This window comes from Manis pentadactyla, chromosome 8, assembly GCF_030020395.1.
Source record: "Manis pentadactyla isolate mManPen7 chromosome 8, mManPen7.hap1, whole genome shotgun sequence".
Classification (NCBI taxonomy): Eukaryota; Metazoa; Chordata; class Mammalia; order Pholidota; family Manidae; genus Manis; species Manis pentadactyla.
Window position 1 is genome coordinate 20421617 of NC_080026.1, and position 144179 is coordinate 20565795.

General features: G+C 38.4%; 1 pseudogene; it reads right to left on the bottom strand.

Moving 5' to 3' along the window:
* Window positions 1–89746: 89746 nt before the first annotated feature.
* Window positions 89747–90794, bottom strand: LOC118933689 (proteasome subunit alpha type-3-like; annotated as a pseudogene).
* Between the last annotated feature and the right edge of the window lie 53385 nt (window positions 90795–144179).

The following is a 144179-nucleotide window of genomic DNA, read 5'->3' on the forward strand; positions in this document are numbered from 1 at the left end:
GGTATTAGGATGATGTTGGCTTCCTAGAATGAGTTTGGGAGTATTCCCTCCTCTTCTATTTTTTGGAAAACTTTAAGGAGAATGGGTATTATGTCTTCTCTGTATGTGTGATAAAATTCCGAGGTAAATCCATTTGACCCGGGGATTTTGTTCTTTGGTAGCTTTTTGATTACCACTTCAATTTCATTGCTGGTAATTGGTCTGTTTAGATTTTCTGTTTCTCTCTGGGTCAGTCTTGGAAGGTTGTATTTTTCGAGGAAGTTGTCCATTTTTCCTAGGTTTCCCAGCTTGTTAGCATATAGGTTTTCATAGTATTCTCTAATAATTCTTTGTATTTCTGTGGGGTCCGTCGTGATTTTTCCTTTCTCGTTTCTGATACTGTTGATTTGTGTTGACTCTCTTTTCCTCTTAATAAGTCTGGCTAGAGGCTTATCTATTTTGTTTATTTTCTCGAAGAACCAGCTCTTGCTTTCTTTGATTTTTGCTATTGTTTTATTCTTCTCAGTTTTATTTATTTCTTCTCTGATCTTTATTATGTCCCTCCTTCTGTTGACCTTAGTCTTCATTTGTTCTTCTTTTTCCAATTTCGATAATTGTGACAGTAGACCATTCATTTGGGATTGTTCTTCCTTTTTTACATATGCTTGGATTGCTATATACTTTCCTCTTAAGACTGGTTTTGCTGTGTCCCACAGAAGTTGGGGCTTAGTGTTGTTGTTGTCGTTTTTTTCCATATATTGCTGGATCTCCATTTTGATTTGGTCATTGATGCATTGATTATTTAGGAGCGTGTTGTTAAGCCTCCATGTGTTTGTGAGCCTCTTTGCTTTCTTTGTACAGTTTATTTCTAGTTTTATGCCTTTGTGGTCTGAAAAGTTGGTTGGTTCGATTTCAATCTTTTGGAATTTACTGAGGCACTTTTTGTGGCCTAGTATGTGGTCTATTCTGGAGAATGTTCCATGTGCACTTGAGAAGAATGTGTATCCTGTTGCTTTTGGATGTAGAGTTCTGTAGATGTCTATTAGGTCCATCTGTTCTAGTGTGTTGTTCAGTGCCTCTGTGTCCTTACTTATTTTCTGTCTGGTGGATCTGTCCTTTGGAGTGAGTGGTGTGTTGAAGTCTCCTAGAATGAATGCATTGCATTCTATTTCCTCCTTTAGTTCTGTTAATATTTGTTTCAGGTATGTTGGTGCTCCTGTATTGGGTGGATATATATTTATAATGGTTATATCCTCTTGTTGGACTGAGCCCTTTATCATTATGTAATCTCCTTCTTTATTTTTTGTTACTTTCTTTATTTTGAAGTCTATTTTGTCTGATACTAGTATTGCAACACCTGCTTTTTTTCTCTTTGTTGTTTGCATGAGATATCTTTTTCCATCCCTTGACTTTAAGTCTGTGCATGTCTTTGGGCTTGAGGTGAGTCTCTTGTAAGCAGCAATATGGATGGGTCTTGCTTTTTTATCCATTCTATTACTCTGTGTCTTTTGATTGGTGCATTCAGTCCATTTATATTTAGGGTGATTATTGAAAGGTATGTACTTATTGCCATTGCAGGCTTTAAGTTTGTGGTTACCAAAGGTTCAAGGTTAGCTTCTTTACTATCTTACTGTCTACCTTAACTCACTTATTGAGCTATTATAAACACAGTCTGATGATTCTTTATTTCTCTCCCTTCTTATTCCTTCTCCTCCTTCTTCATATGTTGGGTGTTTTGTTCTGTGCTCTTTTTAGGAGTGCTCCCAACTAGAGCAGTCCCTGTAAGATGCCCTGTAGAGGTGGTTTGTGGGAGGCAAATTCCCTCAACTTTTGCTTGTCTGGGAATTGTTTAATCCCTCCTTCATATTTAAATGATAATCATGCTGGATACAGTAGTCTTGGTTCGAGGCCCTTCTGTTTCATTGCATTAAGTATATCATGCCATTCTCTTCTGGCCTGTAGGGTTTCTGTTGAGAAGTCTGATGATAGCCTGATGGGTTTTCCTTTGTAGGTGACCTTTTTTTTCTCTCTGGCTGCCTTTAATACTTTGTCCTTGTCTTTGATCTTTGCCATTTTAATTATTATGTGTCTTGGTGTTGCCCTCCTTGGATCCCTTGTCATGGGAGTTCTGTGTACCTCTGTGATCTGAGAGGCCATTTCTTCCCCTAGTTTGGGGAAGTTTTCAGCAATTATTTCTTCAAAGACACTTTCTATCCCTTTTTCTCTCTGTTCTTCTTCTGGTACCCCTATATTGTGGATATTGTTATGTTTCGATTGGTCACTCAGCTCTCTTAAAATTCTTTCATTCCTGGAGATCCTTTTATCTCTCTCTGCATCAGCTTCTCTGTGTTCCTATTCTCTGTTTTCTAGTCCACTAATGGTCTCTTGCATCTTGTCCATTCTGTTTTGAAGTCCTTCCAGAGCTTGTTTTATTTCTATATTCTCCTTCCTTAGTTCTTGCATATTTCTCTGCAGGTCCATCAGCATGGTTATGACTTTTGAATTCTTTTTCAGGAAGAGTGGTTAAATCTATCTCCCCAGGTTCCTTCTCAGGGGAAGATGTAGCAGATGTCGAAGCTGTCTGGGTTAGTCTTGTCTGGATCAAATTTTTTTGCCTTTTCATGTTGACAGGTGCAGTGGTGAGCTATTGGCTTTCTGTCAGCTGGGAGAGCCAAGGCTTTCCACTTGCTCCTGGCCTTTCTTTATTGGGACAACTGCGACCCCTAGTGCCTTGTGTTGGGCAATTGCGTGCATCCTGGGTCTCTGTATCTTGCCCGGCCAGTATGGAGGAAGCTCCCTTGCTGTGGGTGTGGCCTGCCTCAGGCTGCTGCTCTGCTATGGCGGGGCCCCAGTGGGGTAATGGACGGGGGGCTATTTGGCTGTTTACCTCCGTGAGGGGTCTCAGAGCTGTTGCCCAGGGGGTTAGTGTGCCTGGAGTTCCCTGGAATTTCCAGCTGCTGGACTGTGATCCAGAATGCCTCCGTCCAGCTGTGGCGTCCCTTTAAGACTTTCAAAAAGCACTCGCTTTTCTTTGTCACAGGGGCACCAGCTTCGGGACCCTCTCCAGTTCTTGCTGCCCTGTTTCCCTAGTATCCAGCACCCCATGCATGCACTGTGTTTGCGCTCCGGTGTGGATGGCTGGGACTGGATGTTTAGGAGTCCTGGGCTCCCTCTCCCTACCTGCTCCCACTCTCTCCTGCCAGGAGCTGGGGGGAGGGGCGCTCGGGTCCCACCAGGCCGGGGCTTGTATCTTACCCGCTTCGCGAGGCGCTGGGTTCTCACAAGTGTGGATGTGGTCTGGCTGTTGTCCTGTGTCCTCTGGTTTCTATTCTAGGAAGAGTTGTCTTCGTTATATTTTCATAGATAAATGTGGTTTTGGGAGGAGATTCCGACTGTCCTACTCATGCTGCCCTCTTAGCTCTGCCTCTCAAATACAACTATTTTTATGTGTCAGTGACTACATCAGCAGGTCGCCTAACAGGTACATTTGTTTGGCAGATGGGACTTTCCTGGAAGACTTGCAAAGAAAAACTTCTTGGAGCAGTCTGTTAAAAAAGAGGAAGAATTTATCTGCCTGGTTCAACTTCTTCTTTAATTTCCACAGGAAGCTTATGATCTCACATGTCCAGGTAAGATCATCCAACACTTTGCTATCTGTTCAGCAAGCCAGATCCCTGCAAGATAGCATTTCAACTAGTCACGAAGGGGCTGTTTTCATGGTGTGGTACCGACCAAGAGAAAGACAAAAGGTGGTAGTCAGGGGAATCTGAAAAGAACAAGATTTGTACCCAGTACAGATGAATGATCAGACTGAGTCCTTACAACAATCATAGGAATAGTATTCCTTTGTTCATTGTTGTGTCCCAACAATGGTACCCTGTGGGCAGTCAGTACCTGTCGGTCATCTGAATGACTGAATGATTAAATGAACACATGAATGAAACTCTATTTCTTGTCTCCCAAATGAAGACACTTCCATTCTCCTAGGTCAAATGAATTCTGCATTTACATTTTTGCAGAGTCTGACATAGTAAGTGAGCAAAAGATTCAGAGTCACAGTCATGTGCTTGGTCCATCTCTTCTTAAGGAAACATTTGGCCACTCAAATAGATCTTCATTTAGAAGTGGAGTATCAAGCGCAAATGCCTTTAGGGTCTAGGCAGATAATATAAATGAATAAATCAAGTATAAAACAGTAGTCCATGAACAGTGCAAGTGCCACCTAATGTTATTCAAATGTAAGTTTTAGCCAAATAAAACAGGTTTGAGGCCAAAGTACGCCCTCATTAATTTATTCTTCACTTTGCATTAATTTTTCCTTCTAATATAAAAAAACTTAGATGTCTACATTTAAAATACCAAGTTTTTTAATGAAAATTAATCAAGGTCATCTGACATTAATACTGAATTAGTATGTGCAATCACCAAAAGTATTTTTTCCAAAATGTCGCAAAGCCTTATTGGAACATCTACTGGCATTCCTAGCTGGGCCTCTTTTCATTCTCCATGTTGTTTGTAAGCATAGACATGGACCTTGGGATCTAATATATTACCACTAAAAGGCATTGGTATGCATATTAGGAATATGTAATGAATCTTAATAGCATTAACTTATTATTCCAGAATGCTCAGTCATACTAATGCAGGTTTGCACTGGCATACACATGCTCATAATTAAGGAAGGGATATTTCTTTACTCTCATATCTGGGCTTCTCTGATAAGTTGTTATGCAGCTGGCATTCAATGCAAATTGGAGTTTGCTGGCCTCTGATATGCATACTCACTAATCAGCAGATTACTTGTGTGGAGGCTACCCACCTCTACAGCTTTGCTGTCACATTTAGAATAAATAATAGAGTCTTGCTTTGAATTTATAGAAAACTGAGTGGCCTAGTTCAGACTCTCATAAAATAGAACTTGGCTGGTATGGTTTTTGTGTGCAAGAAGAACATTTGCTGGACATTGTAAAACCTGGAAAATGAACACAACCAATCATTTTAGCCATGGAACAAAATTCGGTATAAAGTGGTTATAGCATGTGAAATACAGAAAAGTTATTAATATGATATGTTTCTTCTTGTCTAGAGGAATAAACCCGTACTTAAAATGCTAATATCTAGAAAAAAAACCTAGTGGATTAAGTTTAAGATGAATTTTCAGATCTGTTTTAAGCTACTAAGGCTTGATTAACTCAGATGGGTGACTTTAGTAGTATTAATTCCTTGATGATGAATAAAGAACTATTGACAGAAAAGCAACAAGGTTCTGTGTAAGTTACACCATCAAGAGAAAAATTTTAGTAAGCATAACTGAACTTTCTGGTGAACTTTGGAATGAGCTGGAGAGATCAGAACAATTAGATTTCAGAATAAATATTAAAAATAGGCACTATGAGTTGGGTCAGAACAGTGATAAACTCTGGGCTTTAATCCTCACTTTGGCTCTGCAAAGATATTTTTCTTATTCTTTGATAGATGAGAAAATTGAGATGCATAAATATTATTTACTCAGCCAATAAATGGTAAAGTTTGTATCTATTGGGCTCCAAATGTTGTTCTCGTCCCCATCCATAATCACCATACTGTCTTGGCAGCAGGTTGAGAACAGTGTTAGGAGAACAGAGAAATGTGAAGCAAGGCCATGAAGAGTACAGTTGTTTTTTTCAGATCACCATTTACATGCTACAGGTTGATGTGAAAAGAAAACATGCTTCAAAACTTAAAAAAAATAATAAAAAAACTCTTTGGGCTCCTGGATTTTTAATAAGGATCTTCCTTTAAAACATTTAGCTAAATAAAGCCAGGAGGTTGTTCAATACAGGTAAAAGCAGATGTTGAATTTACAATACTCTGACACCTGTGCAAACCACATATGTACTAGCAGATGTCAACTTTGTTCCTAAAAACCAGATTTTTAATCTTAGGAGAGAGATCCACAATTCCTGTGAGTGCACTTCTTGTAGTAAGTTACTGTCACGCAACAACATGTTTACTTTTTCTAATATTGTCCTCAACTATTAGAGGCAATTTCCCCTATTCTGGCTTTGAACAGACAGTGTTGCTCTAGATCACTGACACATGGCTGCTGGTTATGAATTTATTTGTACATGTGTCAGAATAAAGGAAGATAGAGATTTCTGAGAAGCTTTTTTTAGACAGTGTATAGTTGTTTTACTTTTTGGATCATCCCATTGGGGTGAATAGTAAGAGAGAGATTAGTGTTTTTTGAAATGTGGAATTTTTAGTGCTCTAGTTCTCTGTGTATTCAGATACCATGGCAGGTGGCCATTATCAAAGGCCACCTTGAGCCTTAACGGTGTAGCTCATCTTTGTGTCTTGGCTATATTCGTTTTCTATTTTTGCATAAGAAAGCTTAGTGGCTTAAACACCATCTATTTATTAGCTCACAGTCTTTTATGTCAGAAGGCCAGAATGGCAAGGCTGAGTTCTCTGCTTAGTATCTCACAAGGCCAAAATCAAGGTGTTGGGAGAGCTGAGTTCTTGTTCTGAGACTTGGGAAAAAGTCTGCTTCCAAGCTTTTTCTTGTTGGCAGAATTAAGTTCCCTCTGGCTATTGGATTGAGGTTCCTATTTTCTTGCTAGATGCCAGCCAAAGGCTGTTCTCAGCTTCTATGGTTGATTTCCCTTTTGATCAACGAAAGTCAGCTGGTTTGTAAAAGTAATTACATCTGCAGAAATTCCCTTTTGCCACTTCATTACAGTTTTCTAGAGAAACAGAAACAGTAGGACCTGGAATCAAATGTTGACCAAAGCTATTTGAGACTTTGGTCCCCCACTTCCCTCTGACATCTAGATCAAATGCTGTCAGGAGCCAAGTGGTCAGCCCTCAGTAGCAGTGAGCAGCATGGTGCAGAAAGTGTTGACCAAAGGCCCAGCCTCTGCTCAACTTGACTTCTGAACAAAATCTAAATCATCACCCACCTGCTCTAATTGTCAGATAGAGGAAAGGGCTTAAGTTGTCTGGAAAATAAAACAAAAAATAATTATACTTCAGCCTCTATTATTCCTTTATACTCAATGCCTGGAACTGAAAACACATGAAAATGCAAGGAGGCAGGAAAACATGACCCATAATCAAAAGAGAAAGTAGTCAATAAGAGCAGACCCACAAGCAATTGAACTCCCAGAAGGAGAAGAAAGTCATATAAAGAATATTTTAATAAATAATGGTAAAAAAAGATCCAAATGTAATGAAATCTGGAGTTTTCACAGTTCTCAGAAGCCTATTTGTGCTTCTCATAGGATGAATCACCCACACCATACCACACACACACAGCAGCATGAATCCAAAGTAAAAGAGAAAAGTATTGAAAGCAATGAGAGAATAAGAACACATTAATGAAGGGTAGCAATGATGTAAATGATGCCAAATTTCTCATCAGAAACAATGGAACTCAGAAGACAATGACCTGACATTTCAGAAGCAGCTGATGAAGAAACTGTCAGGTTAATTATGTGCCTCATTGAAGTAATGATTCAAATATAAAGTTGTGTTTTCAGATAAGCAAAAGTTGAGAGACTTGTCAACACAACAGACGTGCTAAAGGAAATTCTTCAGGCTAAGGAATCCTATAGATCCTCAAACTTTGATCTATAGGAAGAAATACAAAGTAACTGTATATACCTAATAATAATAGAGATTCAGATTACATTTAGCAAAAATTGGCAGAATTAAAGGGATGAACAAATATTGGGAATTTTAGCTCTACCCTATTAGTAATTTATAGGACAAATAGACAAGAATACAGAAAAATGAAGATATGAACAATACACTAAACAGATAACTTAATTGCTATCTACAGAACACTATTCCTAGCAACTGCAGAATTAAGTTCATGTGGAATGTTTACCTAGATGTATCATATGCTTGATCAAATAATAAGGCATAATAATTAAAATAACTGAAATAGTACAGAATATGTTCTGTGACCCAAACAGAATTAAATTAGAAATCAATAACAATAAATTAGAAAATCCTAAAATATATTTGCAAATTAAGTAAAACACTGAAATCGTGTGTCAAAGAAGAAATCACAAGTGAAATTAGAAATAATTTAAACTGTATATTAATAAAAACTCAAAATACCAAAATCTGGGAGATGCATTTAAGGTAGAGCTTTGAGGGAAATTTATACATTTAAATGCCTGTCTCAGAAAAGAAGGAAGATTTAAGTGAAGCTAAAAAAAAAAAAAAAGTAAATTAAACCCAAATAAGTAAAAAGAAGGAAAAAATAACAAGTAGGAAATCAATGAAATAAAAAGATAGACAGAAGAGAAAAATCAATAAACTATTACTAATTTGAATAGAATAATACTGACACATATTTCAAAGGGTGATGGGGGAGGGCAGGAAGAGGAAGATAAAGAGAAGGATTGGAGAGAAATTAATATCAGAAATGAAAGATTGTATACACTTAATATGGAAAGCTTAATAATGAAATATGAGCAGCTTTACACAATGGTTAAATTCCTTGAGTCACAACTTATGTAAACTGACTCAGGAAAAAAAAGAGAAAATATTGATAGCCCTATATTTGTTAAAGAAATTGAATTTATAATAAAATGAATTTACACATAAAGAAACCTCCAGGCCCAGATGCTTTCACAAAAATTCTATCAAACATTTAAGGAAGAAATAATACAAATCTTACACAAATCCTTTCAGAAGCCATAGGAGGGGGAAACACTTTCTACCTTATTTTCTGAAAACAGCAAAAGCTTAATACCATAATCTTAATAACAAAGATGTAACAGGAAAACAAAATTATGGTCCAAAAATTAATTTCTGGATGTGAATCATCAATCAGGAAAGTAACTTTTGTTCATGACAAGTAAAACTTATTTGGAAGTCCATGTTACTTAACATTGCAGGAAGGCATTTCATGTTGGTGAATTTAGCTCAGTGGAATGTCTTCATGGTCATTTGGTTGTCTCCTTGAGTACTACTTTTGAAGGGAAAAATGCAAAAATTGAGTAGGCATTGAAAAGTTGAAGCTTGTGTGTTTGTGTGTGTGTATTTGTAGGAGTGTCATGAGTTAGGGTTGTGAGTATTAATTTGGAATAAGTTGAATGTAAGTAGGATTGTAGTGGTATTCTAAAATAGTGACATTGAAAGTTCTCTCTGTTTTGGACTGGGTTTATTGAATTAAAAATATTAGATATGTATAGTAATTTCTGATGTCTTTTTATGTGAATGTTTATGTGAATGTTTTATCCTTTTATGTGATTGTTGGCTCACTTATTACCAAAATAATGTTAACACTCAAATTCCAAAAAACAAGGTCTGAGTGAAGTATTGGAGAATTTCAAGGATTGCAGAAAATTTGAATTAAATACATTCTGACCATGTCCCTTAAAAAACAGAACTTACTTTTTAGAGCAGTTTGAAGTTCATAGCAAAACTGAGCATAAAGCACAGAGTTCTCATGTGCTCCCTGACCCCCCCACATGCATAGATTCCTCCATTATCCACATTCCCAACTAGAGTGTACCACCAGAATGGTGCATTTGTTACAACTGACAAACCTACATTAACACGTTATCACCCAAGGTTCATAGTTTACAGTAGGATTTGTTCTTGGTATTGGACATTTTATGGATTTGGACAAATGTATAATGACATATACCCACCATTATAGTATGCAGAGTATTTTTATTGCCCTGAAAATCCTCTGTGTTCTGTTCATCCCTCCCTACCCCCAACCCTTGGCAACCACTGATCTTTTATATTGTCTAATTTTGCCTTTTTCAGGATGTCATATAGTTGGCATCATATTGTGTATAGTCTTTTCAGATTGGCATCTTTCACTTAGTAATATGCATTTAAGTTTTCTCCATATCTTTTCAAGGCTTGATAGTTCATTTCATGCTGAATAATATTTTACTGACTAGATATACTATAGTTTATCCATTCAACAACTGAAGGACATCTTGGTTGCTTCTAAGTTTGGACAGTAATAAATAAAGATGCTTTAAACATCCATGTGCATATTTTTGCATGAACGTAAGTTTTCAACTCCTTTGGGTGAAGGAGTGTGACTGCTGGGTCATGTGGTAAAAGTATGTTTAGTATTGTAAGAAATTGCCCAACTGTCTTCCAAAGTGGCTGTACCATTTTGCATTCCTGCCAGCAATGAATGAGAGTTCCTGTAACTCTACATTCTCACCAGAATTTGGTATTGTTGGTATTCTAGATTTCAGCCATTCTAATAGATGTGTAATGATAACTCATTTTAATTTACATTTTCCCAATGACATAAGTCATAGAGTATCTTTCCATATGCTTATTTACTATCTGTATATCTTTTTTGGTGTGGTGTCATGAAGGTCTTCAGGCTATTTTTTAGTTGAATTGTTTGTTCTCTTATTGTAGAGTTGTAAGAATTCTTTGTATATTTTGGATATGTCTTTTGCAAATATTTTATCTCAATCTGTGGCTTGTCTTTTTATTATCATGACAGTGTTTTTCACAGAGAAGAAATTTTTAGTCTGAATGAAGTGTAGCTCACCAGTTCTTTTGTTCATGGATTTCGTCCTTGGTGTTGTATATAATAAGACATTGCCAAACCCAAGGTCTTCTAGATTTTCTCCTATGTTATCTTCTGGGAGTCTTATAGTTTTGTGTTTTACATTTAAGCAAATGATCCACTTTGAATTAATTTTTGTGAGGGGTGTAAGGTCTGTGTCTGCTTCATTTTTGTGCATGTGCATGTCCAGTTGTTCCAGTATCCCTTTTTGAAAAGATTATCTTTGTTTCATTGTATTGACTTTGCTCTGTTGTCAAAGATCAGTTCACTATGTTTACACGAGTATGTTTCAGGTACTTCTATTCTGTTTGGTTCATCGATTTGTCTATTCTTTCACCAATACTGTATTTTATTGATTGCTGTAGCTTTATAGTCAATCTTGAAGTCAGGTAGTGTTAGTCTTCCAACTTTGTTCTTCTCCTTCAATATTGTTTTGGCTATTCTGGATCTTTTGCCTCTCCATGTAACTTTGGAATCAAGTTTGTCAATGTCCACAAAACAACTTGCTGGGACTTTGATTGGATTGCATCGATTCTATTGATCAAGTTGGGAAGAACTGACATCTTGGCAATATTGTATATTCCTATCTATGAACATTTATTTGGTTTTTCTTTGCCTTAGCCTCAGAATTTTGTTTTCCTCATACAGGTTTTATACCTATTTTGTTAGATTTATACCTAAGTATTTCATTTTATGGAGTCCTAGTGTGAAATGGTATTGTATTTTCAATTTACAATTCCACTTGTTAATTGCTGTTATATAGGAAAGCAGTTAATTTTTGTATATTAACTTGTATCCTGCACTGATTTTATTACTAGGAGTTCTAAAATGGGAAATTCTAGCTTCCAGGCACACTTTGATTCAGGGGATTAACCAGTGATAGAAGAACTGATTCTGTATCTCTCTAAATATTCACCTTCGGCTTTGCTTTCTTTTGGTGGCTTAACTCTCATGTGTGGTCTGGCTCAGTAGCAGAAATGACCACCATTAACTTCGCATGAAGAGTACTCCTCTTGGTCTTGCCTGGTGCTCATTACTATTTTTGGACCTGTTACTACCTTGCCAGGAATGGCTTGTAGGTATTGACCGTCTCGGCCTTGCACCCATTCTGTGGCAGAGAAGGTTGTAATGTAAATTCTATGGCCCTGTCAAGACTGTTTGCCATCAGGGTGGGAGGACTTTCCAAAGGAAAATGAAAACATTATGAACCAAAGACAAGGTGTGTAGGCAAAAGCAACAGATGGCTACTGTAAACATTGTCAAAGGCCTACATGTCATAGCAAGGCCCAGGCCTCCAACCTACGCCTGTGTGATTCTTAGACCACGCTGCACAGATGGTGACAGACTTTGTGATTGATAAACAGCCTGAGTTTGTCTTTAGTACACATCTAAAAGTTAGATTGAAAGGATAATACAAGTCAGTCGATTAGGGTTTAGGTAAACTGATGCTTTTCCTAAAAGGATAGTTGCTTTAGTCCTAACCGTGCTCTAAAATTATAATCATAATTAGTATTGATTTATTCATTGCCTACTACTGTTTATGAAGTGAGGAATACAGCTTATACATATTAGTTTCCTAAGATTCAGTCATCATCTTTAAGTACAGAAGATTAGTTTAACACCTTTGGCATGTATTCCAAGCAATAGAGAATATACTCTAATTAGATCTGCAAAAGCTGTTACCTTGATTACTGGCTACACTAATTATCTTGTCAGTCATTGATCTTATAATTATTATGGAGGATGCTGTTATTTTCAGATGATCTGGACTAAATTCTGCCCTTGAGTTGTAGGCTAATTGAGTCTCAGTCCAGTAGATATTTATACTATTTTTGTACACATAGTAATTAGTTGCATTTCTTTATATTCAAGGCTTTAAAATTAAAATACTTTATAATCATACCAAGAAGGTTCGAATCACCTATACCTACCATGCTAACATAATGGTTTAAATTTAAATCCACTAGATGGTAAGAAAACAAATTATATTCAGTCTCTGATTAATTAAATTAGCTTAATTTTAATTAGGAAACATTATCTGTAGATTTTTTTTAGTGTCAGTCACAACTTGCACAAACTATTTTATTTTGTTGATTTGGAACGAAATAGTCTTTATTTTCCCTTATATGGGCTTTGTAAACGTATATTTAACTCTGCTATATATTTGCTTTTGTAACATATCACATATGCAATCACTTTCTATAAGTATAGACTCTAACATTTCACCATTTGCATCTTCAGGTTAGAAGTTACACCGTTTTTTTTATCTTTGTAACACTCACAGGCCTTTATAACACTTCATGTTATCAGATGCATACATGTGTTCCACCTCTTCATAGAGCAGGAGTGATGACTGGACCTTTAGAGACCAGTTGTGCACCTAATCTAAACTCTTTAATTGCCTCTGCTTTTTCTGGCCTATTGGCTTTCACCTGGGTACTATCACTAAGCAGCCCATTAACAAGAAGGTCTTACTGTTCAAGTAGTTTTTTATGCTGAGCTACAAATCTGATTTGTTAAAACTTTTACCTATTGGTCTAATGGACCTAATATGACCCCTTGGAAGTCTAAATCATCTTTGTATTGCATTGTTGATGAGGAAAGGTAATAAAAGTGCTTGCATTAGACAAAAAATATAATATGAACAAGCTTGAGATGAGGGATCAGTGATATGGATTTAAGCAGTACTTCTATCACTTTACTCCTGGGTGGTTTTTAGTGACCATTTAAACTTTATTTAGCCTTTGTTTACTTATGTAGAAATTAAATACAGTAATATTAGCTCTGTTTATCTTTCAAAGGTTTATTTTAACTCAAGTTTATGGTTACATAATTTTCATGGCCAAAATTTCACCCTCCATAAACATAGTCTATTTAGTTTTGAGAAATACAGAGCCATGTAACTACTACCACAATCAAGATAACATCTTAGAAAGTTCTCTTGTTTCCTTTGAAATCAATTTCCTCTATCAGTCTCCAGACCCTGGCAACCTCTTACCTGATTTCTGTCTATGGTTTTGCCTTCTCCAGACTGTCAAATAAATGTAATTATTGAGTACATGGCCTTTTGTATCAGGCTTCTATCGATGAGCATAAGCTTTTGAAATTCATTCATGCTGTTGTATGTGCCTATAAAATAGTCCTTTTTATTCCTAAATAGTTTTCCATTGTATGTATGTTTGTAACTCTGGGGGAAAAAATCCCACAGTAAAGTACCTTTGAAACCGAAATCAGTCAAAGGGAGGAATAAAGTGGGAGAAATCCGTTTATTTCTTACAAGCAGTCCACTTCTGCTCTCCTGCATCTCTCACAAGCTGGCAGCAGAAGAAGAGGCCCCTCCCAACCTCTCCAGTCCAGATAAGCCCTCACTTGCCCTTGTAATTACCTATTAATATAGAGATGGACTACTTCTCTCCACCCCTTAGAAACACCTGTTGTGTGGAGATGCACTAAAGCCAGGCAAGAGGTTCTGTAAATACTGCAATTTTACCCACAGCTCACTGCTCCAGAAATCTCTCATGTTCCCCATCTTCCGCAGTAGCCCCTGGCTGAGAAAACTGGAACACTGTAACCAGACTAATAACATAAAATAGCAACAGCAATAAAATCATGATAATCCTCAAGCCAGAGGATTCAGCTAGGTTCAAAGTCCTAGGAGATTAAGTCCATAGCTCGCCCATTCCACAGGCAGGCAGTAGCTGAACAGGTACGGAGTTCAGAGCAATCATCACACAGCAGTAGCAGCCAGTGGGCAAGTCCAGGCCACAGGGACTGTAGAAGAAAATAACCTTAAGGGTGATAAAATACATGTTTTAGTGATACCAGCATAGGCAAATCTTGTCCATCAGGTAGGATGCATGCAAGAGGATGGTCCTGTGATAGGACAGTGGCAGGAATGGGATCTTGTCCTGGTCCAGTGTACCAGACTTTCACCCCCTCCCTGTGGGAGTAACAGATGCGTAAATATACAGAGCTATGGGAGGTACATGCACTGGCCATAAAGACAAAACAAAATTCCCCATAAGATGTTCTTATTTCCCAGACATTTTCAGTACATTCCTTGATCTTTGGGGGTCACTCTGCTGTTACTCCAGGAATACACAGTAGGCTAGCTTCCAGGCCTTTTCCCCAAAGTGCCAGAAGGGCCAGCCATCACTAGTCCATGTGTCGAAATGTCCAGAGCCACGTCCACTCAACAGTGTCTCCAGGGTTTAATGCATTGGGGCAGGCAGCAGGCTGTTGCTTTGCTGGCCATAACCTGGCTTCAATAACTCCTCTTTGGTTTGCACATACAGTTGTATAGGAGAGGCAGCGATGTGTGTTAGCATGTCGACAGGGCTCAGTGCTCCTTTTGGGGCTTCTCATTCAAATGCTGTAGCACTGTCCATAAACGAACTAACCAGCCCTGTAGACTATTGGTGTCCAACTTCAGGCCAGATTTCAACAAACCATTGTACCTGTCTATCATGCTTGTCCCAGTAGGGTTATATGGTACATGAAACTTCCACTTTATTCCTAATTGCTGCACCCATTCTTCTAACACATGTCCAGTAAAGTGGGTGCCTTGATCACTCTCAATCACCTGCGGCTGGACATAGGCTGCAGAGAAACACTCTAGGCCCCTCTTGGTGGTTTGCTTATCTGCACAATGTGCAGGAAAAGAAACCAGTAGTCCAGTAGCCATGTCCACACAAGTCATGGCATACTGATATCCTTCTGATATAGGCAGAGGCCCAATATAGTCTATCTATCTGCCCCCTGACAGGGGATATCGGCTCCTTTACTATTGTCCCCTATTGCTGTGGGACTCAGTGTGAGTCCCTCTTAGAGCACACAAGGCACTCCTTCCAGGCTCTGCTGACTTCTTCAAAGTTCAACGGCAAACACCAACAACAGGCTACTGCCCACATTGCCTTTTGCCTCATGTGCAACAAATGCTGATGTAACCATTGGGCTACATCAGAGGCAGGCTTTCCTTCTAGCTAATTTACCTGGGCCAGTGTGTCTGCTTCATCATTACCTGGGGATGCCAAAGGCAAATGGCCAGTCATATGATGTATGGTAATTGTCTTAGTCTGACCACAGGCCCATAAGTCTTGCCACAATTCTTGCCCCCAAAGGGGCCAGTGACCAACCATCCAGTTGGCATGGTACCATCTTAGCAGCCACAGGGTCAAGCCCCAATAGACAGCCCAGCTGTCAGTGCAGACAACTATAGGGGAGGGCTCCTGGGTGATCATGAGCCATACGGCCTGCAAAGCAGCCCATTGGCTGCTCTTCCCCTCTCTATCCTACATTCATATTGTCTCAGTCTTAGGATGGAAAGCCACAGTCTTCCACTTTGGGGGCTGCCCATGACTGGAGCCATCTATATACCAAGCATCTTCAGAGGGTCTTTTCCCTGTTGATAAGGATTCTCAGTTACCAATAGCTCAAAAGCAAGTTCTTCCTGCTTTCCTCTGGTATATGTCATTGGCCACAATAAGGATTGGAGTTCTCCACTTAAGGAGCTAGTAGAGAGGATACTACAGTGCTGTAAATATGTGTGCCCCATTTGGCCAGTGTAGGTGTCAGTACCACGCCACTCCATGGCCTTTGGGTCCAGTCTTGCACCCACTCTGTGATAGAACAGGTGGTTATTACCTTGGTTGGAAATGTTCTGGTGAGCTCCGTAGCCAGAAAAGCATGGTACACAGCAGCCAGTTGCTTCTCCATCAAGGTGTACCAGATCTCTGCTCCTTTCCAAAGTTGTGACCAGAATCTAATAGGTTGGCATGTCTGCTGCCAAAGACACCATCCATAACTATCTTTGCTTACATAAATATCTGGCTCACAGGGCCTTGATGAGTCCATTACACTCAAGGCCTGTATGGCCTGGACTGCTCGCTTAGCAGCAGTAAAAGCAGCTGCACGTGTCTCATCCCAGGCCCACCTGATGCCCTTTCATACCAACCAGTATAAGGCTTCAGAATTTGTGCCAAGTGTAGGATAAACACTCTCCAGTAGCCCAGAAGACCCGAAAACTCTTGTAAGACTGCCACAGTGGTAGGGGTGGGGAAAGCCTGGACATTGCCTATGACTGCTTCAGGAATAACTTTAGTTTTACCCGACCAGACAACCCCCAGGAATTTTACAGACAAACCAGGTCCCTGAAACTTGGTGCTGTTTACAGCCCATCCTTTCTCCTGTAGATGTAGCAATCTAGGAACTGCCCCTTCAAAATCTGAAAGAGAATCAGACGTGAGCATAATGTTATCAGTATAGTGACACAGCTGCATCATTTGCAGTTTCTTCCATGTGGCCAAGTCCTGGGCTACAAGTCCATGACAAATGGTGGGACTGTGGAGATAGCCCTGTGGAAGGACAGTGAATGACCACTGCTGGCCTCCCCATGTGAAGAGAAACTGTTCCTGACTTTCCTGTGCTATGTCAATAGAGAAGAAAGTATTAGCAAGGTCCACAACATAATGATACATCCCTAGTTCATGACTGAGCGTGCCCATAAGGGCTGATACAGAGGAGACAGCAGCATGCAAAGGGGGTGTGACTTTATTCAGTTCCCTGTAGTCCATGGTAATATGCCAGGAGCCGTCTGGCTTTTTCTCTGGCTACACTGGGGAATTAAAAGGACTATGAGTGGGCCTTATGATGCCCACCTTCTCCCACTCCTGTAGAGTTTCTCCAATTTCCTTGTGCCCCCCAGGCAATTTATACTGCTTAGTATATGTCACCCACCAAGGTGTAGGCATAGCTACAGATGGGTGCTTAGCATGTCCCCTCAGAACTGTCTTCACCACACTTACCCTCAGTCTGAACTCACCTGCAGTGGTCTGTAACTACAGGCCCTGCAGGGAATCTACCCCCAAATATATTCTGGGATGTGAGAAATGTACACAGTATACTCCTTTGGGAGTCAACACCCTATCCCTGATGGAATTTCAGCTTTCTTCACTCTAATTGCCTTACCCCAAAAGCAATCTATCCCAGCAGGGATCCTGGGAATATGCTCAGGGTTGCCATAAATCAGAGAATGTTCAACTCCTGTGTCCATGAGTACCAGGACACATTGTACATTCACAGGGGACCAATGAATTGTTAATTCTGCATGTGGCCTCCAGTCCCCACCTTGTCCCCAAGGTTGGGACCTTGACCTCCCCCTCAGTCAAACGGTGATGCCAATCATCAACCTGTGAGCATGAGGGCCCAGGTGGAGCATGAGTACTGTCCCCGAGGAAGTCTTGCAGGAACACAGACCAGATATGGGGCCTTGCCTACAGATTCCATGTCCTGGACCTCAGCAGCTAGGACTGCTGTTCTGGCTTTAATTGGTGCCACAGTTTTAACAAGATCCTATTGGGCTGCCTATCAAGTTTTTCTTTCACTGCCCCGATATTTATAAAATCAACCCACATCTGGGTCCTTGAGACCTTCACGGAGCCCTTTTTACCTCTCCTTTCAGTCGTAGGCTGTACTTCCTTCCAGGCTCTTACTGTTTCAACCTCCCCGAGATCTGCTAAAGTAGGAGTGACCTCATTTATGGGGTACCCTATGTGGGGGTCAAGAATAGTCACTAGGGACCAAAAGAGATCACCTGAAATAAGCGAGCAAACTTAACATTACTAGAAATGGGACAAATTGACATCATGTGCCTTTTCGTATGTTATACTGAGAAGAACAAATATCACTTCTGTGATAGTCTGTCTCCAAAAGGCATAGGAGAATCTAATCATAAGGAAACATAAGACAAACCCAATTTGAGTGCATTCTACAAAATAGATGTACTCTAAGAATATCCATGAATTGAAGGAGATACTACAGATGAATGTAATGCATAAATTGAGACTGTCTTTTGCTATAAACCGTGTTTTTGGTTTGATAGATGAAATTGAATGAGATCTATAGATTATCTGATAGTATTATATTTATGTTAGTTTCCTGACATTGATAATTGTACTGTGACTATATAAGACAACCACCTTGTTTTAGGATATTCACATTGAAATATTTAGGGATATATATATATAATATCATATATGTGACTTACCCTTAAGCAGTTTTAGTATATATACTAAGAGTTAAGGTGACAAAGTAAATATGGCAAAATATTAACCATTTAGAAAATCTGGGTGAAAAGTACATGGGAATTCTAATTCCAGATACTTTCCTTGCAACCTTTCTGTAAACCTGAATTTATATAAAAAATGAACAAAGAGACATACTTTGCTTTTCTGTCTAGAAGAATCTGTGGAGTACCATAATTCATAAGTGTGAAAATAGATAAGAAACAAAATACTCATGCTTTCTAATGCATGCTTATAAAATAATAAAATATATTTATCAATATCCAATAAATGCAAAGTAGCAATTTAAAAAATAATCTCATTATAAAAGAATATTCATGTTATATCTTTGCCACTTTTAATAGCATCATTAAGGTAAGACTTTTTTTATTGCTTAATATATTTTCTATCCTCTTGACTCAACACATTTATTGTTTCATTTTATTCCACACCATTCAGTGATAGGCATTGACATTGGGTCAAAAATCTATGGGTTTTTCTCTGAAAACTCAGGACTGTATCTTGAAAAATATATCAATTTTAGCACCAACGAGGTCACTGGATTGCTTAGTTGTTAAATAATCTTAATGAGATGTCAACAGCAGAAAAATATTCTTAATCCTCAGCAAGGTCTTCAGGTAATAAAACATTGATTTTTTTAAAGCCTCTAAAGCCATTTTGCTTACTGTACAGGAAGTAAATGAAAACTAGTTATTTGTTTCCAAGGGCACAATTTATTTTCAGATACTTAATATTTATAATTATTTATAATCTCTCTACCTTCATTAGCTATTTGTTTAGTTTTCACTGTTACCTTTTTGAATAAATATCCTGAGTTCATTTTCACAGCAAGTCTTAGGCCAAGACTCTGACTAGAGTCAAATCATTAGAGAGATTATGCTTGTGGGGAAGCATCTGTATTTTAGTTAGAAAATGATTATGAAGCTAATAAACATGATGTAAGACTGTATTGTCCTAACCTATTTATTTTTATTCTTTCATTTGTTTAGTATAGTTGAAATTACCTTGATATTTGGGTCAAGTCTTAATAGTATTAGCAAGAATTATTCAGTACCCAAGGACTCTGTTTATTCCATTTGAATTCTTTAGTCTCGGTCGTAGCATTAAGACAAAAGAAATAAGGAAACCCTCTATTTTAGTAAGTTGGAAGGATAGTAGTTGTCCATTAACTACAAAATCCTATTAAGAAAGAACTGAACCCTATTTTGGAGAAATAGCACTGTGATTCTAAGTGGAGGGTGTAAATGGGAGGGGAGGGGGAATATTTTCCCACCTCAGGGCAAAATACCTTTGAACCAAAAGCAGTCAGAGAGAAAAAAAGTGGGAGAAACCCATTTATTTCTTTTTTTTTTAGATAATTATTTTTTATTGAAGGGTAGTTGACACACAGTATTACATTAGTTTCAGGTGTACAACACAGTGATTCAACATTTATATACATGATAATTCTAGGTACCAGCTATCACCATATCAAGTTGTTACAATATTTTGACTATATTCCTTATGCTATACATTACATCCCGGTTACTTATTTATTTTACAATTGGAAGTGTGTACATACATATATATATATATATATATATATGTATGTATTTTTTTTTGTGAGGGCATCTCTCATATTTATTGATCAAATGGTTGTTAACAACAATAAAATTCTGCATAGGGGGGTCAATGCTCAATGCACAATCATTAATCCACCCCAAGCCTAATTTTCGTCAGTCTCCAATCTTCTGAAGCATAACGAACAAGTTCTTACATGGAGAACAAATTCTTACATAGTGAATAAGTTACATGGTGAACATTACAACGGCAGTCATCACAGAAGCTTTCGGTTTTGTTCATGCATTATGAACTATAAACAGTCAGTTCAAATATGAATACTCATTTAATTTTTATACTTGATTTATATGTGGATACCACGTTTCTCTCTTTATTATTATTATTTTTAATAAAATGCTGAAGTGGTAGGTAGATACAAGATAAAGGTAGAAAACATAGTTTAGTGTTGTAAGAGAGCAAATGTAGATGATCAGGTGTGTGCCTGTAGACTGTGTGTTAATCCAAGCTAGACAAGGGCCATAAAACATCCACGTATGCAGAAGATTTCTCTCAGAACAGGGGGTGGGAGGTTCTAAGCCTCACCTCTGCTGCTCCCCATTTTCTCACCTGATGGCCCCCGTGCGACTGTGCCTGTCTTAGGTTGTTCCTCCCTTGAGGAATCTTACCCATCTCTGGCTAACCAGTCATCTTCCTGGGCCATACAGGGAAATGTAAAGTTCGTAAGTGAGAGAGAAGCAATAGTGTTTGAAAAGGTTAGCTTTTTACTTCTTTGCATATTTATGCCCTGTGGCTTCTATGCCCAGAATTTGTCTTGAGGTGTCTTTACCACTTGGAAGAATTATGATACTCGGTAAATTCGATATGAGGCATGAATTCTATTTAAGGGTTGTAATTAGGAAGGAAGAAGAAAAGCTATAGAAGTAGCAGGCAGAAGAAAACCTGGGAAGATTGGTTATTTCTTTGACATATCTTCTTGTAGAGTAACATCAGCATGTATAGGTTTTAAACTACTAATTAAATTGCGCACACACATTAACATAATAGGAGTATAGTTACATAACCAAAGCATACCTGTAATAACCAGCCATCTCCAGTGAAACCAAGAAAACCAGTTAGGCACCTTAGGCATTTGTGAAAACTTATCTATGATATGGTGGATATTGTCCAACTGAACTTGAACAGTCTGAGAGAAATCAGACAAATTAAAGCAACCCATTCCTGGGGAATGTTCGCATCCCTTATGTTCTTTTAACAGTAAATAGTCTGTAGTTGTAAGATTTTGGAGTGCTACAATTTGCACTTCTCCTTATTCTTGGTTGAGTTCCAACAGTATAGATCCAGTCCAATTTGTTGTTTTACTGTATGCACAGGCCAGCTTAGATATCTCCTTCCTCATTCCCATGGCAAGTCCAGGAACTGGTGGGATGAGTGCATCTACAGCTGTAGCAGTGCGTGGATCTTTGTTGGGGTTTTTTGATGATCATCTTCTGGCATGAGTCTTCCAGAGAGTGCAGATGTTGGAAGTTCTTTTTCATATCGTATCTTAGTTCATTTTCGGGGTAGCCCAATTAGGCTTTGATCCTCTGTATAAACACAAACAGACCCTTTGCCTACACTTTTATATGCCCTTTATACCCTTGTGTAGAACTCGTTGGAGGTTACCACACAGGAACTGCCCTTTTTCTTTTTTTTTTTTTTTGCTTTGTTTTTGGTATCACTAATCTACACTTACATGAAGAATATTATGTTTACCAGGCTCTCCCCTATACCAGGTCTCCCCTATAAACCCCTTTACAGTCACTGTCCATCAGCATAGCAAAATGTTGTAGAATCACTACTTGCCTTCTCTGTGTTGTACAGCCCTCCCTTTTCTCCTACCCCCCATGCATGTTAATCTTAATAGCCCCCTACTTCTCCCCCCCTTATCCCTCCCTACCCACCCATCCTCCCCAGTCCCTTTCCCTTTGGTACCTGTTAGTCCATTCTTGAGTTCTGTGGTTCTGCTGCTGTTTTGTTCCTTCAGTTTTTCCTTTGTTCTTATATTCCACAGAAAAGTGAAATCATTTGGTATTTCTCTTTCTCCGCTTGGCTTGTTTCACTGAGCATAATACCCTCCAGCTCCATCCATGTTGCTGCAAATGATTGGATTTGCCCTTTTCTTATGGCTGAGTAGTATTCCATTGTGTATATGTACCACATCTTCTTTATCCATTCATCTATTGATGGACATTTAGGTTGCTTCCAATTCTTGGCTATTGTAAATAGTGCTGCAATAAACATAGGGGTGCATCTGTCTTTCTCAAACTTGATTGCTGCGTTCTTAGGGTAAATTCCTAGGAGTGGAATTCCTGGGTCAAATGGTAGGTCTGTTTTGAGCATTTTGATGTACCTCCATACTGCTTTCCACAATGGTTGAACTAGTTTACATTCCCACCAGCAGTGTAGGAGGGTTCCCCTTTCTCCACAGCCTCGCCAACATTTGTTGTTGTTTGTCTTTTGGATGGCAGCCATCCTTACTGGTGTGAGGTGATACCTCATTGTAGTTTTAATTTGCATTCTCTGATAATTAGCGATGTGGAGCATCTTTTCATGTGTCTGTTGGCCATCTGTATTTCTTTTTTGGAGAACTGTCTGTTCAGTTCCTCTGCCCATTTTTTAATTGGGTTATTTGTTTTTTGTTTGTTGAGGCGTGTGAGCTCTTTATATATTCTGGACGTCAAGCCTTTATCGGATGTGTCATTTTCAAATATATTCTCCCATACTGTAGGGTTCCTTTTTGTTCTATTGATGGTGTCTTTTGCTGTACAGAAGCTTTTCAGCTTAATATAGTTCCACTTCTTCATTTTTGCTGTTGTTTTCCTTGCCCGGGGAGATATGTTCAAGAAGAGGTCACTCATGTTTATTTCTAAGAGGTTTTTGCCTATGTTTTTTTCCACGAGTTTAATGGTTTCATGACTTACATTCAGGTCTTTGATCCATTTTGAGTTTACTTTTGTATATGGGGTTAGACAATGGTCCAGTTTCATTCTCCTACATGTAGCTGTCCAGTTTTGCCAGCACCATCTGTTGAAGAGACTGTCATTTCGCCATGTATGTCCATGGATCCTTTATCAAATATTAATTGACCATATATGTTTGTGTTAATGTCTGGAGTCTCTAGTCTGTTCCATCGGTCTGTGGCTCTGTTCTTGTGCCTGTACCAAATTGTCTTGATTACTATGGCTTTATAGTAGAGCTTGAAATTGGGGAGTGAGATCCCCCCGACTTTATTCTTCTTTCTCAGGATTGCTTTGGCTATTTGGCATCTTTGGTGTTTCCATATGAATTTTTGAATTATTTGTTCCAGTCATTGAAGAATGTTGCTGGTAATAGAGGGATTGCATCAAATCTGTGTATTGCTTTGGGCAGGATGGCCATTTTGACGATATTAATTCTTCCTAGCCACGAGTATGGGATGCGTTTCCATCTGTTAGTGTCCCCTTTAATTTCTCTTAAGAGTGACTTGTAGTTTTCAGAGTATAAGTCTTTCACTTCTTTGGTTAGGTTTATTCCTAGGTATTTTTTTTTTTATGCAATTGTGAATGGAGTTATTTTCCTGATTTCTCTTTCTGTTGGTTCATTGTTAGTGTATAGGAAAGCCTTAGATTTCTGTGTGTTGATTTTGTATCCTGCAACTTTGCTGTAGTCCGATATCAGTTCTAGTGGTTTTGGGGTGGAGTCTTTAGGGTTTTTTATGTACAGTATCATGTCATCTGCAAATAGTGACAGTTTAACTTCTTCTTTACCAATCTGGATTCCTTGTATTTTTTTGTTTTGTCTGATTGCTGTGGCTAGGACCTCCAGTACTATGTTAAATAACCGTGGAGAGAGTGGGCATCCCTGTCTAGTTCCCGATCTCAGAGGAAAAACTTTCAGCTTCTTGCTGTTCACTATAATGTTGGCTGTGGGTTTTTCATAGATGGCCTTTATTATGTTGAGGTACTTGCCCTCTATTCCCATTTTGCTGAGAGTTTTTATCTTGAATGGATGTTGAACTTTGTCAAATGCTTTTTTAGCATCTATGGAGATGATCATGTGGTTTTTGTCTTTCTTTATGTTGATGTGGTGGATGATGTTGATGGACTTTTGAATGTTGTACCATCCTTGCATCCCTGGGATGAATCCCACTTGGTCATGGTGTATGATCCTTTTGATGTATTTTTGAATTCGGTTTGCTAATATTTTGTTGAGTATTTTTGCATCTACGTTCATCAGGGATATTGGTCTGTAGTTTTCTTTTTTGGTGGGGTCTTTGCCTGGTTTTGGTGTTAGGGTGATATTAGCTTCATAGAATGAGTTTGGGAGTATCCCCTCCTCTTCTATTTTTTGGAAAACTTAAGGAGAATGGGTATTATGTCTTCCCTGTATGTCTGGTAAAATTCCGAGGTAAATCCATCTGGCCCGGGGGTTTTGTTGTTTGGTAGTTTTTTGATTACCACTTCAATTTTGTTGCTGGTAATTGGTCTGTTTAGATTTTCTGTTTCTTTCTGGGTCAGTCTTGGAAGGTTGTATTTTTCTAGGAAGTTGTCCATTTCTCCTAGGTTTCCAAGCTTGTTAGTATATAGGTTTTCATAGTATTCTCTAATAATTCTTTGTATTTCTGTGGGGTCCGTCGTGATTTTTCCTTTCTCGTTTCTGATACTGTTGATTTGTGTTGACTCTCTTTTCCTCTTAATAAGTCTGGCTAGAGGCTTATCTATTTTGGTTATTTTCTCGAAGAACCAGCTCTTGCTTTCATTGATTTTTGCTATTGTTTTATTCTTCTCAGTTTTATTTATTTCTTCTCTGATCTTTATTATGTCCCTCCTTCTGTTGACCTTAGTCCTCATTTGTTCTTCTTTTTCCAATTTCGATAATTGTGACAGTAGACCATTCATTTGGGATTGTTCTTCCTTTTTTACATATGCTTGGATTGCTATATACTTTCCTCTTAAAACTGGTTTTGCTGTGTCCCACAGAAGTTGGGGCTTAGTGTTGTTGTTGTCGTTTGTTTCCATATATTGCTGGATCTCCATTTTGATTTGGTCATTGATCCATTGATTATTTAGGAGCGTGTTGTTAAGCCTCCATGTGTTTGTGAGCCTTTTTGCTTTCTTTGTACAGTTTATTTCTAGTTTTATGCCTTTGTGGTCTGAAAAGTTGGTTGGTTCGATTTCAATCTTTTGGAATTTACTGAGGCACTTTTTGTGGCCTAGTATGTGGTCTATTCTGGAGAATGTTCCATGTGCACTTGAGAAGAATGTGTATCCTGTTGCTTTTGGATGTAGAGTTCTGTAGATGTCTATTAGGTCCATCTGTTCTAGTGTGTTGTTCAGTGCCTCTGTGTCCTTACTTATTTTCTGTCTGGTGGATCTGTCCTTTGGAGTGAGTGGTGTGTTGAAGTCTCCTAGAATGAATGCATTGCATTCTATTTCCTCCTTTAGTTCTGTTAATATTTGTTTCAATTATGTTGGTGCTCCTCTATTGGGTGCCTATGTATTTATAATGGTTATATCCTCTTGTTGGACTGAGCCCTTTATCATTATGTAATGTCCTTCTTTGTCTTTTGTTACTTTCTTTATTTTGAAGTCTGTTTTGTCTGATACCAGAATTGCAACACCTGCTTTCTTCTCTCTGTTGTTTGCATGAAATATCTTTTTCCATCCCTTGACTTTAAGTCTGTGCATGTCTTTGGGTTTGAGGTGAGTCTCTTGTAAGCAGCATATGGATGGATCTTGCTTTTTTATCCATTCTGTTATTCTGTGTCTTTTGATTGGTGCATTCAGTCCATTTACATTTAGGGTGATTATTGAAAGGTATGTACTTATTGCCATTGCAGGCTTTAAGTTTTTGGTTACCAAAGGTTCAGGGTTAGCTTCTTTACTGTCTTACTGTCTAACTTAACTCGCTTGTTGAGCTATTGTAAACGTGGTCTGATGATTCTTTATTTCTCTCCCTTCTTATTTCTCCTCCTCCCTTCTTCATATGCTGGGTGTTTTGTTCTGTGCTCTTTTTAGGAGTGCTCCCATCTAGAGCAGTCCCTGTAGGATGCCCTGTAGAGGTGGTTTGTGGGAGGCAAATTCCCTCAACTTTTGCTTGTCTGGGAATTGTTTAATCCCTCCTTCATATTTAAATGATATTTGTGCTGGATACAGTAGTCTTTGTTCGAGGCCCTTCTGTTTCATTGCATTAAGTATATCATGCCATTCTCTTCTGGCCTGTAGGGTTTCTGTTGAGAAGTCTGATGATAGCCTGATTTGTTTTCCTTTGTAGGTAACCTATTTTTCTCTCTGGCTGCCTTTAATACTTTGTCCTTGTCTTTGATCTTTGCCGTTTTAATTATTATGTGTCTTGGTGTTGCCCTCCTTGGATCCCTTGTCATGGGAGTTCTGTGTGCCTCTGTCGTCTGAGAGGCCATTTCTTCCCCTAGTTTGGGGAAGTTTTTGGCAATTAATTCTTCAAAGACACTTTTTATCCCTTTTTCTCTCTCTACTTCTACTGGTATCCCTATAATACATATATTGTTCCTTTTCGATGGGTCACTCAGCTCTCTTAAAATTCTTTCATTCCTGGAGATCCTTTTATCTCTTTCTGCATCAGCTTCTCTGCATTCCTGTTCTCTGTTTTCTAGTCCATTAATGGTCTCTTGCATCTCGTCCATTCTGTTTTGAAGTCCTTCCAGAGCTTGTTTTATTTCTGTATTCTCCTTCCTTAGTTCTTGCATATTTCTCTGCAAGTCCATCAGCATGGTTATGACTTTTGTTTTGAATTCTTTTTCAGGAAGAGTGGCTAAATCTATCTCCCCAGGTTCCTTCTCAGGGGAAGATGTAGCAGATGCTGAAGCTGTCTGGGTTAGTCTTGTCTGGATCATATTTTTTTGCCTTTTCATGTTGACAGGTGCTATTGACTGTCAGCTGGGAGGGCCAAACTTTTCACTTGCTACTGGCCTTTCTTTACTGGGACAACTGCAACCCCTAGAGGCTTGTGTTGGGTATTTGCATGTAGACTGGGTCTTTGTGTCTTGCCCTGCCGAAGTGTAGGAATTTTCCTTTCTGTGGGCGTTTTGCCTTAGGCTGTTTCTCTGCTTTCACAGCGCCCGGAGGGGTAATGGATGGGGGGGCTGTTTGGCTGTTTACTTCCTTGAGGGGTCTCAGAGATGTTGCCCAGGGGATTAGTGCGCCCGGTTTTCCCTGTAATTTCCAGCCACTGGGCTGTGACCTGTGTTGTTTCCGTCTAGCTGTTAAATCCCTGTCCCTTTAAGACTTTCAAAAAGCACTCGCTTTTCTTTGTCACAGGGGCATCAGCTTCGGCACCCGCTCAGAGGTCTTGCTGCCCTATTTCCCTAGTTTCCAGCCCTCCATGCATGCACTGTGTCTGTGTTCTGGTGCGGGTGGCTGGGACTGGGTGTTTAGCAGTCCTGGGCTCCCTCTCCCTCCCGCCGGGAGCTGGGGGGAGGTTTGCTTGGGTCCCGCCGGGCTGGTGGTTGTATCTTACCCCTTTCACCAGCCTCTGGGCTCTCGCATGTGTGGATGTAGTCAGACTGTTGTCCTGTGTTTTCTGGTCTGTCTTTTAGGATTAGTTGTATTTGTTTCATTTTCAAAAATATATATGTTTTTGGGAGGAGATTCCCACTGTCCTACTCATGCCGCCATGTTGGCTCCGCCTCCTCCCATTTATTTCTTACAAGGAGTCAACTTCTGCACTCCTGTGTCTCTCATGGACTGGGCTGCAGAAGAAGAGACCCCACCCAACCTCTCCAGTCCAGATAAGCCCTTGCTGGCCCTTGTAATTATCTGTTGATATGGAAATATTGCAGTTCTACCCACAGAGGTGAAGAAGCTAATGTCGGGTGTTTTCAGAATGGCAAGGTGCCTCTGGTCTCTAGGGAAATGTTTTCAGAGTGTCCAAACTTAGGAAACTACTACTTCAGCAGACATGGGGAGCCACGTTTTTTTCTTATCAAATGCAACAAATGTGGACCATTTTCATCTATTTGTATTTCCAAATGCAAACATTTTCCTCTGTGTTTTGGACAATAAGCATGGGAACTTAAGGCAGAGTGTTTTTTGGCATTGTTTTGGATTCCAGGGGAAGTCCCACATGTATTTTTTTCAGCTAGTCTTACTCCTGGTTTTGACAGTGAAGACTAAGGGACCAGTTAACTACTCTTAAATGAGCCTACCTCAAAATTCAGTGGCTTTAAATAGGAATCATTTATTATCATCCATGTGTCTGTAGAACTTTCAGAAATTCTAGGCTGGACATGGCTGAGCCACTCTGCTTCAGGTAGTGGAGCCTGGGGCCTCACCGCTGCTCACTGTTCCTCTGTGGGTCCGCTCGGGTGGTTCTGCTCTTACAGTGTCTCTCGTCTCCCTTCCTGCCTTGGGCTAACCAGAGCAAGCTCTTTTCCTGGCAATAGAAAAGGTGCAAAAGAGCAATGAAGCTGAATTTCTACTCATATCACTGAGGCCAAATAAGTCACAGGGTCGAGCTCAAGAGACAGAGTTGAAAAATCAAATGACAAAGAGTATGGATACTGGGAGAGCTGAAGAATTGGGGCAATAATGCAACCTATACTGACATGAGGAAATATCTGATAGACTGTTTTTAGACACTATTTCTGTTCCCCACAGCATTTCATGTCAGTGCTTTTAGATGATAAAAATAGTGTTGGCTCACCAAGTTAAAAATATTTCACCTTAAGAGGAGGACTGGCCTTTATAGAATCATGAATGTCCTTTTCAGAACCGTGAGGTTCTCAGGCTATTACTTAATATCTGATCTTGAATTGATGGTGAAATTTTATGAGAGATTCAGTTTCAATACTTTCCAAAAGAAAGAATCTTATAATCCTTTTGGGGCAAAGAATGTCAAGAAAGTAATGAATTGGCAGGAAAACAATCAGCTCTATGTTGTAAAGGTGGTCAGAAGCATTTGCTTCTAAGGAAGCTTTGTCTCCCTAGATTTAGAGCTTCCACAGCCTGGTTCTGATGATAAGAATTGTCCTCCTTCTGTTGCCATGGGGGAGAGGAACATTCACAAGTAAAATAGAAAAAAATGACAGAGTGAAATCACTTCATAGGACAATAATTCTGAGGGTTTGTTGTATATGGAGAAAGAATAAAATGTTTCAAGATTTGGTGATGATTCAAATTTAAATATATTCCTAACATAACTTAAGAGTTGTGAACATCCCCTTTTCTGCTTGATAAAATGTCAGAAGTGCCTGAGATGGTTTTGAATCTTCCGAAAATACTTTCAAATTATTTTTATTGCTGAGAGGCTTAATGCTTCAGATGTCTGAATATGAACAGAATGCTTATGAGTTTGTTAAAAACACCTGAAGAGAGAGGGTTTGCAGCGAGTGCACGTAAGGAATCTTAACAAAGGTGCTGATACACTGCAGTGACAGATGGCGTCCATTTCCAACAGTTGTACACGGTGGTGGTGTGAGCCCACAGGATCTGACTGGGTGACTGCTAACATGTTATCTTCAAATCTGAGTCACAGTTACAATCATTCACAAGACATTGATTTTTGTCTTGCCGATCAGAAGCATTTATCATTTTTCTCTCAGGATGGGTCTGATTTGAACACATATATTATACACTGTACTGGAAATCAAGATCCGTGGGATCTGGGGTCTAGTCTACTTTTCCAGTATCTACCTGTGTGACCTGTGGCAAGTCCAGTTTTCAGTTCCTCATCTATCTAAGAAGAAGGTGGAAAAAGAGTTGTTTAGATCACTTCCAGCTCTCATAGTCACCAAATCTGTTGTGCCTGCTCAGTGTTCATAGGCTGTTCCCTCTGACCTACACAGGAGATCTTCCATAGCCCCTAGCACTTCCTTAAGTAACATAGGAATCATGACAAAAACTATGATCCTTAAGTGGGTTATCCTGTCATGGAAATCCCATAAAATCAGTATTTCAGATATTTGGGGAAAACAACTATATTTCTGTTTATGAGAAAAATAAAAGGAATTTTCTTACTGTCTTTGAACTAGAGTTTAAGAAATGCAAAACCTCTTCTTCAGTGACTGATCACAAAGAGAAAGATTGAAGAGTCACTGAATCTGAAAATCAACTGAATCATTTCTCATTTTTTGGTGGATGAGAAAGGTAATAGCTATGTATTATGACTGTCTTTGCTAAAATAAAGAATAGTGCCATTTCTGTAACTGGTGTTTCAGGCTGGTGCATACGAGTATATGCAGGTTGTATGCCACACAGTTCCAGAGGACGGAATTCCATATGCTTCTGACATGAATGTCCTTAGAGTTGTATGGTACAGAGACTGTTTAACTGAATGTGGAGGCCCTGCAGGGTAATAGCTTAAAAATGGCATTTCTATATTTATGACTTGCAAGTATCTTGTGGAGTTGGATGGAAGCAGAGCCAGTTTCATGGGATGTTATGTACCACATACTTGGTATAATGCTCTGCTGTCACAATCTTGAAATTCTTAATAATTTTTAAACTAGGAGCCCTATCCTCTCATTTTGAACTTCATTCCGAAAATTATGTAACTGGTCCTGGATGGGTGTGGGAGTGATTTAAGACTAACAGGAATATAAAGAGGACAAAAACAATTATTTTTCAACTTCTGACATCCAAGGTAGGGTTTTTATAGTAAGGCTATTGAGTTGAAAGCTAGGATATGTTGAGAAATATATGTAAACAGTAAAATAATATGCTACTTTCCTTTGGTATATCAGTCCAAACCTGCAGGTTTCAGATTATACAGTTTCCTCAAGAATATGGAAGAAATGCCCTTTCATATATGAGCAAATGTTTATTGTCAACATTTACAACCATTTTATTTTTCACTGTAAGCAGTAACTTACCTGGGCCAGAGAATACCTTATGAATACCTTTGACAAAAATTTACAGAGACTGAAGTTCCTGCCACCTGGCCTAGTAGAGTTAATTCACTGATATCCAACCAAATAGAAAATATTCCTATATGATTATTCTTCATATTTAAAAATATGGGTAACTGTGTTTTCACAAAAGTGTACAGGGAAATTAAAATCCATTTCCACTGTTGGCTTGAATATTTCTTTGATTTTTTTTTGACCTAAAATAATCTAAAAATGAAGATACTTAAGTTGATCATATTGAGTAGCATAGTATATTAAAATGGCTAGCTTAAATAGTTATGGTCCAAAGCAGGTATTTAAGCTGGAATTATTAATTCCTCTTAATTGTTCATCACATAAGATATATAAGTACTAAGATACTTAAGAAATGGCCAATACTAATCATATTTCTAAAGAGAAGTTAGCTATGATTACAATATGTGATGATTCCCGTTGGTAACAAAGTAGTCTGTCTCCCGTATTTGGAATCGGGGAAGAAGGGAGGGAGAGTAAGAGAAGGAGGAGGAGGAAGCAAGAGTGGGAAAGCAGGGTAGAAAAAGGGAGGGTGGTGATAAAGCTATGCCAGTCATTGGCCCTAAACCTGTTGGTGACACACCAGCCCTTATGGGCTATATCAAGATTTCTCAACCTCTGAACTACTGACATATTGACACTTGGACTGGATAATTCTTTGTTGAGGGGAGGGAGTATTCTCTGCATTATAGGATGTTTACCAGAATCCCTGGCTTCTGCCCACTCAATGCCAGTGACATCCCCCTCTTTAGTTGTGATAACCAAAAATGTCTCCAGACATTGCCAAATCACCCTCAGTTAAGAGCCACTGGGTTAGATTGAATGAGGATATCCCGAGAGGACTCCTTCTCCTGAACTAAAGTCCAAAAGCAGGACAAGTGGTTCCTTTGGTTCCTTTTTCAAATAAGCTGGTACTTGGATATTGCACTTGAAATATTGAAGAGGTAGCCCAAGGAAAAGTGAATATAGTCCCCCAAGATTTTGAACAATGTATACTAGACTGTATATCCCAGGGCCTTCCCAGAATGTGTGTGTGTGTGGTTGTTATAGTTAGGAGGAGAGTAAGAAATTATTCCAAGCCCCAGTCCACCTGTTCCTACCCTATATATATGAGAACAACTAATACAATAAATGACCATGACCTCAAAGAGCGCTTGTTCACAAAAGTATTGAGAGAATACCATAACAACATAAGTTTTCAGCTTCGTTAGCAGTTCAAAAAAAGGTCTATCCCCCAGTGTTTTGGTTCTGCTGACATTGCCATCTTTTCTTTGCAGAACGTTTGGTTCAGAATGTTTGGAAGGATTTGAGTATTTTCTAGATGTTAGGGTACCTGCTTGAAGACACAGCCCAAAGAAAAGTGAATTTTTTTTTCCTAACACTTAGAAAAACCATCAACACCAACTGTGTCTAGTTTCTGGAAAATCTAAATTATTTGCCCCACTTTCATTCAGTCAAAATCATCAACAGTTAGTTTGCCTTTTGATTAGTAGCATTATTATTAATTTTTAGGGTCTGCCATTATTTACTGTTGATTCTGTGATTCTCTGACATTGGAAAAATATACTGACCAAGTCATTACAATGACAACCTTCTGACCAATAAAGAGAAGAAAGGAGGTGTAGTGTACATTCCTTTAAGCTTTAGCAGGAGGAGATTTTCTATAAAAATAACATTTCTCAGTGATTTAATCTGTAAATGGGAAATGGTTGTATGTGACTTCTGTTATGGGGGAGAGTATATATATATCTTAAATTGCTTGAACATTTGCCATGAAGTATTTGAGTAGCTGCTTCCTTCCTCTGGAGAAAATACATGACGCAGGGTAGTGCGACATAATTACTGGAATATTCTACAGTCAGACACAGGCATACCATGTAATAGGACTTGTTTCTGAGTTTTATTCCTTCTCATTTTATTTATTCTCTTTGTAGAATAGATTATTCTTAAAGTTTTACTACATATCTAGAGGCTTGGCTAAAATCTTTGTTTTAAAGTACAGAATAAGCTTCCCTGTATATGACAGTTACCTTTTCATTTTACATGTAAGGAAAATGTAAACAGAGAAGTGGGAAGATTTGCTTAAGTTTGAAAAGTGAGCTTTAGGAGCTCTGTGCCAGGCTGATGGTGCATCTTAATTCATTTCCAGGTTTAGCATCACCACTGTGGCCCGTGCCCTTCTGGAAGCAGCATCCAGACTTCTACCACGCTACCCTTGATGGAACATTGAGGTGACCTGCACATTTTAAACTCTGTATTTAGCCATACTGCCTACAGTTAGGGTCACGGAACTGAAATTCAGGATGCCAAGAGACTTAAAGTTAACTGTATTTGACAAAGATGAAAACATTTTCATTCTGGAAAAAAATGAGAACTATCAACCGTAAGAACTTGTGTTTAGTGTCTTCAGGCTTCATTCAAAAAGAGGAAGATGTAAACATTGCAAATTAGAAGTCCACAGTTCCTTTCTCCATTCAGCCATTAGTAAACTAAGTGGTCCTCATAAACCATTTATTCTGGAGTTATTTTCATTCTTCAGTCTTGTTTCCTCTGAAAAAAAAAACAAAACCTAAGACATGTCATGATCAGCGTCAGAATGTCCATGAGTGCTAATAACCTCTAGTGCTGGTGAACTTGTGGGAAAGAGACATTCTCATTCACTCTCAGGTGGACTGTAACACACCTTCTTAGAAAGTTATACAGCAGAACTAATTAAAATTTAAAATACATATGCCCTGCTCACCAGCAATTCCACTTCTAATTATTTGTTTACTAGTTATAAAAATAGCAGCGTTCAAAGACATACATATGAGAAATTTATCACTTGGTTTTTGGGAACCAAACACTGGAGACAACCTGAATAGTCATCAATAACAGGATAGTTGAACAAAGTAGGTAATTCATATTCTGAAATACTGCACCTTTTAAAAGAGACTTAGATTTATATGAATTGACTTGTAAAAATATCCACTATGCATTTATAAAGTAAAAAAATTTACAAAATACAATATAGTATTATCCTATTTGATATTAAATCCATATATTTATATATGTACTTTCTATGGTTGTGATAAGCAAGGGAGAATATGAATGAATGTATCCCAAATTACCAGCAGATAAACCAAAGAAAGTTTGCTTTTTCTTAACATGCACTCGTACTCTTTGTGTATTTGCAAGAACATTACTTTTAATAAACTATTTTTTCAAACATTTTATTACGAAAAGTTCCAAATATACAGCAAAGCTAAAATATATTTACATTATGAAGCTATATATATATATATATATATATATATATATATATATCTTGAATTCTACCCCATCAACAACACTTTGCTATACTTGCTTTGTCATATATCCATCCATTTGTCCATCACTATTCATTTTCTTGATGGATTTTGAAGTAAAAGGTACCCTTCAGTGTATTTTCTTCTAAGTATATATTGTACACATCAGTCCACTTTCTTCTAAGTTCTTAACCTTGTGTAAAAAATGACATTTTGATTGAAATTTAAATATATTTCAAAGAAAGTTGTCATGGGCAGTCTGGTTGTGGTTCTACTCACTGGCTGAGGATCTCTCTTCCCTGCCCCCTATGTAACAGATCTCTTTGGGGTCTATGAAATGAAGGGCAGTTGAGTATTGAGGTTTGAGAGTAGGCTCTTAGAAATATTTAAAAAGTGAGTACTTTTTTCTCCACTCCTTGGGGATCCATAGACTGTCATATCTATTAGTAAATGCTTTTTGGAACTCAAATGTAAATTGTATGTACATCATGAAAATGTTAGCCAGAGATCTCCAAGGAGATTTCAGGCTTTTGGAAATAGAGACTACATCAGTGAAATAAGCCAGACAGAGAAAGGCAGATACTGCATGGTATCACATACATGTGGAATCTAAAACAAAAGTCAAGCTCTTAGAAACAGAGAGTAGAAAAATGCTTGCCTGGAGCTAGTGGGTGGTGGAACAGAGAGATGTTGATGAAGGGGTTTTTACCAACTTTCAGCTATAAAATCATTAAGATCTGAGGAGCTAATGTAAAAACATAGTGACTTTAATTGGTAACACTGTACTATATATACAGTTGAAATTTGCTGAGTGTAGAATTTCAGTTCTCACCAAGTACACACACACACATATACACGTATGATGATAGATGTGTTAATTAACTCAATTGGGGGAATCCCTTCACAGTGTATATATATCAAATCACCACAATGTGCACTTTAAACATCTTACAATTTTATATGCCAATTATACCTCAGTAAAGCTGACATTAAAGAAAAAGAAAGTGAGTTGCTCAGAGTTTGGTTGCTGAGGACAGAATCTACTCTACCTAAGCCAGCAGGGAGTTCATTACATGGTATTACATGATTTGCAGGGCTGAAGAAACATCTGTGCTGAGATTCCAGGGAACATTTCCAAATCCATGCAGCAGAACTGGGCCTGAGGAGGTGTTGCCTCTGTGACAATTGGAGACCTTATGGTAGAATCAGAAATATGCCATTATGGCTGTTGGTTCTAAAATGATACCTCAGCCTAGCCAGGAATCTGCTAAAGGTGAAAACTACCTGTGGAAGCAGGAAGTCACTGCTGCAGTTGTCTGTTCCAGAACCAGGCCGCCTTTGCCATATCTATTCTGGCAACATGGATGTTCCTTACCCTGCTTCTCTCCTGAATGACTCAGCGTCCAAAATAAGGTAATACCTGGAATGTCACCACGAGGACTCTAGGAAGTGCTTTTTTATGAGAAGTACTGTGAGTTGATGAAAATACTCTATTTTCTCCTTGAGTGCAAAACTAGGATATGTTTCCCAATTTCTCTTGCAGCTATATATGGTTATGCATCTATGTTCTTGCCTAGAGAATGTGAATGGAAATAGCATATGTCTTAAGACAATGCTCATAAGTCATGCACATTTTTCTCCTTCTTGTTAGCTGGATGACAGTGCCAGAGATGTCGAGCTATATCACTACCCTGAATTCCTGGATGACTTTGTAGGGCAAAGTCCATTTAACCACTTTCAATGGTTATATGAGTCAAAAAAAAACCACAATCCCTTGCATCTTCTTTAAGTCTCTGGGTTATTGTTTGTTCTTTGGTTGTAATAATCCAGTCTTACCCTAATAAATGCTTGTGGATTTTAGCTTTTTAGCCTATGTACCTGGAAATATCGATTGGGTTTAATGTTGAGCAAGCCAACCCACAGGGCTCTCCAAAACAGGGCTCCTCTACTCTTCCTTCAAGACACACCCTTACTCTCTTCTCTCTTTCATATCCCCTATTTCATACAACAAAACACATGCACACACACACACACACAAGCTTTCTTGCTCATTGTTAAATAGTCAGTGCCTAACATGTAACTGGTGTATCACACATGTTCAGCAAATGTTTGGTTAAAGAATAAATAAAAACATTTTCACAACTAGAGGAATCTTATGGGGCTAGCTTGCAATTCTTCCTGATACATTTCAGTGAAAGTTGTGGTTTGAAAACTTGGAAAGGATTTCAACATATAGAGATGGGGTAATGGGTATCTTGGGGAGTAAAGAAATATGCTTGAAGTATTTCACCTTTAAAGGGATGAGGGAAGCTATAAGCTTGCTGTTGCGTGTGGTGGGAAAGCTGAAGAGAAGGGGTTTACAATTGAGGTGGGATTCAGGTTAGGTAATTTCTTGAATGCTATGCCAGGGCATTAGTAATTCTGAAAGCCAAGAAAACATCAGAGGATTTTTTTGTTGCTGGTTTTGAATTTTGCTTTAGCATTGTGTGATATGCATAGACCTGCCTTTCAGAAAGCAAAATGCTGGCAGTGTGGAGGAGAAGAGGTTTGGAGGTCAGGTCAGAGATGCCAGGTGAGAGGCTATTTTAATCACTAAGGAAAGAACAGTGGATGTTTAGATTAGGCAGAGGTGAAGGATAAATTTGAGGGATACTTTGGAGATAAAGTTAAAGGGCCTGGGTGACTTATTGGATGATAAGCAGAGAGAATTTCTAGGCTTTTGATTGAGTTGTTTGTGCTTTTTTGACATAAGGTGGGAAATACAAACAAGGAAATGAATTGTGTTTGGAGGATGATAATAAAGTTTATCTTTAAGATTGTTACATTACCTTTTAAGTAGTGTAAATATTCAGTAGCTAGATGAAAATATGGGTTTTGAAGTTAGGACACACATTAAAGACACTGGTGATTTGGACTTGGAAGTCATGAGCAATAGAGATTAGTATTTCTCAGGAGGTGATCTACAAGTATTTGCATCAGAGATACTTGCCTCGGAGTGCTTGTAAAAAATGAAGATTTCTGGGCTTTATCCAAGAATACTTGATCATATTCTCTGGAGGATGGAACCCAGGAATCTGCTTTTCTGAAAATATTCTTGGGTTATTTTAATGCATTAAATTTTTGCAAGCCATGGATAAAGGTTATAACTGAGCCTTATGGTAGATTAGATGATCAGGGAGAAAGTATAGAGTGAAGAGAGATTATAGACAAGGGTATGGATGAGAATGGTCCTGGATTGCAGTACCTGCAGTTTAAAAATCTATTCAAAGAAGAGGCAAAAAAGAAGAGATTCTTGAGAAGAGTGGAGAAATAGCAGTAGGAAATGTTATAGGGAGGTGAAGTGGTGGAGGCTCCAGGGGGAGCTGTGTCATAATCTATGAAGAGGTCACCTAGAATGAGATAGAGGAAAGGTTTTAGCCTCATCAATTTTTGGCCATTGCTGACCCAATGCAGCGGTTTCATACTGATGGAAGTGGAATAACATGATGCCAGTAAAGCTTTGGAGGAATAGAGGATTCAGAGATGGACTGTTTTATGAATATTTTCCTTTTATGGGGGCAAAATAAATTGTTTTTAACTCAGTGTGATTTCTATTTCAAATTCTCATTCTTCTAAGGAAGATACAATGCAACATTAGTTGGAGACATACGTACGTACCTCTTTCCCCTGTGATGTGCAACCTCCCACTTTGTGCTCAGGTGGGTCCACACAGATCATTATTGAGATGCCTTTGGGTCTATCTTCCAGCCTAGTGGCTTTCTCCCTCCTCCTGGGTCACACTCAAGTGGGGAGTTTGTGGAGCATGTGTGTCCTGGCATGCATAGTTGCACCAAACAGACATTTCATCTTGGAGTAAACCATCTTTCTGGGATTTACTCTGGAGCATTACATTCTAATCCTGGAATTCTGTTGTGTGCCAGGATTACGGTGTGACACGTTTCAGATGCCAGTGCTGGGGTTCCTGCTTCCTCCCTTGAACCTCTCTTCCTCCTCCTCCTTTCTATATGGCATTCCAAATGTACTTCATATACTATACCACACACAATTCACTTACTCCTCTAAATAATACCACATGATAATTACTACTATTGGTAATTTACATGTAGCAAGAGTCATAGCTTGAGTCTAAACTAGGATTGAGGACTGTGTGTGCTGAGTATACCTGGAAAACGAGTAGGTATGAGAGGCCTATTTACTTGGGGAACACTGAGTGTAAGGAGAGGAGCTCCTTTGAAGGGAAAACAGTCAAAACATAATATATGGAGAATGTATAGGAATGATCCAGGGACAGCTTGGTATCTGTTGGATGGTCCCTGGTTCAATTCCCATTCAGCCTGCCCAGTCCTAGAGTGAAGATATAGAACTAATGTAAATTAAGAGAGTTATTTCTCCGAAATCCCCATGGGACACTGACATGCAGATTGTCAACATCATGGGGAATCACTGGTCCCTGTAGGACAAGCAATAGTTTGGACCAGAGCAGATAGGCTATGGTGATGGCAGTGACATAAGAGAAAGAAGCATCTTTTTTTCTTTGGCTTTGGAGCAACCTTGCTACAGTTATGGATACTTTACAGTCTTGGGCACTGGCAACTTTATTGCCTCTAGAAGCAACTGTGGGCAATTTTGGCATAGATGCAACTTTCAGAATACTTAGAGAACACAGATACCATGCTTATGGGCTACAGGAGAAAGGGAGAAATGTGGTTGTATGCCATGTGACAGGAGGAATAGGTCTTGGAGCACCTTGCAACTTGTAGAAAGAATTTGGAATCATTTGATAGAGGATGAAGCACCCACAAAGCTGGTCAGAGATGTGGTCATAGGGCTACTACTTTGTATCAGTTATTTTTACTCTTTTCTTTTTTTCTTATTTGGGTATAGTGAACAAAATAGATTAAACTGTGGGGAAAACTGAGGTTCAGAGAATTAAGCTAACTTGCACAAATTCTGTTCATGACTAATGAGTTGTGGGATGATTTGGCCACTCATTCTGCCATCTTTCTGTTTGGGGCAAAGGAGAAGATGCCAGGGCAGAAAAAAGATTGCAGTTATCTAATAATAATTGATGGCAAGGTCTTGAGTAAATTAGGAGAGGATAGGATTGAGTATAGTATAGCTGCAGGAATTAATTAAAGATACTTAGAAAATGGGATGTAAGAAACTCAAGCAGAAGTATTTCAGGCAAAAGATTGTGAACATACGGAATTAGACAATAAGAAAGCTAACTGAATCAGCATACAGACAAAGTAATTAGTTAAAGACATCTGAAACAGGAGAGAAGAGAGGAAATAGAAGGTAGGTTTGAGGTAAATAGACTATGATGATAAAGCCAGATTTTTTTCTTCCCTTGCTTTACATACATTATGTCTTTCTTAACCACAATCCCAAATATTGCACAGTTCAACAAGTTATATTTATTTCTGGAGATATCTAGATATATAAACTTATCTGTCAAAGCAAATGATTCCAAGATCAACGTGATGTGTTTTTCATGGTCAACTTAGCATGTGTTTAGCTTCCTACAAAAGTCTAGGTCTTATGTTTGTGAGTAAATATTTTTGGGCCACAAACACAGCAAAAAGTGGCTATTGAATATAGTTTTCTAGCACTAGGAAACAATATCCACTGAAGTACCACTGCAGATATCTTTTCTCATGCCCATTGCATCATGTTAAGACATGAAATAAGGCAGTTTTGATGATGAGGGAGGGAGGTGCAGTATCCTTTCGTTCCTTGTTCCTGTGGAGATAATCACATCTGTGTGAATGAGGAGAGTTATCTCATTTACATGGAGTCTCCTCATTTGTGTTTGAAGTGTAACTGCAGCCTGTGCAATATCTTTGGTTGTAGCCCAACTGAGTACTGTCATAGGTGGCTGCTGACATTATGTGACAGGGGGAGGCACTGAAGAAAGGCCTGCTTACCCCTGAGTGTTTTCCCTGTAGCTGCTCAACTTTTGGAGTCACTGATTGCTGTCATTTTCCAAAGGGACAAGAGACTGAGCAAGTGAATGGATTTTATGATAAAAAGCATCCTTTTTGCCTTGTTTAAGCATGTATTGTTTACGTACAGGGAACTTGGGATACCAAGTTCAGATAAGTCATTTAATATTTCTAGTCTTTGAAAATCTCAGTTTAATGGGAAAAGGAGGACACACAAAATCCCCAAAATAGTAAATTAAATAATAAAGTCTTATAAACAGTAGCCCAGACTACTACACATAATATTGTAGGAAAACAGAATAAAGTATAACTAATTATTCCTAAGATGAATCAAGAAAGATCCAAAGTAATTATATTTGATGGTTGAGTTTAATTTTTCAAAGCAGGGAGACTATTGAAGAGAAGTGAAGAGTATTCTAGGAAGAGAGAGATACAGCTCTTTAAGATAGTAATACTGCTATGCACTGTTCGTGTTGCCTCCAAATTCGTATATTAAAACTTAATCCCTAATGTGATGGCATTTGAAGGGGAGGCCTTTGGGACTTAATTAGGTCATGAAAGTGGAGCTTTTGTAAGGGGATTAGTACCCTTATAAGAAGGGACATGAGATCTTTCTCTCTCTCTCTGCCATGTGAAGATACAGCAAGAATACAACCATGTACAAACCAGAAAGTGTCCTCACCACACACCAGATTTGCAGGTGCCTGGATCTTGGACTCCTAGTTTCCAGAACCATAAGAAGTAAACACCTGTTGTCTAAGCCCCCTAGCCTATGGTATCTTGTTATAATGGCCTGAGCTAAGACAAGTTCTCACTAATATCAGAGTAGATGGTGTAAATTATAGTGGTTACTGTCACTAAGCAAGGGCTGGGAGATGGTCACACTCAACAGATAAATTTCACTATACTGGACCATGAAACATTTTCCAGGGAGGATAGTGGAACCTTAATAGAGGCCTAAACATCATGAGGGCTTTGGGAAACCTGGTGCATGAGAAAACCAGCTAGCATGGGAGAAAGGATAGAGCAATGAGGAAGGCCAATACAAATAAATTTTGCCTTAAAAATTTTTTTTCTTAACATCAGTCGTAATCAGTTTCAGCCCACCTGATCCCATGTATCCAAACCAAAATGACCTTAAAAATATGGAAAGATTAAAAAGACAGAAATACTCATCGCTGTAATGAAGAACTGAACTCAGTGTGTGCCATAGAGGGTGTCAAGATCTAACTCCAGGTCCTTTAAATTCTGTAAAGTGATGAGCTTTGAAAGCATGCTATATCTGCTCCAGCATTTCAGACAACTATTGTGAAGGTCAGAGCATACTTTTGGCATTCCAACATTTGTTAGGATGAATTGGCTCACATGACTATGGAGGCTGAGAAGTTCCACAGCCCGCTGTCAGCAAGCTGCAGCCCCGGGAGAGCCGGTGGTGCGATTCCGTCCAAGTCCACAGACCTGAGCACCAGGGCAGCCGTTGGCTTAAATCCCAGAAGAGAAGGTGACACGTCCCGACTCAAGCAGGCATACAGGAAGCAGGAGGAGGCTGATCCATGTCTCCTTTCTCCACCTTTTGCTCTATTCAGCCCCTCAACAGATCGGGTGATACCCATCCGCCCTGGGCAGGGCAATTCACGTCACTGAATCCACCAATTCAAGCAACCTTACAGACACATCCAGAAATAATGCTTAATATGGGCACCTCTTGGTCAGTCAAGATGACACATGAAATTAACCATCACTACATAGTAAGTTGCCAAAGGATGAGGGCTATGTCAGAATATGCCCCATTCCCTTCTCTTTGGCCCCATGTGGGTTGACTTTTCTTGAGTGTAAATTTGCCAAAGGAAAGCTAGTAATCCCAACCATAAGTCAGTTAAGCAAGTAGTGACTTAATTTTTCTAACTAAGGGGCCCTGGTTATAACAGGGCATCAGTTATATGAAGCCGAGTTCAGGGGCCAGCTGCGTCCCCAGCAGACCGTGTCGGTTGCTCTGAACATCCCCTCTTTTCCATCACAGCTGCGTTATCACTGCTGCTCTGATATCTGAACTGCAGCCAAAAAAGGGGCCTCTTTGGCAGAGCTTCGTGGGTGACAGCCCAGACCCCAGAGATTCCCACCCATTTCTTCAGTTCACGGGTCCAATGTTTTCAAAGCTAAGGGGGTAACACTCAGAATGACTTCTGCCTACTTATTCATTGGTCAGTCCAAGCATGGGATAATACGCATTATTCTAATACTAACTAACAAGGAGGGAGGCCAAGTCTGCTCTTTTCTGAACTGAAGTCAGGACATAAATCCAGGAGTTGGCTCCCGCCACCGTTGTATCGTTTGTTGTCATAAGCAGGAGTGGGAGAGAACAGGAAGTAAAGGTTACATGAATTATTCAATGACCAGAGGACTTAGAAGACTACTAAGCTGTCCGCTTTATCATTTTCACTGATAATCTTCCCAATATCATTAGTTTGATAGGGTTGATATTTTGTTTATAAACACTTTGCTGGGGCAAGGTTTACATAATCAAAGTACTCCTGTAGGCGCTAAAAATGGCAAATTGAAAATGGTGACACTGTGTGCATGCCAGGCATTTAAATCAAGTGTCCCTAATAGAATATTGCTAAAGAGAGAAACTGAAAACATAGAGGCAAGTTAGGAACTTATGCGAGTAAATAATATGCTCAGACCAGGACGATGGCCGTGAGCATGGAAAGGAAGAAGCAAATATGGAAATAAATGCTTATTGAGGCAGAGCAGGCAGGATTTGCCAAATGGTACAGTGTGGCAAACAAAGGATTTAAAGGCTGCAAGAATGATTCTCATATTTTGAGCCAGGAGAGGGTGGTAACACTGACAGGAAGTAAAAACAAAAGAAGGAGCAAAGTGGTACAAGAGGATGCTGACACCAGGAGAGACAGAGTTCAAGGTCACGAAGATAAATCCAGGGACAGATGTCTGGTAGGGGGCTGGCAGTGTGACTGTGGACTTCAGGAAGAGATTGTCTCTGTGAGGAAAGTAGAAAGCTTTCAGGAAGCCATGGGAGGAGGCTTGAAGTGACCTAACAGTTGAATCTGAAGCATTTGATGCCACAGTACTTAAGAGGAACCAGACAGTTTAAGCAAGAGGCCAATAGCCTCAAACCTTGTAGACAAATAAGGAGATATGAGGGCTTAGAAAATCTTGGTGAATTTGATAACAATAAAAGAGGTACCTGTGTGGAGTAGAAACCACAATGTAAAGGGTTAAGGAGTGAAACCAGGGCCTCAGAGGCCATAGATGCAGACTAGTTTTCAAGAATTTTGACAGTGAAGAAAAAGGATGCCACAGTAATTGCTTTCTGGGCTAACCCTATATAAAGGGAAATATTTTAGAGAGAGAAGACCTCAAGATACTATAAGTAGAGAGGATGGGACTATAGATATAAAAAAATAAGAAAATCCAAAATATACATGAAGAAGGAAAGAATTATTCATGAAGAATTGCTTTAGAATTGGCATTAAAGCAGTAAGATGAAGACCAATATTTACAATTAGGGTAGAGATGATTCTTCTGAGTCAGGAGACATGAAATAAAAATGCTGAAAGATATGAAAAGAGTTTGCAGAGGAAAAGGTAATATGAAAAAGTTTGTACTGAGTTGTCTCAACTCTTATCAGTAATAATAGGAATCAAAGCCATTTCTCATTGTAAAAAAAATGATTTAACACTTTGCAGTGGAGGTGGATGAGTACCTGTGTTAACCATGTCCTTTATTTTCTGTATTCTGATGCTTTGACATCAGGGGCCTTGCTTCTCTAGAGGGACTGCCTCTCCCAGGGCTAATTAATTCCTCATAAAGATATTCTTGATAGAGATATTAAAAGCCACCAAGTGTGCTTTTTAAAAGCAAACCAAGCAGTGCAGAGCTCACATCCCCAACCGTCCCCTTTACCAGGCTCTCATTCACTGGGGCACTTTTCTATTTGCCCTAATCATCCCAGAGGTAGATTGCAGACAGCTAGGAATAGCCTCTATGCCTCACAGCCCACTGAAACCATTCAAACTAGCCAATCCCAAGCCTGATTACTCTGCCTTGCCCATTCCTTCTTTTTTTTTTTGTAGATTACTACTTTTTATTGAAGGGTAGTTGACGCACAGTATTACATTACATTAGTTTCAGGTGTACAACACAGTGATTCAACATTTATATACATGATAATTCTAGGTACCAGCTATCACCATACCAAGTTGTTACCATATTTTGACTATATTCCTTATGCTATACATTACATCCCGGTTACTTATTTATTTTACAATTGGAAGTGTGTACTTTTTTGTTGTTGTTGTTGTGAGGGCATCTCTCATATTTATTGATCAAATGGTTGTTAACGACAATAAAATTCTGTATAGGGGAGTCAATGCTCAATGCACAATCATTAATCCACCCCAAGCCTAATTTTCGTCAGTCTCCAATCTTCTGAAGCATAACGAACAAGTTCTTACATGGAGAACAAATTCTTACATATTGAATAAGTTACATGGTGAGCAGTACAAGGGCAGTCATCACAGAAACTTTTGGTTTTGCTCATGCATTATGAACTATAAACAGTCAGTTCAAATATGAATACTCATTTGATTTTTATACTTGATTTATATGTGGATACCACATTTCTCTCTTTATTATTATTATTTGTAATAAAATGCTGAAGTGGTAGGTAGATACAAGATAAAGGTAGAAAACATAGTTTAGTGTTGTAAGAAAGCAAATGTAGATGATCAGGTGTGTGCCTGTAGACTATGTGTTAATCCAAGCTAGACAAGGACAATAAAACATCCACATATGCAGAAGATTTCTCTCAGAACAGGGGGGGGTGAGGTTCTAAGCCTCACCTCTGTTGATCCCCAATTTCTCACCTGATGGCCCCCCTGCGACTGTGCCTGTCTTAGGTTGTTCCTCCCTTGAGGAATCTTACCCATCTCTTTGCCCATTCCTTCTTATGGAAACCACAGAAAAGGTGGTTTGCTCACAATTTCTTCCTCCCAGTCTGCCTCCTAACCAACCCTGGTATTTTCTGTGTGACCTTCTGGGGTGTTAAATACCATTCCACTTGGGAGCTGCCATCAACAAATGGTGTTCGTCAACTTAGTGGTGATTGTCTCTTGTGATAAAGTGTTAGTTAGACTTACCATACCTAAAAAATAAAACGAATTAAAACAATACCTTGTAATTATATATATTACACTGATACTTGATATACTTGTTATGAAGCAGGTGGGTTTAATAAGTGGCTCACAAAATGATAAGGAATAAATTGCTCCCCAGTTTAGATTTTAACAATTACTTTATATCATTGTGGACATTTTTTGGTTGTCCAAACAATCACAAACAATCCCAATTTGTGATGATGCTTGAGTACATATTTTAAACTACAGAAGTTACAACATGTGCCAAATTTGAAAATACCCTTGTAATCCACGCATCACAGTTTTAAGCTTTGTTAAGAGTAGTTGGACTAAAAGTAAGAAGGAAGCTGGATGCAATTTTCTACAGCAAAATAGTATGTTATTCCCACCAAACCCATTATGTACAGAGTTGACGACTGAATGAGGAGGCCGTACTGTGCCTCTCAAATTACAGCAACATCCTTTCTGCCCACTTACATTTGCTCTTAATTGATGGCACCAACCCCATTTTGGAAGCAATCTTCTTTTTGACGGATTGAAACACAAACTTGTTTCACACTGAATCTGAGATAGGATCCAGGGATGTAACTTTTCCATTGCATCTGACATCATCAACTAACCCTCTTAAAAAGATAGAACTGAACCAGCCATGTAAGATAAAAGCATGCAGTCAATGATAAGCTTTAGACTGAACTGAACCGTTCCTTATTGTTCCGCAAATGGTAACAGCAGTGATGTGCCCAAACCATTTCTACAGTGAGCCTGTTATATTACATTGCATGTATTCCCTGCCTTCCCTGAGTAGCTTTGTCATAATGAATGAGACTTTTATAAATTATATAATTACTGGTTATTTAAAAATACTGTACCAGTTACAAAAGGTTACCCCCAGAGCTCTAACTGGAAGGCTGATGGCTAATAAGGTGACTCAGCTTTTAGCAGGAACACAGCTTGAAGTTTTATGGGTGAAACAAGCATCTGAACCTTCCATTTTAGCTTCACTCACACTTGTTATTAATTCTGATTATTTTGATATTGCTTAATTCACTATTAATGATCTATTTCACTTACCTAAATGTTCCAAAGGATGGATGCCACAGAACAATCAATTTAGAAAGGTAACACATGCATTGAGAGAAAAAATTATCTTTGACTTTCATTTTCTAGTATTAATGTCATGCTTCAGTTTCCATTGTTTATAGGAACAATAGTCACATCTACATAAAACACAATAAATTTAAATAATAAAAATAAAAGTTTTACAAAGGCAGATGTGAAAAAAATGTTGAAGTGACAGTGTTGGATCTTTATCATTTCAAAAAAAGAGAAATATTACTTACATATTTCTTTAATTGAACTTACATGTTGAGTTAATGAGTTCCTGTGTAATTTATAAAGTGAGTTTTAGTGAAGTGTTCACTTAGGCTTCTGAAAAGACTGTCGTTTTAGGCGTCCACATTTCTGTGATTTCTGAAATCTCCTTCCTACACTTGTGAACTGTATGAAAAATCATACAGCTAAATTGGCATTTTTTCAGTTGTTTTTCTTCAGTTTTTAAGAATTCTACAAAACTCTCTGTGTTGAAATTATAGCTGATTTCCCTGGCAGTGCCTTCTCCTATGAGCATTAACAGTCCTCCAAACCCTGAACGCAGACATTCAAGGTCCCTGCGGGGGCTCTCATGTATTTTTGTTTTATTTAAAATTCAGAAAATCTAGATCAGGAGCAGAATAATTAAGATTTAACTTTATGACTGCCTAGGGTATTTATCTGAAAAAAGGTGGATTTTTCTTTGTGTTTTTTTGAGAAGCAAAATGGGATGTATTTGGCATTTAAGCTCATTTACTATTCACTCAGTCATTTACCAAATTCATTTTACCAAATAGAGGCAGTAACACCAGGGTGATAATGCAGGTGCTGTTGTTTATGGGCAAAAATTAAGAAGTAAAAAGTCAGATTAATTTACCCATAGATTTCTTGTTCTGGAATAGAGCTCTAATGCAGAGAGAGCATAAGGAGTCCAAGGGGAGACACTGAAGGAGGGATATCATGATGCTTTGGAAGAATCTTATTTCTTTCAGACCATGAGAACTTGAAATGTACTTTTCTCTTTCAACAAGCAATACCCGAAATCAGCGGTTGCAAACTTGTTCTGTAGTGGGCCACATAGCAGATATGTTGCATTTGGTGGGCCTTACAGTCTCTCTTGCTGCTACAGAATCTGTCACTGCAGAGTGAAAGCAGCTATAGATAATATATAAATGAATTATATGACTGTCTTCCAATAAAATTTTATTTCTTGAATCTGAAATTTGAATTTTATTATTTTCATGTACCACAGAATATTATTCTTCTCTTGATTTTCCTTTCAATTATTTAAAAACGTAAAAACTCTTCTTAGTTCCCTGTTATACAAGGACAGAGAATATTGGATTTGACCCATGCACTATATAGTTCGCTGACTCTTGCCTTAAATAATAATCTTATTTAACCTATATATATATATATGTATATATGTATACACACACACATACACATACACATTTACACATTCTAATATTATGTTTTTGCCAAGAGATTCAAGCCTAAATTACATTCCTGTTTTCATTAAACACAATGCTTGTGAATTCGTCTGACTCTCAGTTCAAATAATGACTATAATCTTCCCATGTATGTGATGGAACGTTAGACAAACGATGAGCAATGGAATAAACTGGGGTTCTGGAGTCCCCCAAGCTCTACCTAAGTTTCTATGTTTTATGCATAAGCTTTATTTATAGTTTCATTTGCAACATTTTAATTTACTAGAAGCATGTGGCACAGTTCCATAACCCCCTACCTCTTTCCTCCCCTATTTCCTCTTTCTTTCCTTCTTTATGCCATTTTTAGGCTTCACAGGACAAAGGGGGTTTTGATTTGATGCAACACAGCAAGAGACAAAATGGCAGAGAGAAAGGCGCTAATGGGGCCAGAAAGGTGAGAGATGAAAGGAAAAGATGAAAGGAGAAGCACAGAAAGGAGATAGTGTTTCACTCGATCCGGACAGGATGTGTGCTGAGAGGTCCAGAGCTCCATTCTCCACACTTTTCTCTGCTGCTTATCCTCCTCCTCTCCCCCCCATCTCTCCTGCTCACCCACACTCTCTCCGTTGCCCTCTTCTGCCATTTCAGTCCATTTCTTGCCAGCATCTCATTTTGTACCTTTTCTCTCTGAACTTCGTACCTGATTTTCATTTCTACTTTCATTTCTATTTCCTCCTGTACCATTTGCTTCTCAGCAGTGAGCTTGGGCTTGTCTCCTTGCGTGTGTCACTGTAAATTTCCTTTCACCTCTCTATGCCTCTGGCCACTCCAGGTAAGTAGCCCCCGGGCCACACACACAGCCTCTGTGGGTGTGACCGGGTCCTGCAGAGCAGGATCAGGCAGGCACTGCAGCCCAGGCCTCTGGCTCACTGAAATGTCACCGTGGCAGCTTGAATTTTCCCCTGTGCATTTGCAGAAAGAAATATTACAGCTGGGCTTGTGCATTTACAAGGCAGATGACTGTTCTGGCTCCATAAATTTACTTTTTAAATATGGAATTTAACTTCTGTCACCCTTTGCCACATGCTTGGCTTGTCGGAGTATTGGGGAACTTGCATGCATTGTGTACTTTAGAACACAAATTCATGGGTTCAGTTATATTTTTTCCTAATAAATGGACTCACTGATAAGGAATATTAGAAAATATTTTATTGTAAAAAATTTTTAGGCCTTAAGTACAACATATGTTGTTCACTACTAAGGATTTAGAGTATAATACGAGTAAACAAAAGTCAGAAATCACTGCAAACTCTATTTTTCAGACATAACCACTCAACATTTTGGTGTATAATCTCCCAGAGTTTTATGTAAACCTAAACATGAATAAGCTTATATATGTGTATCCATCAATTTGGCCAGAGAAGGAGAACTATTTGGAGATACACATAACATAAGGGATTTGACCTTTCTCAGTCATGGGACTAGTTAATCGTGTGTGGTGCTGGAGTATGATGACCTTTAATCAAGGTGGGTACAATCTCTGTACCTCAACTTCCTTACTTGTAAAATGAGAATAATACTACCTAATAGGGTTGTTATAAGTTTTAATATTAGTATTAAATGAAATAATGTGGTAATATGTTTTATCATAGTTCCTAGTTTTCAGGAACTCAGTAAATTTGAGCAGGGATTATTATTAATAATTACGATTGCTACATTTTCCAGCATTGACACTAGTTATGGACAAGTTGTATTGCTTTCCTGAGGCTAAATTTCATAACCTGTAAAATGGAGCCATTAATACTTACTGCAAAGTGCTGTTGTGAGGATTAAATGAGAAAGTAAATCTAAAAATACCTAAGACAGTGTCTTGCATAGAGTATTCAGGAATGTCTTTGATTCTCCTAATGCTAAGATTGCTTTAGAATTTGTTAGCAGCCCTGCCTCTCATATTGAAGTTGTTGTAATTTATATCGTTAAGAGTTTCTTTTACCTGAATGGTAAAATATCTCTTCCATATCTTCTGCTTGAAAAATTTTGTTTATCCAGCCAAATACAGGATTTTACATTTACCTCAATTAAGATTTACAATATAGATTATTATATTTTTTATTGTAATAAATTTCTCTCCTTTATTTCAAAATGCCCAGATTTTTTTCAAACTTGATTCTGAGTCAAACATATTATTCTTCCTTAGTTTTCTCATGCTTCCTACCAATTCATCTAAGATATTTCGCCTTGTAAAATTGCTATTTTTGTAGGTCAGAAAGGTTATACATTGGCAGTTGTATATGGTTCACCCTAATATTTATTGCAGAGTTGAATAGAATAGAACCAACGACATGACTATGAACTAACTCTTTATTAGTAGGCTTGACCTTTTTTTTGGATCATGAATGTCTGAGAGTCTTACGAAAGCAATTTCCTTTCTGGATATGCACCCACATACAGACACATACACACTGCTTCATACTATCTTTATATTGCCCTGGATATTCATTTCCTTCATGGTGACAATATAAAGCAAATTTTCTAAAAAAGGCCTCTTTTATTCTCTACTTTAATGTGAAAAATGGCACTTGCTTTAAAAATTATAACAGTGTAAGTATAAATTGGTCTTATATATTTTGACTTTGGTGACCATTACATATGTATATAAATATCAAATCATGAAGCTTTTGCCTGAAACTAATACAATATTGTATGTTATTCTTCAATAAAAAATTATAGCAATATCAATTGTATGTAAAACTAAACTAAATCTTAATCATGCTCAACTTTAAATTTCAATTAGAACACAGGTATTTCTTGGCTTAAATAAGAAGTAAACACTGTGGAATGAACTTGCATGGCTCTGTGAAAATCATCTTTTGACAATCAATTTTGAATTTTTGTTTTTGTGCCTATGATTGCTGGAAACTCCTACTGACAAATGTCTGTAATAGCAAAACAAATGAAACCAGAACTCTCATTACTGGTCTTGCTAGATGAGAGTAGGCTTGTTTCAAAGAGGGGCAGAATTTCCAAGGCCCTCAGGGGGAAGGATAGGATATCGTTTGCTTTCAAGTAGGAGGTAAACTTTCACAAGGAATCAAGTCAACAGAAATAAGGATTGTGACTCCACATCTCATTTTCAGGTCATCTGAGGAGAAGTAACCTTCTAAAAACTCTGGTGTTTGCAGGTGTCTGTAGACTTTGGTTTCCTTAAACATTGGCAGGGCTCTGTCGCTTTTGATTTCAGCCTGCAGACTCACTTCCTCCAGCAAAGGAAAGTTTTCCGAGTTTTTTGTCTCCAGTCTTTTGTTCCAGAATGTCTGTTTGGCCAAAATGTCTCATAGTTTTAAAACAATATCTGTAATGCTGATTACAGATCCTTAATGGAAAACTTTGCATTATTACCGTGGCCAAAAATATTTGTCAAGCAAGCCAATTTAGAATAACATCCTCTGTGCCAAATGGTTCTATGAGTATATTTCTTCTATCAAATAAAAAGAATGATGGGTGGGTAGGTGTTAGGGGTTCTGTCGAAAGTTCATCAAGCTTGTATTAAAAGCCCTTTATTTTATATCACATAAAATAAACCCATATCATAGTCTGCTCCTCTGTCTTGGCAAAAGTTCTTGGCAAAGTGATTTAAGCCCTCAAGTATGATGATGTGGATCACTTTCACAGCAGTAGCCAAATGTTTCAGGCTGTTGATAAAGCCTAACAGTACATCCTAATATGCTGCACATATGCAACATTAGGTTCATAATTATGGGTGAAATTTATTTCATCATTCCTTTTTTATCAACCCACCTGATAAGTGTTGCCTAACGATCCTCATAGAGAAGTATCATGCAGAAATGGCATTTACTTGCCCTTATTTGTTACTTCTCAAAGAGAAAGTTGAGCATGACTTACCTTCTCAGGCCACAAAAATAGCATGATTAATATGTTATAGTACTTGAAAGATTAATAGCAACAAGCACATTCCAAGTGAAAATCTCTTAATTGATAAAACACAATCATTTCATTATTAATAGAAAGTCAGTCTGCAAATGTTTGCATTAATTGCCATCATTACTATAGGTCATCATGATTACTGGTTAAAATATGGTAACTACAGCAACTTTGTTTAAAATTTATCCTTTTAATTCCCCAAATAAATGGCATTTGGCCATTTCCCAATTGGCTGAGCCTTCACCAAGATAGTTCTTCTTCCATTCTATGTTCATTTTTATTTATGATTCCAACTTATATTGTGGTTGTCTTGTTCCAAGTTCTTTCCCACAGGCCAAGCTAATCTTAGTATGGTTATTATTTCCATCTGGTTCTTACCTTTATTGAACATCTCCCATTGTAGAATTTACCCCTTTCCCAGACTTTTTCCTCCTACTCACTCAAATGCATTCCCTCCCTCCCAACCACCCCAAATAGGGCATTGATCAAGGCATTCGACCAGGCCAACTGCCTAAGGTACACTTCTCTGAGATATTCTGTACATGGATATCCATTCTCAAGTTTAAAGGTTTTCTTGAGAATAACATTTGTTATATAGTACTATAAATATTCCCCATTAGTAGATTGTTTCTGTCTAGAAATGATTCTCTCCCATTCTGCATTCCTACCCATGAATGCCTACTACAAAGTGTCAGTGTTACATAAGATGGTATTTACCTGTTAGTATCTAAAATTTAGTTGTAACTGTTTCAAACATTTACTGAGTAGGAAGCTTCTAAAACTTAAAGAAAATGAGTATTTCTTATATTCTGTTACTTAACTACAAATCTCCTATACAATCATCCTTATTTGTATGTCATTCATATAGCTTGCCACAATATTTTCTCTCCTTCTTGAAAATATTACTTCAAAGCTTTCTTAATCAAGTTAGTGAATCTCCTGGAATTACAATTCCCTCAGAATTTAAAAAATTATCCTTGTCTCTTTACAGGGCCAAATTCAGATATTATAAGAACATAATTTTCAAAAGTTTTAAGCCATAGAATCCTTCTTTTTCTCAAAGGAAATCTTGTTCATAGCTCTTACATATAAAATACATAAAAGTGGAGATCTTCTAGTTGAAAGCTGTGTGTATGTGTATACATGGTAGGGGAAGGAGACTTTCTTTAGGTGACATCTCTGTGGCTCTAGAGCCCCTGCAGAACACAGCTTGAAAAATAATTTTGGGAACCATGGTCAAGTTAAGCAAAATCTTTTCTTTTAGTGGCAGTTTCCTTCTTTCTTCCCTGAACATTCATTGAACACCATTTGCAAAACACTGTGCTGTGCATTACTTGTATCCTGTTTTTATTTCCAAACTGATACCTTTCTACCAAGAGAGTAAATAAAAACACAGTGTACATCCTCAAGTGTCTCAAAAATCACCAGAAACCTATTCTGGGCAGCTTGTAGTGATTACATTCTTTCTAGTATAAATAAGCACACATGAAAACGTGTTGGATCTGAACCAACAAGTCTGAATACCACTGAGCTGGGGAACAGGCACATAGTGTGGCGCATGTGACTGCCACAGAGGGAAATGCGATTGCCACCGGTTCGCTAGGTGGGTTTCTTTCGGTCTCAGACTCCAGGGGAGAGGACTCAGTGCTCTGCACAAACTGCATCTTTTGCCTCGGAGCTTTTATTCTGCTGTCCCCTCTGGTCCACTCAAAATGTGCTCCACTTCTCTTTGTTTATTACACTTCTGTCCTTGAAGTTTCTTCAGCCCTCTTAGCCAAAAATGATTTTCCTCTTCTATGCCACAAACTGCATTCTATTCTATAACCATGCATTAGTTCTTTCATTAAAATTATTTTTGTATGTTTGACACCTGTCTTTCTACAAGATGGTAAATGCCCCAAGGACAGAAGGTACTCCCTCAAGGGCTTTATTGCAAGAATTGACTTACATAGGGATTTTGTTTATTTATTTTAACTAAAGCAATTGGGTGAAATTGATAAATGGGTGCATAGAAAGAAGAGAAATCAGGCCATATACTTACCATGTTTAGTATTCCTGGATGAAATCGTGTGTCTCAATAACAGAGAGAACCATTTGCTTTCTTCCAAACACCAGCTACTCTAAGCACCTTGGGGCCATTAGCAGCATAGTCTCAGCAGAGCATTGGTATTCTCCCAGTGGGCCACACGAGCTGTGGCAGAGAGTAGACACACCATAGTTGCAGGGGGAATGGATATTGGCCAGGAAGACGTAGAACAGGGCAGGAGGAATATGGAAAACACCACACACAGTCCAGTGGTGATTATGGCTGATGGACCGGTTCAGGAATACAAAGGAGAAATCCATTAAGGACGATTGGGCAGATGGAGAAGATTTTTAGGAGATTAAAGGTCCTGATTAGTAGATGGGCACAAGACATGTGAAATGTGTACTCTAATGATTAATGTAATTTGCCTTACATCCAAAAACATTTGGCTTATGTTTATTTTATAGAGAATACAAAGCCTTTTAATTTGCAATTATTAAAAAAGGTTTGAAATGCAAATATCCATTGAGACTAGGGTATAAATGACTGATGGAATTGTTTACACACATTGTATATGCATTATGTGTGTGTATGTCTGCATTTCTTCCCTCAAGAGGAGATTTTGTAAAGAGGGCAGAGCTGGCTAGGAATCAAAGACAGAGAGGAGAAACAGAGTGGATTTTCTGGGGACTCGGAAGAAAGCAAATTAATGCTATTTTCCAGTTTTGACTATGATCACCAATCTTGGTGGGCTCTATTTCATATTAACTTAACTCCTTGCCCAGCTTTCTAAAACATACAGATTGACAGGAAGGAAGGAAACATGTTTTGGCCCCAACATTGAAAATAGTTGTTCTAAAACTATGGAAATAGTGAGACCATCATAAGGAAGACTATAAGCAGATGTCTCTGACAAAATTGTAAAAACCCACAAAATTTTAAATTTCCTGCTCTCCCTGGAACACTCTTTGTTTTGTAGGCTGTCAGCTTTAACTAGCCAGGTGGGCTTGGAAAAATGGCTGACATATATGGATTTTCCATTGGTCTAAGTGCAAATATTTGGAAGCTAGTGAATATGTAGATCATCTCTAAACCATTTTTCACCCGGTAATTTTTTGGATGAAGTTAAGCCAATGTCTGCAGTTAACGCCCATGTAAGCTATTTCTGGCCTAGAAATTTTGTTGAACTATGTGGATCATTTTACATTTCATAGTAAAACATCAACTTATTCTTCTCTGTGATTCAATCACTTTTGGACACATTTGGAGAGACTAAATTGAATCAGTGTTATGCTCTTAGGTGTCTGCTCTGACAAAATACAGTCATAGGCGGATTCTGAGCCAATACGACCATCTGGGGTTCTCATGTGTTTAAGATTCATAATCTTCTGGATTTGTGTATTGTGCCAACAAATTTCAAGGCAATTGGATTGAATCAGGTAAAAAATGACCTATGTCTGGGACACTTTTTTTTCCTTTTTTAATGTCTATTTTAAGCTACAAATACTTGGATTAAAATATTCTTCCCTGAAGTAATTCTTATTTAGCTGCATTTGATATTTGCACAGTTAAGGCTGATCTGTAAATGCTGAAGTCATAAATGACAATATAAATATGTACTAGTAATTTTTAGACTTTCTAATTCTAGTAGTCAGCAGTTCTTCCTTGACTTCCTCTTGCATCTGGGGCCCTAGAAGAGTAAAACTGGTGCTCCAACACCCAAGTACTCAGTTTGAGTTCGAGGTGGTACAAACAAGTGCAGGTGGTGGGTATAGCCATGCCTCTCAAGGAGCAACTAAGTTTGCATACTTAATACTCAGGTAGTAAGGTCCTCACAGCAAATATTGGATACTGACCAAATAGCCACTCTTTATTTCTGTCTTGCTGGTACAGTCCCACTTCTGTTTGTGCTCCACCATTTTACTTAGAAAAGGCAAGGAGAGCTGACTGTTTCTGGCTCTACGAGCAATCCTAAGACGTCTCTGAGGTCATTCCCCTTGGCCGTGAGTGGAATGCCCCAGTCCTGCTATGCAGGCCTGTCCAGTAAGACATTAAAAGAGTTCAGCCAATGCTGTGGAAAATTAGACCACAAACCAAGAATTTTAAATTAGACCTTATTGTTTACTAAGACTTCATTGTGGGAAAGTTGAAGGGAAATGCTAAACCAACCAGTAGCTGGGTGTCCACTAAGCCCCACTTCTATAAGACATCAAAATATAGACACTTTTGTGCACTGGTACAAGTGAAGACCTCTACTCTGAATCGCCTTGTGGCCAGTGCCAAGGAAGAACTTTGTGACGTGCAGGAGAAAGTAGAAATCTATGACTGGAGAGGTGAAGCAGACCTTGTAGAGATGATTAGCAGAACATTAAAAATAGTATTTCAATAATGTGAATATGAAAGGGGTTGTAGTTCGTCCAGTAAGATACTAAGAATCAATTTTTTTTTTGGTTGTTAGATTTTAACTTTATTTCTCCAACTACCAACCTGGAGTGTTGGCTGATTATGGAACATCTGATTTTTTTCATGATAGTGGCTTACAGAAAAAAACGCACTTTTGAAAAGAGGCCAAAGAAAGACCCATTATTTTTTTCTATTTTTCTATATGTTATCTTATCTGTATGGTGTAGTTGCAGCCATGAGGCCAGCTGGTCCTTGACAAAGCAGCAGTGCAGAATATGGGAGAAAAGAAAAGATGGGAATATTCTGGGTTGTTGATGATGTCATTGACCTAATCAACCCTAGAGTCATTGTGCCTTAAGATTTCTTGCTTTATGGGGCAATAAAAATTCCGTGATTGCTTAGGTAACTGTGAGTTGAGAATTATTTACAGTCTAAAAGTCCCTAACAAATACACCATTTAATCCAAATTTCTTTGTATACTTAATGGAAATAATACCAATGTAAGCATATGTAATGCTCGGTGTATAAAAACATGGATCAGATGAGTCTAAACATTTCAGGTGGTGAATTATTTCTGAAGGAGCAGGTAAGGTGTGTGGGATTGTAGTAAAGAAACATTTACATTGTCAGTGCTGCCTTTATATTTGACAGATGTTTCCAGGAATGTGTGGTTTAGCATGTTAATATGCACTAGCATCCTGGATTCCAGAGAGACCAGTGTCAGTTCATTAGACTTAGTAAGTAATGGTTTAAACAGAATTAATCAAGTTTTTTTTGTGGCAGAACTGCCCCGAGCCTGGACTATCCTTATAAATGCTTTGAGTTTCCAAGAGGAAGTGTAATATGTTTCATTTCCCCATTTTAAATATCAAAATATTTCGTAAAACGCTGCTCTAGGAAGATATAACTACTAGTTTCCTTTAGTGAAGAGAATAAAAAGTATTTAAAGACACAACGTGTGTACCCTCTGAGATTATTGAAATGCATGTTACTAAGAGTACCCCCATTTTTCTGTCCAGTTTTCTTTTTGGGGCCCTTCTATTGAGAAAGGAGGTTTCTGGAAGGAGTATGTATGCCTGTTCATAATGCAGAAAGTAGGAAAAGTCAGGATGGTTTTTGGGAACTGTATTCTCAGAAAAAAAGAGAAGAACTAGAATCTTAACTGGCTTCAACTTAATTGGAAAAAGGACTTGGGAGAACTCGGTAAGGTTCTGAAATTCAATACTACCCTCGTGTTTGTCCTCTTTGTTTTCTTTAGCTGAAAGAAATTTGCTTGTGTTCAAAATCAGTGATGATGTGGAGAATGCTGAAATACTGTGATGGAGTCTGCAGCTTTTGTGGAAAGCAGAAACCAAGGGACAGGGAGTGTGGGAGCAGCTTTGAGGAAGGCAGAGGAGCAGGACAGCAGTAGGAAAAGAGACTGACTCCATCTGAGGGGCTGCCCAGGTGCTCTCCAGCAAAATAACCTGTGTGGTTCCTTGAAGAAAAGGCATGATGGGATTTCTGGTTTATCAGTTATGGTATATGATGCAGAGGAGGATGGGAGGGAGAAAGCTACATGGCTGAGAACACAATAGGGATCTGGAAGCTCTGTGCCCATAGTGTTCCCCAGCGGTTATCGAGGAGTCACACGGAAAGCTGCCTCAGCAGGGAGAGGCCCTGTTTGTGCCAACTCAACTGAAACCAAGGCGGTCTGTCTGGATGGAGGACTGGGCTGTTTCAAAGCACTTCTGTTGCTGACAATTGTGTGACTGTGTTCAGGGTAAATCTTTATCCTTTTTGTGTCTTAGATTCCTCCTTCATGAATGAGAATGTCTCCAGGATCCTTTCCAACACCTAATGGTCTGTAAGACCCCCACTTGCCTTAAAACAGCAGTTGGCAGGGGGATTATGAGAAGAAAACATGTACAAATGGCTGTGGGAACACAATTACAAAAGTTATCTTGGAGACAGAAAGATGTCTTTTGTCCCTGTTCTAATATTGCACTTTAATGATGGAAACAAGAAATAATTTTGAGGCTTCTGTATGTTTGATGAAGCATCTTGGAGCTGCCCAAAGACACTTTGCTTTAGGTTAGATTCAGAAGTTTCCACTTAAAAAGGGTTTTTTGTTTTTTGTTTTTTGGTTTGTTGGGACAAGGCAACCTTGGGATTTTAAGATGTCACCCCCGTTCACCTTTTCCTGGTTCTTACTGTAGGTATAGAAAATAGAGAGATTGTTCAATGATGGGAAAAGGGAAGAAAATCAACTAATATACATGACTGTCTTTGAAATAGAACATAGACTTAGATGTTGGTGTATGACTGAACCAGGAGTTGAGAGGGCAGATGAGTTGAGACAGATCACTCCATTTGTCTGAAAGAGGGAAATGTGAGCGCAGAACAAAGGTCCCTGCTGGTAACCTTCCCTGGGACCTCTTATGCTCCTTACTGAATTTTCAATAAAGATTTCATTTTTTCTTTTAACTGTGGTTAGAACATTTAACTTGAGATCTACCCTTTTAACAATTTTTTCAGTGTGCAATCCATTATTGTTAACTATAGGCACGATGTGTACAGAAGATCTCTGGGACTTATCTTGCATAACTGGAACTTTATACCCACTGCATAACTATTCCCAGTATCCCCTCCCCCCAGCCTCTGGCACGCTCTATTCCACTCTCTGCTTCTATGCAGTTTTTGGGGTTTTTTTTGCCGAGGAAGAAATGAGGGGTAAACTTTAAATTTATTTTTTGCTCCAATTTTCTCTTGTTGATGTTTTCAATAACAGAAGCCAATATATTCATTTGGGGCCAGGTTTAAAGGTCACCTGCTCCTGGAACAGTCCTGGCTGACTCCTTGGAGAGGCCCCTTAAAGCCTCTCCAAGTCCTACAGGATCATCCCAGCGCTCACCTGTGGCTCCAAAGATGGTCGTTCAACCTTCCTGCTGCGGCTCCTTCCTCATGTCCCACCATGGACATTAGGAAGCCCCTTGGAGACCTTTGCCACCAGCCTTTTGTCCAGACCAACAATGCCATTTACCCCTCATCATCACCTTACTTCTTATGCCATCTTCAAGTTCCAGCTGGTGCATGGTCTTGCAGAACTTTGAGGGCTGGACTGGCTGCTGTCCACTGAGCTTAAAATAGACATTGTGAGCCCTCACTGGGTTTCATCCTGTTTATCTGGTGTGCTCTACTGACCTGCCCTGAGAAGTGTGTTCTTTGGAGAACAGGGTCCTTTCTTGTCCCCAGAGCCCCACACAGGGTCAGGTATTGGCAGGAGCAGAGTAGGGGTGCTCAGTTAAAGGCCGAGTACTGTTTCATGTTGTTGCTTTATCTTTATGCCATTTACCATTCTGATTTGAAAACTGTATCCCACATTTAGCCTGGTAGCCCCTATTGGCAGAGATTAGGGCCCATGGTCTTGGCAGCCAAAACTTGATTCATAACTTTCATAACAAATGGTTAACAAATACTAGGTATCTTTGAAAGCCATTCTTCTCACTTTCTTCCCTCCTTTTTATTTTTGTTTCTTTTTTCAGCTTTATTGAAGTATAATTGACAAAACAAGATGTTAAAGTATATGACATGATAATTTGACATATATATATATATATATAGTGAAAGGACCCCCCATCAAGTTAATTAGCACATCCATCACCTCACATATTTACCTTTTTTTGTTTATTTTTGGTGAGAACATTTAAACATTCTCCTAGCAAATTTCAGTTATACAATACAGTGTTATCATAGTCACTATGTTATTTATATATAAGATCCTCAGAACTTACTCAACTTAAAACTCAAAGTTTGTACCCTTTTCCAAACTCCCCCTAGGTACACTGCCCCCAGCCTCTGGTAATCACTTGCTACTCTGTTCCTATGAGTTTAACTCCTTCTTCTTCTTCTTTTTATTTTGTAAGATTCCACATCTAAGTAATACCGTGCAGTATTTGTCTCTGTCTGGCTTTTTCACTTAGTGCTATGTCTTCCAGTTTCATCCACGTTGTCACAAATGATAGGCGTTCCATATTTTTTAGGGCTGAATAATAATATCCCATTTTATATATGTGTCACATTTTCTTTCTTCATTTGTTGACAGACACTTAGGGTGATTCCATACCTTGTCTATGATGAGTAATGCTGCTGTGAACATGGGGGTGCAGATGCCTCTTGAGGTAATGGTTCTGTTTCCTTGGGCTGTATACCCAAAAGTGAGATTACTGGATCATATGATAGTTCTGCTTTTAATTTTGTGAAGGGCCTCCATATTGTTTTCTGTAGTGGCTGCACCAGTTTACATTTCCACCAACAATATATAAGGGTTTCCTTTTCTCCACATGCTTACCAGCATGTCATCACTTTTCTTTTTGATAATACATATCCTAACAGGTGTGAGATGATATCTCACTGTGGTTTTGATTTGCATTTCCCTGGTGATAAGTGATTTTGAGCACCTTTTCATGTACCTCTTTGCCATTTTTATCTTTTTTTGAAATAATGTCTATTCAGGTCCTTTGCCTGCTTTTAAATTGGGTTATTTGTTTTTGTTCTATTGAATTGTATGAGTTCCTTGTTTATTTTGGAAATTAACCCCTTATCGGATATGTGGTTTGCAGATATTTTCTCTATTCCATAGGTTGCTTTTCATTTTGTTGATGATGTCCTTTGCTGTATAGAAGCTTTTCAGTTTAATGTCATTCCATATGTTTGTTTTTGCTTTTGTTTCTTTGTCTGACTATTTTAGATACGTCGTGTAAGTGGAATCCACTGTTGCATGCTGCAGGATTTCCTTCTTTTTAAGGCTGAATAAATCTATTGTGTATGTATGTGTATATATATATATGTGTGTGTGTGTGTGTGCGTGTATATATATATATATATATACACGCACACACACTACACCATGTTTTATGTATGTATTTTTCTGTCAGTGGATATTTGGTTGTTCCACATCTTGGCTATTGTAAATTATGCTGCAATGAACATGGGTCTTCTGGGAGACAGGGGTGAACTTGGGAGCATACATATACTTTCACTCTCCTGCCTGTCACGCTATTGCTCAAGGCCATTAACACGGAGGACAGCCACTTTTCATGGGGGCTGATGATACAAGTCAAATAAAGACTCTGACCTTCCTCCCTGTGTAATGTTTTGTTCCAAGCCCTTAATGCAACTGAGAGTAAAACCAACTTTTCTCATGCTTCATATTGTAAGCAGCAACCTTCTCTCCAAGGAGAAGTAAAGGAAGTATCTGATGGTCCAACCCAACCTCAATTCAGTCCAGTTAATGAAATCCAGACTGTTCTGAACACCAAAAAATGAGTCTTTGGGATCAACCAGCCAGAAGCTATAGAGCAGACTCAAGAGACTGGTTTTGAAGGAAATGTAACAGTTCGGACTGTTCTTGTTTTGGCTTCTTCATGTTGGAAACTTGCTATAGTCAAGACACAGGAAATCCTCCTCCTAATGCACCGTTGAATCCATTAGTACTTAGTCTCTGGTAGTATATCCTTAATGTAAGGGGAAGTTTTTATCTCTGTTGACCAACTGAATTAGCTCAAGCCCAGTTCAAGTTCCTGTTGCTCCAGGAGTAAACAGGGTTGAGGTTAGATGGTTGAAAATTTCAGTTCAATTTGTGGGAGCATATTCTAACAGTAGAACTTTGTGGAGGTGCAAGAGTCTCCTTATGCTGTCTTCTCCAAGCTGTAAGATTAAACTAGGCCTTCATACTTATGTATGCAAAAGAAGTGAATGGAAGAATGCATCTGAACGCATTCATGCTGAGGCTGTGCAACCATTTCCTCATTGTGTGTAGAGAATATTTGTGTAATTGGTAAGAGGACAGGGAATTGACACTTACTGAACACTTCAGGTTTCCTCAGTATTTCATATATTATGCATTTACTCCTCAGGGAAATCTGGGCATGCTAATATTATCTCTACTTTACTGAGAAGAATTTGGGCTCACTTGCTCAAGGATAAAGAGAGAATTAGGCAGAGGTTGTTCCAACTCCTGAAACCACGTTCCTAATAAAAATGAACATTATAGAGCATTTACTGTATGCTCGTACCGTGTGTAAACACTACACACATATTATCTCCTTTAATCTGATGAACTGGGCTCATTCCTATTTACAGAAAATGGTATTTAGGTGGAAAAAGCTAATCAAGTTACCCACTGAAAAAAAATTCATTACTAGCAAAACCAGGATTTAATCCCAGCAATTTAATTGTATACTTTTAATCATTAGTATATACTGCCTTAGTTCTATAGTAGGTTTTTGCTGGATTTAATTGAAGTAATGCTTTTTGGCACATTTTTCTAGTAAACAGTACACCTTCCTGTTAGCCTATTTAGAAATAAACCTAATTTTATTCACAGATAAATTTTTGAAATCCAAAGGAATTATAAAACCACAATTCATAAGCTCTAAGTAATTTCTAATTGCCGCAGCTATCATCAGAACCGTAGTAACAGCATCTTAGGATGAATGCAGCAGAAATAAGGCAGTTCTGAGGTACATGCCATTCTGAGTTCCAGCTCTACCTGCAACATTTCTCTCCCGGTACAGAAAGCACACAGGGTTGCTAGTAAGAGTGACCGTACTATAGGGATAACCTTGTATTCTAAACATTATTTATTAAAAGAATTATTAGAAAAGATTACAGACTATTATACTTTATTATTGGTGGCATGATGTGTGCTCATGTTAGCATGTGAGTGTGTGTGTGTGTGTGTGTGTGAGAGAGAGAGAGAGAGAGAGAGAGAGGCAGAGAGAGGCACAACTCACACCTACTTAAGGTCTGCCCTGGTCTTGTACCCTCCAAAGGCTCCAACAGTCTGTGGTGTGTATAGCAGGTAAAGCCAATTTTCTGCCCAGATCCTCTTGTATCTCATTTTTACAGTTTTTGTTTCCCCGTGGGAGGACTGCCTGTGGGCTCCTGGGGCCCTCTTTTCCAGGGCTGAGAGCCAGAAGTTCTGCATTCTTGTATCCTCCAGGGTTGGCCCTTAAGCAAGGACTCCCGGGTGTGGGAGTGTGACAGCCCCAGCCACCTTGATTTTGGGGCGGGGGAGGACAATCAAAGGCAGAATTCAGTCGGTAGTTTATCGCAGGATCAGGCGGAAGCTCGCTCGCCCTGGAGGCTTCCCTGAGATCACCCCTCTCTCCGCCGCCTCCTTGTCCCTGTCCTGCTTTACTCGCTCCTTTTCTACCTGGATGGCTTCTGGCAGCACTTTGTTCATGAATCACTTAAACTGGACTCATTCTCTCAGGCTGCTTCTGGGGGACCAATTGGAGACAATATATCTCCTGCTTCCTCAAGAGACTTCGAGACCTAGCAATGACAAATACAATTCATGAAAAGACTGAATTTGAATGCTTACGGACACATCTATCAGAAGATTAAAAAAACAAAACAGGGAAGGAAGGAAGGAAGAGAAAGGAAAAGGAAAAGGGAAAGTGAAAGGAAGGGAAGGAGAAACAAATGAACAGAGCATAAAGAAGAAGGAAGGAAAAGAAAGAATATCTGTGTGATTCCACTCAGTAGGGTACAGTTATGAAACATTTTTTCCAGTCCCTGCTTTCAACCATGTTCTGTCAAATCCCTTTTTCCTCCCCTTAACAACATCTTGGATTGTTATCAACACTCAGTCTAGTTGAAGAATGAATCTCGAGCTTGATTTACAGTGCATTTCTTCCCCTACCTCCAGGACAGGCTTCAGCTGGGACAGTATCGCTTGGGGAGTATGTGTGTGCCAAGTGGATGCTTCTGAGACCCATCTTCCACCCTTTTTTACAAAGTGTAGTTCTTTCTGTGTGTTGATGAGTTTGGGGAGGAGAGTGAGAGAAAACAGTAAGCCTTCTCAGATTCCCTCACTCCTGTTATGGCGCTCATTCTGTAGGTGGCCCCCTCTTCTCTAACCAGCCTGGCCAGGTGTCAGTGCTGTGGCACCAGCCAGGTCATACTGGCGCAAGGATGTGTTGCTTGGAGGTCACTGCAAAGCCTCAAACTACATTGCTCTCCAGGGGGAAGCTGGCTTTAATGGCACCTATTTTTACACTCCCATTTCCTGCTGCCAGAGGCACTCCATGAAATCTTGCTCTTAGGTTCTATATGGAGCATCACATGTCAGCTGAAACCCAAGTACATTCCATGGATCTCCTTAACTCATAGGAATTTCATCCTTTTATTTACTTTTTCCTAATTCTCCTCTCCTATCCTTATAGACTCAGGGTAGATCAGCAAGTCCACTACCTGAGCAGATATCCAAATGGGAAATAAGATGCACTGTTCCTTTTTGAAGGCATCTTCCAAACTCTATTAGAGATTCTCCTAGAATCTCCATGCCCAGACACCCCTTACACTTTACAGAAGGTATGAATAGATCTCTGAAGACTAACATTCCCCGTGAAGACAAGGCCACGGAAGCTGATGGACTCCCTCTCCTGTCTCCATGCCTGAGTCTTTAGATAGATAAATATCTATCTACATGATAAATGATAGATAGTTGAGTTTTGCTCAAATATACATGATAAATAATATATAAATCATACACACATGATTATTTCATAGATGATAGGCAAAAAGATCGATTGATGATTGATGATGGAGAGACAGAGAGATAATTGAGTAGATTTTTCTCCCTGTAGTTGAACCCTAAAGAAATGAGTCTGGCCTCCATTGCTAGTAGCTCTTTTGACTGAGGGGTACTGAGCACCTGCCATTTTGTCTGTGTGCTGTATAGCATGAATCAACAAACTATGACCTGTGGTATAAATGTAATTTGCAACCTGTTTTTATATGGCTTATGAGCTAGAATGGTTTTTAAAAGGTCGTAAAAAAACAAAGCCTAAAACATTAACTTAGCTGAACACTTACAAAAAAAAAGTTTACTAATACCTGCACTAGAGCCCATTTAAGGCAATAGGAAAAGTTCCTCTGCACATCTCACTACATATTTTCCAAGTGAGGAGTGAGAGTTTAGCATTTCTCTTTTGTCCACTCAAAAAGATTAATTTTAATAGCCATTTACTAAGCAAATACTGTGAAAGTAGAATGGTGGTTGGTGATAAAGTGGTACAAAAGAATGTAAGTCATGGGAGCCGACCTCAAGGAACTTGGAATCTCAAGAAATCTTAAGTCACACATTTAAAGTGTCAAGTAATAATAGAAAGCAGTCTGTGATTAAGTATCTAGAGAAATGACACTAATGGTAATTGCTGTGGGATTAAGATGATTACAAAGTCCACACAGGTTGAAATAACCAGTGAATAAGCCTTGATTTAGACTTCTAGGCATGTCTAGGGAGATACAAATCTCAAAGAATCAGGGAGCCAAGATTCAAATGCTTGTGATTTTTCTGGCACTGGGGAATATCAGATATCCAAAGACCTACACAAATAGAATATCATTTATTTAGGCGTCTCAACTCCAGAACACTTAAAGAGTGGAAATTATTCTTAAAGAATTTTGTAAATGAATTTTGTGAATGATTAAGTAGTAGCAATACTAAAATCATGATTTGCTGTAGTTCATGGTGTGATAATTTGAACTGCATCTACCTTTTGGTGATATTGTAAGAGCCCAATACCAAGCTGAGAACAGAATTCTGAGGATCATGAAGGATGATCACAGAGCTCTCAAGCCTTATAATTTGGGGAGTAATAACTGCTTTATAATGTTTAATATTGGCAAATCTATTAATCTACATAATGAGAAAAAATAGCAATACACTGCATCCACAAGATGCTAGGGATGTATGGAGTCTGTTTTAACCATATGCTGGGTAAAGTCAGGTCCTAGATTATGCCCAATGAAAGATCTTTAATTCTTTATAACTGATGACCAACTCCAATAGCTAGTCATATCAACATTTTCAGAGTTTAATGCCTATGTGCACTTTTTTCTAGTGTGGTGCTGGGAATGACCAGAGCTTGTGATATGCTAATTGTGGGAATATGATGATTGATTTCTGAAGTGTTAGATGAAACGTAATTGTCAATACTTCCCTGAATACTGTTGTCCCAGTATTTTTCAACATAACAGTTGATAGAATCATTGTCTCACTGGGGTTCTAGAATCCATATTCCAGGGTCATTTTATCCCTAAAGATAATTTTTATAGTCCTATACAGAATCACCCTTTATCATCCTAAAGCATTTGCCTGCCTTGGCTAGTTTATTAGATATGTCAGCACTATTATTGTCTTTGAAAGTAAGAAATGAGTTCTAAATTATTGGACCTGTGTGGGGTGTGTGTGTGTGTGTGTGTAGTATCTGTATCTGTATCTAACGACATCAGTATCTCTATATCTCTACCACTGTCGGCATCTGTATCTATAATATAGGGGCATCATAAAATATATAGGTATCATTTCAGTACTGCCTCAGCAGTTTCTTAGATTTTTATAAAAGTGCTATAGGGTATAACCACTTAATATAATTTTATATTATAGGAATTTTTTCTTTTGGCCAAATATGCAGTTTTCTGAAACCTCTCTGGAGGGAAGTAAAGTAATAAATCAGAACCTGGCTCTGGGAAATATGACCACATCTGTGTTTCATAATCATTTTCAGCCTAGATTCCAGTTGTAGGGATTTTGTCTATTTTGTCAGGGGTATTAACATACTAACTTCTTGTAAAAACAAACAAACAAAAAACTAAGGAAAAGGAAAGGAAAGGAAAAATACCTGGCAAAGCTAAGCAGACCAGTTTCCTTTATTTGCTTGGCTTTTAAAATATTCTCCTGAAACTCTGAATTGCCCATCATTTTACTTGTTTGTGATCAAGCACAAATGGTTAAACCATTGGGTCCTGATAACACAACTTCAGAAAAGTACAACAGAAAAGCCAGGGAAAGCAATCAGAACACATCACTCCAAAATATGCTGCTTTGGCATATGGACTATTTTGACCTGAAGGCACTTGAGAAACAGCAGGTGCAGGAACAGCCCTCTGGCATCCCCATTTCCATCTAAAAGCCAGTAGACCATGAAATTTCTGATGAGAAGGATACCCTCCCTGTATCAGAAGAGAAGAGCATTCTTATGCCCTGAGACTGGGAGTAGATACTAAAATGGACCTGCACAAACAAACCAAAAAATATAACCCTTATCTTCTATTCGTTTCCTTCATACATTTCCTAGTTACTGTCCCACAATTAACTTTCTCTAGCCCAAGGTCCTTTATCTTGTCACATCCCCACAATTTATCATTCTTTGTATAAAAAGGTATATAAGCTTTTGGGCATAATGGTTTCCTTGAGTATTTTCCTTCTGAGGACTCTCATATACATATAAAAATATTTAATGTATATATGCTCTTTTTTTGTTATTCCATTTTATGTCAGTTTAGTTCTTAGGTCCAGCCATAGAATTTAAAATAGAGGGAAGTTTTTAGTCTCTTACACAAGGAACACTTCAAGAACATTCACTTGGGAAACTATTGCTTAAAGCAGTGGATCAGATAGGCATTCAATTTGTATTGGCTATTCACCAAAACAAAGCACTTAAAAAAAAATTCAGGATGCTGTACTTTCCAAAATATTGACATGATACATATGCAAAGGGGTTCAGAAATCGATCTTACATTCCAGAACAAAAGATTTGGTTCCTTAATTCAGAACAGGTTTTCAATAGATTTCACTCAGGAAGCCTGATAGAATGAAACATACAGATTTTGAAACCAGATAGACCTGAGATTGAATCCTGTTGCTGCCCTCTATTTGCTATTTGTCCAGGCAAGTTATTCGACTTCCCTGATCATATTTCCTCCTTTATAAAGTTAGGTAATGGTCCTACCAAGTGGGACTAGTTCTACACATTAAAGAAAGTACTGTATGTAAAAATCTTAGGGCACAGCAGGTACTCAATAAGAATTAGCTCCTCTTTCCCTCCTCGCCAAAATTATTTGCCATGAGTATCCACTTCACCTGAAACCAGAGCTCAGAATGTATCCTAGATTTTATCCTATAATTCAACTATGACATGGGAACACATATATTTCAAAGCAGTTTATGCATCTAACTTTGCCTCCCTCTGTAAATGAATTTTTCCTCAAGCCAATATGAATCACAGAAGGCTGGCAGATCATCTGGCTTTTGTTTTCGAGAATCCTTTCTTTGTTTATAAAAAGGGTGAATTTTAATGTTTGAGACAAGGGACTTAAGCAAAGAACTCAGTTAGGTGTTTACTGTGTTGACGACCTTCCTTTTGCTCTTGGGTCTGTTGGAATAAGTTGTCTTTGTCTCAGGAACATTGCCTGTGTTCCTGCAGAGAAACACAATAGCTCACAAGTGCCTCCAGTCTTTGCTTCATTCACTTAGTAAGAGAAAGTAAGGAAACTCATGAAAGTATTTTAGCAAGCCAGTTTCCCCTCGCCCACCATGTGAACTGTATGGTGTTTGGTGTGGAAGTGGATTATATCACTTCAGAGGAAGTTTGTGAGAAACAAAGATCTGAAAATATAACACTGTAGAGTTTCTCCTAGAGCACTTCCCAGCCATGAAGTCTCCTTTGATAAATTAACTGGTGAATCCCAATGTAAGAATATAGAAAATGGGTAACTGGAGGCTCTTCTAACTTCTACCTGAAGAGAGATTTGCTAGTAACACCCCCAGAACTCCTTGGGAGGAGTTCGTTAAGAGAATCCTTCTTTTTACAAACACAGCACTAAAAAGGGGGACTTATTTTTAAATAATTGATTTAAAAATAATTTTAATTATGTAAGTAGTGTAGCTACATAATAGAAAATTTAGAAGAAACAGTTACCATTAATCCCATTAACTTAAAACAATAATGATAAAATTAATGAGCTGGTATTTTATACAGTTAATGTAGTTCTTATCATAATATAAATACCTTGTTTCATTTCACACTCCAAACACTTTCCACCTTGAATATAGATTTTGTAACTGCTGATTTTAATACTACTATAATATCCCATTTGATAAATGTAATTTAGTTAGCTACTCTCCACATTTCAGACATATAGGTTGTTTCCAAAAAAGTTGTTTTGGGAATTGTGACAAATATTTCTAAATACCCAAGAGTATTTTAAAAATAAGAGTATTTAAAAACAAAAAATAAAAAAATACACAAAAAAGTAGAGTCTCATTTAATGACAGGAATGGAAGCCATCTAGGGCAACCGCTTACCAGGAATAACCTCTAGGGCCCTCTGTTTAGGGGCAGCCCACCTCTGATGCAACACTTGCAGTGGGTGACAAGGATCAAGTTCAACATGTAGTCATAAAGCAGAGGGTCTGGTGGCTTCCTGGAGCTGTCTTCCAAATGGCATCTGAAGATACTCTTCCACAAGTGTACTTCTAAGGAATTGTTAAGTTCTGCTGCTGTTTTAGGAAAATAAAGTACTTTGGTTGTTGAGGGCTTCTTGCTATTTTTTTTAATCCCAAGGACAAGTCATTTTATTTCCTCACAGTTCCCAGTGTGTGGAGCAGAAATCTCCAGCTGGCAGCCAAGGGGTTAATTATAGCTGCAGATCTATTCCTGGTCAGTTTGCCCAAGCAAGGTTCAAATTATGTTAAATTAGTTGCCAAGTTGTAAAAATCAAGAGATTTAACATGCAAATTTGCATTTTTTTCTTATTTCTTGAACGTTTGGAGGGGCCGATAACACAGAACCTGTATTTTTACTTTCCCAAAGTAGCCTGGACCTGACTAATATCTGTGCCTAAAAGAAGGGACAGAAACTCTCCATTTTTTCCTTTATCTTTGGCCTGCATCATTTATTTAAGTTGTTTTCCTGGTCTCTGTGACATCTGAATTTGCAATTCTCTTGTGCTGGATATCTTTTGTCCTTGTGCCTTTGTTTCCACACAAAGATAGAAATACAAATGAGGAGCAAGTATAGGGGCACAGATTGATTTTCATTTAGGATAGAAATCTAATTAAACATTCATAACCAGATTCTTATAAATGCAACAGTCGTGTGTGATCTTTACAAGCATAGAGCATAAAAAAACATATGCTGTGAGTGAAAGAAGATGATACAGAGTCACAGCTAAGACATTGACTCAGCCCTGAGCCAGAGAAAGTTGATCACTCTACAGAGAGAAGGGTGTGATTGTCAAGGTGGGTATGTGTTATTTGTATGCACAGCTAAACTGGCATAAAGTTTTATGAAGAATGCTGATCCTACAAAAGACAGCTCTTCTCAATTATTCCTTGTATTTTATTCTTTAATGTTTGATTAATCTCCATACACAGGCACTCATCTTAGGAAAAGAAAAAGCAAAAAATCTACTGGTGTTAAGTCACACATGGTGACAGAGTTGGCATCTTATGGTAATATGCAAACTGATGTGACATTCTACTTGGGTTTATTACACTAGTCCTAACACCAGTGTCATCAAACACTGGATTTAATGGGTTTTTATGAATTGTTTCACACATGTACACAAAAAAAGGAAAGAGAATACTATGTTAAACTCCAGTCTATCCAACCACCCAGTTTGATAAATAATCTATTTCAAAAACAGTTGAAGCTCCTGTACACCCCTCCTCTACCACAATTTCTTCCCTACTCCTGACCCCAAGGTAGTCACTATCCTGTATTTAGTGTTTATTGCCTGTAAGGATGACTTTTTTAGATAGAATTACTAATGAAATATATTTCTCCTTTTAAAATGGATGTAAATGGCATCATACTTGCATATTGTTCTCTATCTTGCTTTTTTTCACTCAGTGTTTGAGATACAACCATGTTAATACTTAGAGTTCTGTTTCATTCGTTTTGGCTGCTGTGTGTTATTTTATTGAAATAATATATTATTCATGTAAAATATTTCAGATTTTTACTAATATAAATATTTCTGCATTGAATATATTTGTTCTTATTTTTTAATTCACTCCTTAAACCTAGAAGGCAATTGCTGCTGGGTCATAGGATATGTATCTCTTTTGTGTCACTAGATTTTGCCAAATAATTTTCCAGTGAGTTGTATTGATTTATAGTCCTACTGATTTTAAAAGTTATTTTGCTATAAACTTGCCAATAGTTAAAAAAAATATTTTACAGAACTGATGGGTATAAAGTGATATTTTAGTGATTTACTTTGCATTATTTTTATTATTTTTTTTTTTTATGTACCTGCTTACCATCTGTATTTCTTCTTTGAAAAATGTCTGTTCAGGTCCTATGCCCATTTTTTAATCAGGTTATTTGTTTATTTGGTATTGAGGCATATGAGTTCTTTATATATTTTGGATGTTAACCCCTGATCAGAAGAGTCATTTATGAATATATTCTCCCATACTATAGGATGCCTTTTGTTCTGCTGATGGTGTCCTTTGCTGTACAGAAGCTTTTTAGTTTGATATAGTCCCACTTGTTCATTTTTTATTTTGTCTCCCTTGCTCAATGAGATGTGTCTAGGAAAAAAATTGCCTATGTTTATGTTTAAGAGATTTTTGCCTATGTCTTCTTGTAAGAGTTTTAAGGTTTCATGTCTTACATTCAGGTCTTTGATCCATTCTGAGTTTACCTTTGTGTATGGAGTTAAACAGTAATTCAGGCTCATTTTCTTGCATATAGCTGCCCAGTTTTCTCAATACCTGTTATTGAAGAGGCTCTCTTTTCCCCATTGTATATTCATGACTCGTTTATCATATATTAATTGGTCATGTATGTGTGGGTTTATATCTGGGCCCTCTATTCTGTTGCATTGATCTATGGGTCTATTCTTGTGCCAGTAGCATACTGTTTTGATTACTGTAGCTTTGTAGTGTAGCTTGAAGTCATGGAGTATAATAACCCGGCTTTGTTCTTCTTTATCAGGATTGCTTTGGCTATTCTGGGTCTTTTGTTGTTCTTTATGAATTTTAGAACTATTAGTTCTAGTTCATTGCAGAAGTTTGATAGGGATTGCATTAAATCTATGAATTGCTTTGGGCAGGATGGCCATTTTGACAATATTAATTCCCTCTGTCCATGAGCACAGTACAGATTTCCAAATAAATGGACACTAATAAAGGTGTAATCTTTAATTTCTTTCATGAGTTTCTGATAGTTTCATAGTACAGGTCTTTCACTTCCTTGGTTAGGTTTATTGCTAGGTATTTTATTCTTTTTGATGCAATTGTAAGTGGAATTATTTTATTGATTTCTCTTTCTGCTAGTTTATTGTTAGTATATAGGAATGCAACCGATTTCTGTGTATTAATTTTGTTTCCTGCAATTTTGCTGAATCCAGTTATTAGTTCTAATAGTTTTTTGGTGGAGTCTTTAGGGTTTTCTATGTATAACATCATGTAATCTGCAAATAGAGACAGTAACTTCTTCCTTACCATCTTGGATGCCTTTTGTCTCTGTGTTGTCTGATTGCCATAGTAATATGTTAAATAAAAATGGAGACAGTGAACATCCTTGTCTTATTCCTGATATTAGAGGAAAAGCTTTCAGCTTTTCACCATAAGTATGATGTTAGCTATGGATTTGCCATATAAATTCACATTATTAGTGAAGTTCAGCATCTTTATATGCTTTGGGTGTTCTTTTTGAATTGTTGCTGCAAACCCTTTGTCCATTTTTTTCCTCTTGAATTGTTAATTTGTAAGAGTTTAATTGAGTTTTAAATGGTGATGTATTTTTATCCCAATAAATGACTATATGCATTGATAGTCTCAATTTCCTAGGTCACACCTTTTGAGAATGATTTAAAAAAACAAAATCTAGAAATACATCTTTGATGCCATGAACACATACAAAAAATGGCAAGTCTGGCTGCCACTTATGTTTCTTGAAAATTATTGCTTAATTCTCTTCATATATGCTAACACAAACCTGATTTTTTAAACTGGTCTCAGTGCCATTAAAAGATTTTTACCCAGTTTGCTGGAAATTTCTGAAGAAAAATTTTAGTTGACACTGATTTATATAGCTATGTGAAATGCATCAAAAAGTCAGTTGTGTTTATCTTTGGTGGTTTATAAATTTTGTCTCCATTATGCTTATGTATATTAATACCTCACTGGATTATAGAAGGAGATGAATCTTTTTAAGTATTTGACATCTGCTTTCTTCATCAACCATTATTTCTAAAGAGCATTCCTTGTATATCATAAATCATCTATTTTTGTCATAGTTGAAATTTTTCTTGTGTTTCTTTCCTTTCCTTTTTTTCAAATTGTGTAAGGCATTGCTTGCCAAGACTGAAATAGTCATGTTTCTTGATTGTATTCTGTGTTTCAGCAAAGCTATTCAGCTTCAAGAAGTCATAAATCACCTCAAATTCTTTCCCAGATATATTTCTGAATGGCACAGACACAGTTCCCATTCAGTGCTGCTGTGTATATAGATAGCTGAGAGGTAGTCTGGATAAGTACGTAAGAAGTGGATCTAAACTATTTTATTTGCTTTTAGATACATTCAGAGACAGAGTATATCTGTCAAGATCTTGATAGTAGGAATTAAATAAACATCAAGTGCTCACATTTCCTTGATTTTTATGAATAACAAGGACAACTGGGAGTCAAATCTGAAGTAAAGATGATCAAACTGAGACAGAGCAAATTGAAAAAATTCTGAAGTAGACATGAAGGCACGAGTCTATTCTGGAGACAAATCTAAAATGTAAAATGCACTGAAATCAAGAATAGTTAGAAAAGGAGCTGTCTAAAGTCCCTTTTTGGAGCAAGACAGAAGATGCATAAATATAACTAACACAAATAAAGTGTATCCTCAAGATGCTTGAGGGTTAATGATTAAGAATCATAATCACATTGTTGCTGTGAAAACAGACAAGGTTTTTCCATTCTAGTAGAACCTGTGTAAAATCACTGCAGCAAACAATGAAGATGAAGTGTGAATGACAGAGAGCTGTAAATCACAGTCAGTCTGAGTGCTTTTTGAAAACAAAGAAAGAATTCCACAATGAATTTCTAAAATGAGTCAAACTATCTGGTCAAAAAAAGAGAGACAAGTAGGATACAACTGTGCTTTACATCAGTTATGTCAGAGGAATGATTTTTAGTTAGGAATTTGCCCTAATACATCGAAGGGGCATAACAAAGAAAAAATGTTCAAAGGGTACCAGGGGCTCAATGTGGGAATACATCCATTAGCATTGGCAGGAGTACTTAACCATCAGAACAGAATTTAAAGCAAGTAATTGAGATTTTATTCCTGAATCTAGACACAAGTATGTATTTTTAAAACATCAGTGCAGGGTCAGGAAAGCTGGCCCAGGAGACCTGAGGACGTTCTACCATCTGCAACTAATTTTATGAAACATTAAGCAGCTCTTTACCCAATCTCCTTTTATAAATTAAAAGCCTTTGCATTTTGCACTTTATTGTCTCTGTAAAACTGCAGTTATATGGTTTCTATGCATTGCCTAATTCTCTTTGTTTTGCTTTTAAGAGAAAGCAGTGAAAACAATATCTGTATGTCCTCATAATCATCCTTGAACTTGGACATACATTTCTTTACATAAACCTGTGAATATTCTGTATTTTCTGTTTGGCATCTGGTAGCACCTAGGATCAGATGGACAACCCAGAATTAACATAGATTCTAGGGGAAGATAAGGGAGAAGGGTGCCTGAGGAAATCACTTTCCCTTAGCACTTCTGGGAATTTGCTCTTTTTCTGCGATAGACCAAGTTTTCCTTAGTATTACAGAATGTTTTAGATGACTTATAATAAGCAAAACTTGTGCTTCAGCGAGATGCATATGTTTATCCTATGCCTTCTCGTAAGCCCAAGTTATGTGGCAACCCCCCCAGAGTGCTGCCTGCACCAGCTTGAGAAGTGTAAAAGTAAAGAGCCTTGTTTTGCTATACAAGATCACTCACTTCATAAAATACTTGATGAGGAATGACTCTATGCCTGCCACTAGGGGAGGTTGGGATACAGCAGTGAGCAGGCCATAAGACTTAGAGTTTAGTTAGTGATTGGTTAGGACTTGCAAAAACATTTCTTCCCTGAACATAAACACTAGTGCAAAAACTTCAATGACTGTCATAACTACTGGAAGGGATGAGAGCTGGTTAGGGAGGTGGGGGAGATTGGCAAGTACGAATAGAAGCTTAATGGCATATTAATGGAGAAACTGCATGTGGGTATCAGTTATTAGCAGAGTTGACACTGTAGGGCAACTCTTTTAGGGCTTTATGTTTCTTCAAGCACTAGCCTTTCCTCTTGGGCAATGTTCTGGACTACACTGAATTCCACCCCCAAATTTATATTTAAGTCCTAATGCCCAATGTGATTGTATTAAGAGATCGGGCCATTAGGGGGTCAATCAAAGTTAAATTAAGTAATAAGGGTGGGGCCCTAATCCAATAGGATTGGTGCCCTTATCAGAAGAGTAAAAGACACCAGAGATATCTCTCTCCCTGTAAACACAGAGAAAAGGCCATATAAGAATCAGTGCGAAGTTGGCTTCCTACAAGTCAGGGAGAGAAATCTCACTGGAGATCAACCCTGGCACCTTGATCTTGGACTTCTAGCCTTCAGAGCTATGAAAAAATAAATGTTGTCTGAGCTGCCCAGTCTGTGGTATTTTGTTATGGCAGCCTGAGCTGAGTAATGCAGTTATCATTATATGATTCATTCATTCCAAGGAGATTGACTGAGTATCACCTGGTATGTGTCCAGCACTGTGAACAAAACAGACAGAATCTCTGCATTTGTGGGGCTTACACTCTACTGGAGAAAGGCAGACATACACAAAATATGTTAAGAAAATATATCATGTATATATATTGAATGGTGATAAGTGATAAGGAGAAAAATAAAACAAAGAAAGAGGGATAAGGAGTATCAGGGGACAGGGAGAAGATAAAAGAGGAGTTTGAGGAATAAAATGAAGAAATATAATTTCTATTTGTAAAATATCTCTCCTGTTCCTGTGTTGAGAATATGACATAAGGAGGAGAGCAGTTAATTGTCATCATCAAGGCAAAATACAATCATCCTGGACTACATGATAGACTGGAGGTGGTAAGAAAATGTCACATTCTGCATTTTGAAGGTGAATCATCCCAATTGGATTTAGATTGCAAGAAAAAGGAGAGAAGGATGACTCCAAGTTATTGGTTGAAGCAACTGTAAGGATAAGAGTTGTCATTAATTAAGATGTGGAAGGCAATGGAAAGAATAGATGGTATATGAAGGTCAACAGTTCAGTGTTCAGTTGTGGACATGAGTTCTACTTGAATATTTGTCATCCAGGTGGGCAGTAAATAAGTGAGGCTCAGACTAAGAGAAGCTGCCTGGATTTTAGGTAAAAATATGGGAGCGTTCAAAACATATTCAGTATTAAAAGCCACTAAAACCCAGAGGAAATTAAGGATACAAGGATAGAAAAGAAAAGAGATTGCAATAATAAGAGATTGGGGAGATGAGAGGAATGAGCAAAGAAAGCTGAGAAGCAGTTCACATCGGAGCGTGCAGTCTTGAAGCCAAAAAAGGGACATGTATCAAATTGAAGGGGCAAGGTCCTGTGAAAAGGAACTAGAATCAGTGGATTGGAGATTACAGTACAGCTGAAGGATTTCTAGAGTCAGAGCACAATAACAAGGTAGAAAGGAATGAGGTGGATGCAGTAAGAGATTGGAGTGCTTGAAACTGAGTTGTTGGAGGTATCACAGTTGGTGCCTGGATGTAAGGAAGCATAGGTATGAGCATGGAAATGAGTGGCTGACATTGTGTGGAGGACAAGATACAACTTCCAGGACATGACAGACAAGGAGTAAATTATCTGAGAGTCCCGAGTATTGGAATGTGGGTATCAAAAGCACCAAAATATATGTAGTATTTTAAGATTCTGATGGAGAACCCCAGCAGCTCAAATCATCTGGATATGAGAGGGATACTGCGAGGTGTTGGGTGGCATAGTTTGATGAGATCAGACACAAAGCTGGGGTTTTAAAGGAATAGGAAGAAGAAGAAGAATCTGGAAGCGGTGTAGGAGCAAGGATGATATTCAGCCCACTTCTGGGACTCACGGTAGAAGGGGGTGGGAGAGAGAACAGCTGTTAATCTAGAAGGATTGGAAGAAATCAAGTCCTCAGTGGGAGCCAGATTTCCATTAGAGCAAGAAGGTGAAAAGAACCTTTGGAAGAATTTGAGGATATGAAGGTGTTATTGATGACCAAACTATAAGTTTCAGAAGACATTGGAGGGGAGTCAAGGGCTGCAAAATTGGGGTGTGTGCAGAGCCATGTGAGGATTTGATTCTGGGGCTTGAGGGGTGACTTGAGGGCCCGAAGAGTCCTCAGGCGGCCAGATCACAGGGAGGGGGAGCGCACAAAGAGCTGTCTGCACAGCCTCAAAGCAGAGAGTGGGAGTCTGGGGGTCTGGGGGTGGGAATCAGGCAGGAGGTGGCAGGGTCTTGCCAGAAGTCTGCAAAGTCCTGTGCCCCATCCCCACCCTTCACTCCTCCCAGTGGAGGTCAGGAGGCTGGGGGAAGGCTAGCCTTCCCTGAAATGTGTACAAAGGAAATATAAGCAAGCATTACGTCTGTGTGGCTTTTGCTATCACTGGTGCCATTTATATTTATTTCTAATCTCCCATCTGCTCTAATAATGATTGATAACATTTAAAAATACTATTTCGGGGGCAAATTTGGGTGAAAAAGTTACTTTGATGTAGTTAGGCCATTGCCTCCTAATAAGGTACAAACTATAAAAATAATTGTGCTTTCCTTTTGACTATTAAATATTGATGTCTAAAAATTGCAATTCTTTGAAAATTGGATTAAAAAATTCTGTTTTGTTACTGGGAAATAAATGTCATGGTCAATACTGGTTTCTGACCATGTGTAACGGAAACTGCAAGCTTAGCTCAAACACGCATACCTGAGAAAGAGAGAGAATCAGTTTTCTTGGATTAACTAGAATTTATATGCACAAAATACAATACAGAGTCTGTTTAAGTAAGTATTAGTTTGAGAGTATTGTAAACACACTTAGGTGCACTAGTTTAAATCCTATTTAGAGTGTATAGCATATTGTTCTCCCATCTGGCTACCCGATATACTTTTTATGATTTTAATGTCAATTTTTACTCAGTTAGCTGATAGTTAGAATACAGACCTTTACATATCTCTCTCACACATTTCTGTTCTTCTGAGCATTTACGTATCCCTAAATAGCTCTTTAGTTTTCTCCTGGCAAAGCTTTCTCTGTCATGTGTAGATGGTCTGGCCTTGCTACATTTCTAAACAGGTTACTTTTAAAGGAAGGTACCCTTTTCTGAGGTAAGAATAGTTCCCCTGGATGAGAGATAAACTGACTATCTTTCTCTCTGCGAAATGCTTTGAGTGCCCTCCGCCCCACCAAAGCAAATGAACACAAGATAGGCAATATTAAACAAGTACTTATACAAATAATATGAACAGACCATACTTTATCGCTTATTAATTGTACCTATGTAATTTGTTTCCAGAGAGCAGTTTGTAAGAAAATATGCAAGTTTGTTAAAAATTAACGTAAATTAAAAATATGGATAGAAAAATGAACCACCATATATTACTAACTCAGGTTAATAAGTTATTATAAAAAACACCGAATCTACTTCTGAGCCTCCTAGAAGTCAAAAGAAAAGGATAAATTATAAGTTTCTTATCCAGTTGATGATAATTTTTGAGTACTTGTTATGTGTCAAGTAAACCTTTTTTCTAAAGTAAACCTTACTATTACCCCATGAGATTAATTCACCATTCCCACTCTAACATGAGGAAATGGAGATTCATGAAGTGAAAATGTCTACTAAAATCAGATAGATGAAGATCATGAAAGGAATTTGTTTTGCTGCATTTGTTCTTTCTAAAATTCAGGTGCATGGTAATAAATTATAACTTAGTGAAGGTGTTTCTGAAGGTCCTCTCTTGATACCCTTCCTGGATGCAAAAGGAGAAAATAAAAATTTGATATTCAGTTATTGTAGTATGTAGACAATTGTTTTCTTCTCTATGACAAGACCAGGTTGTAATCTCTTTAGCAGTTTCCACGTGCCCGAATATCAGGACAGAAGTTTGTTTGAGTGAGGAAGTGTTCTGTGTCAGCGGTAGTGTTCTGAGCATGGATTTCTTCGTAAGTGCTTTCTATAGTCTAATAATAAAAGTAATTACATTTGCACTCTGTTATTTATTTATTTCCTGGGGTGGCTGTAAGAATATCCATAAACCGGGTGGCTTAAAACAATAGGTTTTTATTCTCTCAGAGCTCTGGAGGCCAGAAGTCCAATACCAGGGTATTGACAGCATTTCCTACAGAGGATCTAGAGGAGAATCCATTCATCGCTGCTTCGAGCATCAGGGCAAAGGTTTTTTGGTCAGGCTGTGCTGCCAGACGTAGATTCCATCCACCTGATCGGTTAACTCTTGTTTAGAGAGGTTTTACTTTTAAACCTAAAAGATACTCTACACAGATTTCACTAGACTAGGAGACAAGGGAAAGCATGGTTATTGTTTAATGATGAGGCTCCTGCCGGTTTATACAGGGGACAAATAGGATTTGAGTGTTAAGGGTTTATAAGAAAGTCAAGCGGCAGAAGCAGAATTAGGCAGACTGTTGCTGTGGTGATACAATTAGTATTTCCTTTGACTTCTCTAAGAAACCCTGCAGCCAACTTTTCTACATACAGATGTTTAGCACAGTTTGAAATCCTCCTCAGTTTTTCTTCAAACAATTTATTCCCCTTCTCAGCAGAGAAGCGTGTATTGAAGTTATTCTGCTTAGCAAATGTCTTCTGCTGCTCACTTTCCTCCTCTCTTGACACAGACTCACACCCATATGCATGCAGCTGCATGTCTGGTAATAATCTGCTTGCCTTTAGCCTCCCATTCTTGTAATCCAGTAATTTTAAATTTTGAGTGCACATTATCATCCCATGCTGAGTTCCTTAAGAATATAAATGTCTGGGCTAGCCATCAAAAGACTGAATGAAAATCTCTAGGGATGAGGTCCAGGCACAAGTGTGTTTATAAGCTCCCCAGGAGATTGTGACATCCATCCAAATATGAGAACCCTTCACCCAACTTACTTTGAAATCTCCTGACTGTCAACCCTGAGTCACTCACTGTCTTAAGTCATTGCTTCATACCCAAACTTCTATTTCATTTGAGCTTGATTTTCAACCAGGGTTCTCAACCAGTAGCATGGTCCTGCACTCCTTTGAAACCAGCTCCTTGCTTATCCTAATGTTGGCAGATGACCATGGTGGTAGGACCTGATCAGCTGGTGGGGCATCCATGTTTTGTTTGGTCTGTAGTCTGCAGGCTGCTGAATGCTAAATGCCTGGAATTCCTTGTATTGCCTAATAATACACCTTCCTCTGATCATCTATGGACCTTTGGGAACTGGGTTTTAGTTCTGATTCATGGTGATGCCTGATACTTTTAAGTCCTGTCCTGTTACTAAGGAAGCATTGACTGGTAAATGTTTCAACCATTATAGCCCCAGAAAGAGCCAGCAAACCCAAACCAAATAGCAAATCCAGACCTTTGAGCTATTGTGGTTATTTATTTCTATTATCCTCCCAAAATGGAAACAGGTACTGAGATAAGCATCCCATGAAGCACATCTCATACTATTACAATTGTCTATTTGCTTGTCTTTATTTCCATTAGATGGTACATTCTGAAGAAAACCCATCTTGTTTACTGTTGTATTCCCTACATGTCACATGGTGCTTAGCATGTAATAGTTATATAAAAAAATCTTTTTGATAAATAAATGATGATTAGAAACAGCCGTAGTAAGGCTCTTCATAATCCCTACCTTCCTCTCTGTCCCGGTGACTACATTAAGTGAATTCAGAGACTAAAATTCATGTAATCCATGGCCTCTGCATGGAGTAGAGTGCTAGGAAACAGGTCTTTCCACCTAACTCGTCCTGTTATGCCCAAACATAGATTGTCCACGGGTGCTTGGAGCCTTCCGTATTCCATCACTCCAGGCTCTGCTGTCTACAGTGGATAGGCTGCCATAACCTAGAACCAAGCGGTTTTGTTCAAGAAGTGCAGCATTTCCCCCACTGAGGTTGCCATTGAATCTGTGGATCTGTATGTGTTTGCCAAGAGCTGCCATAAGAAAATAACACAGACTGGGTGGCTTAAAGAACAAATTTGTGTCCTCACAGCTCTGGAAGGTGGAGGTCTGGGATCACGGAGTGGGCAGGTTTAGCTCTGAGGGCTCTCTCTTTGCCTCACAGCTGGCTGTCTCCTCCCTGTGTCTTCACTTGGTCTTCCTTCTGGACATGTCTGTGTCCTAATCTCTTCTTATGAGGGCGCCAGTTACATGAATTAGGATCCACCCTAATTGCCTCATTTTAATTTAATTACCTCTTTAAAGACCCTATCTCTGAATACATATTCACCACTGGGGATTAAGACTTCAACATATGAATTTTGGGGGGATGCAGTTCAGCCCATAACATCTCCAAATGCCACACAACAGCTTTACTTTGTGGTTGCACAACTGTTGGGGAGTCCACCCTTTTCCCCACCCTAGAACAAGGTTCTAGTTTACCAGAGTAGGTAGACCATCAAATGGATTGTTAGCCCAGTTAGCCGCAGCCCCTTCTATAGGGCGCTTCCACGCAAGGTAATTCTGAAGAGGTCAGGGTCAGTGGGCCTTCCCAGTGCTTCCTGCTAATTGCTGGGGAGAATAATAGCTCCACTCTACTTTTTGAAGAGATAGTTTTATGTTTGTCCCCCATTTATAGGTGCAGTGTGTGTGTGTGTGTGCAGGTGTGTGTATGTGTACTCTTTGTTCACGATGTTTGCCTGTTTATTTTCATGATGGAGTATAGGTCAAGATTCTTTATAAATTAAAGACTTGAAGATTAAAACGAATTATTATTTCAAATATGTTGGATGTAATTTTTCAGTTGTGTGTTATTCTACTGATCATGAAAAATTTAATGTGGTTTGAATTTAGTGTCTTTGGTATAAAGACCTTTTCCAGTCAGTGGTAATAAAAAAGTCATTCATGTTTCCTTTTTAGGTTTTGAAGTAATTTAAGGAATGGGGTCAGTGTCCAACACACGGGTCAAGAGATTCACTAGGTACTTGGGATTTCTGTGTCTAGCCTCATTTTAAATGAGATTCTTACAGAAATTTAGTTGTCATTGTATAAGCTTGGTCAAACCAGATTGCCCCCAGATATTTTTCCTCAGTTTCACCATGGTTGTCTCTTATGGCAGGGACTCTCAGTCCTGGCACTACCACAATTTAGAAAAATAAAATAGTCCTAACTCCAACTGAGTTATCAGATAATTCATCCATGACTTCTTGAATTTTGATTTTATGTAAAGAGAAGGTGTTTAGAAATGTGCCTTCTATGAACAGACAGTTCTGGTACCTTTGTTAACAGTATAGCTTTATTTAATGGAAAAATGGCTGAATTCTTTTTGAAGTTTTAACTTGTTCTATATAAATAACCTGTTCAGGAGGGAGCTCTCTGTGGAGAATCTATGTCAGCTGCCATTTTTAAAAATAAAGTCATCTTAATTTTCAGAATTCAAAGATTTGGTTTTGACAAATTTGTTTTTATAAAGTTAGCAACGAGACTGGACTTAGGAGAAAACACGAGGAACTTCACTTCAGCCAAGAATCCTATTGGAGGAAACATTTCCTAAAGAAACAAAACAGGTTATTGACTGATGACTTACAGTTTAATCTTGGATTGAGTGAGATCACTGGATGAGTGCAACCTGCTTAAGTCTTTTCACTTTCAGCTAACATTTAGTTAAATCCTTCTCCTGTATTTCCCTTGTCCATCATGGGTACAGCCCATATCCAGCCAATTCATTTCTAAGTTCTAATTAGATTACCAGCTGTCCTTATCCCATTTACATGAGTCATTTTGGAATGGATGTTTTGATATTGGAGCCAATTTGTATGAGACATAGTAGTATGTTATAATCAAGATGTGTAGTATTGCTAGGTTATAATCATTACTTCTCAAATTTCCCAGGTATCTTGATTTTATGACTGGATTTTAGATTCAGCCAGAAGGGATACAGTGCTTGAAAATTATTTGAACCTAGGTATATAATAGGGTGGGATGGTATGAATTATGGGCAAAACTCTATCCAATGTCCAGAAGACAGGCCCCTTGGCAAAACATTAGAAGATTATGAGTAAACTCATAGTGAAACATGCTTAGGTCATTTTTTTTCAAGGCATTGACAAAAAAATATATTTTTAGCAGAATGGCATTAGGGTATTAGACACAGAATTCTAAAAATAGGTACAAAGTATTAGATATAAAATTGGTATCACAGCCTGGGGCATGATTAGATTCATAGATTTGTAACTGTACTGGGTCTTCCTTCCAGCATGTATTTTACACAGGCCCCACAATGCTGGCTGAACCCTTACCCATCGACAAATCAGGCCAAGGAGAGTCTATGAAAATATTTAAGAACACTGTTAGATCACGTAGCCTATACTTACAATGCTAGGATTTAGCAGCAGTAGCCAACAGAGCATTTGGACCTGCATCCAATCGTGAGGTTTCATCATCACAGGAAATCAGATGGTTTTGTGAGCAGACAGTCCATGAGCCAAATGGATGAAACTCCAAACTCCCAGACAATAGCAGTGTCTGGAACTGTGATGGCTGAGATTCAAAACCCTCAACTTGTTGAAACCTGCCTCTGCTGCAGGTTCATGAGGAAGGTTCTGCGCTAGTTCTTGGGCTTTGACCCTTGATGAGCCAGCCTAGGACACAGGAATTCTTTTTGACCATCTGGCTGAAAGTGTAAGCTACAGAAGAACTGGGGCCACCTCAGAATATTTTGCTACCTTGGAACTTTTTCCCAAGCCCATGTTCTCAAGCTTTTTTTTTTACCACTTCCACAATGAGGAAAAGCCCAGAAAATCTAACTGAGGAGGAAAACCAAGGAAACCAGCCATTTTTACCCAATACTTAAAGTATTTAAAGTAAGCTATCCTTCTCTAGGCCTAGGCCTTCCTGTTTTTTAGGGGTTTTTTTTTGCTCTGCTTTTTGTTTTTATAAGTGAATGTCGCCTCTAAAGTTGGTTGTGATTATAAGTCACCCTAGGGAATCTGCAGGAGACCCTGAAGCCGTGCTTTGCTATTCTTGGTGAGTCAGTTGCTACCCGAATGGCCCAAATCCTCCCCTTTCCCCCCAGTCCTTCCCTTCCTTGGTGGGCAGCAAGCATCACTGGTCCTGCTGGGACTGTCTTGGCTGAGTTCTGGGAACTACTGTTGAGAATTCAACCTGAGGTTAACATGGGCCTGGAGGGCCTCAGGACAAGTCACAGCAGAGCCTGTGAGGAAAGTTTTAATTAGATTTCTAAGAAGTCACAACACAAACACCAACCCAAAGGCCCAGCTCTGGTTAAAGAACTAAGACTTTGAGGCCAGCCAGAGTTCAGATCAAAGGAGCAACTTTTTGAGATGAGAGACAGGATCCCGAGCAATTGTTTGATTTTTGTTTTTCCACATGGAGCTTTAGGCATCTGCGGCTGATGCTATTTGTTACTTTCAGTGTGTGGGGACGTTGGACTTGTTAATGCCTCCATGACAATGCAGAACAGGGCTGCTTTGTCCAGTTTGTATGAAGGTCAGGAGGAATAGGATAGATTTTATTGTTTAAAAAAACATGATGATGAAAGTAATAACTATGCTTACTTAGAGCTGACTATGTGAATAAGCCATAATTACATATATACACTTTAATCTTCACAACAACCCTGTGAGGCTGGTCCTTTAGTATCCCTGATTTACAGATTCATACCTGTAAGGAGTATGTGGTAGAGTCAGGATGCAGTCTTAAGTCCCCTTACTGTGTAGTCTTAAACACTGTGCTGTACTGCTTCTCATTAATTGCCAAGGTAAGAGAGGGCAGTGATTACACACACATTGGGTATTTATGATTTTATTTTCATGGCGAGTTGTAGATGACTTTATTAGATGACCCTCTACAGACTGTGTGGATAATACTCCACAAAGCCTTCACTGCAAGGACATGGCTGCTAAGTAGTTAGAATGGGTCAGTCATTTATAAAATGCCCTTTCTGGCTAGTTAGGTTGCTGAGCAGAGCACAGGGACTGGCCCAACTGGAGCACTGGAAGCATTGTACTCAAAACATGTCCTGAAAGTTTGAACTGTTTCTACTTATTGAACTGTTTGTTCTCTTGTTCACGTGAGGAGAAAGTCTATCTCATATTCATTCATTGATCGCCAATGTGCATTGAGCCTTATTCACTTTATGCCAGGCACTATGCAGGATGCTGGGGATGAAAAATGGAAAGACGTGGAGAGGAGAAAGAAATGTGCCATCAAACCATAGGATGATTTTCTTAAAGATGTGTGTGCCAACAAAAGTGAGATAACCTGAGAAGTGGCACAACATGTTTCCTGGAGGAGTCAAGGAAGACTGCTCAGAAGAGGCAGCATTTGAATTGAGGCTTGAAGAATGAATGAGTCTGTCAGTCACAAAAGCAGAAGAGAGCATGTGTAAAGGCAGGGTGCCAGCACAGAGCTCGGTACGCTAAGAGAACTCAGAGTAGGTCAATATTGCTGGCCTGCAAAGAGCAAGGCAGGAAATGACAGATGAGTCTTGACATTTAGGCAGTGGCCAGATCTTGAAGTTCTTTGTATGCCAAGTGAGCGAGTGTATAGTTTACTCTGTAGATGCTAGGGAAGCATTTTAGGGGCTTGAAGCCAAGGTTTCACTGTTAGATTTTTCATATTGGAACTATCACTTTGGCAGCAAGTTTAGAAGATGATTGGGCAGAACTGAGTAGAGGCAGGGGGCCAGTAGGAGTGTTAGCCTACCCTACTTTGGGGAGTTTCTTGGCCTTGGAAATAGCAACAGCCTGGGGCTTTTGCAGTGGGTCTGGTTCAGACCTCATGGAATTGCAGAGTTCATTGATGGGTGCGATCAGGAAATAGGAACCAAGGAAAGGATGGTGAAACAGTCTGAGCCTAGGGTGCAGGGTGGAATAGGCAGTTTGCAATTTGAGCCAAATGTGTTTGCAGTGTGGGAAGTCTCAGCCATCCCCACACATTCAGATGACAGCAGTATCATCCTCAAATGCAAAATGTCACTCTGGTAGCACTATCATTTTCATCATCATGCCATACACTCTACTTGGAGGCCAAACTGATTGACAATTCAGTCATTTTTTTTACTTCAACAAGTCAACTCCTTTGGAGTATGTCCAAGTTGAATTTAGAAATAAGATCTACATTGCAGGGAGTGTGTTTGCATTGTGTATGGTAGTGTGAAATGTACTCTCACTTATTTCAGAGAATTATTGATTAGATTATCTGAAGTTTTGTAATATTTATGTCATAGCTTCCTTGAGTTGGTCAACAGGAGGTTTATTTCTCTCCTCTCCTTGAGGTGTTTTCAGACACACCCACATACAGTTTACCCACACACAACTCAAAAGTGCATCCATACATATAAAAGATGAAACAGTGTCTGTGAGGTTTTCTACATCTCTGGAAGGCAAAGCCTTGCTTAACTGACTTGAAGTCATATGTTAAAATTCATCTTCCATAAGTTTTCCAAAGTACTTATAACAGAAGTCCTCTTTTGATGCTGATCTCATTACATTTGCATTTGGGCTGTACTTTTTTAATTGTCAGTGTAAACCAGTACTTTTGCCAGAAGAGTCAATATTAAAATAAGCAGTGTCAGTAAATGCACTTGAAAGGTGTGGGACCCTGGCTGATTGTCTTATATGAGTCATTCCATCTGCAGCTAATCTGATGCAGCTACATCTAAATTGGCCTCCAACTTGCTGGCTTCTTAGCGGTGTACTAGTAATTGGCAGATTTCTTGTCAGCAGTATGCATTGTCCTCATGGTTTTGCAGTTGGGTTCTGTGTGTCTGTGGATGCATACATGGGCCACATAAGAACTTCTGTTATCTAGTCAGCTGTCAGGTTCTATTTTCATGTTCCTGATTATACACTCAGACATCTCTGCTAATAAAACAAGCCCATCTGCAACGAGGTGAGCAAAATGGAAAACATACAGTATGGCTGGGCGCCAGCAAGCATATGTCTCACATTCCAGTAAGCTAATGCCTCACATATGGTCTTGTGTTGACTGTCGCAACTCATGAACCTCAACTGATATCACCTGTATTGGTTTTTCCTGAATGTTCTGTATCATTCATTGTGTTTGAAGCTAATCTGAACTTGCGGTAATTTTGCAATGTAATCATTTCAGAAAACTGAGACAGACATGTTCACTGATATAGAGTGGGGAAAATTATTCCTTTATTAAGTAATGGAAACAATATTATTCTGATGTATATGGACTATTAGAGAGCTGTAGGTAGAGATTTTTTATTTAGACTGCTTGGAGGGTTCAGGTTCCAAGTTATTAACTGTGTGATCTTACAGAAGTTGCTTGACCTTTCTGGGCCTCAGTTTGCTCGTCCATAAAGGAAGAGGTAGAATAGATCCTTTGTAGTAAGTTATTGTGGGGACTAAGTGAGAAAATGCATGCAAAATGTTAGCCACAGAGTTTAATAGATATTTTCGCTCCTACTTCTCAACTATCAATATTTTATTATCCTTTGGCCTGCAGTGAACGCTGCATTGAATGCCATTAGGTTCACTCAGGTTAATTAATTTGCTGGGTTATCATAGACTATGAAGGTGGAAAAGCTCTCTTCTAAAGAGGGTTTTATGAACTCTAAGATAGTGTCTTCCCCACCCCAAACAAGTGTAAAAACCCTACTAACAGTGATTCTATTCATCTGTACTTCAAACAGCCAGTGGATGCTAATGGAAGACATGTAAAACATAAGGACTCTGGAAAGAACAATTAATTTTACACCTACCAGAGGTCAACAGACTATGATGGAGAAGGGTAGGTTGGGGAATTCAGGACCTCTCTCAAAGCACCTTGTATATGTGCAATTAATTGTTCTTTATCTTATAAAGCCATCATAATGTACACTTTGCAAATGTTAAACATTTTTTTTCACATTCATTATTTGTGAAATAATTATTCCCAGGACAGAGTGATTTTTTTAGAGCTCTAAATGCTGGCAGATCTTGAGGAATTCTTCTATTCACTAAAGAATGCTTTTACATATGAACTAATTTCAGACAAAAATAACTCAATTTAGATGATCGAAACAAAGTAAAAGTTTTCTTGCTGTATATAAGGGGATTTGATTTTGTTTACAGATGTTGTAAACTGTGTTGCAATTATTTTTCTTTTCTTCATTTCACTTACAGTGTTTTTCAGAATTTTAAAACTGTCTTACAAAAAAGCTGAAACTCAAATTTTACATGCCAGTGCTGCCAAACTGCCATCTGAATGTGTGCCCCTGATTAGAAGACTTGAGCACTAGTGAACTAATGCTGACCCACAGAGCAAAGTATGACAGCTCTCTCCTCTGTCCCTGTGGCTGCTCCCCTCCCCAGCGCAGAGGTAACTATGTTAGAGATGCAGTCTAATTTCATTCTGTATTTCTCCTCTATTTCTTCTACTACTGGAATTTTATAATTTGTATCTAGCTATCATGTTGTCTGGTTCAATTTTGTGAATCAATTATCTAAGCCTGAATAGCAATCAATGTAAGTTTCCTATTATCTTTACCATCTTGCAATTTTATCATCTTTTCCCTCCTAACATTTTTTTTTGTGTTTTTGCTTGATCAAAATGTCAGAAATTTGTTTACTTTATTGTCCTTTCCTAGGAAAGGATATATAATACACCAACTTTTGTATTGACCTGGATACAGTCAATCAAGTTTTCTTTTTGGCATATTTCTCATTAATAATAATAATAGCAATAGTGCTATAGAAATGTGTGAAGATTAAATGAGATAATGTATATAATGACTCATGTGATGTAAGGACTTAGGGTTAGCACCTTTTATTATTAGTATTTGACATCTGAATTTATTCATGCCTTATAGTTCCAACACTTTCAGCTGAGGGAGTACTTTAGAGTTTAGAGTTTACCCTTTCACATATTGAACAGGAGCCTTCCACTATGAACTGAATGTTTGGGTGCCCCCAAAATTCATGTGTTGAAACTCTAATCCCCAATGTGATAGTATTTGGAGTTGGGGCCTTTGGGAAGTAATTGGGTTGTGAGGGTGGAGCCCTTGTGGAATTAGTACCTTTACAAGAAGAGACATCAGGGAGTTTGCTTCTGTCTCTCCACCACGTGAGCCTACAAGAAGACAGCCGTCTGCAAGCCAGGAAGGAGGCCCTCCCCAGGAGTCAGATTGGCTGGCATCTTCATCTTTGACTTCCCAGTCTTCTAGAACTGTGAGAAAGACATTTCTGTTGTTGAAGCTGCCCAGTCTATAGTATTCTCTTATAGCAGCCTGAACTGACTAGACATCTTCAGAATAAGCAACATTAGTCCCATTTTTTCAAGTGAATGAAATTAACACGTGACTAGGCCAACAGGATTTTTTTTTTCAAGACAAAAATTTATTGAAAATTGGTCAGTGGTATGTCATAATCCTCAGAGCTAAACAGTTACATGGGACTGTATTAGAAATTTAAAACTGATGCTGAAGTGTAGGTTACATGTTATTATCATCTGATTCATCTTCTTCCTTCAAGGATTCCTTGGCATATTTCTCTGCTTCTTCCCTGATATCCTTTGGAACAATTTCCTGTCTTCCTTTAGTTATTTCACCAACCCAACTGAGCTCTAGTTCAAAAGCTTTATCCTTAACTTCATCATGTACTATGTGAATTATTTTTGCAACTTCTTTAACAACATCACGGCAGGTCATTTCTTTCATCTGAAGCTTTTCTATTTCTGTCTTTGCAGCTTGCCTGGCTTTGCCAGTGGCACAGCCCCAATAACCATACAAACTCCTGATGGGTCAGTCATGTAGAGTTGTGCACCGTCATTCACACTGTAAGACTCTAAGATGAAACCGCAGCCAAAAGGTCTAACAGCACTGTAGAGTGTATATGCATGAACGTACATGGTCACTCTGTCTGCAAGATGTTTTAGTGGAATGTTATAGCCAAAGTTAGATCTAAAGTTGGAAGCTCCTTCTCTTGCAATGTCTGCTAAAGATCGAGCATCTGCCAACGAACCTGTTACTGCAATTCCAACATGCCGATCAACATTAAAAAGTCGTTTGTTGGAACCTTCTTCATAAAGCTTAGAAAGGACTAATTTTTCTACCCCAAAGACGACACCATCTTTACATCTGATTCCAATAGCTACTGTTTTCCACAGCCTTCATAGCATATTCAATTTGAAAAACTCTTCCATCAGGAGAGAATGTAGAGGCTGACAGGTCATATCCGGTGCTGATAGAGCTCATGGTGCAAAAACCAGCGGTACCCGTAGGGCTGCCAGGCCTAAAGCACACCCCCTACCCCGCAGCATGCACACTAGAGACGATAGGATTTTTGTGAAAATAATTGTTATTGCTGGAGTACCTAGGAGTGATGGTGATCCTGCCGAGAGCATCGCACCCTGACAGGCTAGATATGATGATTGATAAACAGTAGTAATGTTGCCCCTTAAAAAATAAAAAAGGAAAAAAAGAAAAATGTATTTGAGGACAGGGGTGGTAAAGGCTTAAGAAGTATATATGATATAATGCTTGAACAGTAAAATCATTCATCAATTTGTAGTATTTTTCCATTTTATTTCATTTAGCATAGAGATAAGAAAAGGATATTTAAGGGAAAGTGTTTAGTTATGTTGAAAATGCTATCTTTTATCTACACTGTTGAATGATAGGAGGTTATAAGGACTTACGTTAGTTGAGTGACCTCTCTCTAGAATGAAGACTTTCAGCAGAAGGAGTGAAATTCTTGGAAAATACATGTTTGGGAAAGAGAATGAGAGCTTCTTGGTTTATTCCCTGAGTTGTTTTGAACTTTGTTTTGAGTTTGGTTATTCTTAACATGTTTTGGTTTATATGATTTTTGAGAATCTAACTAATGCTATAGTCTCTTTTTCCAGAAAAGTGCAGAGATACACAAAATTTTGTTTGCTGCCTCAAAGGGATCATGAAATCTAGCCTTAGGTCCCAAGATTAAGAAACACAGTTTAGATTTTTAAAAATAAATGTTTTTAGTAAAATAATGTCTTTTTAAACTTCATGTCCAGTTTTTCTGTCTGTCAAGTGCTCAGTGCACTGGCTTATTTATAAATGGACCATTTACTTTATTATAAGCACTCATCTATATATTAGGCTTTAAAACTCTATATATGCTAATTATCGAATTATTTTGAAGTATTCCAGCTAAGCATGGGTATGAGTTAATATGATTATTTCAGCAATGAATATAAGGTTGCCAGTTAAGGTGCAGAAGACCCAACTACTTTGAATTTCAGATAAACTACAAATTTTTTTTCAGTATAAGCATTCCATACATTGGAAATTCCCACAAAATTCAAATGTGCTCCAGTGGATGGGCTATACTTAAACAAAAAAAATTTTTATTGAATATCTGAAATTTAAGTTTAATTGGGTGTCTTGAATTTTATTTTTAATCTGGCAACTGTAGACTAACAAAACATTTTTCCAATTTGCATGTTAGGTTTCCATATCTTTCTCTCACTATTCCTGCTTGTTCCCAGAGACAAGGATATATTGTCCTGTGCTTCATTACCCACCCACCAATGTCTGTTAAAGCTCTAGAACATAATGGATAGTCATGAAATTTGCAATATTAAAAATGACTCATCCTCTAGGTAGAGTGAGTTTGTATTTGGTTCAAGTATTTCAAGCATTTCAGGGGACTTTTGATAGAGCTGAACTTTCAGCAAGTCTTAATTTTGAATAACTTGTCCAAAGTCCAAGTTAAAATTGGAACTCAGCACTTCTTAATAGCAAAACCTATGCTTTCAACTTCTACTAGTGGTTCTCAGAATACTGTATTCTAGGAAGCATTTTAATTAATAGAAGCAGTCTGAGAGGTAGGGATTTGGAGGAAAAAGTTACTGGGATTTAGCTGTGGCAACCAGGGATTGTACTTATCTAGCAATATATGGGAATAATTCCACCCAGTAAAGAATTATTCTGGGTTGCACAGGAATTTTTGTGATCTCTGCTGGGTATCATGTGGGAAATGAATTCTTAAAAATTATCTGAAGCTAGAACCTAATTCCAGTTGACACATATACACAAAGTTTTGCATTGTTTTAATACCCACTGAATTTTCTAAGAATGAAACTAACACATAAATTAGGAGATTTTACGTAAAGCTCCACAATAACTTGTTAAGTGGGTTCTAAAAAATTCAAATAGTGCATACAAGGCTGAGTGATGTTACTGTAGATTAAGGAAATGACCAACGTAAGCCTGAACAGCTACCTGGGAATAATGGTTCCAGTGACTCGAATGTAAGAGCCACACTTCAAATATGTCCAGATCCAGGTGTGGTATGGCACTACCTTCAGGCAGTTGTATTGTGGGAGACAATTTGAGGCAGCTCAGTACTGCTGGGGACAATTCTGAGTCCTGTGGCTGACTGGAACTTCCAAAACAGCAGCAGCAATAATTCACCTCTTTCCTGTTGTTTCTCTAAATAAAGTTGCCTGCCATATTACTGCTTGGCTTTGCTCTTGCATGTCTATGTCTTCACCCACCGACATGGTAAGAAAGTCAGCCCACCCTCAGTTGAGAAGACAGTTAGGCAGAGGATGGGAGCAAACAGCCTAGGTTGTTTGCTAATTAAAGAACAAGGTATCTTGTGGCTTTACTCTTCTATATTTTGGAACTTTACTATGCATTTTTCATTATTTTAGAAAATTCCATCACTGATGATACTCATAATATTTGGCTTTTCAATTCAATGCATTTGTATCTGTCAAATTCATGGCAATTCTATGTAGAGGAGGAAACATCTGTTTCATTTTGTTTTCCAGAAATCACATTGAAATATCTATTATATTATTATAAATTACTTTCCTTTAATTCTCTTTACAAAATAGATGCAACATATATTCTTAGAGATTATATTTATAGGTATACAAATTACCAATAAATCTCATTTCAGAATATTTATTGAGTGCTGCTGCTCTGAGTTATCTGATGGGAATACATATTTCAAAGAGCACCAGCCAATCTGGGCAATGTCCAGCATTCAGTGCACTGTGTTTATTTACACTAAGTTTTATTCTGTTTATTTACACTATGTATTAAAGTAACTATGATTCACGCATTGGCAGATTAATCACACTATCAAATCATAGATGAAAAAAATGCTAAAAAATAATAGTAGTAGATAAAATTTCTTAACACAGCCTCCCTAGGAAAATTGTAGAATTTATAGAAATTATTCATAATTTTACTTTCATAAATATTTTTTAAAAAGTGTTCATAAGAAAGAAAACTCTATACTTCTCAGTATTTTCAACATAAATAACATTTGGGTGGAGTACACAAGAAGAGGTAAAGATTTCTTATAGGAAACCTTGGAATTACATCGATAAAATGACAGCAATTAGTTTTTGTAAAAGGTTAACAGATTTAATTGAGCCAAATATTATGGGGAATGGAAGAACCTTTGAACAACTTTTGAACAGGACACTGCAGTATAGTAGATACAGGGTATAAACTTTTATGGTGACTAAGCCTTGTGTTGAGCAGACCACACTAAGTTCAAGTCCCTGTGTGCCTCTTCACGGAGCCTTTAACATTTTACTTAATCTCCCTGAGGTTCTGGGTTTTTTTTGTAAACTAGGATAATTACAGGCTCTAACTTTTATCTCTATATAAGGGAACATTATTTCAGTTTGGTATTAGTCTCTTCCAGCTGTCATAAAATATATAGACTGGGTGGTTTCAAAGACAGAAATTTATTTTTCACAGTTCTGGAAGCTGAGGAGTCCAAGATCAATGTACTTGTGGATTTGACTTCTCGTGAAGTCTCTGCCTGGCTTTCGGAGGGCTGCCAGCTTGCTGTGAGATCAGTGACCTCTTCTTTGTGTGCAGTACACAGTCTCTTCTTATAAGGACACTACTTCTATTGGGTTAGGGCTCTACCCTTATGGCCTTATTTGACGTTAACTACCTCTTTAAAGGTCTTATCTCCAACTACATCCAACTGGGGGTTAGGGCTTCAACACATAGTCCATTGCACAGTGCTAGCTCTTTAGAAGACTAGTAAACAGTGATTATTAATAGCATCACATATCAAATCGAATCTTTGCAACCATGCTGGGAAGTAAGCATTATTATCTTCATTTTCAATGTAAGAAAACTGATGCTCAGAAACTTAGGGCCATGCACTTTAGTACAAGCACTCAGGAGGTGGTGATACCAGAGTAAACTTAGTTCAGCTAACAGCAGTTACACATCCTGATTGTGTTCCATACTACACTGCTTCTCAGAATAATGACATCTTAATGAATTATTAGTAACTTGCGTTCTTACAGTACTTTGTCATTGGTTAAGTGCTTTTCCAGCCTTTAATTGTTATGTGGAGAATGTCATGAGACTAGTCAAAAAGAATGGAATGGGAAGACGGGTGAGAGGGGGAGCTAGCAGAAACAAAGGCATTGCCAGAATATCCCGTCTGGAGAAAGGAGGCAAAGCAAAACTTCGATGACTTCTCAGGGCCAGAGGGGCAGGCAAGGTGCGGGAAGGTGGAATCAATGAAAGGGCAAACTTTATGACAGACAGCAAAGCTGGAAACGAGAGGAAGTGTGCATCACTGAAATTAGAGACTGCAAACAGGCACCCCAGCCAGCTAGATGCCTTAGGTAATGTGAACCATCTGGCAGCAGTTCAGTATGAATTAGAACTGCGATAGCCTGGAAGTGGGCAGTGAGAAGGATGATGCCTCTGCATGAAAGAGAAGCCCATGTTTGCTAAGAGCACAGTGGTTTAAGGGGCCTGGGATCACATTCTGCCTGTGTGAGCTGGGGAACAATGTAGCCTTCCCCAGCTGTGATACGGGAATGATAATGCTCCTTGTCTCTTAATGTTGATGTATTAAATAATGCATTAGATGTTTTGTAGTTAGCACTGTGCCTAGGATTTAGTAGAATGTTCGCAATGATGATGCTGATCTGATTGTTTTTCCCTAGGACAATTACATTATGACTAATAAGAAACATCATGTGCATTGCAATGATGACTGTGTCTCTTGCACTCTAGAGAAAAGGGTAGATGCTAAAACATTCCTATAATGTATCACTGTCTGCATTCAGCCTTTTCTAGGGAATCCTCAAGAAGACAGCTCAGACGGTTCCAGAGGTAGTAAAAATAGGTCCTACCAGAACCCCAGGTGAATGGAGCAATCAGGCTCACCATGGGGCCAGGTTGGGGGCAGCACCAAGGATCTGGGGATGTATGAGCAGAAGGATTTCCTCAGGAACATCACCTGCTCTTCTGCATTTGTTCTCCTATCCCATCTATCTGCACACACTCACTGGAGGTCCACTTTCCTGGACCAGGGGGCCACAACCAAGTGTTTCCCATCATGAACCCCTTGCTGCCCTCAGAAATACGGGTCCCAAGGTGAATGAAAGAGCAACTGAGAGGGCAAGATCAACAACAGGAGAAGGAGGACAAAGAAGAGAAGAGGCAGAAACTGAATAACACAGAGGATCTCTCAGAAAGATGCTCACTTGGCACCTGTGAGAAAGGGATTATGACCCTTCTTTTATAGCTAGAGAAACTGAAAAGGGCAGGAAATGGACTGCCCACTTAGATCTACAGACTCAAAATTTCTTGCCCATTGTACTAAGTCCTGTTTTTCTCCCCACAAAGTCTAGGAGTACCTAAAATGCCACATGGATGACCAATCTCTTTCAACTACCAGCTGTTGCACAGAGAAAATGGCTGTGTGGTTGATCCATTGGGGTTGTTTAGATGACTAAAGGCTTTACTTGGAAAAAAGAGTTATAGTCTCTTGCAGTATCATCTTATCAGTAAGACTAGTTTTTTAAGCCACAAAACTGTGTGGTTAAATATGTTTAAAAGATTGCAAAAGAAAAAAGATAAACTTCATGGCTTATCTGTTTCCCTTGGCATATATAGGCATAAAATTTTCTACATTTAAGTTAAAAGACATTTCTTAATTGTGCATCAGAGAAACTGCAAACTCTGATACTTCATCCTGTGTGTAATTGAGGTCGGCCTCTGCAGAAAACTAGGACATCTCAATTATATAATCCCAGTTCAGTCCACACCATCCTTCTATTTGCAACTTCAATCTTATTCTCTATTGCCTCTTTCTACAATAAGAAATATCATGTGTACTTGTCTTACTTGAACTTTGATGATTTGTTATATTAATTAAAAGAATTTTAAAATGTTGATGCAAGACAGCATTGATGATTTCAAATGAAATATAATTCCTGAATAAAGCAAGCCATACATCTTACATGAGACTATTTTTAGGAAACAACTATTTTGATCATATATCCTCTAGTACATTGTTCCCTTTTAATTCAGATGGTCAAGAAATCTGAGGATCTTTTATTTCCTGAATATACATTTGAAATCTCGCACAACTCAGTGAATGTCAGTGCATTAGATAAAGGGGGGAGAACAATGAAAAAAAAGAAAATATATCAAAATAGACAGATGAATTTGGAAGCTTACTTGCCTAAGGGGAAAGAACCGTGAAATAGCTGCTAGCACCCTTAAAAATACTGCGTATGTGCCTCATTATACCACCCGTACCTCCAGCCTGTCACATTCAATGAGGTCTTTGCAAGCCAATCCTGCCAGGGCTGTCAGTATGATAGTCTGTAATTTGGGATGCCTCCCCCCCAACACCAGTTTGTAATGCTTCCTGAAAAGCAACGGAGGGAGCCTTGCCAGATATTCTTCATAAAACTCCATTTAATACGAGTGTTTTCAGATTTCAGTAAGAACAGCTCTATATGCTATGATGTGCTAGGGCATCCAGTCATTCTCAGCACCATTCTTTTTTTTTTTTAATAACTGAGTCCTCAGCATAGAAATTACACTTAACTGAACTTGGAGAAACTAGTGTTCTATAGAGCAACTTCAGATTCACCAGTGTAGTTGCAACTTTTGTGTTTGGCCTGATGCATTTTCCCAGTTCTGTTGTCTCTCTGGCAAGATTCGGATTGCCCACTTAGGGCCATTATCTTGAGAGTTGGAAGAGGCTTCTTACAGACAGTGTGCATTGTCTTGGAGCAGGGCAGTGGCTGCCCTGAAGCCTCTTGGAGTTCTTTGTGAAATGCTGGGAATTCTGTGTGGGCCGGAGGGAACAGTGAGTTCCTCTTTCTCTCAGCCTGTGATCATTGATTCAGGAGTAGGTGGAGCTGGTTTCCCTTGAGCCCCTCCAAGATTCTTTCCCAGCCTTGGCTTGAGTACAAATCACAGACAAGGGGACCCAGACCATTCAGTAACACGTCCACTGAAGCCTCAAGAAGCCTGGTAAGGAAACCAGGTCACGAGGGGCATAAAGTATTGTGATTCAACTCCTAAAGGAATTACCACCTGACATTGCCAGAACCCTAAACTGTGGGTCAGTGAAACTGAGATCATTTAGAGAGCTACTCCCCTAAAGAGGACAAGGATGAATCATCTCCTTCCCTCCTTCTAGCCTCCTGCCTACACTTCTCCCCTCTTTTAGAGGAGAGCCACCTACCACCTATCACCAGCCACCAGTTCCCTTCAGGGACCATAGAATTGTATTATCTGTTCTTAATGGATTTAGGGAAACTGTTTGGTACACAGAGCTCATTTTTTTACCTCTTGTTTTGGCAGGTGTGATATATGTTTGGCATAGGGGTAAACTGAGATTTATATCTTTGTCATGATGCTGAAAAGATCACAGCAGAGTGACGACAGAGGAAGGGAAGAGGAGATAAGAGTCTTCATACAGCACTCCAGGCAGGGCCCCAAATTATTTCGGGAACAGTGTCTTCCTCTTCCTGCCTCTTCTCTCACTCAATGTGTGTCCTTGTTTTCCTGCCTCACGCGAATGTTCAGATGCCTTCAGTACTCTTAGTTCATTTGTTTTCCTCGCTATCCAAGAATACTTATTTCTGTTCACATTTTCCTCCTGTGATTGCTTCTCTCACATCATTAGGTTATGCAATTATGTTCCAAGGACTGTGCGCTTGGGTATATTTTCTGGGTCTGCTGTTTTCCCCGCCTGAGCCAAGAGAAGCCTGTCGTTCGCTCTCCTGCTCTCTGTCTTGCTCTCTCCCTCCAGTTGAGCACAAAGACTGCAATCTGCTTTCAGTCCTCATTGTTGACACATCAAAGAAATATGACTTTAATTTTTCAATGAAAATATGAATCATGTAGTGTTCCCCCCACAGACAGTACTCTCCTCTGTTAGCTAGCTGTACAGTCTGAAATTCTGAGCTTCATTTTATCCACAAGCACTGGGAAGATTACTGGCACTGTGCTGAGGGCCACCCCACCAGGATATGAGCTCATCTTCTCTGAGAAACTAAGTGGGGTTGAGCTGGGTCAGTGTTCGGAGGAGCACATTTCCGACAAAAGCTGAGAGCATCTCAGGGAGGGACAACAATTCCCTATTCTGGACAATGGTCTCTTTTGATGAGAACACTTCAGTTGAAAATTACAAAGCATCGATAGGCTTGTTATTGTCACAGAAAGCCACTTAATTGAAAATAACCTGCCATTTTATATGATTACCAAACAAGAAATATCAACTGAATTGCCCAGAAAGAAGGTTCATTCGTAGTTCTCTGTGTATGACAAAGTAAATAAAAGTAATAAGATATATTTCCAGATTAACAATTTCTAAGGTATGTGGTGTGGTCAGAGTAGTTTCAGCTTGTTTTCCATATGTATAATATTTTACATGGAGAATTAGTTTTCCTAATAATAATGCCTCTGTCATTGCAAGACCTTGAATATCTTTGTAATTCACCCAAGTATGTATTTCCAAAGATTTACAGTAAAATGGAGAATACCTGTGAATCAAAATGAACTATTTAACTATTGGGGCAGTACCCAGGAAGCAGATGATATTTGATGAACCAGACCATCTCATTCTTTAATTATTCAAATATAAAGAATTTTGTTGTCAGGTGAGGTGAGACAAAGGAAGGAGATACGAGACGTTAAAGAATTGAATCATCAAGAGCAATCTATAAGTCTGAAGCCTGTAATCATACTCTGCCCACTAAAGGTCCTGTAAATACCACTTGGATTCTGCTCTCAATCTGTCATTACCCATCACTGTGTCCTCTTCAGGCTTATTATCTGACCCACTGTGAGGGGGATGTATTCCAAAACTGAGGGAATTATTTCCCTTGAGTTATGCAGGTGGGTGGGTGATTTCATAGTTGCAGGCATCCAAGAATGTGTAAGTGACAGCAAGATTCCTGCAGGTTCATTTCAACTGCCAACGAAATGACTCTGCTGCATATTGATTCCGTTGTGCTTTAGGTGTTGGCCTTGGAGGCAGTTGCCATTGACAGACACACACACACACAGATTTGTAGTCATGTATTTCCACACAGCAAATGCACATTGCTCTCACATATGACCAGACAGCCACATTCTCTGGAATTGAGTTAGGGCAGAGAACTAGTCTCGACTGTGTGTGTCCGGTAGTGCAGGATAGAGGATGATTCCCCCACAAAAGGAGAACATGTTTCATTAACCTAACAATATTTATTGGTTTAGTGATAAACATAAAAACAAAATAAAAACTTAATAGTAAGTACAATGAAGTGAGCAATGAAATATATGCATAAATAACAGGTATAGTGAAGGCATAAATCCTGAATGTTTTCGTATGAAGAGAAGGATGAAGAAGAAGAAATTAAAGGGTGACTAGGTGAAGAGAGAGTAGGTAGCATGGCAGGCCTGTGATGAATCTCAAAATTGATGATGGGAAAGCTAAATTTTTCTTAGTCTTAGAGGGGAGACATGAAGGCAATGTATTTAAGGCAAATGGATCCCTTGGGGCAGCAAGTCCAAAATTGTTGTTCTTAAATCCCATGCAATGTCCCAGAAGGGAAGGGTTCAAGATCCAAAAAAATATTACCAAAAGTGGATGTCAAAGAGTTTACTGCCTCTTTTTTTCTAGGAGTCTTACGGTTTCTAGGCTTACATTCAAGTTTTCATCTGAGGTAAATTTTGTGTGTGGCGTTGTGTAGATAGCGGTCTAGTTTTATTCTTTTGCAGGTAGTTATCCAGTTTTACCAACACTATTTATTGAAGATACTGTCCTCTCCCCAGTGGGTAGTCTTTCCTCCTTTATCATAAATTAATTGACTGTATACACATGGGTTTCTTTCTGGGATCTCTGTTCTGTTGCTTTGATCTGTGAAGCTGGATCTGACTCCAGAGGCAATGGCAATGAAAGCGAATGTAAGCCGATGGGTCTGCATCACATTATATATAACTAAATATATGGGTATTTACCAAAGAAAATTAAAACACTATTTTGGAAAGATATCTGCACCTCTATATTCTTTGCAGCATTATTCACAATAGCCAATATAGAAACCACCAATATGTCCATTGATGGATGAATGGATAAAGATATAATACAAACATACATGCAAACACACACACACACACACACACACACATACACATAAATATATATGACTGTAGCAGATTTAAAGCACATTAACTTTAAAACTCATGTATCATTTTGCCATCACCTTGCTCCATTGGTTGCTTCTCATCTTTCCACTAGTGACCTTCAGACTGATGCTTCTACTCTTTGACCTACTGCAACACCCATTCTCAACACAGCAGTTGAAGTAGTCTTCACAACACTTAAATGATATTTCTATCACCCTCCCCCCTTCAATGGCTTCCTATTGCAGCAAAGATGAAACCCCAAATCCATGACTTAGCCTCTAAGGACTTTTGTCACTTTGTCATCTTATCCTCTCCAGTTTTTCATACTCTAATAGCATGCCTCCCCTGCCTCCCAATGGCACCCTGGCACCCTGGACCTTTCATTTGTTCAGAGGCACTAAGTTCTTTCCTGCCATAAGACCTTTGCACACACTTTCCATTTTTTTCTGGAATGCCCTTTCCCTGGCTCCCACCTCTCCCTTCCCCTTTTCTTGGCTAAGGCACAGCTGATCTTCCAGACTCAAATAAGTCTTCCTCAGAGAGGATTAGCCTGATCATCTTTACTAATTAAATTAAATCCCTGTCAGTTCTCATATCATAAAAAGTACATATCATGACTTTTTCTTCAGTTTACTTGTCACAATTTGTAATCATATGTTTATATGGCTTTTTAAAATTAAAGTATTTTTGATATACACTCTTATGAAGGTTTCACATGAAAATATGGTTACTACATTCACCCATTTTGTATGGCTTTTTGTTTAATGTTTGCTTCTCTACCAGAGCATGATTATTATAAGCAGGAACCTCATCCTTAAAACATCTACAAAATCACTTTCCAGCAGGATGCTGGCAGCATAGTAAGTATTTTTGAATGAATGAACAAAGGAAGGAATACTACTAGCCCCCTCTTGCTGAATTTTATCTTTAAAAGAGCTTCTTTAGCCCACTTCTATGAGCATATCAAATTATTCTTAAGTAAACTAGAACACAAAACCAGTCAACCATAACACAAAAGTATTTTAGTAAATGAACAGAAATACTGTAATAGGTGAGTAGAAAGCCCCTTGGTACCACTTACAGAACTAGACTCTGCTCTTTTCATAAGCTTTCAAGCTACAGGAGAGTAATGCTGCAACCCTGCTAGAACTCCATTTACTGGGGGAACTCAGCAACACCCTTGGCTAAACTGTTTTGTCTCAATTCACATGTTATTTCTGGTCGTTCAGCCTAACCTGTAAGGGCCCACATTATCCTGTCCTTCCAGTTTTCCAGATTCCTCTAATGGCACACCAACCTTCTACCTTTTTAAATAAAACCACAGCTGATTTGTTTTATGCCATCCAAGTTTAGAAGTTTCCCTTTGAGGAAGGAGGTAATAAGATGGAAAGATACAAGAAATCCTACTACCAAAAATATCAGTCCTCTGGGAGGAGAAAGACAAACAGAAATCTAATTCTGTGTTCATGAGTCAAGTGTTGCTTGGCATTCTGAGATGAGTTTTGTGAAGGGTTTTATTAATGTGCAAGCTTTCTTTGCACGCTCCCAAGTTACATTTGTTTTGCTCTTAATTACCATTTCCACTGGAAATATCTGTCTATATTTGATACCAGTTCTGAAAGTATTTCACTCTGGGTATTAAGTTTCTTTTGAATTGTATACAATGGAAAGCAGAATAAAAAGTTAAGAATTAAGAAAATACAAAAGTATATTGGATAGATTCTAAGACATCAGTAGAGACTTAAACAATGAAGCATTAGAAAGACTGAAGACAGAGCTGCTCCAAATTTATGGGCTTTTTCTCAAGTTTCACAAAGAGCACGTGTCAGTTCCCTTCTCCTTATTGTCTGTTGGTTAAGTCTCAAACCAAGGTTCTGATTGGACCATTTTCAGTCAGGTACCCACATCAGTGTCCAATCGGGTATTACCAGTTGGATCCTCTTCTGTGAATTGGGTACGCAGAGAAGAGGCACTTGGAAGACACCTAAATGAATGGTCATTGCAAACAGCCTATAAACTGTCAAAACACTTTATTGATTGATTGATGATTAGAAAACCTATAAATACATGTTTTTATATATATGTGTGTGTGTTTATATACTTATAAATAAACTCACCGAGAGACTTTGAAAGAGCCATAGTCTAATAACAGGGTTCTAGAATGACATACTTTAATTTTGTCCAAATACAGATAATTGTATAGGAAACTAAGGCTTACAGGAAGCCCATATGTTTGGGTGTAGAATGCTGACCTTTAAGCAATATGGCTTCATATTTCTTCAGTCTCCTATTGGATAAAAGAAAGGACATTGCTGGTGCACATGGTGTTGTCTTAGTTCTGCCTGCCTTTCTCCCTTCTCCCTTCCCCACATTCTCACCATCAGTTCTTTTTGTCCTTCTCTGGTTTATCTCTTTCCCCCTTTACCTTTGTAACCTTACATTATGGCTGTTACCTGATCACCTCATTCCCAAAGATTGCCACTGGCCACCAGGCTTTCCTTTACCTCTTTTATTTCACATTGCATGTGCTGCAAGAGGAATCTTCCAAAATCTTGGCAGGATGGCTTTCTCTTAAAAAACAGTTAATCCCCTGTGTTTCCTACTTAAACAGTTCTAATCTCTTCTGCTAATCTGTTCAAATCCTTAGTTTGGCCATTCTTAACCACACTCTGGTTTCTATTCTTCCTTAGTCTGAATGTGTGGGTCTATCATTTTGGCCTCCTTATTGTCCTCTTCTAACTGTATTCACCCAACTACTCACATTTCTGGCTCACTTTTGGTCATTGCCTGTCCTAGAATGCTATACTTTATCCCTCAGGCTGGTATTCAGATTATTATTCTAAACCCATCTCAAGTCTTAACCTCCTATGAGGTCTACCTCATGCCTACTACTGTCTCTCATTGTTTAAATTTATTTTCTTTTTGAATTTATTATGTATGATAGCCTTATGAAAGATTATCCTCTTCTTTAAGGTCTGCATGCAGTTTGCAAATTTAACATACCAAAATTTATAAGGAATACAATATTCTCCTATTCATTCATTATTTTCAAGAAATATTTATTATAAGCCTCCTACATGCATGATCATTGTTCTAGACAATGCAGATACACAGAACAAGACAGATAAAGACACCTATTCTCATGGGACTTAATTCTGGTGGGAAAAGATAGCCAGCACCCTGGACAAGGTCAGAAGTGATAGTAGGCAAGGGAAGAGAAAGAGGCAGGGCCAGACTGGGTGGGAATGTGAAAACTATGAAGCTAGGGAAAATAGCATGACAATATCTTTCCTCCCACTTCCCATCTATCCCTCCTTCACTAGGCTAAATAATATGGTTTTTATCTTATGTACAATGAATGGTCACTAACTTCTATGTAGAGCAGGATTTTAGGAGAGCAAAAGAAGAAACAGAGGAGATGCAAAAATACAGGCTTGAGATGATGGTGTCTTGGGCCAGGGTGGTAATGCAGTTGGAGGGGTTGTTTCATGTGTCTGTGTGTGACCTGTCCTCCCATAGTATAAACTACCACAGTCAGATACCACCTGTTAACGCAGGAGGTGTCACACAGGTAAGGAGTACACAGCACATGCTCCATGTATATCTGTTGGCCAAGTGATTGGATTTAATTTCATCTCTGCTTATTTAAAAGAAAATAATCTGCAAGATAGAGGATTGGTGATATATAACCACTAAATTGATCATTCTTTTTGTTGAATATTTCCCTCCTTCATTATCATGGATATCTGACAATTTATTTGTTAGGTTCTGCAGGCACAATGAAATTCAGTCAAGACAGACCCAAATGCCTAAATTGAAACTTTCCCCTAAGTTTTTCAAATTTTAGATGTGTCCTCAATGTGTCACAATAATTTAAGGATTTTTAATTAAAAAATCTCTAGATGATGTAAGTGAGCTGAACATTTTTGTCATCCCACAAATATGTTTCTTTTTAGCTCAATGTGTTTGCTTATATATATTTAAATACCATGGTAATGTGTCAAATAATTATATAGTCCCTAATGTATAGTTTCTGAGTAGGATGTGCCAATGATAAAAAAATCTATGTATGGAAATAAAACTGCTGCTTATGAAGGCTGCTAAGTCTCAAGACCGTGCTTGGATGTGTAATACATTTTTCTTTTTATAACTGCAACTTGACTTTTGAAAACTAGCTTTTTCCAAGTAACTTAAAAAAATTTTTAAATGCCCACAAAAGAAAGGTATTCATGTAAGTTAGTTGACCCAAAGATCTAGGTGATTTGCTCCTCAGAGATCAATGATACAGCTGATGGACAACCTGGGGTATTAGGTTTCCAGTGTAGAACTCTTCTGAAAAAGTTGTAGCCAAAATAGAGAAAATGAAATAATAGATAAAAAGTGCTTTGAAGAATTCAAACAACTATATACACATTTGGTACTTTTTATCAGAACAGCTTCTCAATTCTTCATTCAGAACAGCCCCAAGCCCTTGGATTATAAAGAAGAGTTTATATGGAATGGTCAGTTAAATACCAAAATTCATTTCATCAGCTTGAACATCTTTTCCTACCTGTTTTTAATTTATAGAAGTAACTCTCAGTGGGAGGAGCCTCCTTCAACAATATCTACAATACCACTTGAAAATAATACTTTTCGAACCAAATCGTTCACTAACAAAATATTTCCCAGGCCTGAATTATAGTCCCATTGGAATCACAGTTTCACAGAGTTTTAGAAGTGCACGGGATGCTGGAGACCATGTAGTTCATGTCCTTCATTTGTCATATGTGTAGCAGAGAGCTGAGGTCACATGACAAAGAGGGAAGAAGAAAGGGGATCCAGGTACTCTCTCTCCACAGTTTGCAGATGTACCTGAACCCTTCTGCAGCAGTTGTAGGATTCAACCTCAGGTCTCCTGAAGTGGAGGCCAGTACTGCTCACCCACAACCAACTTGTTTGTTTATCTTCATTTTATTGTATCACTGAGTCCATGTCATTACTCAACTGTAGAAATGCAAATAAAAGTGTTTCTGTGAATTTACATGTTTCAGAAACTCTTCTAAGCACTCTATATCTATTGAATTATTTAATCATCACACAACCACAACCCTATGAAGCACATACTATTATCATTTCCATTTTACAGATGAGAAAACTGAGGGCATAGAGCTGTTGGGTCATTCATCGAAAGCTACTGAGTCGTAGAGTACAGATATGAGCCCCTACAATATGGAGACCAAACACTCGCCCATTGCTTTATTTATGACTATCTAAAGTAGTTAGCTTGAAATTATAGTAAGACATAAGAAATCAAACACATTATGTTCTTAAAAATAAACTATATAAAATTCTGATAATGACTGCTTCTTACTTTAGAGTGTTAATAATTTACCTTTCAGCATTACGAGTTCAAATATGTCATCAAAGAGGAGGTCTGAGAGATACTTCACTAATGCAGGGAACATATTTCCTAATTCAAATAATCATATGAAATACTGTGTCTGCTCCAGTCCTATTTATCCCTAGTTATGAACACAGTACTTAGAAAATGGTTGAAGTTCAATAATGTCTGTTGAATAAATTAATTATTTTAATTTGTGATGAATTATTTAATTATAAATGTTTTATACCTAAAAATGATAAAGATATGTATTAATTCAAGACTGGGACCTAGAGTGGTTCATGTAGCTTTCCCAAATATTATGTAATTCATAAAATATACTTTATAGAACAAGCTTAAACATTATAGATATTGTTAAATAAGTTTATAAATAATTTTGTTGTCTTTCTGTAAGTATGAGTTGAGTTGTACTTTTAAAATTCAAAATACTTATTACAAGAAAATGGAATTTTAAAAATCAAATATGTACTATCAACATATTTTTTTTCTTAATAAATCAATTTCCTGCCTTTGAAATCAAGCAGATTTTAAAATGGCAGGTCAATTTATTGCACAGATTGAGAAATTTTTGCCAAGGAAAACATAAATGATAATTCTCTTTTATTATTATTGAAATGCACAGTGGTAACAAAGGGAAGAAATAAATATCTTTACCTGGGTTTGTTCTGTGTTCTTCCTAGAATATTTAAAATATGGCTACTGACTGAAGAAGAGCCTTCACTAGGAATTAATTCAGAACTCTTGCAAATACTCTGAAAGAGAGGACCTATTAGCCTTCACTTGATCCTTTTAGTCAGTTTCCTTCTCCCATTCTTGGAAAATGCTTTTCTGGTTTCAAAGAAACATGCAGTATAGAATTTTCTAGAAAGTGAATTTCACAACCATTTTCTCCAGTATGCAGGAACCACTTTACATGTTCAAGGGAAGGATCTGCCAGACAGTCACATAAAGGTGGACTTAATCTGCCTGGTGACCCTTCTGAGGGGACCTTGGAGCTGTTGACAAGTACATGCTCCACAGATGAGTCCGTTTCATCTTCCAGAAATTCCTGACCCTGGTATCACTGAGTTGTAGACCTGCAGAAATAGGAAAAGCGTGAATATCCTTCCTCTGATCAGGAATAGGATGCTGTGTGCAGGATTTCCAAGCTCGTAGATGTCGGCTGGTCAGTTTATCACAGTGTCTGCGTGCACTCCATTAGCTATGCTGTGAGGAATTCTGGTTGCTCTTTGTGTTCTCCGAAGCAGAACAATAGGTCACTCTCCTCTGGAGTAGCTGCTGAATCCTTCAAAGTTCAGTCAAGGCCCACATTTTTCCTCTCTGAATAATGTATGAGCTTGGTTCACCCACGTGCTGCTAATCTAGTATGGAGGGAACTTCCAACAGCTTTCAGCCTTCTTGTCTGATGTCACTAAAAAAACCTCGTGGTTCAAACAGGAAGACCTTGTGATCTGACCTTCCTTGGCAGAGGGTTGTGATGGAAAGGTAGGAGGGAAGGAACCCAGCTGCACATGTGTGGGCATTCCACCATCAGGAATGTCACCTTTGAGATGATATCCAGCTTAATGCAGCTCACCCCACAGGCTCATTCTAGATGGAAAGGTAAGCCCTGCTCCCCAGCACACAGCCATGAGCACATGTTCTATTAAGGAAGTACTTCCTCCATTTCCCCTTCTGAAATTGCAGGTCAGCGGTCAAGTCTTATCATTCTATATGGCCTGCATGAGAGGCCAACCTCTAATATTCAGCCGCATATTAGTTTCTTTTCCTAAGGCTGCCAAAACAAATTTTCATGACCAGGTAGTTCAAAACAACAGAAATTTATTCTCTCATAGTTATGGAGGTTATAAGGACAAAATCAAGGTATTGACAGGGTTATCTGCCTCCGAAGACTCTTGGGAAAACCTTTTCCTTGCCTCTTCTAGCTTCTGGTGGTTCCTGGTGTTCCTTGGCTTGTGGCTGCATAACTCCAGTCTCTGCCTCTGTCTTCTCATAGTCATCTTCCCTGTGTGTCTTCACATACTTTCTTATAAGGACACCAGTCATTGCATTTAGGGCCTACTGGGATCTAGTATGACTTCATATTAACTAGTTATAGTGATTTCTAATTAAGGTCACATTCTGCGGTTCCAGGAGGATGTAACTGGGGGAGATGCTTCAACCAAGTATAGGAGGAGAAAAGTGACCCATAATTTATGGACCTCTGCTCTGGTCTCTGCAAATGTTTGAGAAGCACGCTTCATGACTAACCATTGATGAGAAGGAGGGCGAAGAAGCTTCTCAGGGTTATAGGCCCTCAGAGGGACACACCTGCACTCCTGCTGGTTTCCTAGGCAGAGTGGCTCTCCCGCAGATATGCTATCCAACTGACACTGGAAGACACTCCTCTCATACTACCTTTTCTCTGAAGTTATTTTTCCCAGAGGATGTTATTTATTCTTCTTTGAACCCCATAATTCAAGGAAGAGTTTAATGGATTTGGAACTTCTTGAGGTCCCCAAATGGTCCCTGTTCTAGGATCTCTATATAAAAGGGGCACGGAGCAGCAGTAAAGAAACATAAAATCTGCAAGTGTAGAGTAACTCGAGAAGCTAGGCAGTCAAACCTGTATGTAGTAGCTACTGAGTTTTTTCAGTTAGCACCTTAAACAGGAATGATCGAGAATAGAACTCAAATTACTGACCTAGGGGAGGGTCTCTGAAGGATGAAATAGTCTCTCTATTATTGTAGGTGAGCCCCAAACAAGCGTCATCTATTTTATAAATTTGCCTCAAACTATCCCTGGAGCTCACAGTGACCTCTTCTTGTGCACCTAAAAATCAGTGTGTATCCCATATGTCATAGTTGGCCAATATCTGCCCTATTTGAATTTGTTAAGCCTTCTAAGAGTGCAGGAATGTGAGGGACTGGAGTGTATGCTTGGATTCAAAAGGACACACTGGCCCTTTGAGGACACTAGGGTACTTGGGGAAAAGCAGGAACATCATACTCTAGGAGAGTGGCTATAAATTTGAATGGTGGAGCAAAAGTCCTCTAGCTTAACACTATTCTAGTCCCTTTGTAGAATTTTTTTCATATGATCTTTCCTATCAGAACATTTTAAGTTGTGACTAATGAAAGACCCAAATAAAAGTGGTTTATAAAAACAAAGGCTTTATCACCTCATATAACAAGATTTCTTGGTTGGTTGGTTAATGTAGTAGCTACTAATGTTAAGGACCCAGGTGGTTTTTGTCTTCCCTCTCTAACTTGGTCATGTTCCCCTTGTGGCCTCAAGATGGTTGAGGCAGATTCAGGTGGCACATGCAGGCTCACAGACCGTGGCCCACTTCATGGGTGTACAGTCAATACCCTCGCACAGGGCCGCAGGCTCAGAAGAGTGCCGTGCTTGGTGGCTAATGCTCTGTTGGTGCCGTGCTGAAATTCTTAATAATTTTACTTTTATTTGTATTTTGTAAGTTAAGTCCAGTGGTACAAAGCAGCATGCTTGGAGCCTTGACTCATGTGCAGTCCTGCCTCATCATGTGGGTTGAACAGGTTATAGACCACCTGCTCCCCGGCCCCTGTCCAACGACTACTGCCACCCTTTGCCTCCAGTGGCAATCTGGGTATAGGTGTGGGGCAGGTCAGGGTCAGGGTAATATGTGCCCTGTATGGGGAGATGCAGGGAAAGGCTCCAGGTGCCTATGGGATTGCCCTGCCTAACTAGCAAATAAAAACACCATGAAGGTAGAGAAAGAAACAATGGAAGAAAGATCTTCAAATTTTAAGTTTTCTCTGGCCCTCAGAAATTATGTAGCTGGCCCTAATGCAGAGTTCCAGCAGAGGAAACAGACTTTACTGTGCATCTCTTTTTTCTAGCAAAGGAAGTCTTTTCAGACACTCTCAGTAGATTCTAGTTCTATGTAGCCCAGACTTAGAGCATATGTTCACGCCTAATAAGCCAATGACTCGCTAGCAATTGAGGCTATTCTGAATGGCATAGACCAATCTAGATTCACCTTTGGGATGGAGATAGTCTCTATCCCTGAACCCAAGGCTGCTCCAAATATCAGAACAAAACAGGTATCTGCAAGCAAGGAAAGACGGGGGTGAGCTGGAGTGGAGAGTTGGATCTAAGTAAAAAACCTGTGGTATCTATTCTCTCCACAATTCATCTCCTTTTCTTTTCATCATATCAGCTATAAAGGTCATTAGGATCCTCAGAAATAAATTGATCCAATGCCTTTCTAGTTATTTTCACTGTGGTAACTTTTTTTTCAAATGAAATCACACTGTGACCCTCAATATCAGGTGGTATTAAGAAAAATAAAAGGAATTAGTTTGGTTGAAACAGTTAAATGTTGCTTGTGTCCTAGCAAATTAGGAAACTCTTACCCTAAATGAAAGTCCATCAAACCAATTCAGTGGTGCCTATTTAAGTGTTTTGCCCTGAAAAATCTTTCAGTGCTACTTACATTCATATTTCTGAAGGTTTCCAAAATATCCTTGAAATTGATGTTTGGTAAAACATGTGCACACGCTGCAGCTTATTTCATTTTCTAATTGAAGGGCAGCCTTTTTCCTCTCAGGGCAGATAAAATAAACTAAACCATCAGGAAGTCATAGTATAACAACTGGTGCGTTTCTAGTTTTATTCTTGTTTTTATCTAGGATTTAGCATTTCACCAAGCCTTCTGGTGTTTGGCTCCTATATTTAATTTCTGAAACACTAGAAATACGTTAAAATCCCTAAGTGTTTGGGACCGGATGATTTGTTTGACTAGCAGAATGTTATGGGCAAGAAGCGGAATTGGAAATTGATTTTGTTTTCTTTCCACATCAAACTCTTAGCTGCTGGGCAGGGAGATTTTACATCTTTAATCATTGTCCAAGATTTTTATGGCAACCATCAGTACCAACCACTCAGATACACTGCTGTAGAGGTGCAAATGCAACCAGCTGAGAATGTTGGGAGAGGAAGTCCAAGCCTGACTGCATACTTGGGCCTTAGAGAAAACATTTGATGTATTGGAAAGGCCTGAGCAGGGTGCAGTCCCTGCACATGGCATCCATCAAAGAAGCATGGTTCAGATTCATGTACCACAAGCCTCACCCCAAAAAGGCACACTGTAATCCACAAAACTGCACCCTTGTGCCCACACAGTCAGAAACACAGATTTTTTCTGCATGGAAATTTGAAAACAAAGGCCAGAGTCTGAGGTTTTCACCACAAAGACTATGCCAGGATTAACACAACCAGCTTGGGAAAGAGAGGTGCTCAGATGGGTGACACACTTCACACAAGTTTAAATGTGTGTGGCTAGTTGAAGGGGAGGGCAAGTACCTAAGATCTGTGCAGCATCTTTCTGCCATTTTGTAATTCCTGAAATTGGTTTTTGTTCAGCTAGGCCTGGTGCTCTGCGGCTGGAGATATTTTTATTGTGTCCACCAGAGCTTAGTTTTCTCTGGCCTTAGGCTGATGGGAACAACCAAGGCCAGTGACCTGGAGGGAGGATACGAAGACTAAGTAAGTCATGGGCACAGGTTAGTACTGGCAAAAAAAAAAAATCCAAACCCTAAAATACCCTACTGCTTGAGGAATACCTTTGTCATAAAGAAGAACATGATGCAAAACAAGAATTGCCCTTTGACCTGCTATTTCTAGACTATTGCAGGCTGCCAAGGGGGTTCCAGCATTTCAAATGACATTTAAGTATGGCAGATACATGACTTACCTAAAATCATAGAATAACCATGTAGGATAATATTTGTGGAAGTATTTTTTGTAAGCGAGGAAAATGCTTTTCTTTTTATTTGGTCCAGCTTCTTCTTTTCCTGAGTCAAATGGAAACCCAAAGAAGTTGAATTGCCTTGAGTTACATGACTTTCAGTCTCCTGACTCACTGCAGAGCAGATAGATTAAAAAAAAAATACCCTGAGCAGATTTTTCATTGGGCTAGTTAACTTTGCCAAGCACATTATTATGCATATAATATCAGTAATTACAATCTGTATGGAAACCAACATCACTAACTACAGTAAGTTGCGGAGAGGAGTTCTTTGAAATAGTCGTTTTCATTGGCTCATTCAGGTAGTTTTGGAAATCATAGACACAAAAATAAGTATATTATTTGCCTTCTAGCTCCAGCCAGCATCTGCCTCAGTTTTCTTCTAAGACAAAAGGGACAGTATTAGTCACAAACTGGTGATGAACAGGTGACCCGGAGCTTGGGGAAGCTAGTTAGTGTTGCCCTTTAAAGGGCAGTTAATCAGCCATGTGTCAGCAGCCTCCACAGGCGCTTTGGGCTATGCCAGTGCCATGGTCAACTGGGCCCCCGGCCATCAGGTGCGGGGTGACAAGTCCGGGAAACAACCACAGCTTCAATAAAGAGGATGAGTCACGGAGAAATTACAGTTCTGTGTTATTTCCCTGTTCATGTTGAAGACAGTGATAATGGGTCAACAGGGAGATTTGCTACTCACCTGGTATAAATTTGGCATAAAGTGGATGCAAGCATCTTTTTGACCTGAGATTTCTTGGCCATAATATGTAAATTAGTCAGTCTTCAAAGCCATGGAGTTCTGCTACTGAAGTGTCAGCATACTTTTTTGGCAAGAGGTGAGATAGTAAATATTTTAGGCTTTGAGGCCTTACGGTCTCCTCAGTGCTACTACCCCTTACCATTGTAGTGTGAAAACAGCCATGGGTAATTTATAAGGAAATAGACATTGTTGTGTTCCAATAAAACTTTATTTATATAAACAGGAAGTTGATTGGATTTGGCCTTTGGGGCCATAGTTTGCCAACCTCTGCTCTAATAGATCTGAAGTTTCTGGACTCGCTATAGAGAATGAGAGGGCAGGTCTTACTGGTTCTGGGAAGTTTTTAACCCTGAAGGTAGCCATGCAAGGGTGCAAGAAGGGGCAGAGTTCTGTGCTCATCCTCATCATCTTTAGGAGTCTGGGGAGGGGGAGATTTGGGAAGTTCTCGTCACATTAATGGTTCATTGAGGCTCTTTAGAAAGATTCCAAACCCTCTGTGTGTGAGGGAATTGTTTGAATTGATCCTTTTACCACAATCTGCAAGTTATTTTCATTAAAAATTGTAGAAATCATTTGAAAGGAGTTTCATCTACTGTCTCCATCCTACCTCCACCTTCACCCCACTTGACAGGGTTATAGATGCCAACGAACATTTATTTTGAACTTATATCTCAGTTTATGGTTAGATATAATTTTGGCCAGTGCCAGTAACTTGTAGGCATAGACATATATAGCTTGAATGGCTTGAGCTTGTGTTCTGTGTATGTATGTAACAGAAAACAATACCATCTGACTAAATGGGAGGCATGGTGCCAGATACCAGTCTGTCTGAGGCAGACACACAAGTGAACAAACTAACCTCAGCTTTCATTTCCTCCTCTTCCAAGAGTCTATTAAGCACTGAAAAGGGCTGTTTAGCATCAGAGAGTGGGACCTGATGTTAAAGTGCACATTCCCCAGTGTCAGAATCACAGCAGCTGCAGGCCACTTTAAACGGCGGTCTGTGCCACTACCATGCCTCAGCACATCCCAGAGACGAGGAGGAAGCTCTGCGGGACTTCCAGGATGTGGAGACTGGGGCAGGAAGTGGGACAAAGCCCTCATTATAGAGCCCTATGAGACAGCTGCGGAGAGGCGGGAACTTCCTGTGTTGCTGCTCCAGTGGCAGAGGGAGAGCTCACATCTGTCATGCATCAGAGGCAAACTTTTCTCCAGTTTGCCTCTTAAGTAAAACTTAAGAATAATAAATGAGGTGATTGAGAAGAAGACTTTGATTCATGCTGCAGAAGAGACAAAAATCCCAGAGACTCCAAAATTTGTTGGTTATAGATGCCAATGAACTTTTGCCTATATAGGCACAAAGTGAATTGTTAATGAAGGGAATCGTATTTTTACATTAAATATATATTACAGGTTCACATATAAAAGTATGTACTAAAATGTATAACAAACACCTGCATATCCATATGCAGATCTATTGAGTACTAAATCTATTTGTGTCATTTTTTAAGAGAAATATCAAAATATGGTGGAAGCTCCCTGTGTAAGACCCCCTTCTCTCTTTCCCCTTCTCTGTTCTCCCAGGTCACTCCAGTAGTTCTGATGTTGGTGTGTCGCATTCCCAAGCATATTTTATATTATCATATGTACTTAATATACATAAATAATCTATAGACCTATTTTGCAAGTTTTTACTTTTTAGAAAAATAGTGTTATGGTATATATGGTGTACATTTTTTAGTACTTTATGTTTTGTACAACATTAAGTTGGTACATAGAAGCCTAATTCATACATTTTATTAATTTTTTAATTAAAGTATAGTTGATATACAATATTATATTGGTTGCAGGTATATAACGCAGTGGTTCAACAGTTACCAATATTATTAAATCCTCACCCCCAATAGTGTAATTACTATCTATCAACATTAACATAGGAGATGTTACAGAATCATTGGCTATATTCTCCATGCTGTACTACCACCCCTGTGACCAACTTATATTATAATTGAGAATTTTTGTGCCTCTTTATCCCCCTCAACCTCCCCATCTACCCACCTAAGCCCTCCCCCATGGTAACCACAAGTCACTTCTCAATGTCTATGAATGTATTGCTATTTTGTTAATTTTCTTTTGTTTTGTTTTTAGATTCCACAAATAAGTGAAATCATATGATATTTGTCTTTTTCCACGTGGTCTATTTCACCTAGCATAATAAACTCTAGGCGCATCCATGTTGTCACAAATGGCAAGACTTCGTTCTTTTTTATGACTGAATAATATTTCATTGTGTATATGTACTATATCTTCATTATAAATTCATCTATTGATAGTAACTTTGTTGCTTCCGTATCTTGGTTATTGTAAATAATGTGGCAATAAACATAGGGGAGCATATATATTTTTGAATCAGACCCGCCATCCTCTGCCCCTCCCCTTTGGTAACCACTAATCCCTTCTTGGGTTCTGTGATTCTGCTGCTGTTTTGTTCCTTCAGTTTTGCTTTGTTGTTACGCTCCACATGTGAGTGAAATCATTTGCTACTTGTCTTTCTCTGCCTGGCTTATTTCACTGAACATAATACCCTCTACATCCATCCATGTTGTTGCAAATGGTAGGATTTGTTTTCTTCTTATGGCTGAATAATATTTCATTGTGCATATGTACCACATCTTCTTTATCCATTCATCTACTGATGGACACTTAGGTTACTTCCATATATTGGCTTTTGTAAAGAGTGCTGTGATAAACGTATGGGTGCATGTGTCTTTTTTAATCTGGGATCTTGTTTTCCTTGGGTAAACTCCTAGGAGTAGAATTCCTGGGTCAAATGGTATTTCTATTTTTAGTTCTTTGAAAAACTTCCATACTGCTTTCCACAGTGGTTGAACTAATTTACATTCCCATCAACAGTGTAGGAGGGTTCCCCTTTCTCTACTTCCTTGCCAGCATTTGTTGTTGTTTGTCTTTTGGATGTTGACCATCCTAACTGGTGTGAGGTGATATCTCATTGTAGTTTTACTTTGCATTTCCCTGATAATTAGTGATGTGGAGCATCTTTTCATGTGCCTGTTTGCCATCTGAATTTCTTCTTTGAAGAAATGTTTGTTTTAATCAGGTTATTTGCTTTTTGGGTGTTGAGAGGTGTGAGTTCTTTATGTATCTTGGATGTTAACCCCTTATTGGATATGTCATTTATGAATATATTCTCCCATACTGTAGGATACCTTTTTGTGCTACTGATGGTGTCCTTTGCTGTACAGAAGCTTTTTAGTTTGATGTAGTCCCATGTGTTCATTTTTGCTTTTCTTTCCCTTGCCCGAGGAGATATGGTCAGGAAAAAGTTGCTCATGTTTACATTCAAAAGATTTTTGCCTATGTTTTATTCTAAGAGTTTTATGGTTTCATGACTTACTTTCAGGTCTTTGATCCACTTTGAGTTTACTTTTGTGTATGGAGTTAGACAATAATCCAATTTCATTCTCTTGCATGTAGCTGTCCAGTTTTTCCAACACCAGCTGTTGAAGAGGCTGTCATTTCCCCATTGTATATCCATGGCTCCTTTATCATGTATTAATTGGCCATATATGTGTAGGTGTTTATTTGCGCTCTCTATTCCATTCCATTAATCTATGGATCTGTTCTTGTGCCAGTACCAAATTGTCTTGATTACTGTGGCTTTGTAGTAGATCCTGAAATTGGAGAGCATAATCCCACAGCATTTTTCTTTCTAGTCAGGATTGCTTTGGCTATTTGGGGTCTTTGTAGTTCCATAAGAATTTTAGAACTATTTTTTCTAGTTTGTTAATGAGTGCTGTTGGTATTTTGATAGGGATTGAATTGAATCTGCAGATTGCTTTAGGCAGGATGGCCATTTTGAAATATTCTTCCTATCCATGAGCACAGGATGTATTTCCATTTATTGGTGTCTTTTTAAATTTCTCTCGTGAGTGTCTTGTAGTTTTCAGTGTCTTGTAATAGGTCTTTCACTTCTTTGGTTAGGTTTATTCATAGGTATTTTATTCTTTTTGATGCACTTGTAAATGGAATTGTTTTCCTGCTTTTTCTTTCTGCTAGTTCATCATTAGTATATAGGAATGCAACAGATTTCTGTGTATTAATTTTGTATCCTGCAGCTTTGCTGAATTCAGTTATTAGTTCTAGTAGTTTTAGAGTAGACTCTTTAGGGTTTTTCATGTACAATATCATGTCATCTGCAAACAGTGACAGTTTAACTTCTTCCTTACCAATTTGGATGCCTTTATTTCTTTTATTTCGTGTGTTGTCTGATTGCCATGGCTAGGACCTCCAGTACTATGTTGAATAAAAGTGGGGAGAGTGGGCATCTTTGTTTTGTTCCTGATCTTAGAGGAAAAGCTTTCAACTTTTCACTGTTAAGTGTGATGTTGGTTGTGGGTTTGTTGTATATGGCCTTTATTATGTTGGGATACTTCCCCTCTATACCCATTTTGTTGAGAGTTTTATCATGAATGGATGTTGAATTTTGTCAAATCCATTTTCATTATCTATTGAGATGATCATGTGATTCTTTTCTTTTTTGTTGATGTGGTATATGATGTTGATGGATTTTCAAATATTGTACTATCCTTGCATCTCTAGAATAAATCCCACTGGATAATGATGAATGATCTTTTTGATGTATTTTTTAGTTTGGTATGCTAATATTTTGTTGAGTATTTTTGTATCTATGTTCATCTGGGATAGTGGTCTGAAATTTTATTTTTTGGTGGTGTCTTTGCCTGGTTTTGATATTAGAGTGATGCTGGTCTTACATAATGAGTTTGGAAATATTCCCTCCTTTTCTACTTTTTGGAAAATGTTAAGGAGGGTGGGTATTATGTCTTCTCTAAATGTTCAATAAAATTCAGCGGTGAAGCCATCTGGTCCAAGGATTTTGTTCTTAGGTAGTTTTATGATTACCCATTCAATTTTGTTGCTAGTAATTGGTCTGTTCAGATTTTCTGTCTTTATCCTTGGTCAATCTTGGAAGGTTGTATTTTTCTAGAAAGTTTTCCATTTCTTCCAGATTAATTCTTTGTATTTCTGTGGTATCCATAGTGTTTTTCCCTTCTTATTTCTGGTTCTGTTTATGTGTGTAGACTCTCATGTTTTCTTGATAAGTCTGGCTAGGGGTTTATCTATTTTGTTTATTTTCTTGAAGAACCAGCTCCTGGTTTCATTGATTCTTCCTAATGTTTTATTCTTCTCAGTTTTATTTATTTCTGCTCTGATCTTTATTATGCCCCTTCTTTTACTGACTTTGGGCCTCCTTTGTTCTTCTTTTTCTAGTTTCATTACTTGTGAGTTTAAACTGTTCATTTGGGATTGTTCTTCTTCCTTGAGGTAAGCTTATATTGCATTATGCCTCCCTCTTAGAATGATCTTCACCGTGTCCCACAGATTTTGGAGTGTTGAGTTTCTGTTTTCATTTTTCTCCATATATTGCTTGATCTCTGTTTTTATCTGATCATTGATCCATTGATTATTTAGAAGCATGTTGTTAAGCCTCCATGTATTTGTGAGCCTTTTTGTTTTCTTTGCATAATTTATTTCTAGTTTCATACCTTTGTGGTCTGAGAAGCTGGTTGGAACAATTTCTATCCTTCTGAATCTACCAAGGCTCTTTTGTGGCCTAGTATGTGATCTATTCTGGAAAATGTTCCATGTGCACTTGAGAAGAAGTGTATCCTGTTACTTTTGAGTGGAGTCTTCTGTAGATATCGTTAGGTCCATCTGTTCTAATGTGTTGTTCAGTGCCTCTGAGTCCTTACTTATTTTCTGTCTGTTTGATCTGTCCTTTGGAGTGAGTGGTGTTGAAGTCTCCTAAAATGAATGCATTGCATTCTATTTCCCCCTTTAATTCTGTTAGTATTTGTTTCACATATATATAGGTGCTCCTGTGTTGGGGGCATAGATATTTATAATGGTTATATCCTCTTGTTGGATTGACCCTTTTATCATTATGTAATGTTCTTCTTTGTCTCTTATTCCTTTCTTTGTTTGGAAGTCTATTTTATTTGATACAAGTATTGCAACTCCTGCTTTTTTCTATTATTTGTATGAAATATCTTTTCCATCCCTTCACTTTTAGTCTGTGTATGAAGTGAGTCTCTTGTAGGCAGCATATAGATGGATCTTGTTTTTCTGTCCATTCTGTAACTCTGCATTTTTTGATTGGTGCATTCAGTCCATTTACATTTAGGGTGATTATCGATAGATATGTACTTACTGCCATTTCAGGCTTTAGATTTGTGGTTACCAAAGTATCAAGGGAAGCTTCTTTATTATCTAACAGTCTAACTTAACTCACTTATTATGCTATTACAAACACAATTTACAGGTTCTTTTTTTTCTCCCGTCTTTTTCTTCTTCCTCCACTTTTTATATATTAGCTGTTATATTTTGTACTCTTTATATATCCCTTGACTGACTTTGTGGGTAGCTGATTTAATTTTGCATTTGCTTAGTAATTAATTGGTCTACTGCCTTTACTGTAGTTTTATTTTCCCTGGTGACAGTTATTTAGCCTTAGGAATACTTCCATGTAGAGCAGTCCCTTTAAAATACACTGTAGAGACGGTTTGTGGGAGGTAAATTCCCTCAACTTTTGCTTATCTGGAAATTGTTTAATACCTGCCTCAAATTTAAATGATATTCCTGCTGGTAGAGTATTCTTGGTTTGAGGCCCTTCTGTTTTGTTGCATTAAATATATCATACCACTCCCTTCTGGCCTGCAAGATTTCTGCTGAGAAGTCTGATAATAGCCTGATGGGTTTTCCTTTGTATGTGATCTTTTTCTCTCTCTGGCTGCTTTTAATAGTCTGTCCTTATCCTTGATCTTTGCCATTTTTATTGTTATATTTCTTAGTGTTGTCTTCCTTGGGTCCCTTGTGTTGGGAGATCTTATACTCTTATGGCCTGAGAGACTATCTCCTTCCCCAGATTGGGGAAGTTTTCAGCAATTATTTCCTCAAAGAGACTTTCCCTTTTTCTCTGTCTTCTTCTGGTACCCCTATAATGTTAACATTGTTCCATTTGAATTGGTTGCAGAGTTGTTTTATTATTCTTCATTCGCGGAGATCTTTTTTCTTTCTGTGCCTCAGCTACTTTGTATTCTTGTTCTCTCATTTCCTTTCTATTTAGTGTCTCCTCTACTATCTCTTCTAATCTGCTTTTAAATCCCTCCATTGTATGTTTCATTTCAGATACTGTATTTTTCAAGTTTCTGTCTCTTTCTTCAAGTCATCCCTGAGATCTTGAATATTTTCAATAGCTCCTTAAGCATGTTTATGATTTTTATTTTGAAATCTTTATCAGGAAGATTGGTGGCTTCACTTTCACTGAGTCCTCCTTCTGGTGTTTGAGGGATTTTGGTTTGCACAACTTTCTTTTGCTGCTTCATATTTCTAATGAATAATATGGTATAAAAACTGTGTTGGCAGTGCCCTTTAGTGCCCAGAAGCTCTGCTATCTGGAGCTGCCCAGCACCGGGAGTGATAGCGGGGGTTGCAGGTGAGTGATATCATTGCCTGATGGGAGGCAAAAGCTCTTTCCTGCTTCCCAACTGCAGTGTCTGCCTCCAGTGCCAGGGCCAGTTGGTGGAGTATGCAGGGAGCAGCCTCTGCATTTTCCCCCTGTAGCTGCCATAGGTGGGGCTGCCCTTTGGCTGGCCTGGCACAGTGGTTTGGTCTGCTGGTTTATGAACTGGTGCCAGCTGGGAGGAAGGAGCAGCAGGCTCCGTATCCCAGTGGGGGGCCTTGGAGCACTTTGCCAGCCAGGTGGATGGATCACCTGAATCTCCTGAAAGTTCCCAACCTGCTGGACTCAGTGTACTGGGACGATTTTGTCCACCTGTCCTTTCTCCTGAGCAGCAAGCTCTGTATAATTGTTGCCCCTTTAGCAGCCTTCTCACTGTTGGGAAGTCTTTCAAAACGCCTGCGTTTCTCTTGTCCCAGAGTGGCTGATTGTGGGTACCTGTTCTCCACAAGTGGCTGGAATCTCAGTCTGAGTATTCTGCCTGTCTTTGCTTTCCATCCCCCCTAATCTCCAGAGTACCATGTATTGTGGGTTCATGCTCCTCAACCAGATCTCCAGAGGTGAGTGTTTAGTAGTCCTGGGCTTCCACTCCCTCCCTACTCCATTTCTCTTCCTCCCACCTGTGAGCTTGTGTGGGGGGAGGGCTTGGGTCCTGCTAGATCATGGCTTTGCTACTTTACCCTTTTCCATGTGGTCTTCTTTTTTCCCCAGATGTAGTCCAACTGTTGCAGTCTTCTTTCTCATCACTCTTTCAGGATTAATTGTATTTGCTGTATTTTTGTGTTATATGTGCTTTTGAGAGGCGGTTTCTGTCTCACTTCTCATGCTGCCATTTCCCAGAATCCTTTTGATATGTTTTTGATTGAGTTTGCTAATATTTTTTTGATGATTTTTACATCTATGTTCACCAGGGATTTTTATCTGTAATTTTCTTTTTGTTAGTGTCTTTGTCTGGTTTTGGTATTAGAGTGATACTGGCCTCATAGAATGAGTTTTGAAGTATTCCCTCTTCTACTTTTTGGAATACTTTAAGAAGGATGAGTATTAGCTCTTCTTTAAATGTTTAGTAAAATTCAGCTGTGAAGCCATCTGGTCCTGGAATTTTGTTTGTTGGGAGTTTTTTGATTACCAATTCAATGTCATTACTAGTGATTGGTCTGTTCAGATTTTCTATTTTTTCCTGGGTCGGTCTTGGAAGGTTGTACTTTTTAAGGAATTTTTCCATTTCTTCTAAGTTGTCCAATTTATTGGACATAAATTTTCATTGAATTCTCTAATCATTCTGCATATATATATATGGCGTCAGTTGTGACTATTCTTATATTTTAACTTTTGTATGGCATTGTTTTAAAAACATACACAAACTGGAAAATGGGCATCCATTAAATATCGAAAAAAAATTCTTGTTTGCTGTGCTTCATGCTGTTGGATGTTCTGAGTAGGTAGAAGTGAATAAAATAGACATGGTTTCCTCCCCTCAAGAAATTAATATATAGTGGTGCACAGAAACAATAAATATATAATAGAATGTCACTTTTGGGAAAATCTGGGATGAAGATAAAAAGCAAAGCAAGGGGTCAGAGTCTATTAGTAGAGGAGAGGCAACTTCAGAAAACCTCTTGGTGGAAGATCTTTCTGAGTTGGAAAGCTTTGAATGGGACATTTGGGTGGTTGCCAAGGTTTTGTGATAAACACTACTGTAGTTAAGTTGTTTGATGCAATAAATAAAGCTGTAGTCCTATATTTATGACCCCTATGCATATTCTTGTAAAAGTGAATACACATGTGTTTGGGCAGTATCGTTCAACTTTTTTCATGTATAGAAAATGAAAATATGTGTCTTACATAAATGGATGAGTATCCAGAAGAAAACAGCCTGGGGCTTCATACCACTTCAGACCTTTCCCTCCCCACCTATCCCCTAGCCTCCAGGATCAAAATTTGGCACACATGTGACTCAGAGCTTACTGATGCCATCTGTGGTAAGTCTTGCTCTATGATGGAATTCCTGGGCGAAGGAGTAAGTATATTTTCAACCTTAGGAGGTAATGCCACATATTTCTTCCCTGAAGTGGCTCTACCAATTTACACTGCTCTTCAGTAGCATATGACACTTGCTATTGACCGTATCTGTGCCTGAGCTTCATATTACGAACCTTTAAAGTTTTGCAAATCCCTTTATATTTGCATTTTCCTAATTACTTGTCCAAATGCACATCTTTTTATGTTTATTGGTCAATACTCTTTCTTCTTCAGTGTTTCATAGCCTTTCTCCATTTTTCTACTGTGCTATTATTTTCTTTTTAATGTATAGACCTACTTTATCCAGGTACTAATCTTTTGTTGATTATAGCCAGATATGTCCCAATCTGTGACTTGTCTTCTAACTTTGTTTATTGGTACCTTTTATTCTACAGACATTTTAAACTTTAATGTAGTTAAATTTGGCAGTATTTTCCTTTATAGTTTGTGCATTTTTGTCTTGTTTAAGACTCCTTCCCTATCCTGAGGTCATATGATAGTTTCCTGTATTTTCTTATAAAAATTTTCTCATTGACATTGAAGTCTTAAGTTTACCTGGTATTGAATTCCTTGGACCCACATTAGTGAGGTTTATTTTATTATGACTATCTGTCCTGTGACCATTTGCTGAGTTGTCCTCCATTTCCCCACTGACTGACATGCTACCTTCATTACTTCCTATAGGCAAGTCTTCCCTTTGCAACATATGTTCCTCTGCTTACGAAGAAGGGGCTGAGAACAACATCCAGCACCTCACCCTGAGGTGCCCTGACTGGCTTGAGTTGGCTGTCCCGCTGCCCCACATAGCAGCAGTCAGAAATGCGAACACTGAAGAACATCTCTCTTTGTGCATTTTTGACTTGTGGTAATTAAACTTTGGAGAGAACTTTTTGACTCAACACCAATATAAAATTATAAGTGAATTAGTCATGCCAAAGCTCACATGCTATTGTCATGAGCTCCAGTCTGCAGAACTTCAGAATGAATCACAGCTAAGATATAGTCTGTGCCCCACAGTTCCCCACAGATTGGAGCCAACCATCAAATTCATATACTCCAGGTCTGAGAAATGTAATTAGTTGACCCACAATAAACAAACTTTATCACTTAGGGGTATTTTGCTCTGTTTCCTGCAAACCGTGAGACATGTGCATTATAATCCTCATACATTATTAAAGCAGTTTGTTTTCTTAAAAAAAAATAGCTTGGCAGAATAATATTGGAATTCAACCAGAAATTCAACTTTCTGGACTTTAATATGGCACAGATCCAGACCAATATTCAGGAAAAAAAAAACCTCAGCTATTTTAATTAACAACCATAACAACAACAAATCAGCAGTTTGAAGAAAAACTTCACAAGTAACCTTATGGTAGAGATTTCTGTTAATGAAATTACCATGGAAATGCTAACAAAGGAAGAGAATGGAATCTACCTTTTACTGGACACTCAGTACCAATCAGTCACTACAGAAAACACTCTACATATTAAAATTCCCCTGTAAGGATGAGAAGATGAGATTTTGAAACCTTAGTAAACTTGCCAAAGTTGCAGAGCTTGTAAGCAGTAGGTTATGGATTCAGGCTTGGATCTCTGCCACCCAATGTCTTTGTGTAGCCATTTTCCACTATGGCTTCTGGTTCTGGCACTCGGATGTGTTGCTGTAAAAAGAATTATTCAAAGAGCCATCCTAGTTTCAGGACCAAGCATCAAGATGAAACTTGTGACTGGAAGGTATGTGACATGTTTAAAGCTATCCTGAGTCTGCTTTGGAGTGGACCCAACCTGTGGCTGACCTCAGAACCACCCAGCCTCTGACATCCACACAGTCTTCACCCAGAGTTGCAGCATATCCTGTCATCAGCTGGTCCCCAAGCTGGGTCATGAGATTCTGCTCCATAACAAGCCCCACGATCCTTTCAAAATCACTGGGATAGGGGATGTTTGGGTTTTAGGAAGACAATATGCTATGTTAGCGATTATTACAGAACATCTACAGGTATGAGGCAGCCACTTGTAAACTCATAATTACATTGGTATTTCTGCTGTGAGGCAAATAAATATTCACAATAAATAAGTAAAAACAAAGTAATAAGTAGGCCTGTCTGTTCAGGTAAGATTTTGCTGCTAAATGAGCTTTTGATTTACAGCTTTGGGAATTTCAGAACTGGAGACAGTGGGTTGAGTACTTGGTTTTTAAACACTGGGTATTTCTGGAAAACAAGTTACTGTTTGCAAGGGAGTAAAAGACTGAGTGTGATGTGAACTTTGAATGATACTTTGCTGTGGACAAAAGTTTTCATAGGGAAATGATATGATTTATAGGGTCTGTTTCCAGTTTCACCCCTTTCTACTGTGGGACCATACAAGTCACCTAAGTAGGAAGAGCCTAGTCCCTCTCCATGTTTCTCCTTTACTCTCACATGACTGCCACATTCATAACACCTCTGACACCAGATATGTGGTGGCTTTTCCCACACCAAGCAATTCTGTGACACCAGCTGGGTGTCCTACAATTTAACTCTGTTCTGACACTAGCTTGAAATAGTATCCTATCTCACAGGTTAAAGGCTTAGTCCCACCAGGCTGTACCAACCCGCTGGCTTTAGATGCCAGTTGTGAGTAAAAGTTCTTTCCTGTGCTTGTGACTAATCAGCTATAAATGAGATGGTCCCATGATCTGCTCCTCAGCTCTACAAATTTGCTAGAGTACTCTTAGAATGCAAGAAAATTTACTCATTGTTTACCAGTTTAATATAAAGGATATGATAAAGGACACAGAAGAACATCCAGATGGTAGGGATGTATAAGCTGAGGTATGTGTGCAGACGTGTGAAGGTGCCGTTCCCTGAGTACTTCACTGTCCCAGCACCGCCGTGTGCTCACCAGCCTGGAAGGTATCCCAACCCAGTACTTTGATTTGTTATGGAGGCTTCATCGCATAGGCATGATGGATCATTAGCTCCATTTCCAGCCCTCTCCCCTCTCTGGAGGCTGGCTGTGGGACTGGAAATTCCAAGCACCTAATCATGGCTTGGTCTTTCTGGTGACCAGCCCCATCCAGGAGCCACTCAGGTTCCCCTAATTAGAACAAAGGACACTCTTATCACCGAGGAAATTCCAAGGGCTTTAGATGCTCTGTATCTGGAATCAAGGTCAAAGACCAAATATTAGAACACAAGATGCTTCTAGTAGTCTTACTATTTAGGAAATTATAATGTTTTTATGAGCTCTTTCTCAGGAACCAGGGGCAGAGGTCAATGGTATATATTGTATTATCTCACAGCGCTAAACCTTATGAAAGTTCCATTTCCTAACCCTGGGGACAATAATCATCTCTGCCTAACTCAAAAGAGCATAGTGAGAAATAGGTTATATTGGGCTATGCAAATGTGAGACCTTATTATTACTGTACACCTGCATCCGTTTGGCTGCATGGGGCTTTGTTAGGACAGGGTTATTGTCTGTGACTCCCTGGGGAGCTCATCAGGACTTGCAGGATAGCCAGAAGGGGACCTGTCCTCTCCCGCTGAGCCTAAGCGCGCAGCCACAGCTGCAAAGCTCTGGTTAAACTTTCAGTGATCTCCGAGCACATTCCATTCTCATGATGTGCAGATTTTAAAGGACATTTGCCTTTATGCATGCTGGAAAAAATACATTGGAACCTCTTTTCCAGTCTTTGGACCTCAGAATATATAATTCAGGTAATAAAAAATATATATCATATATTTTATTACACATTTCTGTGTAATACAGAGATACATATTTGGAAGTTATCTTTCTTTTCATTACAGTCTTTTCAGGAACTCACTAAAAAGCAGCAAGGCCAAAATGTGCTTCATGGAAAAACTCTTTTAAAAGTGTGTCCAAAAAAATGTAATGAAGGCCATTATTATGCCATAGTTTCATTTGAAATACAGACAAAACAAGTTCCCGGCTATATATTTTGTAGGTTACCACTTGCATGATAACATCACAGAACAAGCTGGGCATAGCCCTATATTCTCAATGTTGGCATAATGGAAATATTTTATGCATTTGTCATTTACTTCTTTCTAATTTTACACACATACCAAATTTCACATAAATAATCAGTTTCATGTTTATGTATATCAATTGCACATGTATATGTATGTATACATAAAAATATGTATATTGGTAGGTATAGAAACATTAGACAAATGGCCATTTATTCAACAAATACATATTACCTCCTATGAATTAGCTAGTTATATGAGACACTGGGTGTAAGAAGTAATATAACTTAGTGCTAACCTCTAGCAGACAGACTCATGGAAATGAAACATTTGATTAGTGTAGTATAAGAACATTATCATGGTTTTATTGAGTGTCCAAGGAAATTGCATAAGAGAGTTATGTATATCTCCTCAGTTAGATGAATTTCCTAGAATCAAGGATTATAGAGAGACCACTTTGTATTTCTTTAAACACATAGAGTATTGTTTTGTATACAGTATATGCTTAATTTGTATTTTAATAAAACTGTTTGATTTTAAAAATCTGAAATGTTTCTCTAGAGGAATGACCAAACCTTGTATTTGACAGTAATGCTTCCTTCAGTAATTTCTGTATAGGACCTACCTGAATTAATGATTTTAAATACAGATTGTGAAAACATTATGTTGTCTTGTCATTTGATAATAACTTCTTAACTTCCAAGAAATAACAACTCTCAATGGAGCACACATACAAAAGTTTACATAAAAAGAAAGAAAAGAAAAGAAGTGAATAAAAAATATAATACCTATGGTTTCAAAAATTTGGTCATTTCTTTGCTAGTACTCTCACATTTCAAGTCAGTCTTTTTGTGTTTAGAACTGTATATACCAAGTTGCTTTTTGGAAATTCTGATAGGAGATAAGATAGGAACAGAAATTGAAATTCTTAAATATATATATATATTTATATGTATATGTATATATATGTATGTATATGTATGTGTGTGTGTGTATATATATATATATATATATATATATATATATATGTATATGACTGGAGGATTATCTGTGGATTTTAGTGAGCCTTGGGTAACTGCAGTTGGCTCTGATGGCTGAGACAAAGAGGCTAGGAATGTACCCTGGATGGAGTAATAGGGATAGGAATTCTTAAAAGTAGTCAGTCCGTCGCCTTGGCTTTTCTTAGCATATGTATTGGTAGGGTTGTGTTTTAAGTACTGAGACAGAATTGTCACTATTAATTTCTGTTTATGAGGCATTCCAAAGATATTGTAGTATAAAAATAATAAACTGACATTGTTATTTTCAGGTATGTGAGCTGTAAAGCTGACACTTTAGCCCTCTGGCCATTTTTCAAGACATTACCTAATACATTACCTCATAATGATGACTAGAGGGAAACATTTTCAAAAGTCATAAAGTGCTTCGATAAAGCCCACCCTAGGTCTTGTAGCAAAACCTAGACAGGAATGCCTCCTAAAAGTAGTTGGGTCACCAGATGTCTCTGTCCATTTGCAGTTGTACCATTTACATCAAGAATCTCGGTTTCACTTTGACTCAGAAATCCTGGCAGGTAGACTCTGTGACACAAATTGTACCTGATCCTGCCCCAGAGAGGAGAGAGCCTATCAAGTAGTTACAGCAGATGAAACACACTCTTTATCTCTGTGCAATGGGGAAAATTACTAACCAGTGAAGGCTTGCTCTTACGACTGTGCCTTTCAGAGGTCCAGTCCCCTAGGAAGGAACAGGGTGGGACCTGTGGGCACAGAGCAGAAAGAGTAGCCTGCTGAGACACACTGGTAACCTGCAGAAAGCTGCATTGCTGCCATCTCTGCCAGAACCAGATATAAAAGACTGATGACTGGTGAAGGATTGTAACTGTCAAGGGCTGGTTGTGGGGCTGTGGGGCTCATGTTCTGCTTGTACTTGGAGAGTAAAACTCCATCTTCCTCATACCCCAGGCATCTTCAAGCAGTGTCCCAGTGGGCTCAGTTTCTGTCCTTTCATTGTAACTGGTATTTCTTCTCTTTCTTTCTTACCTGTGTCTTATCCTGTATCCCACAGCTCTGCCCCTGCTATTTCCTACCCGGAGTTCCTGAAAGATTATCCAAGATGATGGTTCTCTGTGCTGGTTGTACATTAGGATCACCTGAGGACCCTTAAAAAGAATACCTAACCCTGGGCCTGGCTGTGCTTTTAATTCAGATGATCCAGGCATCAGCATGTTTAAAAAATCCACCAGGTGATTTATAATGTGCAAAGTTAATAACCATCACCCTAACCATAACCTGGGCTTATCTGAGTATGTGATGAGTAGCTAGTAATGTTTCTGGATATGGGAGTGTGTGAGAAAGATAATTCTGGTGACATTTTGCAGGGTGTATTGAAGAAGGGGGAAACTGGAGGTAGAAACTGTGGGTTTCTCAACATTCATTCATAGTGGCTGGAGTATTAGTGTAGGTGAAATGACTCCACTCAGAATCTTTGTTTAAAGCATATTAAATATTTTGTTTAAATGTCACTCTAAAATTTCTTCTGTGGTAGAAGATAAAATAATCTAAGAAGGCATTTATATTGAGGAAAATTTATAATTGACAGTGATTCACTCTGATAGATAAGGAAAAGTACCTTGTTTATGAATTCTTAGGTTAACTTTCTTTCAAACTAAGGACAGTTGTACATGCCCTCAAACTGATTCTCCTGTTTTTATGTTAGATGGTGAAGTTCTCCCTCAGATAGTTTGGCTGGGGGACAGTAAGGCTTGGTTCGGATTGGTGATGGAGAAAGTACAGAATAATGCCATCCATTCACTCCTGATCAGAGGCTGTGGCATCACTGAAGCCACACTCTGCAAAGGTAATTTGACCAGAAGATAGGGAAATAGAGAGAAATTAGTTATAGAACATATTCATGCTACTGAGGTGGTAATACATTTACATGTTCATATTGCCCTTTTGTGAAATGGAAGAAGTCAGAGAGAAAGAAGTTATTCCATTTGCCAGCTAAAAGCTGGAAAGATATATGAATTCATGCAATCATTAATTCATTCTTTTTAAAAAAATTATTGAGGTAAGCTTCAAGTAACACAAAAATTAATCATTTAAGAGGCAACAATTAAGTGTCATTTAGTGTATTCACAATGTTGAGCAACCACTATACCTAATTCTAAAACATTTTTATCATCCTTAACATTAATTCATTCTTAAATTATTTATTCATTGCCCAATATACAATCCCTGTTGAATGCAGTACAATTAGCCATATAAGGAAAAATTAAACATGATTTATGCCTTTATGAAACAAATGTTTAATAGAGAGTTTGGCCATTTTCCTATTAATATACAAGACAATATATGATTAATTCTGTTAAAACAAAAAACAAAAATCATGATCTGAACCAAGTGAGAGAAATTTCTGACTTGTGGATACCAGTGGATTGGATGTGAAAAGTTTCACGAAGGAGGTGGTATTCAAGACGGGCTTCGAATGATGGGTACAGACAGGAGGAGGCAGCCTCCTTCTGGCAGCGGGAATAGCATGAGCCGCGGGAATCCTTAGTGAGTACTGCGGGGCTGTAGGCACGATGGGTGGAGTGAAAGTTCAGACAGGAAAAATAGGTGAGCCAATATCATTTATAGGGATCTTTGGAAACTAAGGAATTTAGATTCTATTTGTTAAGTAATGAGCAGCTACTAAATATTTTTGAAGCAGGGAGAAGTACAGACAATCCAGCATTTTAGGAAAATAAATCTGATGACCATGTATAGGATGGATTAGAGAGAGGGGATTGTCCCTTTAGGTAATCCTAGAAATGCCAAGGGGACTGGTCTGCAAGTAAATTAGAGAAAAGTCTTGACAGAGGCTTCTAGGACCCCAAAAGCAAGATGCTAAGGGCCATAAAGTGGAAGGGTTAAGGAGTCTAAACCACCCTCTTTTACTTCTAGTGTAAGAACCTACCTTTGTTGCCTTACCTTAGAGACCTTGTCTAAATATAAGGCTAGCCTTATTGGTAAATCACAGGGCCACCCTTATAGTTAAATCATAGCCAGGGAGTTAGTAGTCATCCTCCAGTGACAACAACTCTTGAGAGTTTAGACCAGAGAAACATGGGTGTCTCCTGACCAGGGCCTGACCCTTAGGCGTGTCATACTAAAGGTAGTAATGGTTATTTTTACATCTAACTGGTAAATCAAAGGCAACTTTCCTCTTTAGCAGAATCTTGTGGTCATATGTGCAAAGAATCCTCTAAAATATGAAGTTTGTAGGTTTGCTCCAGTGCTCACATTATCCTGATTAAACAAAAATTTACTAAGTTAAGCCCTGTCCCAGACTCACTCAGAGTGTTCCCATGGTGCCAAGAGAGAGAATACTAAGTCCACTTTCGCCATTTCCCGTAGCCTATAGATGACAGGTACGTGGTGCGTTTGCTTCCATGTCCTGCTCCCCAGTCCATGCGGTCATGGCACATCTCCCACTGAGCTTGGTCACAGATCGCAGTGCTCCGCTCCCCCTGCACTGCCTGGAGGGCACCTGTGGGGCGTTGCTTGTTGTTACTTAGTCACATGCCTGCCTAGAAACAAGTTGTCTCTTCTTTCCAGTGTTGAAATGCCTTATCCCGAACACTACTGCTTTATACTCTGGTTCAGTTTTGAATTTTTCTCTATTTGGGCCTACTTCAAGACTGGAAACCTGCTGTACAGAAGAAAGGTATATTCCATCTCTTTGTTTGATAACCCTACCACATAGTCCATGTTTATCTCCTGTGTTTTAGGGTCAGTTAAAATATGTAGGATCAGAAAATGTCTTATGTGACTGAAGAGCTTCCCTGGAGACTTCTGGATGCAGTGATATCTGAAGGTGAATCCCACCTGGGTATTGTAGTGGCTCCTCCTGCCTGCTGGCAGACCTCAAGCTTTGGAGACTGTCTCTCTCCTTGAGTTTCCTCACCCCTGCAGAGTCCCTCTCAAAGACACCCTTTCCAAAGGTTGTCATCTGGACCATGAGGAAAAGCTTTTCTTTATCCTTCCAAATTGTGAAGTATTAGACTTGTCTCAACTCAAATCTCGCCCTTCCCTCTGCCACCAAACAGGAGAAACTCCAGATGCAGGCTTGTGCTTTGACATTCTTGTGAGGTTCTAGTCCTCACGTCTTATAGGTGTTCATGGGTCAGGTTCTCTCAGGGTTCCTCCTGAAGACATCCCTCGTTTGGGCTGAGGTGAAGGGTGAGCACCCCTCCTGTTCTTCATGAGTGAGGAAGGATGAATATCCAGCACACCAGCAACTCTCTCTTTAAAGAAATCTTACTGTCAATCTCCTTAGTCCCCAAATGGATCCTTGGCCACATCTTCTGTAGCAGGGAGGTAGATGATGGGCTAATCTTGGCAGAATAAGCATCACAGTCTCCAAGTGTGTTCTGCACAGGTGGTCTAGCATCTGCTTTAGGCTGTTGCATTTTCCTCTCTGAAATCCAAGATAACAAGAAAAGTCAAATTGCATGTCCAGTTACATTTCTAATTTTTTTGTGTGTGTTGGAATTACAGCTCACACAAAATTTGCAAACTGCATGTCTACAGTCCCTTATCTGAAGCTCCTTGGGACAGATAAAGTTTCAGAACTCACGCTTTTTCAGTTTTTTGGAAGGCAGTATGATTCGTGTATCATGGATTATATCACACTTCCAATAGTTTAGAGGCAGCATCCCATAATCAAATTCAGCAAAATGTGCACATACTCACTCAAAGTAGGGTAAATAAAGATGACAAATGGTCTCCCGTTAGTTCTGGTCATGTTGGCCACCAAATGACTTACTCCCTGAATGAAGTAAGTGGTGGCAGGAGACATGCTTTGATTTCTTTCTTCCTCCTATTCTCTGACCTTCCAGCCATGGTTTCCACTGGCTGTTAACCAGCAGGTAGGGGAGTCTGAGAAATCCAGCCAGTGGAATGAGCCTCCCTGGGTACAGAGCAGAGGTGGGGAGGGCTGGAAATTGATGCGAAACAAGCATCGTGTCTGGAAGGCATGGCTTATCTTTTTCACTCAGGCCCCCCCTTCCAGGAGTCCCCGATTTTACTCTCCAGTCTTCTCTTCTTTCTGTCACTAACACCTCTTTTCAACTAACTCTAAATAGAAACAACACTAAATTGAAAACGAGGTAATGTGGGCTCTGATTAGGGGTCTGCCATTATCTCTTGCTGTATCTAAAGTTCCCACATTAATTAGAGCTTTTGGCAACTACATATAGTAATTTTATATCATAAGAAAAACCAGAGAGTTGAATCTATGTGGACTGAGTAGATCAGTCTTTCTAAATGTTTCAGGGTGAATAAGAGATTCAAGGTGACATATTAAGTAGTAACTGGTAATTCAAAGATTACTGGGACAAAAATGTAACAAGTCCTTTCTAAGTACTGATTTGGTTCTTTTAAGTCTTCTTCATATGAGAGAGACAAGAAAAATCACTAACCAAAGCATATTCATCATGCCCTTCAACCAGTGGAGGAGATGATGTTAGTTCTTGGCCTGCCGCTGTCTCATCTGGTGTGATGGACAGATGCAGAGCTGACATAGCTGCAAGGGTGAAACTAATTTCCAAGAGAAGGAAATTGCCTTATAAAGAGTGACTGCTCTTGGTCCTGGGCGTAAATGTGTGTGAGAGGGCAAGGTGGAGGGGAGACAGAGAACTGGAGCAAGAAGGGCCAGTGTCCGCTCAATTGTGGAAGAGAAAGTTTGAATGTGTATGAAGAAAAGTACTTAAAACATCAATTCTGCTATGGGAGCTCTTGGGAAAGAATTTTTAAGAAGTTCTGTCATTTGTTGTGAATGGCAGACATCTTTGCTGCCTCTTTAAGCAACTTCAGTGTGTTTTAAATTGCTTTTCAAAACCTTTTTGGATGTTTCTTTTGTGTATGACACAGGATGAGATAGGTCACAAAGAGGCCCAGTTTTATTAGACTTACAGTTTTATAACATCTTTTCAAAGTGGTCTTTAATGTTACTAGTTTATTAAAGAATTCTTGCTTTGTGTTTTAATGAGGAGTAGAAAAGATTGTTAATCTTTTTTCCCCGTTAACCAAGGCTGTACTGGAATTCTGGCAATCCCAAACATGTAGATGGAACCAAGCAAAATACCTGAGCAAAAAAAAGGCAGTCTTTGAGCAGTGAACTTGGAAACCAAAACCTACAATGTTATAACATTCTCAACAAAAATACATTTTTTTTCCAGTTTGTGAACATTCAGGGTTCTTAAGTCAGAAACAGACATGCTGAGGTTTTACAGGCCGTTCCCAGGGATGCATTTCAGTAAAATTCCCTCACTGTTTGTGATGGAGTGTGTGAACGATTCCAGCATTGATGCCCTTTAATTTCCCACTCCCTCCCATCAGGTCTGTATGGGCCCAGCCCCAAATCCCATCACAGAGGGGCACTGCACCTGGCCCCTCTCTGCCACATTTGCCATGCTGTGTCTTTGACAAATGTGCCTTGTTCTGCATGAAAGTTTAGCACATCCTCTCCTTTCTTCAGCAGTTTCAGACCTGGATGTTAATTTCCTACCCATTTTTCAATTCTTTTTGTTTATAGGAAAGCATTTCTGGTTATTTTCTAAAGTTTGGCTGCTTGCTGATGGGCTGATAGGTTCTGCTGGCAAATCTGAACAATTTTCTATGTTTACATCTGTTCCTTTTCAGGGGCACCCAGTGCTAGACTGGCTGCTGCTGTTTGCAGACTTCCTTCTCATTGGCCAGGTTCCTATTTTAAAACAATACAACCTCTTCAATTTGCTCTGAAATAAGTATTCGCACTTCTCCCAGATGCATGATGGCAGGAGTGTGGTAGGGATGTCTTTCTGCTGGAGGTTACTCCCAGTACATGTAAGCCTTTTTCCTTTCTCTGAAATGGTTTAAAGAATCTCTATCTTGAACCAATGCTTTGTTTTTTAGGTGGATTTATCAGCCCCTGCTTTATTCTTTCCACTGTCTATGAAGAGACTCTGTCAGTTGAGCTATATTTATTTTTCTCTTTTTTGTTCCTGTGTTTTTTTAAATAGTTTTAAATAGCCTCCTAAGCATATGATTGGCTGTATTTTCCTGTGTGTTTGTGTTTACGATTTTTCAGCTAGAAAAAAAAAAAAACTGAGTTGGTTGACAGATAGTACTGATTAAAAGAAATTTGTTCCCTACCAATAAGGCATATTGTTTAAAGACAAACTATTGTCCGTAGATGAACTATGTAGAATTCAAATAATTCTTCACTTTCCAGTTACCAGTTATAGAGAGCTCATACGATTTAGTAAGTTATCAAGATTGTCAAGTTCGAGTACTTAACTCCAGGAGGCAGTGTTGCAGAATGGACAGGACATGGACTCTAGACCAGACGGAATTGGATTCAGGTTCTACCCCTTAATAGCTCCCAGGGCCTCATCTTTCCATCTATAAAATGGGGACAATAACACTTACTGTGCAAGATTGTAGACAAGATACATTTATACATAAAAAGTGCTTGGAATATAGTTTAAGTGCCTCCCAAATGGCAGCCTCTTCTATTTTTATTATTGGTTTTTTCTCAGTATGCCTCACTCAAATGCTCTCACTGGCATGATTAATCATTAATCTCAAATTTCACAAACTACATTTGGCTTTAATGAAACAATGCGTATGTCCATCTGGAAAGTAAGTTAAAAAAATAAATATAATTCTACAGAATGACTAATAGCCCCTTGGGAGGAGCAAAGCTTTTGGCAGACTGAGAATTTTTAGGTATAGGACATAGACATTTTGTCTAGGAGTAATCAATGCCTATTTTTTCATCAAAAATGCCAGGAGAAATATATTAATGTGTTCAATCTGTATTTCCAAATGTCCATTTCTGCATCCCCTCCACAGTAAACTTATTGTTAGTCAGTTTATATCCCTGGAAAGCCAGCGCAGCTCTGGGCTATGAAAAGCCTAAAGGAATATTCCCCTAGCTAACTCAACTTTGAAAAGTTTTCTAAGATGCATTGTGAATGAGGCTTAAAGAATTTGCTTTATTGCAAAGAAAAGCATTGTTTCTCAGAAAATGTAATCATTTTTGCTTCTCTAGGTCAAAAATAAAAAGATATAAATAGGATAGGAGTCTTTCAATTTAGCAAGCTTTTATAGAACTTCCCTAGGAATTCCTATAGGGCAGATGGTTTCATATAAGCATTGGTTTGATCCTAATGAACCAGAGAAAACATTTTGAGACAAAAAGGAGTTCTATAAAAATCATAACAGAAAATTAAACTTTATGCACTGTAATAAAGATATTCATGAACAGTTCAATTATCTGGAAATTCTATTGAAAAATTTGCATTTGCGATTAAATTCAAAAAGTTAAATGCACATGAAAAAGCAAGTTTAACTATTTACCAAAAAAAAATGTTTTGTATGTTTTAAAATAAACCTTTTAAATCAAATACACTTTTGATGCTTTGTTATGCGTAGGGCTCCAGTGGATCATTATTATAATCAATTCATCATTGTTACATCCACCAAGATCATGTGTTCTTTTCTTGAACATCTCCCCATTCATCTGAGTAAGTAAACTAGTTCACCAACATTTTAATAAGTCATATTTAAGTCGCTTGACAGAAAGCTTCTGATATCACTTGCAGCCCAGTGTCTTAAAATTATCTAAATTTTGCTCCTGTGAGATTTCTGAGAAAAAAGTAGAATTCTTTCAATTAGCAGACTTAATTGTCAGACTTAAACCATTCTCAAGGCTCACAGAGGCCGAAGATAAATTCACCATCGGTAAAAATAAGGGAAAAGAGAATTGCTAAAGAAATTTGGGGCCAGGTAGGGAGAGACTTGGCTCTGGGCCGCTGAGAACCCCACAGCTTGTCTGGGCATCGTTGACTCTGACACTTGCTGCATGTTTTCTCCAGAAGGTGGTGCTTGTCAGTCACTCCTGGGTGGCTGTGAGGAAGGACTAAAACATATCCGGATTCTTTTGAGTTCCCCTCATTAAAAGAAGCCCATGAACACAGACGCATCCCTTGTATGGCAGCCAGGCAAATGTTCCAGCATACCCACCGCTCCCTCGTAATCGGCACCAGGAGAGCTTGTGCTGAAGGAATGGTTGGGGATATAGGAGTCCTTCAGCATAGGGAAGAGAAAATTCATGGAATCATACCATTTTAAGCCAAACAAGTCTTTAAAGATCATCTGTCTTAAGAGTTTCTTAACAAAACCCTAAGAAGGTGCATGGCTTATTCTGAATTTGAAGTTATTATGTTACATTGTTTTGAATGTGTATGTATGGGTGGAGGTGTGTGACAGTTTGTATTACATTCCCAAAGGTGTCCAAAAATAAATAAGATTAAGTAACAATGCTCATTTTATAAATGAGGAAACTGAATCACAGCATGGTTAAGCGATTTGTTCATGTCTTCTTCAGAGCAGCAGTGGCAGAGCTAGACATAAAACTCTGTTTTCTAGAAAGGTGTTGCAACTACACAAAATTTCTTCATTTTTAAGAAATAGAAGTGCTTACAAAGTACTCTGCTAAGTTTGTTTCTGTGTCACATCAAAATAAGTGTAAAGTTGGTTAAATATTCAAAGCAATTAGCATTATGTTAATGGTTCAAAAAATGCTTATTTCACCAAATGTTTCCATTTTGATTGATTATGTTGGCATTGTCCAGACATAGTCCAAATAACAGCATACTCCCATGACCACGATCCTGTAAATATTCTGGCATCTCCCCCATTACCAATAAAACTATTCAGCAAAAGTATGCAGCATGAAAGGGAGAAAAATGGGAAACATATGTCTGAATTCTCCATGTGAAATCTATAGCCAGTAAGGGAATGATTTGCATTGTGTGGCCTAAGCATGCAGTTAGCAGCTATGGGACCAGCAAAGTGAAAAGGAAGAACAAAGTTGGAAGAGATATTTCCAGAAGAGATGGAATTACAATCCTTCTTTCTAAACCAAAAAAAAACAAAACCCAGAGGCAAAACTAGTGAGAAAAACATTTGTATCGGGCAAAAGAAATACAAAATCTTTTACTCTTGCAGTATAGTGTGGTTCTTAAATATTTGGGTAGGCTGATAAAAAGGCAAACATTCTGAGAAAACCTACAAACTAATGATTGTTGCAAACCAAGTTTGTGGCCCAAACCCAAGTGAATAAAACAACAGCAAAACAACACCTAAGGTCCCAAATGAGTATCAGAGGTTAAGAATAATTAGCTGGTAGAGGGTTCACAGTCTTCTCCAACCTCTGCACACTTAACTTCTCCTATCAAGGAGAAAGGTTACAAGACAATTTTTCAGGCGAAAACAAGAGTGAAAGAGAAGCTAAATTCTTGTGGGTGCTTGGAACAGGAGCCTGGGAGGGTGGGCTCATGTGACAGTATAGGTTTCATGCTGTGACAGGGCCATGGAGGCTCAGGATGGTAGGGGTGGATGGCAGGGAGAGGGGAATGCTGTGGGTGGGAGAAAGAAAGACTCTAGGGGGTGGGGTAGCACTAGGAAAGAGAAGATGAAAAAGTTTCATAAGGTTGTCACGAGCCAAGTATTGGAAGCCAAGTATCAGTAAAGCTTGACAGTTTCAGTTTGGGGGATGTTTCCCAAAAGGTGACGCTGTTGAAGGGGAGGCAGAGGCAGAAAGGAATCAAGGCTTTAGGAAAGACTTACACAAGAAAAAAGAAAATAAACAGCATTATCTAAAAACAATGTCCAGGTGGCATGCGTTTATGACATGGATACCCCATGTGTGACCTCATTTTCGCAGTGGGTCACCTCACATTCATTGTAATGGGTATGTGTGTCACTGCTCTTCCCACAGAAGGAGGTGTCAGTACACAGTGGAGCCACATCATATTGTTGGTAATAAAGACTGGGGCCAAAAGAAAATGAAGAAGTATGGAAGACTAGGACAAATATCACCGCTTAAGACTTTTATCAAGGTCAACTGTGTTTCAGTGCTTGGAATGCTGGAAGTGAGTTGTTAGTAAATGCCTTCTGTACTCGGGATAGCTGCTATCTACAAAAGTCAGCTCTGAAAGCAAACCAGCCTTATTTGTCATGCTTATGGGTGGGGTGGGGCACAGCAGGCTACTGTGAGTGTCCGTGGCCAGGAGAGATAGGCTCAATCCCCCCATAACTAGGTGGAATCTTTGGATTCTCTGTTTCCTTCATTCTCCCACCTTCAAGTCTTTGCTTTAGTGACTTGCTTGCTAGGGAAAACATTGATTCAGGGATCACTACATAAAATCTCCTGATTGTGATTCAGTTGAAATAGCTGGGAAGGAAGGACTTCATTCTGAAATAAGTATATCAGCTTGACATTTAGTGAAAGAGGTCTCCAGGCTTGTGTAGCCAGCTATCCAGAAAATATCCTTCTTATGGGGCGTTTATGCTTAATCATTAGAAATGGGTTTTAATTACTTGCCGCTTTACCAAAAATCCAATAAGCCATATCGCATTCTAGGCAGCAGGTGTCATTTACTCACTATTCACAAGCCAGAATATCTGTGTGACTCAGGTTAAATCCCACAGAGATTTGCTTGTGTGCGATGTATCTGTTGTTACCAATATTCTTGAACTCCTGCCATATCAGAAACCTATTTCACTGTTTAGGCATTATGTTGGTAGTCATCCCTCCTGGGTATCAGGTACCATTTTTCTCCCCCAAATTTACAACAGGGTGTCCCAATCTAATCATTTTAAAAATGGAGATACATTTGACACATAACATTTTATTAGTTTCATGTGTACAAACCTAATGGTTTGATATTTGTATATATTGTGAAATAATCACCACAATCTCTAGTTAACATCCATCACCACACGTAGTTACTTTTCTTGTGATGAGAACTTTTAAGATCTGCTCTTTTAGCAACTTTCAAATACACAATGTGGTATTATTAATTGTAGTCACCATGCTGTGCCTTACCTCCCCAGAACTTACTTATTTTATAACTGGAAGTTTGTACCTCTTGATCCCTTTCATCCATTTTGTCCACCTCCCACCCCCTGCTTCTGTCAACCACCAATATGTTCTCTGTATGTATGAATTTGTTTTTTGGGTTTTTTTAGCTTCTACATATAAGTGAGAGTATATGGTATTTGTCTTTCTTTGACTTACTTCACTTAGAATAATGCCCTCAAGATCTATTTATGTTGTCACAAATGGCAAGATTTCATTCTTTTTTATAGATGAATAATATTCGTGTGTGTGTGTGTGTGTGTGTGTGTGTGTGTGTGTATAACATTTTCTTTACCCATTCAGCAATCCACACACACTTATGTTGTTACTATACTATAGCTTGGCTATTACAAATAAGGCTGAAGTAGAGATAGTGGTGCATATATCTGTGTGAATCAGTGTTTTTGTTTTCTTTGGACAAATACCCAGAAGAGGAATTTCTGGATCATGTGGTAGTTCCATAGTGTCTGTACCAATTTATATTTCCACCAGCAGTGCCCAAGGGTTCCCTTTACTCCACATCCTCCCAACGCAATTTGTCTTTTGGATACTAGCCTGGTATTTTATTCTAACTGATGTGAGGGGATCTCTCCTTGTGGTTTTAGATTTGCATTTCCCTGAAGATTAGTTGTATTGAGCATCTCTTCATGTACCTGTTGACCATCTGTCCTCCTTGAAAAAATGTCTCTTAAAGATTCTCTGTAGGGCAGTTTTTGTGCCTTCAAAAATTACCACCATGAAGAATGTATCTGGGGTATGCTGTTTCACAATGTAGTTTGTGAATAGTTTGCTCCAGAATGTATCACTCAGTAACCTGCAGCCCCGATTAGCAGAAAGCCCAGTCTGCCTCCTCCATAGATATGCCCTCCTTCAATATTTGCAAGCATTCTCTGAGGGTGCTTACTTGTATCCAAAAGGATGGTCCTGTTTGCTCCCAACTGCCGCTGGAATGTGACTCCCACACACTCTCTTTGGTTGGAGAACACAGCCGACTCTACAGACCAGCTGCAACAGAGCGAATCCCACCATCTCTTCACTCGTGTTGTCGGCAAGCCAGAGACCTGCTAAGCATGTGAAGCCCCCACAGGAGAGGTGCACTGCAGCTTGAGCAGCATGGCGATGCACGCCGTTCCTATCTGAAGCAGGATTTTTTTGGGTCTGAAACTCGCAGCCACTTCCATTAGTGCAATTGCTCAGGCGCCTGAGATCTCAAGACCTGCAGTTTCCTTCAAGGGAATTCCATTCCAAGACAGCACCTACTCCCGAAGTCTCTACCTTCATAGAAGCGCTTTGCAACTATGAGACTGAAAGAGTAGGGCAGATTCTGGGGTTCAGGTATTCAGCACATAGGTGAGACTACTGACCCCACTCTTTTCTTATCAAGAAAATTTTGTCTCTGTAGCTTTTGTTGCCCTTCCTAGCCAGTGGGTGCTGGTAAACACACCCTGACAGGCAGGCCGCAGTAGCTTTGAAAACAGCAGAAATTTAAAAAGGCCTGTGGCTTTCTGCAGATTTGCTAATGCTCTCTGTAGTCATCATAAAAATTCATATATCAATAGTTCTTTTTTTAACTCCCTGCCCCCCCAAGAAAAATACCTGTTACTAGATAGTCCACTGTCCTCAGTAGAGCATAGTGGCAAAGCATGAATGGTAGGATTAGGAAGTCCTGCATTAGAATATGAATTCCATTCTAGATGTGCCCTGTGGGAGTTACTGAGTCTCTTTAACTTGAGTTTCCTTATCTGCACACAGAAAATAATGAGCATAATAATCTTACAGATGTTTAATGAGATTCAGATTAGTCTACAGAGTTTAAGGCAGTATTTTTTACATGGTAAGTACACAGCAAAGGTAGCTCTTATGAAAATCAGTTGTAGCCTCTGTGAATATCTGTTGCAAATTGGAGGTATAGTCCATCCAGTCACAAATTAAGCTTATGGAAGTATCCTGTAGGGAGACTTTTCTGCCTATCTTGAGCAACAGAATTTCAACCACAATTGGCAGCTGGAGACCTCTTATCCCAGATAACTATCTATAATAATGCCTAGTATGCTCCTTAAATGAGGACTTTATAAAGACAACAAAATTTAGCTGCAAATGACTAAGCCCACGCAATGCTATGAAAATTATATATAGGTCATTGCACAATTAACTCAAACATATTAAGACACAATAAGCGTGGGGCTATGATATTAATATCTAGTTTCTTCTTGCTAAAGAAGCTGCTGTGGAATTGATTCTTTTTTCTGTTATTTTGCTTTCCTATTTTGGAGCGTTTCAGATTTTTTAAAAGTTTTTATGAAGAAATGCTCATTGTTAAAAAAGTTCATGAACCTATAATAATCTCTAACTTATAAAGAGCTAAATTTTGAAAATTCAAAAGTATGGCATTTTATAAAGGAAAAAAACATATGTCCCTATGAACTGTTCCCGCTACCCTTTGTCATCTCACTCCAGAGAAGCAGACATTATAAAGGGTCCAGTGTATGTTACTTCTATATATTTTCTATCCACATACAAACATACATAGTTTTTACTTTGCCAAAAAACTATCCTACTACATGTGCTGTTCTTTGACTTACTTTTTCCTTTAGCACTATATTTTGGACTACTTTCCATGTCAGTACTTCTAAATTTTCTTAATTTTTAACCATTGTACAATTTAGATTAACTTATTTGCTTAAAAAGACTTAGGCAATCTCATTTTTTATTTATTAGCAAGTCTGTGAGATTTTAGTATGTTTTTTGGTGACTTGTACTTCTTTCTACATGGGCTACATTATTATATCTTTTGTCCAATATTCTTACAGGATGATTTTTCTTCTTACTGATTTGTAAGACCTTTTTATTTTATTAACACCTTAAGAGTCATGTGTTTGCAACTATATTTTTCCAGGTATTATGTTATTGTTTTACTTTATAATATTTTTTTGTTATAGATAAATGTCTGAAAATTACAGTAGTCAAGCTTATCTAGGTTTTAGCTTTTTATTTACAGATTTCTTGTCATGCTAAGAACTGTCTTTCTTAGTTCTAGATTACCAAACAAGAGTTCATTTTTTTCCTCAGGTATTTTACACTTTGAAAACATGTTGAAACTTTTAATCTGCCTAGTATTTGTTATGAAGGAGCAAGTATTGTATTTTGTTCAAATGCCTACACATTTGGACCAACAACATTTACAAAATAGTGCATCTCTTCCCAGCTGGTTTGAAAATCCACTTTAACATATACAAAAATTTTAATTTTTCCATGAACACATTTCTAGGTGTTCCATTCTCTTTCATTGAGCTCCCTGTTTATTCTTGTGCCATTAGTTTACATATTATCTCTTTTTGAAAATTTTAAACATTTTGTATAATATTCTTCCCTTTTTTAGTTCATATTTCCCTCACTATTAATGAGTTTCTTCTTTCTCATGAATTTAAAAATAATTTTTATAAAAAGAATTATTTTTTACTGAGACTGCAAATAACTTCAACGTTATTTTAGGGTGAATTTGCATTTTTATAATGTTGAGTTATTTTTCCCCCCAAGAACGATTCTATGCTTTTTTATTTGCTTAAACTTTTTATTATATAACTCAAGAAAATAAAAATATTTCCCTTTATATATATCCTGTGCATTTAGTGTTGATTTCTTTACATTTTAATGTTTTCCTATTATTTTGAATAGGATCTTATGTTTAATTTTATTCTTATTTCTTGTAAAGGCAGTTATTTATTGTGTTTATTTTTTTAAACTTCTGCCTTGAGTGATTTCTCATCTTTTCCCTAATGTTTTCTCATACTTCTTTCAGGTACAAAATCATACCTTTTGATAGAATTTAGGTGGTGGGTATACAGGTATTCACTGTGCAAGTGTTTCAAAATTTCTGTATGTTTCAACATTTTCTGTATGTTTGAAAATTTTCATAATAGAGTGTAGGGGTGAAATAATTTTATGTGACTGCTTTAGTCCAGGACTTGAATATTTCCCTATAGCTCACACATAGTTATATCACTATAGGAGACACTATTCTTCTCAGATTGGCAAAATAATTAGATTGGTCATTAGTTTTGCTGTTAAATACATTTTCTTATTATTTATATCTCTCATCCTCCCTCCCCACCTTTTAAAATCAGTGTGGTGGCTAATTAATCCAATGATTAGGGCTTATTTTATAATTTCCTATAGTGAGTAATTTTTAAAAAGCAATCATCATGGTTTTTACTGATTTGAACATGACTCATTATTTGCATTATTAATTGTTATTATCATTTGTAGGCACACGCACAAGGTGCCTGCCCTGGGGAGCATATCAAAGCCCATATTTAATTATTGTCTTGAATTTTCATGGTATTCCAGGTAACAACAAAAGCTATAAGAGCCTAGAAATAATTAAACCATATAATTAATATTACCAGATTAATGTTACCATACAAAATTTCCAATCAGCTAAATAAATAATTATTAAAACTTCAAGATTATTAAAATTTACTAACATCTGTTGGGACAATTTGGCAATAACCTCAAGTCATGAAGGCTTATCATTCACATACCATTAGTTTTCTTGCTTTTATGCTTCAATGTCCAAATAGAATAAAAGGATTAACTCTGATAGAGGTTTTATGTGAGAATAAGTATACAAATGACTGGTTTATAAACTGATTCATTTATTCTATTATACTACATATTTTCTTGAGATGTTTGCAGTGCAGATACTTTGCTATAGTTTATATTTTAGGCAAACCCAAGAACATGGACTTAATTGATGAACTTCTTAAGAAATCAAATATTCACATGCACAAATGCTATCACTAGAGGTAATTTTAATAAAATGACATATTTATTTGAGTTCCTTGATGTGCTTCTAAGCCTTCTTTAATTGCACGATGGGAATATCCTTCCCATTACATATTAAGATTCTACAGGACAAAAACATGGCTT